This window comes from Sphaeramia orbicularis, chromosome 12 (genome assembly GCF_902148855.1).
Source record: "Sphaeramia orbicularis chromosome 12, fSphaOr1.1, whole genome shotgun sequence".
Taxonomy (NCBI): Eukaryota; Metazoa; Chordata; class Actinopteri; order Kurtiformes; family Apogonidae; genus Sphaeramia; species Sphaeramia orbicularis.
Genome location: NC_043968.1, coordinates 62,451,202 through 62,552,485, shown reverse-complemented (window position 1 = coordinate 62,552,485; position 101,284 = coordinate 62,451,202). Strand labels below are relative to the sequence as shown.

Genomic DNA, 101,284 nt, shown 5'->3' with positions numbered 1-101,284 from the left:
ATGGTGGATTTTTGGGTTAAGCTTTTCAGGAGTTTTTCAGGTGTTTGTGAATATAATTCTGTGCTTTTTTCCCATAAAGGACTTACTTCGGCTGTATCACATCTATTATCATTCCCACAAATCCATATATTCTAACATTGCTGGACAGTCTTCAGAGTCTCAACTGAATTGTTTTGATGAGCTTTCAGGTCCAGATCTTTTTTTTCTTTACACTGTACTCCCATCTGTTCTATCAAGCGAAAAGCAACAGAAATAGGCAGATCAAGACATAGAATTAATCAATGATTTTTAATCGTTTTAAGGCTGCTTCTGACATTGGAATTTTATTTTTTAAAAATATGTAATAAATCAGAGCTCAAGGGCGAAGTAAGAAATGAGCTTACAGGCAAAGACTAAATGGAGAAAAGGGAAAAATTAGAAATAGAATTAGATATTCTGAATTAGTGAGATTCAATCATTTAAACCGGGCTCATTAAAGACATCCCATTAAAGAGGATTAAACTTGTCTTTGCAGATATGATCTCATGTCTTTAATAGAGACATTATTAAGATTGGATTGTAAGTGAATATGGAAATTTTAATTTATTGCATGAAAAGTTTTAGTCTTTGAACTGGCGTACCTGGTAAAAGAAATGCACTCAGCAGGTTTCCAACGTTCCCTGAAATGCAGGAGCTAATCTTATCTGACAGTCTGGGTTGGATATTGAAATCATTCCACTCGTCTCACTCATAAATGCTCTTTAAAAAAAACAATATTGGCACAACATGAGTCTGGATTCATTCTGTAATTAAATACAAACTCGCCTGCTGATTTCTATTCAACTCAATTCTAGAGATCACCGATTATCATTAATTCATGTTGCAGAATAGTCGTAGTTATAGTATAATTATTTATTAACAGTTTTTAGCTTCAGTAGGCTCTTTTCCTTCTATTGGAATGTCTAATAGAAAAATAGGCATACTGTATCCCCACTAATATGATGAACATGAGTAAAGCCACATGATGCAGCCAAAAATACTACTGTGATGAAATCTGTCATATCAAAGGATAAACTAATAACTATCCTGATAAATGTGACATTATTGTTTCGTTCCAGTATAAAGGCCAATTTTTCTGGTCCTGAGAATGTATGATTATATGTGATTTTAATTTCTTTTTATGGTCAGTCCAGTTCATAAATTTGGAGGTAGCAGAAGAAGAAGAAGAAGAAGGAGGAGGAGGAAGAGGAAGAGGAGGAAGAGGAGGAAACAGAGAAGGCCAGTTTGTACAAAACATGAATGGCTTAAAAAGGTCTTCATTAACTCTTCCATAAATAGTGTGTCTGTGGGACTGTTTAAACATGAACAACCATGAAAAACCTGAAATACTGTAAAAAATAAATAAATAAATAAAAAAAAATTGTATTTATTGTTTTTGGTTGTTCATATTAGTTTAGATTATTCCCTTTTTGTGAAAGGATAGTTTGTAAATGTTAACAATTTTACATAATTGTACTTTTAAAAAAAAATTAAAATAAAGGAAAATGTAGACTTGTCATTATTTATAGATTATTATGATAGTATTTTAGCAGGTCATTCCTTCCCATAGACTGTACAGCAGTTCACTTATCCCCTCATGTAATGCCAATATCAACATCACGCGCACTCATATACAAATATATAAATATGTATATTTGTAAAGAATAAACAATATAAATAGAAGATGTTCTTTTATATTTCCTGTTCCCTATCACGTGCTTCTGTCTGTCTTTCTGCACTTTTGCTGCTGTAAACGCTGTAATTTGACCACTGTAGGGTCAGTAAAGTCAGATTTTATCTAATCTTTTTCTGGTCTAATCCACTTGAGATCATATTGGTCTGTACGTGGAACCTGCACTCAGATGAGTTTGACCATTAATGTCTTCAATGAAATTCTTGCATTTTACAAATTATTCCCACAGGCCGGATCGGACAGGCTGAAAACCTCACAAACAGAAGATCTAACACACATTATTATACTAAAGCATCACGAGGATTCATTTTCATTGCAGTTCATTGATTTAAGTTTTTATTTACAAAATATAGAGTTTTTATATACTGTAGGAGAAACACAGCTCCGCTTCATCTTCTGTTAGGACTGCTCCACTCAGTCCCTTCACAGGTGTTCATGAACATTTGAGATGAAGCAGTTGAAGGTGGTGGATTGTGTCTCCTTTTATAAATCCTCAGAGACAAGTTGTGTGGGAATGACGTAAACTTCCACAAAGTGTTTGAGTCTGTGGGTTCCTGACGTCTGTACCGGTACATGCACCAATGTGGCTGGTCCCCTCCTCAGAATCACTCTCAAAATCCATCCCCTCATTAACAGTAAACAGACTCAGATCAGTTTGTGTCTCCAACAGGTCCATCACACGGTGGGGACATTACTGATCACACATGTTGTAGTTCAATTGTACTTACTGTTATTATTTGTAGTTTGTTGATCGAATTCAGGTTAGTTTGTTACTTGTTTGTTATTCTCCTTCCTCTGTCCGCTCAATGCCATTCCCATATATGGTCTGTGCACACATATACTGTATTTACAGTTTTAAATGTGTGTGTGGACTTTATGACATCATGCACCCACTAATGCTCCCTGCTGGTGGAATAATAAAGTTTTATGAATTTGAATCTACCGCTACTACTAGATTTGACAATACAGGTCATAAGTGAGTCTTTTAAGCGGCAAACTTGATGTCAGATTTTTTAGCCATAGTCTGAAAGTGGGGGCATTTACATTCTTCCAAAAGACGGGCAACTGAACATCTGGCTTGGGGTAAACCAAGCTCTATCTATCTATCTATCTATCTATCTATCTATCTATCTATCTATCTATCTATCTATCTATCTATCTATCTATCTATCTATCTATCTATCTATCTATCTATCTATCTATCTATCTATCTATCTATCTATCTATCTATCTATCTATCTATCTATCTATCTATCGATTGATAGGTAGATAATTGTAGTCAGTAATAGGTTAAGGAATGTTATAATGTACTATAGAAAAGATATTGTGAAATTACATGATGATAATGATAACTATGGTGATGTAAAAGTACCTCTCCATCATTGCAGTTATCACTTTTATTGCAGGGATATAAACATCGGGGCTATAAAATATCTGTAAATATGTGGGGTGCAACTAAACAGCATTTCTACAGTTGAAGTTTCAGTTAAGTCATAAGGGAAACAACAAAACAAATAATTGATTAGTGTAGCTCTGCACCTTTGGTAATTATTTCAGTGCCCATCTTCTATAAATGTATTAACTGATGTGCTTTTTTGTTTGTTTGTTTGTTTGTTTGTTTGTTTGTTTGTTCCTGGAGGAGCATCACTGAAGTTTGTGTGCTAAACTTAATTACTGTAAAATGTAATTTAAGTGAATTTCTTTGCCAAGACTCATTTTAAAGGCAATCTGATTCATTCAGCCTGGTCAATCTCAGTCATTAGTGAGTACTGTCTAGAGAGAGTGATTCTGAAAAAACACAGTCAAAGTGAATACTTTTTAATTTTTTTTTATTATTTTTAGCATTGTAAATAAAGATTATTTTAAAATTATAATCATCTAAATAGATTCAGGAACTTGCATAGATAGAAAAAATGCAGCCTTAAGATGCATAGTGTAAATGCAATGTTGAGTGAGAGTTAATTTTGAATATTTGTGTTCAGTGTTTTAATACATTGTTTGACAAACAATTCACTCAAATATAGAAAACAAAATGACTGTTTCTTATTTTTTTGAATGTATGCATGAAAGATCTTACATGTGTGATGAGGAAATAAATTTAGGCTTATGATGGCAAGAACTGATGAGCAGAAAAACCTTTTTTATTTTTTCATACATTTATTTGCAGTGTTGGGGAAGCTACTTTGTGAGCGTAGCTTGTAAAACTACAAGTAGGTAAAAAATAATAATAATAATAACAATAAAGCACAAAAAACCCTGGAAGTACTTGAAATACTTGACATGGCACAAAATATGAATGTAGTTTAACTACCAGCAAGTTACAGCGAATGTAGTTGAACTACATAGTTCAACTACATGTAGCTGAAGTCCCCCAATAAGCTTTATGCACAGTGTGTCCAATATTGAAAAACAGGAAATAAAGGAGCTGCCACAAGTTCAGGAAGTAGTGGGGCTGTGCATAGAGCCCATACTGTTTATTTGAGAAGGTGGATTTCAGATTAAGATGCTGTGCACCCTGTTTCAGCTGGCCTACATGCTGTTTTCTATTATGACCTGTTGGTGGCAGCAGTGCACACAGAGTGTTCAGCCCCACAGTGCAGAACACCACAGAAGAAGAACTACATCCTGTCTGTATATCGCCGGTTGAATAACTAATGCAGGGCAATGGAGTAAGTACCGCTGTGTTTATCGATTATTTCATAGAAGAATTCACTGGAAACACTTAAATACGCTATTGTTTAGCATGGCCGCGTTCAGTCGAGCATTTTTTCCCGCTGCTTTTAACGTCGCTTATCGTGACAGCTGCCGCCGCCTACACGAAGCGGCATCTTCCACTGTCTCAGTTAGCATGCTAAGCTAAGTGCCCAAGCGTTAGTGACGCTCAATATATGTTTGATTGAAATTATTAAGATAAAATGAAAACAAATCAGATATCATGTCTTTGTTCTTGATGTAATCGATAGTTAGCAAGGTTCGCTGGTAACACAAGATAATTGCCAGGTGACCGGCGGCTGAAGTAAAAATAGTAACAAATTAAATTTTCATAAATGAGAGCTTAGTGTTTCAACATCTGACGTTAGCTTTATTTTTCTTCCATAGAGAGAATATTCATGTTTCCTAAAGCTGCTAACAGTGAAACACACTCACATAGACTGTTCCATTTCATTTGAGCACGTCCTACATTTCACTCAGTTGCATTAGAGTCCTATTTTTATTCCCCCTGCGGCTGAAAAGAGTCTCTCAAATGAACCCGATCTGAAAATGTGATGTGAGGAGGAAGGACGGAGCAGTGACAATGTTCAACAGAAGAATTGTTTTAACTATTTATGCTGACACTGAAGTGAACAATCCATCGAGCTAAAACTCTGGTTCCAGCCGCTACAACGAGGAGTTGTTGCTTTGCAGGGCTCTGAATATGGGGAAATAATGGATGAAAACAGGGAAACAGGCTTTTCATTCAAGTAACATTTCATAAATTGGTTGTTGTAGGTGTGATACAGCTATATAAACCTTTAGATCTTCCTTGTTATGGACCAAACTGCATTACCCGTCTTATATTTACAATCCTTTTCTTGTGATTGCTGAATAAGTTAGAGATGCTTGTGTGCTGGATAGCTGTAACACAGTCTCTTCCATCCATTATTAATGTGTTGTCACAGAAACACATTGAAAGAACCTGAGATGAATCCCATATGTGAGTCTTCATACATGGATAATGGGAATGAGGTGGAGTACTGTAATGTATTGTATTAATGTATTTTCAAATCCCTGTATTGAAGATGTTAACTGGGAAAATATTTGTTATTCTACAATGATACAGAATAAGATATAGTAGAGCCACACCATTACATTCTTTAAGGTCATTACTCTTATCTGTACTTAAGAGTGTGTTTTTGGCCAGAGTGTAGACAACCATAATCATAATATCGTTGATGTAACCGTAATTTCTTGATGCTGTCATGTCAGTACCAGTTTATGTGTGTTAGAGGCTCTGAAGGGTCATTTTGGACTGGACTGTCTTGTACTTGTAGATAAGTGCTCCTTGAGGTACTTAAAGTTATAAAGTCCAAGGCTTTTTCAGGGGTTTGCCAACAGGCTCTGGTAGAAGTAGAAAACCCTAAAATGTCTGTCTTTTTAAGGCTTTTATTATTAAGTGATCGCCATCAGCCTGTTGGGGTGAAGTAATAAGACTATATGTTCTGAAAATGACTTCTTAGACAGGTTTTCGATATATGTTGCAAAGTGTTTTAGATGCTGTAATGTATTTGCTGAGATATTAATAAATATTGAAAGATGTGTTTGAATGTGTTTCTCAGGGTTTTTCAGGGAGTTTCCAATGGCCACCCACAGGAGTAGTATCAGCTATAGTATGTAGTGTGATTTTTCTGGTTTCTGGTCTTTTGTTTGTGTGTTATCAGTTGTTTCTAAGGTTTATGGTCACCAATAAGTTAGATAAGTTCAGGCCAATGCATCACATGGGGAAAAAAACTGGGACACATCACACATGCAGCTTGTAGGATTTCCTCTTCCTGTTCACTGGAAGTATTATCATGATAAAAATGTTCATGGCACTTATCAATAATTATCATGATAAATGTCAAATCAATATTGTATAGAATTTTAAATTTAAAGGGTGATTATCTTTCCCCTTAGTGAGAACTGAAGGTGGTTGTAGATGGTTTTAAATTAGTATTTTTAGTGAAAACATGACAGATAAAAATCTAGAAGTAGGGCATTTAAAACAAATATAATGATTAAAAAATCATGAACACTTAGTAAAAACTAACCCGGAAATGTGTTTTTACATGATGGTGTGAACAAAAAAAGTCTTGAAGACAAAATAAACCTGTCAATTGCAGTGATATTTGCAGCATAAAACAATATTATCACTTTTGCCATTATTATTTTGTAGCCTCCTTTTACCAGTGAAACACCTGATTTTAATGTGTCCAAATACATTTGTCCATATATTGTATTGTGAGCATACAGGTTTATGCACAGAACAGCTGGTTGATATTTGATTCCATTAGAGTTAATGTGTTTTCTTTTGTTTTCTTTCTTTGTCTGCAGTCGATCTGAATCTTGCTGACGTTCAGTGGCTCTTGGCTCCGTCAGCCATCTTTAAAACATGCAAGGCTTCTATTCCAAGCTCGACTCCTCTCCCTCCTCGTCCCCGTTGCTGGGGGTGGGCGTCCGTGGAGAGGGTGGTCCCGTGCCCCTCAGCCTGGCGGTGGAGACTGAGAAGGCTCAGGCCCTCTTACAGACATTTAGCTCCGCCTCTCTGCTGGCATCAGCAGGACTGGGTGCGTTTTGCGTGGTAGCAGACCACGCCCTCCAACTGTCAGTCATCCAGCATCACCTGTGGCTGCGTGCCGCCTTGGACAATGCCACGCATGGTCTGGTGGGACTGTGGTCGTGGGCGGTGGTTATTGGATTGAGGAAAAAGAGTGACCTGTATGAGGTGCTGCTGGCGGGTCTGCTGGCATCAATCATAGACCTAGACCACTTCTATATGGCTGGATCCCTGTCACTTAAGGTAGGACCGACTCAAGAATTGCTCTAATTATAAGCTAATAAGCTCATTTATCAGGAGAGTTGATGGTATTTTTTAGAACCTCCAGTTTTTTCAAAGATTTTCATTAAACCCAGTATATGTACACTATATTGCCAAAAGTATTCGCTCACCTGCCTTGACTCACATATGAATTTAAGTGACATCCCATTCCTAGTCTATGGGGTTCAATATGATGTCGGTCCACCCTTTGCAGCTATAACAGCTTCAACTCTTCTGGGAAGGCTGCCCACAAGGTTTAGGAGTGTGTTCATGGGAATTTTGGACCATTCTTCCAGAAGCGCATTTGTGAGGTCACACACTGATGTTGGACAGAAGGCCTGGCTCTCAGTCTCCACTCTAATTCATCCCAAAGGTGTTCTATGGGGTTGAGGTCAGGACTCTGTGCAGGCCAGTCCAGTTCATCCACACCAGACTCTGTCATCCATGTGTTTATGGACCTTGCTTTGTGCACTGGTGCACAGTCATGTTGAAAGAGGAAGGGGCCAGCTCCAAACTGTTCCCACAAAGTTGGGAGCATGGAATTGTCCAAAATGTCTTGGTATGCTGAAGCATTCCCAGTTCCTTTCACTGGAACTAAGGGGCCAAGCCCAGCTCCTGAAAAACAACCCCACACCATAATCCCCCCTCCACCAAACTTTACACTTGGCACAATGCGGTCCGACAAGTATCGTTCTCCTGGCGACCGCCAAACCCAGACCTGTCCATCAGATTGCCAGATGGAGAAGCGCGATTGGTCACTCCAGAGAACACGCCTCCACTGCTCTAGAGTCCAGTGGCGGCGTGCTTTACACCACTGCATCCGGCACTTTGCATTGCACTTGGTGATGTATGGCTTGGATGCAGCTGCTCGGCCATGGAAACCCATTCCATGAAGCTCTCTGCGCACTGTTCTTGAGCTAATCTGAAGGCCACATGAAGTTTGGAGGTCTGTAGCGATTGACTCTGCAGAAAGTTGGCGACCTCTTCGCACTATGCGCCTCAGCATCCGCTGACCCCGCTCTGTCAGTTTACGTGGCCTACCACTTCGTGGCTGAGTTGCTGTTGTTCCCAAACACTTCCACTTTCTTATAATCCAGCTGACAGTTGACTGTGGAATATTTAGGAGCGAGGAAATTTCACGACTGGATTTGTTGCACAGGTGGCATCCTATCACAGTTCCACACTGGAATTCACTGAGCTCCTGAGAGCGACCCATTCTTTCACAAATGTTTGTAAAAGCAGTCTGCATGCCTAGGTGCTTGATTTTATACACCTGTGGCCATAGAAGTGATTGGAACACCTGATTCGGATTATTTGGATGGGTGAGCGAATACTTTTGGCAATATAGTGTAATTAAGATGCTAAACAGGGGAAATGTTTTTTAGTGTAATAACTGTACAGCAAACAGCAAACAACAGCCAGAAACATAAACATAGGTTCAAAAATGTGCAGTTCACTATTATATTGACAATAATTGTTGGTTTCCACAGTAAATTGGAGAGGTTATGAATAAGTGGTGCTTTAATAATAAATGTACTTGTCATTTCAGCTAAATTATAGGCTATAACATGTGACACGTAACCTATCAGAGGACTGTGAATGGGACATTGTTATCCATTATTTTTCGAGCAGTCAGATTAAAAAAAAAAAAAGTTGCTGCACATCGCATTGCTTTCTTCTCCTTAGTGTTAAAACATACGACATGCTTTGCTAAGAGTGTATGAATGTATGAAATGTGATGCAGTTTTTATCTGTTCATGGGTGTAACAGTCAAATTCTTACATTCAGACACTGCAAAATTTTGTTTACTTTACTAAGGAACTTGATGAAACCACTCTCTGTAAAGGGTACACTTGTTTTTAATGTAGAGCCGGTAGTGTTCCTGGTTCCAGAAACAGGTTCAGTCTTTAAACACAAACACTGACAAATTCACTGAAAAATGAAACACTGTCAAGAGGCACATGCTACAACTCGTGATCATTTGTGAGCATTTCAGAGCCAGTGTTTTCTCTTCCTTTTATTGAACAGTTATCATGCTAACATTCACATATTGAGTATTTATTTTTATGTTCGATTTTTCAATTAAATATGCTCAGTTTTAACCATGTTAATTGTTGTAATGTATACATTATAGCCTATATCATATCACTTCAAATTCTAAATTATACATTGACATATATGACACTAGCAACTTTTTGTAAATGTATATTAACATGAATTCTTTATTTTTATGTTTGATTTTTCAATAAAATATATTCAGTCACAGTCAACTAAATCACACATGGTCGCAACATAGAAGCTGAAAAAAACAACAAATATATTATAACTCTACGTTAACAGCTGAAAGGTATATTCGGCGTACAACATAAGGGAAACATTTGATGACAAGTTAACATGATAACTCTTCAATAAAGGAAAGAGAAACCACTGCCTCCGACATGTTCACAAATGATCATGACTTTCCGTATGTGCTATCAAAAGAAACACACTCAGACATCATTTCATTTTTTATTGTAAAATGTTGGAAGAAGTGGAGACTAACTCATAAATATCTCATATTCCACTTATTTTCATTCCATGTGTTTCCTCTTATTTCAACATTCAGGTTTTTTTTTTCCAATAATAGAAGTAATAATACAAGAGGACAAAACAGCTAATAGTGTTTTCAGAGCAGTTGTAAGAACATGGATGAAAACACCACTGAGTAATTACCAACATACAAGGAAGAATTATTAGAATTAAATTGAATTGTAAGCTCTGACGTTAAGTCAGATTATTTGTAATCAGCATGAAATTATTTTGTTGAATGATGCCCAGTACTGATAATTTATTTCAATAATAATGATAATATTAATGTTAATAGTAATAATAACGATAATTGAAGAAGTGATACTAGAGCACAGGTGTCAAACACATCAGCAAAACAAACCGGCCTGCCAAAGAGTCTAATTGGGCCCATGGGACGAATTTGTGAAATGCTAAATTTATTTCAAATTGGTTGGACCAGTAAAATACTATTACAATAACCTATAAATAAAGACGACTTCATATTTTTCTCTTTGTTTTAGTGTAGAAAAAAAATGAATATTATCTGTTTACATTTACAACCTATCCATTCACAAAAAATGGGAATAACTTGAACAAATATTAACAACCTGAAATGTCTAAAGAAGTTTAAGTGTAATTTGAACCACATTCTGCCTAAATGTGTATTTGTAGATCCATTGTGATCTGTAAGTTGGAATGCACGTGTGTAAATGAGAGGCTCAGGCATACTGTAGTTAAAATTGCACTTTTTTAAAATGATACTTTGTAGATGTAAACATGTTCGTAATGTCATTTTCCTTTTTTCACTCTAAAACATAGAGAAAAATTTGTAGTTGATGTAATTTCTATATTATGATATTATTATTTTACTCGTCCGGCCCAATTGAGATCATATTAGGGGGATTTGGCCCCTGAACTAAAATGAGTTTGACACCCCTGTCCTAGAGGGACATCATACTGGATCTGGCAGTAAGACGCCAAACTGCAAACCTGTTATGCACATATGTTTTCTGTTTGGTTTTCAGGCCGCCGTTTCACTGCCTCAGCGTCCTCCTCTTCACTGCTCCTCTCTCATCCCCATCTTCTGCCTCTCCCTTCGCTTCCTCATGTGGATCGGACGCCTCAAAGACGCTTGGTGCTCCCTGCCGTGGATGCTGTTCATTTCCATGGCGACGCATCACGTCCGTGATGCCGTGCGCCACGGATTGTGGGTGTGCCCGTTTGGCAACACGATGCCCATTCCGTATTGGCTGTACGTCAGCACCACGGCGACGCTGCCTCACCTGTGCTCGGTTCTCATGTATCTGACAGGAACCAGAGACGTGATCTCCACCAAACACGGGGTGGCTATCGACGTGTAGATGCCGAATGCAGCATCAACGTCAGCTCGGTTACGTGAACTCACTGGAGAATCTGCTTATGACAAAGGAAGGTCAGTTCTGGCTCAGATTCAGACTTCTATCAGTCACAAGGAAGCAGACAGTCTACACCAGAAAACACAAGCCTACAATCACAAACTCCAGACTGCAGTGCCAAATATTGATTTATTTTTCTGAGAGAAGCTGAAAGTCTCTGTAACTGTTGGAGTGACCCTTTAAAGCTTTCACGTGAAGTTTCCGTCTCGTTTGTCTGCTGCCTGTTCATAAAAGCATTGGGACAGACCACACACTTGACCTTAGAAACCACAGAGTTGTTCATCATTTCCTGCCCGGTGAACTGCGACTTGACATCACCATCGGTCTTCATCCTACGAACTTGTCAACCAAAGGTCAACAACATGGCGGGTTGTTTGTCCCTGTCGTCGCTCGTCTCACCATGTTCATCTCTTAATCTAATGAGCATTTGTGACTCACTGTTGATTTAAAACAAAGAGAGTTACGAGCGCCACTAAATGCACCACCTTTCGTATTCATCTGCCACTTCTTATTTTGCTGCTTGGAGGATTTTGGTCTCCAACGTTCCAGCTGCCGATACAGATCAGGATCAGAGCTTTGCCATCAGGCTTAAGGGCGGTCCACACCAACAGCCGCAAGGGTATTGTTGTGAGCGTCTGGGCTGCTGAACGATGGCTGCAGCTGCATTTGAGCCTCAACGTCAACACTGATCACCTGCTGTTGGACAGAAAATGAAAATCAGTGTGATTCTTATCACTAATCCATACAGCTCACACAGTAGAGAAGTGGATTAGTCAGCCTCTTCACCTCAAAATAAACATGTTACACGAAATATTTAAACATAAAAAAAATGTTTAGCAACATTTTTTATGTTTACTATCCAGAAAGACCGTTATAATTTTTGCATGGGGGGGAAACAGACACTCCAATCTGTTCTTACTGCCACTGACATTGAATTGCTTGCAACCTTATTTGCTCAGGATGTCAGTTCTACGGACCAATAATTTCTTATTAGATCGATCAGCCATAACATTCTGACCACTGACATGTGGTAATGTTATTACCTCCGCCAGGAGGTATTGTGATCGCTTTGCCTTGTGTGCGTGCGTGTTTGTTTGTTAGCAAGATAACTGAAAAAGTTATGGACAGATTTTCATGAAATTTTCAGGAAATGTTGATACTGGCACAAGGAAGAAATGATAAAATTTTAGTGGTGGTGGGGGACTGATTGGCCTTGGCAGAGGTCTGCACTCTCCAAGTGCTTTTCTTGTTGATTATTTTATTACAATGGCAGCTTTAAATGGGTTGGAAATATTTGGCAGAAAGTCAACATTTAGGCGTCGAAGCTGATGTATTGGCGGCAGCAAAAATAAGCAATGAAAAGAAGGGAGTGACTTACATTGTGATGTAGATGACTGGGTCAGCGCATCCCCACAACTGCACATCATTTCCAAGGACTAAATATTTACTTGCTGCCTAATGTATTCTACCCACTGACAGGTCCCATTGGAATGACATAATCAACATCACAATGCCCATTAGTGATGTCCCAATCTGGATTTTTTTTTTACTACCAATCGGATTTTTTTAATGATTAGTTTTGCAGATACTGAGCCGATACTTTTTACTATGAATTTTGGATTTCAATTTGGAATCATAAATTTTTATAGGTTATTATGCTATTATTTTACTTGAGATCACAATTGGGCTGAATGTGGAACCTGAACTTAAACAACTGTGACTCCTTTGACTCTTAATAACTTTAGTGTCATTTTGGCACTTTCCAAATTCATACTGTGGGACAAATTAGAACCTTTGGTGGGCCGATTTTGCCCCGTGGGCCATATGTTTACTATCCCTGCTATGGCGTGTCTATGGACAGGTCTGTCCAGGGATTATACAGGGGTCCCTCACAATGAGTATGTGCAGACCATACGACTATCCAAACTGAAAATGAAACACTAAGAAGCTTTACTAATTCTTCTAAGTCTCCCTCTGTTGTACAACCCATTTTCCTTTTCCCTACCTTTGGAAACTTTCATTTGAGGGGGCAAGATGTTTGTCTAAGAGGGCATTGCCCCCTCTTGCACCCCCTAGAACCAGGTCCGGATCGACCCTGATCTCGTGACTAAATCCAATCCGATCTTCTAAAAAATGTCAGGCAGGCAATACCAATCTTTAGATCAGATCAGGACATCCCTACTGTCCATCAGTGGTTACAATGTTACGGCTGAAAGGTGTATCATAAAGAGTAAGATTTAACAAAAAAAAAAAAAAGAAGCTAAATCAGTGATGTCCAGGCGCTAACATGATGCTGAAAGAGATTCCGATGACATTAATCCCACTTTCATTATCATATAGCTTTGGGTAAATTTACTAACTGTATGTAGAGTTATCGTTCTTCATGTGGACGGCCCTTTATAGTTTCCTGTCTACATTTAAATACTGAAGTGTTGTTCTGGTAAATCATCAATCAATCAATCAATCAATCAATGTATATCTGATTGAAAAACAACACCAGGTCTCTCACTAAATCTACCCACCAGCATCTCATTAAAAGTATCTTGTCTTGATCTGTATAAAAGAAAAAAGTTTGTACCCAACCGTTGCATCTTTCACAGGATGCTGGTTGCTTAGTAACCGCTCCAGCATACATTGTACCAGCATCTTACACCACATGCAGATGATTGTTCTTTTTGTGTGGATTAAACAAGTGGGCTTTAGAGACGCTGGCAGGCTGTATTCGAGCCGTTAAAAAGCCTGCTTTGCCGTTTTTGTGCCAACTGGAGAACAGCATCGATTAGAGAGAGCCCATCAGAACGTTTCATGTCGGTAGGGGCAGACGGTGGCTCCGATAGAGGCCAGTGGTTCATCTCACACTAGAACTATTACACCTAGATCTGTCAGAAGAAAGCCCACTGTCATTTGACCATCTTTAAATGTGCTTTTATTTCTGTAAACTGTGTATGCAGTGCTTTCAGATGAGGAAGAGACCAGTTCTAGAAATGAGAACTCGACGCCTACAATAGATGCTGCTTGGATTAGATTAGGTTTCAATGAACATTTAGCCTCATGTGTTTTGTGTTATAAATGCTGTTCCATTAGGGATGGGTACTGAAACTGGTACTAAACAGACCTCCAGACCAGCAGGGGGTATGAATGAGATCTGACCTCGGTTCCAGAGAATGAAAAATGGAAAAAATAGATCCATTCATTTTCTGAGTGAGGGTCCCGGAGCCCCTCCCAGCTCCTATGTGTGTAGAAAAGTTGAATTATTATAAATTACAGCAACACAAAAAAATGTATGACAAATTTTTCTCACGGACTCCCTTTGATAAGAAGTTCTCCGTCGTGCATTTTTGTGACTTTTCGATCCAGATTGACCTTGGGTTCAGCCTCTGAGGGGCGGGGCCTATGTGTGAGGAGAGGCGTTGTATATAATAACAATTTAAGGAATAATGGCGACTGGTAGAATCCAGTTGTTTCACAATGGGTCCAATCGGGAATTTAATGTGAAATGGTCAGAACGTCATGTGATCTGGTTTTTTAGACTCAGATCTGGAACCTGCAGGAAAACTATAACACTGTAAAATACTGAAGGAGAAGAAGTCCTGCATTCACTCAACAAGGATGAGTAAAAGACTCATTTATTTGACAGTAGTTTTCTTTTGCTGTTGTGCTTTCTCACTAAATAGTATTAATTATAGATGCTACAAATGGAAGAAAAGCAAAGCAAATCTTTCTGAATTTGACCTGTAATCAATAACCAATAATACTGTTCATTCTCTTCATTTGCCTCCAGATTCTACAATAAAACTTCTGTCACTGTAGACATATTATACCTTGTTAGGAAGCTTAGATTTTCTGTAATTGAGTCGCTAGGTTTATTTTACAGTATTCCTGAGTATCACCTGGATAACGACTGAAGACAATACTACTCACTTGTTTGGTCATGAGGTCACATTACTGATCCATTCCATTATTAATTCTGTTCCTGTTCAAAAAATGGAAAAAAAACCAGAAAAAAAACCCTGAATTTAATCTGATGTAGTTCAGGTTGTGTTTTAGCCACATACTAATTCTTTTTCTGAAACTAGAGGTTTTTACCTTTCAAGTGATGTGTCATTGGTTGATTTTGGCCTTGTGGGTCTTCAGTTATAAGCTTTGGAACTTGGTAAATATGCACAAATTAACAAATTAGATGGAAGGAAGAGGTTCAAGTACTGGATCCTTAACATCTATGAAATCTAATCAGTACTCATCCCTTTGTGTCACTGTGCAGAGGGTTAGTTCATACTGAGACACTGCATAGCGCTGAACGCTTTCCATCTTTCTACTGTTGTGCCAAACAACCAACCAACCAGTCATACAAACAAACAAACAACCAGTCATCCAACCAACCAGTCATACAAACAAACAAACAAACAACCAGTCATCCAAACAAACAACCAACCAACCAGTCATCCAAACAAACAAACAAACAAACAAACAACCAGTCATTCAACCAACTAAACAACCAACCAACCAGTCATCCAAACAACCAACCATCTAAACAACCAACCAACCAGTCATACAAACAACCAGTCATCCAACCAACCAACCAACCATCTAAACAACCAACCAACCAGTCATACAAACAAACAAACAAACAACCAGTCATCCAACCAACCAACCATCTAAACAACCAGTCATCCAAACAAACAACCAACCAGTCATCCAAACAAACAAACAAACAACCAGTCATCCAAACAACCAATTATCCAATCATCCAACCAATCAACCAACTATCCAATCATCCAAACAACCAATCATCCAGACAACCAACCATCCAATCAGCTCCACTTGGTGTTTCTTTTTTGTTGACGTTCTTACTCGCTCATGATGTAAATACGAGACGATGCTGAGTTTTCTGTGTATTTCTGTCCTAAGTGGCCTATTTCTATTTCACACCAAATAGGGAACAACAAAGGATACGATACAGCTGGATATTTATATTTATGGAGATATTTTCTTTTTTTTCTCAGTAGTGTGTGTGAATGAATAGTAATATTTCCATATTACACATTGACATTATAAGACATATTGGACTGTGCTGTAACTGTGGCATTAAACTTGTGTGATCCACTGCAGGTTTCACTGCTCTGTATTATATAGATGAAGTCTAGTGTTTAACTCTCAGATGGATTTTTAGTTGTGATTCATTTATTCAACAGTTTGATCAGCGGTTCTGCCTGTCGTCCATATTCTGTTGAATGTGGGCGTGTGGTTTGGTTTAAGTGATGCATAAACTACTGTTATGTTTTCATCAAATGGATTCAGTTTGGGGTTTTAGAGATGAAGGCTGTGTCTAGAAATCACTTCTTTTTTTAACTTTACTTTTCTGTCCACATTTAATCTACAATTTGGATCCTACAGAGTTTTGTCAGTATTTCTCAGTTTACGGCTAAAAATTCTAGATAGTTTTGTGTAAATGATAAGATAAATGTTCAAATAAATGTGAACAGAGAAGTGAATGAAGGACTGATTCCAGATTCAGCCTTTTATTATTTTGAATGTAATTGATAGATGTTGGTAGAAAAACAAATCTGATGCATCTAAATGTTTTTATGCTTATTTATTATTTAATTTGTTTAAATTTTTTCTTGCCAATATCAGGCCTGTAATAAGTTGTTAAAGTTAAGACTGTTGTCCACTAGGTGTCTGTATTGGGCTGCAGTTCTTCAATTCTACCTTTTTTAATACTGGGAAGATGATGTTGAATTTAATGAGGGATTTTTAGGAAAATTCAAGATCGAATAATCATTGTCATTCCTGCACATGTTGGATCATATTTTAAAAGTTCATTCTCCTTCCATCCTACTGTAAAAAACACGAGAGTGTGATATTTAACATCTGAAATGTGGAAAGAGACGTTTTAACATAAGGGAATAAATATGATCTGGCACTTGTAACTTTATTTTAGTGGATCCATTGAACTGCACATTTTTACTTTTATTGCACTGCTTTATTTATTTTTTATCGTTTACTAAGTGTTATTTAACATTAGGAAACTAATTTGTATCTTATCACCCTCACAGCTACATTTGTGTGTGAAAATCAAATTGAAACGGTTGTAAAATTACCATAAAAAAATTTGAGTGTCCGATTTAGGACTTATTTCTTCAACAAAGGGAAAAAGTGTTGTACTGCTGCTGATGTTTACAATGTGACTTCTATTATTGCAACATTATGTTGAATTTTTGCACTTTTCAGTTGTTTCAATGTTTAAGTTTTTGTATTTTTGTTGAATATTTTTTATGTTTTGTTAATATGAAGAAAGTATACATGGTATAACAATAGTCTTAAGGTAGTGAACTTTTTATCTCAATAAAATATCTTAATAAAATATTTCAATCTGAGTGTTTGTCAGTTATTGGTATAACAGTAACAGCGTTTAGTTAGTATTGTACAGAATTATTTGTCTTATTTGAATAATTTTGATTAGTTTCCAGTCACTGGTCATGGCTGTTGTTTACACTTATCTGATGAAAACAGATTTTTAAGAACAGAGACTCAGTGATAAACATATATGACTGAAAAGACTATTGGCTAAAATTTGCTCAGAGGTCTTATTTATGTCTTTGTGCAGAAGAAATCAATATAAGTGAATCCCCAAAGGAACTTTGTGTTGGTAAATGCCAGTTATGCAAATTTACAGGATTTCAGTTCTGTTGTAACATGTTGATGGTCATATGAACTATGTTTTCAGGTCAAAAATGTCCAGTTTCATCACAATTAATGCTATATTTTCATGTCACAAATGGCCAAGTTATATTTGAACTGAATTTACCTGAAAAACAAATATTCTATTCTTTTAGATTCCCCAGTTTTTCTTACAAGATTATATACTACATACCACATGTTTTATTTTTACAGGTTGCAATATGGAGTATGGTGCTGATCCATCCTGCTTATGTTACGCCAATACATACATTAGGAATGTCACACGTCACTTTTGAAATCAACAGTTTTCTAATAATAAGCATTTTTATAAAGAAATAACAATTCTATATTGTTATTTACTCTTTAGTATGATGATAAACTAGTTTTTGCACAGGGATCATTTGTGGAAACGGTGACATGGCTGCCGAGCATCAGTATGATGGGATCTGTAACAACCATGTCACATCCGTCCACTGCCACATTTTGTGTGTTTGTGTCAGCTGTTATTGTTTTAGATCCACAATACTAACATTTAAGAATAAGAGGAGAATTAGCAAAAGTAAGTATATAAGTTTATTCCTAATAAAGTACTGGTACTGACCAGATCATCATGGGTAATGTCACGTCCGTCCACCAGCAAAAGTTTTCACATACACGTGCTATTCAAAATCCAATATTTGTGAAAATATAGCTTCCACTGTCAAATAATATCAGTAGTCTGTGCACAAATGTATTAGCATTATTTCAACACAGTTCTAAGCATTTCTGACAACTTTTTTTTTTTTTTGACACAAATGGCCACTCATTTGACCCCCTAAGTAAATTTTAGCCGATATGATAAAATCACAAAAGGCTGCAATTTTAAAGCCTAAATTTAGAAGAATATCTGTTGTTTATTGCCGGAATAAGCATGATTTCTGTTGTCCACTACATAGACAAGAGTACTGGGACACATTGAATTCAGGTGTTTCTTTTCTATTGGGTTTGGGATAGAAAACAATGACAAATGCCATAATATAGTTTTATATTGTGATAAATACCATTTCATTGCATTGGTTAGTTTGGTTTAAGTTATTCTCTTTACTTCCAAAATGCCTCAGAGATGGTTTGTACTAAATTTCTCTCAACACTGATTATATATATTTTTTTACCCATGATCATGATTTTAAACGTTCTACATCTAAATTTCTAAAATATTTTCTTGAACTCTAAGTATAAATAATAATTTTCTACCACAACTAACCATCTACTTTCTTCATATCTCACATCTAAAGAAAATGAACCTAGAAATTAAAAACATTGGTCAAATTCATCCAGCTGTGGTTGTTGATTCATTCTTTCATTCAGCTGTGGTCAGACTTTACAACCACTTCTGCATCCGGTAGATCTCACTCATCCACACATCCACACCCACAACAATAACCACTGCATATTTGTACAATATTTTCTTAGAATTGTAGTTATTATAGAATCAGTCTCAGAAAGATACAAGACTTGTAATACTTAATACTTTGCTCTTTTACATATTTTCTATACTAATTATTAAGATATGATTATGATAAATTTAGTTTAAGGTAAAACATGATTAAGATCAGATAAAATAAAGTTAAGATTAGATAATATAAAGATTAAGATAAAATAAACATTAACCCTTTGATGCATGAATTATGAGAACCTTATTCAACATTTTGTTTTTTTTTCCCCTGAGTGTTTTTATTCCTCTTTAGGCATGAAAAAAACACAATGTGATTGAATTTTTTTAAATGAACCTATTTCTTATGGAGTTACAAAAATGTCCACTCAGCTGGACAGCATGTGTTTAATTTTTGAAGCAAAGAAACATGTATTTAAAATGCAATAACAGAAAGTGATAAACTGTGTGAAAACTATGAAATAACATTTTTAACACAGCTAATCGGATGTTTTCTCACATTTTATCATACTCTAATACTAGTTATTACTCACTTCATGGAGATAATTTACAAAAAAAACCTTTATATTTAAGAAAACAGTTAATTATAGTGTAATTACAATTACTCTCAAACATGTTAGTACAGATCATGTTTATCAAGAACAGCAAAGTTACAATAATGGTATGAATACCAGTGTATGTGATGATGCATGAGTGTCCACTGTGTTGGCTGATATAGAACTAAAACAACAAAACCCATGAATATACAAGAGCACAGCTGGAGAATAACTGTCCACTGGAGTGCATGAAAAGGTTAAATAAGAATACAATAAGACAAAAATAAGATAAAATAAGGTTAGGATAAAATATGATAAAGATAAAGTGAGATTAATATAAAATAAGATTAAAATTAAAAAAAGATTAAGACAACACAAGACAAAATAAGGTTATAAAATGTGATTAAAATAACATAAAAGATAAGATCAAATAAATAAACTAGAAGCACTCTGAGAGCGCAGACCTCTGCCAAGGCTGATCAGTGGCCCCCCCCCGTGGGCCCCCCCACCCCCGATCACCACCAAAATTTAATCATTTCTTCCTTATCCCATTTCCAACAAACCCTGAAAATTTCATCAAAATCTGTTCATAACTTTTTGAGTTATGTTGCACACTAACGGACAGACAAACAGACAAACAAACCCTGGCAAAAACATAACCTCCTTGGCAGAGGTAAAAAGAGAAATTAAAACTAAGATAAAACAAGATGAGATAATTCAAGATAAGACTTTATTCATCCCACAGTGCAGACATTCCAGTGTCAGCAAGAAAGTCATATTTAAAAGAAAACCCCCACAGATGTAGGTGTGATAAAATAGTATTTATTTCACAGAGACATACAAGGACAGAAAGAAAAAAAAAAAAAAACAGCTTATGGTGATATCTGTCATACACATAAAGCAAAACAAACAAACAAACAAACCTGTATATACATCTGAGAATGGATGCCTGAGTGTAATTTGAGTCATAAGAACTAAAACCAACAGGCTCCACCTGCCATCACATACTGCAGAGGATCATGGGAAAGAGACCAAAGGACCACACGGAAACAAAGAAAACACCACAAGAGTGAGACGGAGGATAGAAAGAAAACAGATCACCTCAGGAGGGACGTGTTTATAGTGTCTCATTAAAAAACGATTAAAAACTGTCCAAATGGTAAAATCTGTTGTAATTTAGCGCTCGGTTTGGAGCAAATGCAGTCTTTACAGTTTTAATTTTACTGTATTTATGCAAAATGTATAAACTGTCTATAGTTCATCCTCTATACATTTTATCACAACTATAATAAAATACATTTTCTTCAGTTAGATCAGAAAATAAAATGTGTAAAAGACAAAGGGCCAGATGTACTAAGCACAGCAAATTAGCATGAGGCTGCGATCCGGAAATAATGCAGTTCTGCAGGTGATCCACTGACTATTAAAGTGACGACCAAGAGTGAGAATATTCTACTTAATTTAATCGGATAAGTGCAGGTTTTTTTTTCGTAAGAAAAGTAAAAGTACTTCACCCTGACCAGTAAGTCGTCAGTCACCAAATCAGTAACAGAGGGAACATGTGTCATCTGTATCAGCGACAGAACCAAGGAAATCACTTGGAATTTAGACAAAATTAAAATGAATAGTCCAGGTATCATCATAAAAAAAATAAGTCTCCATCAGGATTGAACTCAACAAACAGATCCTTCCATTGGATAATTACTGCAGTGATCAATATGTTTCAGTATCTCGCATTTCTTAAACAACTACAGTATGTCAAGACTAAACTGGGTTAAAAAATATGAAATGCATTATTAAAACCTGGAAGGAGAGTATTGAACCATTATCTTCAAAGGAGAAACACTGTAAAAACATGTTTTTTAAATGTAACATCAACATTAGCCCCTTTTCCACTTTTCTCATTTTGGGATTTTGAAAAAAAAAAACAAAAAAAAAAAAAAAACACCCAAAACAAAACAAGAAAAAGTCCTCGACCCCAAATTTTCCCTGAAAAACATCTTTGTATAGGGGCGGGACTTTTCAGATTTCCTGGTATTCTTAGGGGCGGGGCTACGTGCTTGAAGGATGCTGATTGGTGGAACACACTTACACATTCACCTGCAATGTTTAACCCAATGTGCAGCTGCAAACTTGTTTATTTAATTTCTGCAAGCTTCATTTAGTTTGTGATTAATTATTTGGAAAATGAAGCAAAAGTAGAGAAGTTATAGGTGGACGGACGACGACGACATACAGGATCTGTTGGATGTATACTGACAGTCAATAGAAAGTTTGAGGTAGAAATGTATGCATATTTCTACTTGTAGAGGGGTTGTAATTATTCATTGTGGATTTATTGATGACTTAGTGCTCAGGTAGTTGAGATAATGATGAGTTGTCATGTTGTCACGGTTCATTGCACATGGGTTGGTCTCTTTGCAAAAGTGGACCAAATACACATTGAGCAATACTCAGTGGGTATCTGCACAATTTTAGGATTGGTTTTGAAGGCCTATATACAGGGTGGGGAAGCAAAATTTACAATATTTTGAGGCAGGGATTGAAAGACAGTATATGACCAATTAGTTTATTGAAAGTCATGAGAATTTATTTGCCACAAGAAAATGTACATAATAGAAAATGTTTTTATTCTATGTGTCCTCCTTCTTTCTCAATAACTGCCTTCACACGCTTCCTGAAACTTGTGCAAGTGTTCCTCAAATATTGGGGTGACAACTTCTCCCATTCTTCTTTAATAGTATCTTCCAGACTTTCTCGTAATAGTTTTGCTCATAGTCATTCTCTTCTTTCCATTATAAACAGTCTTTATGGACACTCCAACTATTTTTGAAATCTCCTTTGGTGTGACGAGTGCATTCAGCAAATCACACACTCTTTGACGTTTGCTTTCCTGATTACTCATATGGGCAAAAGTTTCTGAAAAGGTATGGATAATAGTGTTAGGTATGATTATGACATCAATATATGTTTGGTTTCAAAACAATACACGTAGTGCCTGCTGAGAAAAAACAACTAAATGTTCATTGTAAATTTTGCTTCCCCACCCTGTAAAGGCCCAAAAAGGCCACCATTGTTAGTCCAGTGAACAGCATCATGCCACGTCTATCACGTGAACGTCTCCGGGCACTGGGTATGGTGGAGGCCGGTTTGAGCTCCAGTGGTATAGCCAGGCCTATGTATGGGCTGTTCCCAACCCACAATCAGAAACCTGGTTGAACGCCACAACACCACAGGCTCTGTTGACGACAGACCGCGTCCAGGGAGAGAGAGAGTGACAACTCCCGACCAGGACCGCTACTGTTGTGACTTTGTGTTTGGCAGGAGCCATTTTCTTTTGTTAAGTTTTCTGTTTGAAATTATTCTTGAAACTTTAGATTTGTGTTTCTGTATGCCAATATCCTAAACAAATGATTCATATGAAAAAATTCTAGTTTAAGGTTTCAAAATAAAAATTATGTTGAAAAATATGGTCTCAAAGTTTTCACTGACTGTGAGTGTATTTGAGGAGGATGAAATTGAGCAGGATGTGATTTCAAACTGAGGCTGATGTGAATAAGGTGGAAACGCAAATCACACAGATGACCGGGAATTCTTTTACCCACGTACACATATTAGTGGAAATGCTGTAAGAAAAGGGGCTATTAGAACTCACAGTAATGATTGATAGTGAAAGTAAGAGCATTTCTACAAGCAATTACAACATTGAGTATATCCATAGAGTAACTGAGACTAAACATCTGTCATCTGAAGAAAAACACTGATCAGTGAGTCTAAACAAAGTATGAAGACCGGACTCAATGGACCAAGGGCAAACACTGCATGAGGCATGGACTGGACACCACAGAGTCCAGACCTGAACCCCACTGAGAATCTACAATTTCCACAGTGGTCTGACTCTACATCATTATTGGAAGATCTTGGTGAAACATTAATACAACTTAAGATGGAAATGCACGTTTCCAGTTTGATCCTGTTTGTCCAGATTTTCTATCAGTTCTTTTTTATACTTCTAATGCATTACGTACCTATAGTGTGTTTGCTCTTGCATTTTATTTTATTCTTATATTCTATTACTTACTGTTTGTCATGCTGCTACCACACTACAGTTTCCCAGTTTGGGAGGAATAAAGTACATTTATCTATCTAAATGAATGCTGTGACACTGCGTATGTTCATTGAAACACCGCCGCTGTAATATTAGAGTGTGGGACTTTTCTGTCCAGGCTGTGAATATCTCTTCATGATCTCAGGATCAGGAACAACACAGGTGAAAATATACTATTTGATTGACAATATTTCATCAGTGATAATGCCTTCTACTGCCTAAATAAATGAATAAATCTACCACTTGCTGAGTGGGTTCAAATGTGCTACTTCAGACTCTGATCTGCACCTCCTTAAGTGAATCTCAACAGTAGTTTTTGCAATAACTTGAGTAAATCTGGCCCAGAGTTTCCACTATTTAAGAAAATGAAACCGTTTTACTTTCTTTGTGAATGTTACCACTGTAAAGAAACAAAGCTTTGATTTGTGCTTCAGTGAAAGCACAGAAATGAAGAAAAACCAAACAGAGTATTTAAAGAGAGCAAGACGGGTGAGGGCTGATCCGTAAACACGATGTCCATACAGTAATCGTACAGTAACAGAGCTTCATAAAACTGGGGAAAAGAACACAAATATACAACGAAGGGATGGTTTCGGAAACATGGATCATCTCATCAACACACCAGGAAACTCAAACGGGGAAGATTTAGAGTAACTCTGACACAGATGCCATAATCTCATGCTTTGTCGAAGTTACATCCCTGATTTGATCTGGAGGACGATGGGTTAACAATGACATTTCATTAACATTTAAGTGTGAATATTTTAGTGATAAATTGATTAAATCTGTGGATACAAACTGAAAAAAGAATACGAAGTGTGAGAAAACCCATGTCTGTGAAACTATCCCAAGGAATATGATTTTTTTTCTCTACATATAAACATCACTTATAACATACATGAAATGTGTTTTGTAAAGTGTGATATACAATAATATACAAAAAGCTTCAACTGGATCCATGCATAATATGTGGAGCTAGCTTGAGAGAACATACAGTCGTCAAACTGGACAAAAAGGTTTGACTTGGATGCACCTTGTGTTTCTGATACAAACTACACAGTCAGTCAATCAATCAATTAATCAATCGGTTGATAACTACACAGCTTTGGATTGACAAAAAATAAGAACCAGAAAGAAAGAAAGAAAGAAAGACAGAAAGAAAAAGAGGGAAGGAGGTTTAGTCTCCCCCACGGAGCAGAGCTGTTCATTATCCAGGACACAAGGTTTGTTGTGTGAAGATCAGGACTGGATCAGATAAACCAGAGATATGAAGAGTCTTTTCATATGTTAAAGCCAATGAAACAACTAGAGCGAGCGGGAATCCAGTTTATCACCGTGTTTGTGCTCGTCTCAGTTACACAGACTACATTTACATGCACAAAATATTCTGGTTTTTGTTCGTATTCTGAAAAGGACAATATTCACATAAAGGCCCATTGATGCGCTACGTTAATGACGCATACGTACTGAAAACAGCGTGTTCTGTCCGTCCTCTGTGTTCATTACCTCTGTATTTCTGTCCGCTCCCTGGGAGTTTGTGGACGTGAACCCAAACAGAGAATACGGAGCAATACCACCGGTAACCACAGGGGGCAGTGTTAAGATTTGAAGACAATAATTTCCAGAAATGGTGGTACTTTTCAAAGTTGGACTGTGTGAGTTAGTTAAAAACTACAGACACATTTATGACAACTACCCTTCTCAATATCGACATTAGTATAAACATTAGTAAAACCTCCTCTGTTGTCACCTCATTTGTTATTATTGACTTTCTTCTTAAAAAAAAAAAAAAAAACCTTTTCTCTTCTTTGTGGTATTCAGCCAGGATGTTAATGAAGAGCGGTGCCCTCTGGTGGATGGAACGGGCATTCTAACACAATGGATGCGTCTAAGTATAAAGGCAGTGACACTTGACATTGTTAGAAACAGACAAAACCATTTATGTACGAAAACTGAGCATCAATGGGCCTTTAAGCTGTTTACAGCTGATGGAAATGAATATTCCACTAATGTTCCTGTTTACATGCAGCCGCGTGAAACTCCAATTAAAAGTAGGGATTTTAACAGAGAAACATTTATTCTAAGAATTTGGACTGAAAATGGATCTTCATTAAGATCCGACTGCATGTAAGTAACAGATTAAATTAATTTATGAGGGTTTTTATAGTGTTTTCTTCATTTAAAAAAACATGTAACAAATACACATTTAGATATCTACTTTATTGTTCACTATTTAGCTTTTTTTCCATTTATATCTTTGAGCCTTAAACCTGAATTTTCCTTTATATTTTCATCTGTTAATTTGGTTCTTATTCGTTTTATTTGTAATGATTATTGCTTTCATCAATTAATTTCCAATGATATTTTCCTTTTTTATCATAATGTGACCAAACGTATGTGATGAAAGTCTGTCTTGCCATGTCACATGTACACGGTGCTGATAAAAAAAAAAGAAAAATTAATGGGGTTTTTCAGTTTTCCACTTGTGGAAGTTGCTCTGTGTGAACTCAGCCCCCCTTTTTGTTTCTTCAAATAAATCAATACTTCCTTACGTCTAAAACATGTTGAATTCCTATTTTTTTAATAATCAGATGTCCCTGTTTCCCTTTTTGATGAAAACTGTGGACTTTTCTTTGGAGCGTTTATCGTTACTAGAGACTTTAAAGAAAAATCGTGGCAAGTAATTAAATCGCAAAATTGATTATTTCCCTAAGAAACCTTTCCTATCAGCTAAAACTCAAAAAGCAACCTGTATTTATTTATTTATTTATTCATTAACACCGATTTCTCTTTTTCTGGTGGAACTTGCTCCATTTGGAACAAAGCCATTTTTACACTTGTCATTCAGAATAATAGTGGAATATTAGTGTGCATGTAAATGTCCTCACTGATGACAACTTTACTAGTCGTTAAATTACTGCCATGTATCTGTAATTGTGTTGAAACACAGTGTAAACAAATCCTACTGATTCTGAGTGATTGTCAAAGCTTAGTGCTCATGATTGAATGCCAGTATAAAAAATGTCTTTTTTTTTTTATCCCACTGATGTGGACTGTACTGGACTGTAGTGTACATTAACACATGTGACTGTATATTTCCATCCATATTTTACTGTTTGCTTCCCTTCTGAGGGAGAAGTGAGTTCTGCATCCCACTCACCCACATGTCAAAGTTTAGAAGTGAGCTTCACTAGTAAATGTGTTCGCACAGCACTGAAAAATCGACACAAGAATATATATTTGCGCTTTTCTGCATCCACTTCATCCATATTGAAACTAAACCTACAGTAGTGCTGTTTAGGAGACGCTCGAAATGTGGTGACTCAGGTCAGAGTTCAGCTGACCTGATTTCTGCAAGACTTAAGTCATAAGAGCTGTTTTTTTAAAATTATATTAATATTTTTTGCCACGTTTTGTCCCCAAATACATTCCTAAATAAATCAATCTGCATTTTACTTCTAAGCCTATAAAAGCCTGTAACATTATCAGTAACATTTTACAGTGTTTTGTAACTGATCTCTAATCTCCATAAATGTTGTCAAAACTAAATATTTTTTTAACACATCAAACCCAGCATCTTTGATCACGTTGAAAAAGAAACTAAAGACTGAAGTTAAATGATTTACCGATTAATCCATCCATTTGACAAAAACCTTCTTTTCCACGATAATGTTGACGTTAAAAAAAAAAAAAAAAAAAAAAATCACCATTTAAGTAAATAATCATTTTCATTATATATATCATATGACGTGATATAAAAATTCAGTCCATTTTGGTTTGTCAGGTCATTACATGACCTATTAATCCTACAGTGATAACGAGTGTAAACTGTATGAGTAAATATAAGCCACAGACGGTAAATCTGTTGTCCTGATCTCAAAATGGTCCAAGTTTTATGGAACTACTCTAATTTGACACCCAACAACATAAAAAAAGGAGAAAAACTAGGCTGGATTTGATTTAATTAGGCTGGGTTTGATGATCCCTGAAGGGGAAACACTGTTTAATCTGCAATAAAAACAAACTTTTAATCACACCTGACAGCTGAGAGGAGATTAGAGGGTAATATTTAGACAGGACTGATGATAATTTATCTAAAAGTTATGTGTTTTTTTTTTTTTTTTTTAAATCACTGAGATCTACATAGTATGATGATGCTGGTGGTTTGTGAAAGGCCAGTATATCTTTTGTTATCTCTCTCTTTCTTCCCCCTGTGTGTCTCCCATTCAATGACAGTGGATGGATGGACTGAGGGAGGTATGGCCGAAAAGGCTCGCACTACAAGACAACAAAACAAGCGTAACATGCAACATAAAAGCACGTGTCATAAATGTAGTAGAAGTAAAGCCGCTATAACCCAACCCACCCACCCGAGTCCATTCGAGTCACTTCCTGCCCCCCAGCTAAACCGTAATGCCCGATAGTTGCTGCTTTGGCATCAGACACACACAGAGAGACTGGCATAAGGTATGATTCCTTCACAGCATTGAGTCGGTTGGTCAGTCGATGTCATATCAGACGCATAATAATCTCTTTCGTTCTCACAACAAATTAAAAAAAAAAAAGAGACCTTGAGGAGTTCTGGTTGAGTGAAGATCGATGTCCGAGTAAAAATCTTCCACTTACTCCTTTTTGGCAGCTGCACACCTGGTCCTTACATGTAGCCTAAAACTTCCAAAGTTAAAACCAAATCCAAGTCACCTCTCTCCAAAAAAAAAAAAAAAAAAGAAAAAAACATTAAAGGAGTCATTCCACCTGAAGCAGCATTGGTTGTGAGTAAACTCAGATGTCCTGGTGCAGGGTCATCTCCTACTAAAAGGAGCTCCCGAAAAGTAACAAATTAGAGTCTGTGTTTCTTCGTCTCCGAGGACACGAAGGCAGGGTGGTGCCAGCAGATGCATTATGGGTAGTGTAACTGGATATGTTCACTCAATATGTCCAGGAAAATCCTGTGCATGTGCATCTGCAAAATACAAACTTTACCCTGCTCTGCAAAGCTCTGTGTATGGGTTTGTTCCTGTCACCGTGGATTCTGGGTAGAGTCTGACTGATGCATTGTGGGTGATGTAGCTGAACTCGGACCTTCAGCTTGGTGCAGTGGCAAAGTCAGGGGTTGACCCTCAGGAAGAGCCCTAGAACGGGCCGATGTGGAGAAGATGCTTGGAATCAACCTGAAACAACACGACAAATAGAAAATGAGTCAGCGAGACAAGCTGCGAGGAAAGTGGAAAAAAGAATGTTAAACCAATGTATAAATCATATTGTAATTAAGCACTGCCTTGGAGACAGTTTTTAAATAACAGAGCTGGATCAGAGATATGCAGGAATAGTAAGAAGGTTATAATCTGTGTTTTTGTGTATGTCAGGCTTATAATCACAACTTGGCTGGATTTCTAAAGGCTTTTCTCGGCTTTGTTTATAGCAAAGTTTCACCCGTTTAGTTCTTGCGAAAGGAAACCCTTGCTAATCTACTTTCATTTTCTTTGCTTGTATTTGAGGCATTTTGTGGGAGTTGTATAAGAAGCAACACGTATTAGGGAGTTAACTTTCTTTGCCACAGAAGCTGTTAATCATCATGAAACTCATATCTATCTACCTAATGAGATTTAAAAAGAACTACATGTGGCTGTATGAAAGCTCTTTAAACACATGACAAAATGACCTCAAAGGGGCTACATGTAGTACTTCTATTTCAAATAAATAAATTATATATATATATATATATATATATATATATATATATATGTATACATAAAATTAGTGTGTTTAGAATAAGGAGCGATGAAGTTCTACCAAAGTTGCCAATGTATCAGTTTGTAGAGATATGAATTGAATTTATTCACACTGACAGTCAGGGATTATGTGACCACTAAAGGGAGTAGTGAGTCACTCTGATGGTCTCCCATGGTGATGAAAACTAACACCACAAGGATCAAAGCATCAGAAAGTGATCAGATAGAATGAGAACCACAAAGAAGAGTCAGTGAAAGTAAGTTATTTTCTCCAATGGACACAAAAATAAATGAAAAGAATGGAGTTTGATGCTGAAATGGCAGCATTTCTTCTACACAAATGAGTTTGATTATGAAGCTTAAAAAGGTGTTAAGTTATTACCCCACCCCCCAAAGGGGAGGCAAGGTGTATTGTTTTTGGTTCGGTTTGTTTCTTTGTTTGTGTCTTTGTTTGTTAACACTCTAGCAGCAAAACTATTGGTTGAATTCATACCATATTGGGTTTATAGATTGCCAGTGACCAAGAATAAATCTGATTACATTCTGGGAAAAGTAGGTCAAAAGTTATCAATTTTTTATTCTTTTTTTCCCCATTCACTTTTCATGGGCGACATTTCATTTCAAATGTCTATAAAAACATACATTTTGTTTCAATTTACTTCAGACTTGGCACATATATAGAAGCAGTTGATATGCTGACATCGGCACACGCATAGACATGATGACATCAGCTGGATCCATGCTATAATAAGCTAAAATATCTGCAAGGGGCGGGGTTTGTTGTGTCTGGCACCACTTGTTATGGGATGTTATTATCTTTGCTAAACTGCCAATTGTTGATCCAGACTAAACTGTGACAGTTCTGACCTTGTTTGATTCTAAACAGATCTTTACTGCAGCTACTGACAACACAAACCTACAGAAAACAGAGGTATTTTGTGGTTTTACTGTGGATGCTTTGTGTCTAAAACCAGAGCTAAGCTAACAGAGCTATAATGTAAACTATCAGCACATGCAGCACAGTGTAATTTTAAGCGACTGTCAAAATAAGCAGCTTTGAGTTTTAGTTTGAAGAAAACTTGATGATACCATAATACAGATGTGTGTAAAAAGTGAGTTTTATACTTTATTCAGTGAGTGATACAGTCTGTGGATACATAGTGTTGATTCATTGGTGGTTTTGATCCTGTGTGTGTTCTTGTATGTGACTTTTCCCTGCTGTTTAGGAGTTTGGAATATCAGTACTACATAGAACCCCTTTAAACTGTTTGTTCATGTCTCACATTAGATTGGCATGGACTTCATCTTGACCATGGAGGTGAGTTCCTGTTTGGTCACATGATTGCGTCGCCTCTGCCTCACCCTGGAAACAACAACAACCAGCAAGAAAATGTTAAAAAAAAAAAAGTGAGTTTCATTAAGTATTGGTGAAATAAGAACAGGACACAGTCTGAAAAAGGAAGGAGAAAAAAAAGAAACTGAAAAGCTGTGGCTTGTGGATGTGGGACACGTGTGTGTGCTTGTACTGAGTGTGATGCAAACAAGTGTGTGAGTCTTACCACACGACAAAGATGAGGGAAAGGACGGTGGTGAGGATGACCACAGAGAACAAAACCAGCAGAATCACCAAACCCAAATTACCTTCTTCCTCAAATGCAGGATCTGTATGGGACAAGAGTCAGAAAGGAAAAAAAAACAAACAGGGAAGATCAGTGAAACACACCGGGGTGGAAGACGTGGAGAAAGACAGTTAAGATAACAAAATTGAATGTATTATAAGTCGAAATAGATGGAGAGAGCACTGGAGATACTGAGAAAAGAAGAAGGAACAGATGCATGATAGAGTGGAGATTAAGACTGGAAAAATAAAGTGTAACAGATGTGTGTAGGGTCAAGAAACGAAAGTTAAGAACCAATGAATGAATGACAGGATACAGACAGTGAGACAAATGAAACACAAATCTGTTGTCGTTTATCGTCAAAAACAGAGTATTTTCATAGTACACATACTTGATCCATCATCATGTGTGTTGAAGAAAAATGAGGAAAAAAAAAAACATGGAATGTGTGTGTTCTCTGACTTAATTGCTCTTTGGTGAGAAGTTAATTTTAAATATGCCATTATGGTTTTCACAGAAACATGTATTTATCATTCTGTGAGGAGTAAACAAGCCTCTCTCAGACACACAAACTAGAGAAAACTCATGGGTTTGAAGTCTGAAACAAAGCAAAACAAAGCACAGATACTCATTAATAAAATGCACAAATGCAGATTTAATTTACAGATTCACCAAATGATTTGTGTACACATCTGGAAAGGCCAACACAAACGTGTGAACACTAACACACCAAGAAGACATCTGGTTCCCAGCAGCACTTTATTCTGCTGCCAAAACTGTGCGCATTAATCTCCCTTGTATATACTGTGAGTGGGTGTGTGCATGTTTACAAGTGCATACTTGTTGTGTACATCATGGATGTGTATATTTTACAGGCTCGGAAGGTTGTTTTTTCTTATTTTAGCCTCTGTATCGAGTGAGCTATATGCACTTAACTTTTCATCCAGTGTGCAAGGTGTTAAAAAAACAACCCAATACCCTGCAGGTGCAATTTACTACAATTACATATAATTTGGTGATGATGCCAGACACAAGGTACTGGCACTGTTTCTATCTCAGCTATAATAACAGTAAATAATGCCTTGTCAGATGTTTTTGCCACAATAATAACTGAAGATGCATCTTGTTCCTGCCAAAAAATGTGCCAAGTAAAAAATTTTTGCTGTTGTTTAAAAAAGGGTGATCCCAAGAGAAGATTCACATCGGCTCAAAAGAGGATGAAGAAATAATCTAACATGTTTGAAGACGCATCAAGTAGGTGGTGTTAATACCTTCACTACAAAACAGGTAATATGCTACATTTCCACTACATGGAACTGACTTGATGCGGGTACCAGGTACTATTCCTGGAGACTGTTTCCATTACAGGATACAACCGACTTTAGAATACCTGGATGTCATAGCGATGCGGCGCGCAACTTCCATGATGTCTTCTCAGAGAGTTGCTGATAAACTCACTCGCTGCATGTTGCCTTGTCAAGCTGAATTGTTTTGTCAGCCACCAAGGACAGAAATACCTGAACCTCCTCGACCAACCACGGTATAGTTTTGCAGGCTGCCATCATGTGGATTAACCTACCAATATATTTACTGTAAACTTCACACATTGATGACGCAATGATGCAGAGACAACTCTCTGACCAATCAGTGGTCTGCAGCGTTTACATGTCACGTTTTAGTATCTCTTCCCCCATTTTGGAACCTCGGCCGAGCAGACACCAAAAAACTAGTACCAAGTACCAGATTCCAGGTTCTTTTGAGTAACGGAAACGCCAAATGGCAGAGTCGAGTTGAGCCGGTACTACGTAGTGGAAACATGACAATCGATGTTTTGGTTCTGACTTTGTTGAGGCAAGTTTTACCAGTAACTCTGATGCACCTGAATTGAGCAATAGTAGTAATAGTAACGGGAGGATTTCTACCCTTAGTTACTTGAAAACAGACTTTACACCTTTACCTGTACTCCAAAAGGCCGTACTTACTGTGTGACTTTGCTGTTGAGGTTTCCGGGTTTGTCCTGGCAGGAAAAATAATAACTGGAATTACTTCTGACCCCTCATCTACTGCAGGTCCATGTGTGGTGTCGACTGTAAGAAATCATATAAATGGCAAAACAGTAAGAACAAAGCGGTTCTTTTGCAGTTTGGTCTTACATACTTGTTAGTCATTCAACGGTATGATTTTTGTTCTTAATCATGTTTGATTTGTTTTGTATGGTGTGTATTCAAATACAAACAAGCATAATGTAAGGGGATTTGTCCCTATTAATATCATATTTCAAGTATAAAACATGAGGACAAAAAGGAAAAAAATTTGAGTCCAGTTTCTCTGAAAAACCTGGTAGATGTGGTAAAATAATTTTCAAGCGCTTCCCACACATTTTCATTCATGACTGACTTTTCAAGGGTCAGTAAGAAAATTTTTATGACTGCTTAAGGAATGCACCTCAGTTAAATATTCTAATATAATTAAATGGAAGCCTTTTATGTTCACTACAGCCGGGTTCACAGCAGGCAATAACATCTGTCTTGGCAAATCTGACCTTAAAGGGTACCAGTACTAGTTATGCTTATGACATTAATTGTGCTTTATGTATTACTTATAAGCAAGAGAGACACAAATTCAGTAAAAAAAAAAAAAAAAAAAAAATCACCATAAATGCACCACACTGGACTTTTTTATGACGTGAATTACATGCAGGGGCAGAACCTATGGGGAGCAGCCATTGCCGGCTGGAAGCGACGTACTTGCAGTGCTTCCAGGTGATGGAGAGTGAGTATACAAACAGCAGTCAGTGAGTGAGGTTGAGTGAAAAGCACATATTTGTGTTTATTGTTTGTGCAGCTGTAAGTTTTTCTTTTTTTTTTGTTGGGGGGGGGGGGGGGGGGGGATTTGTTTGTCTGTGTTTTAGCAAGATAAGTCAAAACAATTATGGAAGGATTTTGCTGAAATTTTCAGGAAATGTTGATACTGGCCCAAGGAACAAATGGTGATCGTGGGGGGGGGGATCTGCCTGGCGGAGGGGGGTCTGTGGTCTCCGAGTGCTTTTCTAGTTGAGTCATAATTTTGTTTACAACTCAAAAAACATGTTTCATTACTTAGCATTCATTACTTAGCATCAGCTAAAGGAAAATGCTAATTTTTCTTATGTGCTGTTTGAGGGTTAGCTGAGCATTCTGGGATGGCTGCAGCTTTCGCCATTATTGTGTACAGTAAATAACATTATTCTGACTGAATATCATGATGAATAGATTCTGATTTTGGAAATTTCTCTGCTAACCTTCCCAAGGGTGGGCGAAAACCAGGTTACTCCATTCGCTCCACTGGCTCTCCGAGTTCACCTCGTCCCGGGCTCGGACCTGAATCTGGTGGACATGACCAGCCAGGGCGTCGAATATCATGACTGATGTGTCCTCGGAGAAGATCTGGATGAGAGACAGACAGCGAACGCAGCAGTGAACAGGAAGAACAGCTGGTGGAATCACATGAAGGAAAGGTTTAAATAAATAAGACAGCAGTTCAGTGGAACTGCCTGATCAACATTTTTTTTTAGTTTTTATTGTTTTTGGCCTGACTCACATTTACCCACCAAAATATGCCACTGAGAACATGTTGAAAGAAGACTCTGGTTTAATGAGCTGTTATCTAGCACATGTCAAATCCAACTAGAATTTTAATGTCTAAACTGTGCTATTGATTACTGCGTTGAACTTAACTACAAAAGTGTGTCTGTTTTAAATTACCAGCCACCAAACCCCACCAAACCACAAGCAATGGTTTATATTAGCACATGACACCCGCGATGTCCAATATATATGGTATTTTCCTACAAGCTGCCTTTACTTTATACAGTCATTGTGATTTAAAGATCACTCAGTCATTTTCATGATGAGCTCACGAAATACACCTTTATAGTAGATAAAATGACAAACGGGATCTAAATCGTTGCTATTGTGATGCTACTTGTTTCGCTCTGTTGTCTTTTTTTGCTTTTAAATAAATACTGTACATATAAATCTTGTTTTCAGTAAAAAAAGTGAGCATAGACTTTTCTTTAATGCAACTAGATCACAACATATGAGTTTTATTTGAGGCAAAGAGTTTAAAAATATCTAGGTGCTTGCATGTGATGGAGTCTGTTTTTTGTTGTTCTTGTTGGGGTCAAGATATTTGTTGTCATTAGTTAAATCCATTACCAACAATTCTAGCCACTTCTGTGTGGAAGACTTGAGTCGGATTTCCTGTGAGAATCCTTGCACTTGCACATCATTTGTTGAGTGCCTCTTTTCTGCTCATCTACAGCTGCAACATCACAACACTAGCTTTTCAATGACCTCTGATAATGACTTTGTCTGACTCAGACTCCAATGCACACTCCACACAAGTACATGACCACACACAAACCTTTTTAATCACTAGATTAAAAGTATGGATGGATGGCTGGATGTATAGACAGACAGATGGATCTCGGAAATTCCAGTGTAATGACAGCATGACACACAATAAAAATGGAATACAAGAGCAAACACTACACATAATAAATTAGAAGTATAAAAAGGATCTGGGTCACACTTGTGGCCTTATACAAACCTCTGACCAGTATATGGATCCCAAAGGCCTGTATCTGACATGAAACATGAGGGGAAATGCATCATGCTGAGGCCAAGACGATGGAAAATCCCAGGAGACTTGAAGCTTTTTGGGATATCCTTCTAATGGGCTCACTGACACTGCCTCTGGAGGGTTTGGTTTTACTGCAGGGAGAGACAAAGGAAACAAAGACATTTATCCACAGGTACTAACACTACTGGAACATAATAAAACACAGTTTTAATATATTAACTAAAGCAATAGTAAGTAATGTCATTCGCTTCGACTCTGACCATTTCACTATGTTGTCATGAATTTAACTGAAGTCAATGAAAACACTTGAAACTGAGCTTTCATTGAAGCTTTTATGAATATATCAATATTCTGGATCAAAAAGCCAATTTGTTCTTTCTTTTCATCTGAAACCCTGAACCTCACTACAGTCTTTTCACACATATGTGGGGAAAAAAAAGCACAAGTGGAGGTCGACCATAACAATAAGAAATATCCAATATGCACACCAGCTGCTTTGAAGATTGTCTCAAGGATGCTGTAAATGACATGACATTAACTTCAAACAAACAGACTAAGAGGCAGCAAAACAAGATAATTGAGGTCATTAAATGAGGACCAAAAGGACACAGTCACCAACAGCATCCTGATATTAGATGACAGGATGTTTTGTTTGTTGCTCGTTTGCAATAGGCATGAGCTGGTGCCATCTCCTGCTTCTTCATATGCGTCTTACAATATTTGTTGGCTGTGTAATATTGACTGTAAAGGGAAAAGCTACTCAGTTTGCCAAGTTTTATTATTTAAGATGATTTGACTGTGTAAAGACATAAATGCCTGAGTTTTTTTTTGTTTTGTAGCTCAAAATAAGGTGAGACTAATATAACCAAATTTTAAATGAGGTCTTGTGTAAAAAAAAAAAAAACAAGAGAGAAAAAATACTAAAAAGATAGAATTTAAAAGTGAAAGCAAGACAGTCATCTATGACACACCACAATGTTTGCGTAATAGAAGAATTATACCCTGAATGAGGCAAAAAGCAGGAATTATGGGTTCATTGATTATACTGTGGTCTCAACTTCCCTGAATATAACATTAAACACTGTATTAAAACTGCATAGCGCAGGGGTGTCAAACTCATTTTAGTACAGGGGCCACATTCAGTTCGATTTGATCGCAAGTGGGTCGAACCAGTAAAATAATAAGTGAAAAAAGTAAAATTCTATTATGATCAGGTTTACATCTACAAATTTTCCTTAAAAATCTGAATAACATGAACAACTTGAACTGTCTCAAGAAAAACAAGTGTAATTTTAACAATATTCTGCCTCAGTTTATCAGTTTATCATTTACACATGTGCATTACAATCGCACAAAACATTTAGTAACAGGAAGAATATTGGTAAAATTGCATTGACTTTTCTTAAGACATTTCCATTTGTTCATATTTGTTCAGGTTATTCATGTTTTTTGTAAAAGTACAGTTCGGTAATCTAAACATTTTAATGTAATTCTACTTATTTTACACCAAAAAAACAAAGAGAAAATTTGGGGTTGTCATTATTTATAGGTTATTGTGATAATATTTTACTGGTTCTGACCCACTTGAAATCTAATTGGACTGCATGTGTCTTTATGTGGCACCTGAAATAAAATGATTTTGACACTATTGATCGTTAATATCTTTAGTGTAATTTTTGCAGTTTTCACAAATTCATTCCAGGGGCTGGACTGGACCCTTTGGTGGGCCGGATTTGGCCCCCGGGCTGCATGTTTGACACCTGTGGCATAGAGTCTTAGCTTAGTGCCTATTTTAAACATATACACCGAGTCCCTTCTGCTATGTCCATGTATACCATCAATCTGAGAAGTGGTGACTCTATTCAGACTTTACATTAACCTGAACTCAACTGTTCAGCTGTAAGTGAGCAGATTGGACTTCCCTGCTCTATATGCAAATATACAAAGCTCAAGTACAGCCCAAAAAACAGAGAAAGTTTTCATTTCAACTTGAGCAGAGTGGAAATGTATTGTTTCTTTGCAAATTTTGACCACTGTGCTGCTTGAGCCAGTGTTTTTTTTGTCCCTACATTCACTGCATGAATGGACGCCGGGAATCAAACCATACACTTTAAACTATTGCATTTGCTATATCAGAGATAGCTGAATTTTCAAGTACTTAATCGATTTTTTGCATTTGTATAAGATTATGACAACTCTGGATCCTCCATCTTCTCACTGTGAAAAAGAAATGGTACAGGTGGAGCATTGTTAGGTAAGTCCAAGCACGTAGCATCACACATATGAAGCACCTGAAATGTTTTTTTGTTGGCTTTTTCAGATTTCTTTTTTGCAAGCTACACAGTCAGTGTAAACTGAGTGGACAGTCTGTTAATCTGACACATTCCTGTTCAGACTGTGGACAAATACACCACTACTGATCGGATCTGAATACATCCTCCATGTGTCAGACTTTGCATTAGAGCTTTTGGCATCGGATTCGTCAGGACAGATGCTAATGTCAGGTCTGAACAGGTCTTCTGTTGAGTCAAACTACCTGCATGTTTTAAAAAAAGCACAAAACAATACATTTCCATATTGATATTTTATCCCATCCTTAGTCATTTCCAACAGTATGAAACCACATTCTCACTCTGAGGGATTTGAAACGAAACAAAAACAAAAACCTGTCCCCAGCTTACATAGTTCATGCAACGTTAACAGCACCAGTGTTGTCTGGGAGCCAAGGACATTGGTCTCTGTGATTCTCAGGACATGGGTGGTCTGCCAGAAGGCTGGGTGATCTATGTCACAGTGCCTGTGGGTGGTGTCCACGATACATGGCCTCCACTCCCGACCGTCCCTTAAAACACAACAAAATGACAAATACAGTATGTCCATGGTTTACATTAACTATGTTGGGTTAAAATAATTAAAGTAAATAAGAACAGAGGCAGGGGTCACTGTAACTTTGGGCTGCAGTGACATGAGTTTACCTGAAGGAGGCGTTGTATGCAGCTGGCAGGAAGGTCTTAACAGATTCCACCCAGGAGCAGCGAACATGTGTGTGATTGGGCACTTGACAGGAAATGCTCAGCAGCCCAGGGGGATCTGGGAAACAGGAGTCAGAGCAGTGAGTTCACTTTCAGGACAGAGGGAGGGGAAGTGGGGAGTGATTTCTCTCATTTTATTAATTTATTTTTTAAATGACACTTTCAGTTTTAATATTTTTTATAGTTTGCTGCCTTATCCTGCTCAGTTCTGTGTACTCATGGCCGTATCGTGAACAAAAATATTTTTAGGGGAGGCTTGGCAACTACAACGGAAAACTCCCTTTAGTACTTGGTACCCTGTCCCATAAAAGGAAGTCTATTTCCTGTGTAAGACAGTCACAGGAAGTGGAAAGCTCTGTCTATGGGATAGCCGATAAGTTCAGCTTCCTCTCAGGAATAGAAGTGCTACTCTGGCTATGACAGTTCAAATAAAATATCTTGTTAAAATCAGCCGTGGTGCGGCTGTATTTTCATGTTTACAGACACATCTTATTCATCACAGCAGAAACCAGGACAGAAATGATGTTAAGAGTCATGAGGAAGTGAAACTTCTTTTATGCTGAACTATCCCAAACACTAACAAATTTATGATGGAGACTGACTAAAATGTCGAGGTGGAAACTTGGACTAATGTTTTAAAACTTAAGTCCCAGAAGAAGAGGAGAAGTGAGTGGTGGGTCTGTTAAAATGTAACGACATCTAAATTAGGCGCCGTGAGCCTGGACAAAGTACAACAACACTTACAGCCCAGCTTGAGTTTGATGGAATGGACGAGGAGCCCCTGGTTGTCATAGCAACTGTAGTCGCCCTGTACTGAGTGGTCGACTTGTAGCAGTACCAGGCTCCCATTTGAGGTCACTTGGTGCCATGGCAACGCTGAGCTGTGGTTGAGATGCCACACCACTGGTGTCCTAGTCAGGGAACATGGCGGAGGTCATTTATTATGGTTTAACTAAACATTTTAGATTGCCAACAACTAAAAGTCAATATATTATTCCATTGCACACACAGAACCATGCAGCAGAGCAACTTTTCCACAATTTTGGACTGAAAACAGTTCCCAAGAAGCACCATCACCCCATTGTTTTCCTCTAATCTCTGTCTCTACTGTTTGCTACTATAACACAACATTATAAGAAGTGAAACTAGTATTTGTTCTGTGGTTACATCAGTGTGTATCAGCAGAGGCACAACTTTACCATTTTGGACCTTTTTGCTCCTATTCTCTGCTTCAACTGACTACACAGACTCATACACCTGTTACCATAATACTTTTGGTCATAATTGAACATCTATAATTGTATCCTAAGACACACGGTCATTTAATATACCGGTAAATGGGTTTAGGCATTTGATAAACAGGTTTAAGAAATGTGTTTGTATGTCTTTTTTATTCAATACTTATTTTATCAACTGACAAAACAGCCAAAAAAAACAAATAATAAAGTGAGCGATAAAATTTTTAATTTCAAATATCATCTAAACTCCTACATACAAATAAACCTAATTTCATATGAACATACATTGCTTAAAATGGAGCTACTCATGTTATATCAGTAACATTTATTGATCTCAAACCACTTTCTTTTGCATAAAAAATTGTAAAATGTTAACACTTAAACACATTCTGTATCACCATGTCTTGACCACCACAGAGCAGGAATGTCCTATGAAAAGCTATTGTGAAGTTTGGTGAAGTTTTACTTTGTGCTACACCTTTTACCAACTGACATGTTCATACTATGAACAGGGTACATCAGTTAATGACTACACTTTTTCACTCTTATGAGAAAACCATAGGATTTTCCATTTATTTGCCTTGTTTTTGTCATTTCTTGTGTGAACTTGCTGGCCTGCAAGCATCACTGACCTACAGCATCACTGACTTACAAATAACACAATGGTGTTTTGTGTAAAAGAAGACCGGATTGAAATGTAAACAGGTTTTGCACATGATTTCCTTTTATTAAACTCACATATTCTTTCAGTGAGCTGCTGGTTGGAAACCACTGGATCATTGTTTCATTGGAACTTTACGTTGAGATTTAGGGAATTATTAAGTTACAATTATCACATAATCATCAAAAATGTTTATTTCTATTAACTGTATTTTACATTATCATGATAAATGTCTCCATTCAATAGTGTAAGAACTACAGCCCGTGTGTGTGCTGCCCGGAGAGTTAGAGGAATAGTAAAGCCTGTTCAGTTTCACTTTCACTTTGACAGTAACAGACTGCAATCCCCCGCCGTCTTACGAACTATTCACTATTCAACTATTCACTATTACATATAATAGTCATATATTAGACTAGTATGTGACCCATGGGGATAGCTGTATACAGCGTTTTAAAGTTGTGTAAATTATCTTTGTGAGATAAACACAGATGTAACTGTTAATTCACATGTCCACCATTATCAAATATAAGACTATTATATCCTCTGTATATCAATGTTCTTTTTGGACATATCAGATATTGGATATATTGGTTATCCGCCGATATATGGGATATCAGCTTTTTTTTTTATCCCCCAATATCCGTATCGGCATTGGCCCCAAAAATCCCCTATCAGTCAGGCTCTAGTAAGAAGACTTGGATGAAAGTAACAGAAATAGTGTATTTATCGTTATTTCCACATTGTTTGACCAGTTACTGTAGCGCTGCAGTAATTTAACCCTTCCACTACCTTTGTATTGTGTATACTATTCTGTCATCCATCCCTCTCTCCCGTGTCCTTTTTTGGGTTGGTGTGGCCAAACTGTCCCCCCCTACAATGGGTTTAGTCACTAAACACCTGTTCAACACAAGCAGGCCAGTATGAAAATGAATGGGCTTTGCAGTCGTTTTTCTGACATCAGTGTCATGTGGTACATGTTTTGCAGTCCTTTTTCGAGGGACAGATCTGACACCTCTTCTGCCTGTTCCGCCCAGCAGTTGCTGCTGCCACCGACAAGTACAGTGAAAGGTTGTTTATATGCAAAGTTGGGATCCTGAGGGTCGGTCCGCCCCGACGAGGGCAGTGGGAGGGTGGTTTATACGAAGAGGTAAGCTTGATAGGGCCTCGTCAACCCAACGAAGACAGAGGCAGAGTGCAGGAATATACGAAAACCATGGGTCATTTCTGCCCAACAAAGACTGCAGGAGGATAATCTTGATTTTTTTTTTTTTTTTTTTTACCTTAGATCAATATTTCAAGAATGATTATATTATCCATCCATCCATCCATCGTCTGCCGTTTATCCGGGGCTGGGTCGTGGAGGACACAGTCTAAGCAGGGATGCCCAGACTTCCCTCTCCCCAGACACCTCCTCTCCCCAGACACCTCCTCTAGCTCTTCCAGGTGGATTCTGAGGTACTCCCAGGCATGCTTAGAGACATAGTCTCTCCAGCGCATCCTAGGTCTTCCCTGAGGCCTCCTCCCGGCGGGACATGCCCAGAACACCTCCCCAGGCAGGCATACAGGAGGCATCCGCCACACCAGGCGACGTCACTGTCTTTGTTTGTTCCTTATCTATAAGGGCTTCTGAACTGCTCTTGGTCTGGCCCGTCACCCAAGATCTGTTTGCCATGGGAGACCCTACCAGGGGCATAAAGCCCCCGACAACATAGCTCCTAGGATCATTCGGGCACTCAAACTCCCCCACCACGGTAAGGTTGCAGTTCAAGGGGGAGTTATTATGTTACATTATATTAACACTGTTTACTTGTTAAACTAGAAGCACTCGGAGAGCGCAGACCTCCGCCAAGGCTGATCAGTGGCCCCCCCCGTGGGCCCCCCCACCCCTGATCACCACCAAAATTTAATCATTTCTTCCTTATCCCATTTCCAAGAAACCCTGAAAATTTCATCCAAATCTGTCCATAACTTTTTGAGTTATGTTGCACACTAACGGACAGACAAACAAACAAACAAACAAACAAACAAACAAACAGACAAACAAACCCTGGCAAAAACATAACCTCCTTGGCGGAGGTAATTATCGGCATTTTGGTCTGTAGTAGGGTGCATCCTTCTCCAAGCCAAAAAATTTATTTTCAAAAATCAGTTTGTCCCTATTCTAAATTTGTTTCAATGCAGCTCCTAAAGTTTATGACCAAATTTCAAGCTTTTCTGACATCATCTAATGGGTCCACCATGCGAATGAAAATTTTACTGATGAAGAATCAAATGAGAAAATGTGTTAATTCAAGATTTTATTGCAATTTTATAATAATCCACATGACATAGTGAAACACATATAAAGTGACCTAACTATAAACTCTTGCAAATAAATCCACAACTAGTGTTGGAATAATAAAATCACTTATGCATCACAAGTCTATTCGGTGACAGTTAATGTCACTATTTAGCAGCGTTGTCGTTTCATTCATCAGACGAGTCTTTTGCAGCTTTGTGGTGCAGAATGCTTTTCCTTTTTCGAAGATTGGGATGACTTTTTCGGTCTTGCTCAACGACTTGCAGTACATCTTGGTAATGTTCTTCACTTTTTGACGCTCCCAGGAAGTCTGAACTTAATTTGACACCTCGCTCGGCGCAGTCATTCACAACATTGAGTGCTCGGAGTTTGGCAACGCATCCTCGGTAAGCTTTGTTTGTCTGTTGGCCAGGTCTCTGGATTTGAGGTGAGGAAGGTACCATCCAGTTTCATTAGCAAGTGCAAGGTCAAATGAACCAAATGTAGCTTTTCGGTCAGTCTTCACAGACTGGAGAAATTGGCAGTCCTCAGGATTCTTTATCAAGTCCTCAGCATTCATGGGCCACAAACAAAGTCTGTTCTAATTGTGTGCCCATTTCTTCAATCTGTTTTGTCATGGATGGTGCTGATCTATGACTCTTGGGTATAGCTCGGAGCTTTGCATTGTCATCAAGAAGTTTAATAATTTTTTCACAGGCCTTTCACCCCGAAATAACTGGGATATTTGCCTTTTCATAGAACTCCAATATTTTCCTGAAAACCAACTTCGCAGAATCCCACTTTTTTCTTTTCTCTGTGGTACCATTTTGTACATGTCACATCGTGCATCTCAAGACTTGGCGACATGTTGGCAGCCTGGAACCAGTGATTATAGCGTCAATGTCTGTTATTCCTTCTCCTAGGCCGAACATTGATGAAGACTGTCTGGTCACACGTGCTCTTGTGCTTGGTGTAGCCTCAGATTCTGAATTGCTTGTTTCATTGGACTCAGCTACAGCTCCTAAATCTGGACATGGAGCACTACACTGTTTGTCATCTTCAGTATCCATTTTGTACAATCAAATGAAATGTCTGTGTGAGACCAAATTTTTAGTTATTGAGCTCAAATGTGTGCTTTTCTCTCACTTGCTGTAAGTCAGATATGGATGTGTTCAGAGACTGGTGGCAGTTCAAAAAAATGCCGAGTAACTATAAAATTGTGCACACATTGCAAGTAGTTTTAACGGCTTATGCTACAAAGTAAAGGAAATTTCAGATGATCGGATGACATCATCTTGTATACAGTATATGCTGACTATAGCCCAGGGTGTGGTTTCCTGGAACTGGATCAATGAACTAAACCTTTATCAAGGTTTGTCATACTGCTTTCAAGTATAAGAGTTTAATAGTCTTCAATTACATGAAAACTAAATGTGCTAAGAGGTAATTGTAAAAAAAAAACAAAAAAAAAAAACAACAACTTCAAATCAAATGAAATAGTTGGTGTCAATCGCTGATGATGGTCGATTCTGGTCAAATATTCAGAATATTCATCCCTGAGATGGACCCATTTAACATGATTTTTTTTGACAAGATATTGTTCAGAGCGCCATATTTTAGACAGTGGCCTGATTTTAGAATGGGGACAGATTGTTTTTCCAACTTTTGAGAAAATGATGCACCCTAGTCTGTAGAACACGCTTTATTTTAATTGAATATTTCAGTAATGGTCTCTGTATTGTTTTTTTTAATTTATTTTATGAAATTATTCTTATGTTGTTTTATTGAACCCATTTTATGTACAGCACTTTGTGATTTTTATCTGTGAAAAGCGCTTTACAAATAAACTTTACTTACTTACTGTGTGTTTTAGTCCTCTCATACTGTATCTTCCATGTTCACTATTAATCAAATCCAAACCAAAATATAGAGCTATGCCTTTCTGAATTCCATGCCAATAAATGGCTCGGCTTACTCATTATGTAAATGTGCATTATTAAACTTTTATTACAATTATGGCATGAGGTGGCAGAATTTCACAGGAAAAAGAATCTCAAAGTTATTTCTATGACAATCTGATCTCAAACTTCAATATTACACTAGCTCTAGTTACAATTAGATTCAATAAATACTTGCCTACTTAAAAGTAACAGCAGTGGTAAAACTGTATTTCCACAGATCAGACATCAGACTGTAGGGGGCGTTCTGTACAGATCACCACTTACACCACTCTGCACCAGATGATGATCATCTATTATAAACACGGATGTTCTCTGCAACCTTGTTAAATAATTGATGTCTCTTGGTGCCACTGTGTCTTAAAATAGCAGATTACTACAAAATAAAAGACATAAACATCTGCTGGAAGTGAATGAAACAGTATTTCTCTGTCCTTACCAGATTTGCGACTTCCCGCACGCCAACGTCACATTCGACTCCAAGTGCCCGAACTGGATGCCTGACACTGCAAACACAAACATTGAATAAAACAGTAAAGCAGGTTGTTGTCTGTGTGGCTTACTGTATCTTCATATTGCACAGTCAGACATACTGTGTGTCTGTAATAGTGTGATTTAAGCGTCACCGTTTACAACAGAGTCAACAGTTTCACAATAACATGACCATAGAAGGTCAGGGACCTGCAGCCTGGGCTGAGGAGGCTTTGGCACGCACAATAAAGCCGCTGCAGTGTTTTATTCTTCTCAGAGTTTATTATGATCACCATTAAAATAAAACTCATGATCAACAATTCACTCTGAAATCCCTACAGTAATAATAGAAGCAGCAAAGCAGTTGAGAAGAAATAAATAATTCACAGATAGCTCTCTAATGGCCCATTAAACAATATTCATAAAGTTAAACACACCAAGACACACAACTGATTGTAAACATACATTTTTATCTACTTTAAGCTCATCTGTATGTCTGCATGATTGATCCAAATGCTGCAAATTTCACTTAATTTTAAGGCCAAATTAAATAAGAAAGAACTGTCTCACTAAAGGAGAAAAGAGGCAGAGTGTGTGTCCTCCAAAAGCAGAAAACAGTCAGCAGTAATACTTCAAAGGTTTAAAGGAATCTTTTAAGTGGAACAGCCCTGATAAACAGTAAGAGTGCTTCTATCTGGCTGGTTTTAGGTATATTCTATATTTTAACAAAATCAAAACCCAAGTGGAAATAGAGGAAATCGGAAAAACCTTCAAAATATTGAAAAAAACAAAAAAAAAAGAACAGGAAGGTGGAAAATTTGATACATGTGATGGAGTATAACAGGAACAGATGAATACATGTAATAAATAGATGATGACCACAGGAATCATCAGAAATAAAAAAAAATGGGCAATGGATGAATACACCAGGCATGTGCAGACTGACCATACTGCCAATGTTTCCTGCATTAATTCATGAGACGAACAAAAACACTATATTAGATGGGAAAGGGCAACAAAACGGCAGTGTGTGGGAAGAGCAAGGCTTTGACAAACTATGTAGCATAAAACCAGGTTCTTAGGTAGAGTTATTGTCTAATGCACGTTACAAACATTTACATCAGCAGGGGTGGATGGAAACACACAGGAATTAGAATTTTCTTTCAATGAATTACAAATAAAAGGTTAAATAGTGCAATATGTGGATGGAAACTCAACTATTGACTATGAACATATGCAGCTTGGTATATTATACAGTATATACACAAAAATATTGGGACACATCATGGCTACAGCTGGTAAGATGTCCTGCATGCTGCATAAACTCAGTTCAGTTCAGTTCAGTTCAGCTAAGTTAAGTTCAGTTCGTTTATGGGAGATTTTTCTTTCTAAGTGAGATGTGAAGAAAGTAGATGGTTAGTTGTGGTAGAAAATTATTATATGCAGTCAGAGCACGAAAAAATATTTTAGAAATTTATGGGTAGAACATTTAAAATCATAGTCATGGAAATTAATGTTGAGAGACATTAAACAAAAAACATTTCTGAGGCATTCTGGAGGCAAAGATGACAATTTAAACAAAACTAACCAATGCAATTCAATAATATTTATCACAATATAAAACTATACTATGACATTTGTCAGTATTGTTTTGTAGCCCAGACACCTGTTAGAAAAGAAACATCTGAATTCAACATGTCCTTGTACATGATCATGATATATCTTTTTTCTGTGATGTGGTGAGCTAATAACACTGTCGAACACAGGAACTGACACAAATTGTTCAAATAACAGCTCTACGGTACTGAATGTAGGCTGTGGTATCAAGACATAAAGCAGATTTTTAGCGAACAGCTGCTTCAGATACAGCAAAAACAGAATCACCTGTAATTCAGTATCCGTGATGAATTTACAACTAGTAACGAAAGGCAACAGCTTGTTTTCTGTGAAAGGTGTGTAACCTTAGTTTTAATTAAGGTTGCATTAAAGTAAAGGCAGATATAGTAATAGTATTGTAGAGCAAGAAATAGTTGACAGCTGACTAATCGGCAGATATTATCTTTATCTTCATCCCAAAACATTTGGACGTGGAAAACACATTAAGAATGTTAGAGATTAACCACCTTGGCTAACATTAGAAACCAGATAACTGTTGAACTGAGCATCTAAGTCAAAGTAATACACACCTAGATAAATTAATCTGAATCAGTGAACATCAAACAAACCATGAGAATAGGATCAGTGGCCCTGTATCTCATCTGCATGGTCTATCGAGAATCTATAACAAGTTGAATTTGTGAGGTTGTCCGGTTCTGCTGCTATATTAGAGTCCTGTGGTCTTGATGAAGGAGATCAATCTCCCAATAGAAGTGGGTGGTACTTTCACTGGAGGAGAACTCAACAAATTCCATATATGACTTCCTTTCAGTGCTTAATAGTAACTAAACTGATATCTGTAACCATTTACATATTATAAACCAGGGATGTCAAACTCATATTAGTTCAGGGGCCACATACAGCCCAAAATGACCTGAAGTGGGCCGGATGATTAAAATAATAACATAAGAATATACAAATAATATCAATTCCAAAATTTGTATGTCTAATGTCTATGTTTTAGAGTGGAAAAAAGTAAAATTATAGTATCAAAACGTTTACATCTACAAACTATCCTTTAAAAAATGTGAAAAACATGAACAACCATGAACAAAATGAAATTTATTAAGAAAATAAAGTGCAATTTTAACAATTTATGCCATTATTTGGCCTCAGCTTCTCATTTTCACATGTTCATTACAACTTACAGATCACAGTGGATCTACAAATACACAAAACATTTAATAACAGACAGAATATTGGTACAACTACACTTAATTCTCTTAAGACATTTCAGATTGTTCATATTTGTTCAGGTTGTTCACATTTTTTGTAAAAGGCTAGTCTGTAAACATAAATTTTTTTGTGTAATTTAACTTTTTTTTACAATTAAAAAAAGAGGAAAACTTGTGGTTTTTATTATTAATAGTTTATGATGATAGTATTTTATTGGTCTGACCCACTTTAGAACAAATTAACCTATAATTATTTTAACATCCTTGATTGTGAATTTCTTCAGTGTAAGTTTTGTATTTCACTAATTCATCCCGCGGGCCGAACTGGACCCTTTGGTGGGCCAGATTTGGCCCCTGGGCCGCATGTTTGACACCCCTGTTATAAACCATCAAAACATGGACCATTATAAGTAAAGGCAGATTTTTAACATTTAAAAAAATTTGTCAGAAATTTAAAAAATATCATAATTTCTCAAACCTATGTGCCAACTTTGTAGACACTGTCCCAAGGAAGCTACATATAACATTTGGAAATGAATCTGACCAGTAGTTTTGGAGAGGAAGACTGTTGAAATCTAGACATCGGTGATCTTGAGTTTGACCCTTCAAAGTCCCTCAAGGTCAAAGGTCATGGACGCAAATTAAAGTCTATATATGACTTCCTATCAGTGCTCAATAGTAACTATATTGATATATGTAACCCTTCCCATGTTATAAGCCATCAAGATATGGACCATTATAAGTAAAGGCAAATAATATTTTTTAAAAATTGTCCAAAATACAAATATCAAACTACATCAAAACTGTCAACAGACTTTGTAGACATTGTCCAAAGGAAGATATATATAAAATTTGAAATGAATCCAACCATTAGTTTCATCAGAGAAGATGTTTGATGAAATTACTAATGAAAATCCATGGGGACGTGAATTTGAGTGATTATGTTCTTTCAAAGTATTTCCAGTTTAGAGGCTTAATATTATCTAATGTCCATTATTGCTGCCAACTTCTGTCAATACCAGCAGTTAATAAATTGTCTTATTAGTACAAATCAATCAATCATATCTCCAAATTGGAGTATTTTGAAATATAAATTTAAATGGCTGTATTTGCTTATAAAGTAGTACAAAATAAAAAGATAATCATAATAATCACCCAAATCAATCACAATTCGATAAACTGTGATAAAAAGTTTTGACCATATACAGTTCAGTCTTCTTTGTTGGTTTTATTTTCAATGCCTGAGATTTTATTTTGGCTTTTCAGAAGAACAATGGAAACGAATGGCTTTGAAAACTAAAATGAAGCCATATCCTCAAAAAATAATTATAAAACACAAGTGTTTGGTGTCAGTGAAGGTTATATATTCATTTTCAGAGGTGAAGTGCTCAGAGCAAACAGATGTAAAAGCAAACAGTCTAAATCTGATCATTTCATCATTTTTCAAGTGTTTCTATTAACCCAAACATCAATTTCGTTCATATCTTGAAGAACTCTTTAAGCCACAAAAGGACTTTTCTGCCAGCACTACAGATTTGAAGCAGTCCACTGTATACCAAAGTAAATATTTGTGGTGAGTGTAATTTGCAGAGCTGATACTCTATCTGCAGAGCCAGAGTGCACAGTATGTGTGTGCATGTTTAGCTTGGCTCAGTTATATGAAAGCTGGCATTTGCAGTCGGTGTAGAGTGGAAAAACATCACTTGGGCTGCCAGTCTGCCACGCACACGTCTTCATTAATTCTCAACCTCCGTCGCACAGGCATGCACACTCCCTGCTGGCCTCTCCTCTCTCAGCAACAAAATATTTATGCTGAGTTTGTGTTTCTTTTTCCCGCTCAACTTTTTCTTACAAATTCACTCTCTGTCCCAGATTTTCCTGCTATCACAAGGGACAAAAAAAAAAATGTCCTGCACTTGTTGGAAGTCCAAGGGGACAAGGAAGCTGAGGATATTATTTTGTAATTCTCTATATTGCTTTATTTATATTATCTTCTGCTGTAATTACCTCGTATGCCCTCAGGGGCCAACTACGGTAATCCTAAATTAAATTTTACACATACTCAAGCTGCGGGCTGCACCGAGGGCCTTCAATACTTGGCTTTCACCAACACCTAAAGCTTGCTTTTCTGGCCTTTCCACTGTTTTTTCAGCAGGCACTCTAAATGAAACAGCTGGGGAAAAAGAGCAGTAAAATGCTCCACAGTTATTTTGTGGTTGTATTTTTTTTTCTTTGCAGGAGACAAATACGCAAAGAAAAAAGGACAATGAAGCCTTTTTTTTTTTTTTACCCCCTCCCCCTATTGTGGTGTGCACAGGAAGTGATTTATCAAATGCAACTTTTCTGTACTGTTTATGATTTTGACTTTATAACTTAATTCGTTTTAGCCCAGCTTTTGGTTATGTAAGTGCGCTAACATTTTAAAAAGTCAAGTTCAAGAAAGTGGAAGCCTTGATTTTTCATAAACCTATTGTAAATTACCTTAAAGGCAGTTAAATGTACTTGCAAAATTTGTTCATTTTAATGTGTCTGTGTCAGCTCTCACTTGCCCAGGTCATCTTCTTGGTAGTTCTTCTCGGTTCAACTGGACTGGTCAGAACCGAAGAAGTCTCTTGGATGAGAGACGAAATATTTTCAAAAGAGCTATTCCAGTCCAGTTAAACTGAGAAGAACTACCAAGATTTATTTTAATGTGTTTTTAACCTTTTATAGGTCACTCATAGAAATACTCTGAAATTTAAAATATCAACCATATGTGTGCTATTGGAGGACCTAACAAAACTTTATTACTTTTGTGAAATTTTTCAAATTTTTTTATTGTCATGTAGAAAATCAAGGTCAATGAAGTTACCATACTTGATTCCTTACCCAGAGGTGGCAAAAAATAAATAAATCCAAGAAATAAACATAAAAAATACATGACAAATACATGTAAGGTGCTAGGAACACGTATTTGTGAACATTGCAACAACATAAGTGCTGATCCAGACACCTGTCAACATCCACATTATCCCTTTGAACATCATTCCTTACACAAGTACCATTACTTCATGGTACCTAACAAAGCAGGTACACTCACTGTTCATGCAGAGGTGGACCTTACAGACCCTGTAGACCACATTGGACCTGAGATTGTTGACTCACTGTCCTCACTGTAACTGTGACAGTTGCTGTCACTGTCTTGTAGTATATGTGGAAATTACCAAAAATAGTCACTTGCCCAATAAAGGGTTAAAAAAGCAAGACATAAAGTGTGCCATTGTTTACAAAATTAAGACCTGGACTTTTATTTTGAAAGGCTAGTGCTGTAAATCAGTGAACCGTAAGGTCGTAAACAAAGGGAAGAACATAAACCCTGCCATGTCTATCAATATTTAAGACGTGTTTGCTAATTGTTAATAACATTTACTTATAGTTGATAAGGACTCAAGGTTTGTCGGTATTTTTTTTATGTTATGTTTTACTATAAACTGTACTGCAGTGTTTTTGTGTACTTAATGAGTATAAAATCTTAGTTCTATAACATTAGTGTGGGCTAATATAACTGTGTTACCTTACAGTGAAGGGTATGTCTCTATACAGTTGCCTTTTTCATTGGTTTGGTCTGTTTGGGTTGAGGAAGTAGGCTATTTGTTGAAAGACGTTCTGTGTTGATTAAATGTTCAGCCCATAATTTAAGATGAAACATGATTAGTTTTAGGAGTCTTTTAGAGATTATCATTAAGTAAAAGGATTAAAAACAAACATTTTGTGATTTAAAATCCATATGTCCATCTAGACTACAGTTGTCAAACATATATGGTCCGAGGACTGAAACCAACCCACCAAAGGGTCCAATCCAGGCCAAAATTTCACTGAAGATATTAACAATCAATGATGTTAAAATCATTTTAGCCCAATATGAGCTCAAGTTGGTCAGACCAGTAAAACATTAACATAATAACCGATAATGTCAACACCAAACTTTTTGTTTAAACTGTTTTAGAGTGAAAAAAGTAAAACTACATCTGGAAGTGTTTACATCTGGAAAGTATCTTTTAAAAACGTGAATAACATGAACAACCTGAAACTGAGTTCACAGGGTATGTTCACAGTATTTCCAAGGTTTACAAGAGTTCATGGATGGACAAAGTCTCCAGAAAATAACCATAACCACTAGTAGACCATGGGTTTGAGGGTTGGAATATTATTCAGATGAGATGATACACATATACAAGTCAACACTGAAAAAGACTGTAAATCAGCAAGTAAAGGTTGTTACATAATTAGGGAAAGCTAATTCTCTTCAATTAAATGGATTCAAAGTGCACTGACTCAACTTTAGTACATTAAACTTTCTTTAACCCATAAAGACCCAAATATACACCACTGACCAAAAGCATCTACTGATCTAAAATGTTTAATAACTTTAGAGCCACTAATCCCATCAATCCATGTAAATAAATTTGTCTAGAATGCAGTTTGTCATCTTCTCATGGTCATCAGATATGACCCATTTGGACGTTCAGAGGCTCTGTAGTGAATGTAGAAACACAGTCATCCTCTAAAACCCTGATTCACTAGTAAAACCCATGGAGTTGGATAAATGACAATGGATGGTGACAATTGGATTATGTTCAGTTAATGATATATTTTATTGAAAAAGTCACTTTTTCTCAAATTTTCTCTGTTTTTGGTATGATAACCTTCAAATGTTATCTCAGCATGATGATTAAAGTACATGATCAGTGAGGAAAATATAGGAAAACACCTGATTTTCACTGGAAAAAAAATGCAAAATGGAGAGGATAATATTATGACAAATGGTGAAAATTCACTAAGGAAAGGTTAAATAGAGAGAAATATTAATTTGGGAACTAAGACAAAAGTAGCACTGGGTCTTTACGGGTTAAACTGTGATTAGTAAATGTACACATCAATTCATCCTGTTCTTTGTTTTTTGTTGGGGTTTTTTGCCCATGTGTCAATCTAAATCTTTTATTTTTTTGGTCCATCTCACCAGCTTTAAGCAGATTTTCTTTTTCGCTTTCACCACCCGACACATGCACGCACTCCCCTCCCTGGGTTTGTGTGTTACCTGGGGCCTCGGTGCAGTGTTAAGAGTTGGCTGGTCTGAATGTGTGTATTCATGTTTTATTGGCAGTGAAGAACATTATTCCCCAAACCCGCAGCGTTCCACGCATATCTGATTCAGCCTCTGGCAACGGAGCCCAGACACAAGCACACGCATGCACACACACACGCTGATGCATAAAACCTCACACATATGCACGCATAAACATACAACCCAGCACACAGACACACACATGTGCACACTAGCACATACAGGAAGGCTCCTGACATTGAAATCAGATGGCAGGGTGGACACAGAAATTGCAAGCTGGATGAAACTAAGTACTTTCCAAACAATAAAAAAAAAGGACTCTGGAGCTGCTGTGGGGTAAAATTAATGGGAACGGAAAACTCTTGACAGCTTTACCTGCAGGGCTAAGGGCGAGAATTCTTATTGTTGGAGTGATTAATTGGGCTAATTTTAGAAAGAGATGGGAGATGCAGAAAAAGACATAAAGACAGGAAGAATCAACATGGTTTTACTCCTAAAACCATAAACAATAGAATTAATGTCTGCAAAGAAAAAAAAAACCATTTAAGTATGTCGACAAAAAGTTGGAACATCCTCATTCGGAGACAAAGAGAACAATGACAAGAAAATGAGCTCTGATCAACTTGTGTGGAAGTTATTGTTTCATGGTATTTCCTCGGTGAATACAGGAGAAAAGGGTGCACTCTATCTAATTACTGCACACATTTTGGAAGTGTTTCCACCCTCCTCTTTTCTGCAGTAGCCTTAGATCCCATAAGCATGCTTTGAGCGCAGATAAGTCAAGGGCGCCTAAAATAGTCCACAAAGGAATCCAGGGCTGATCCTTAACAGGATGTGTGTTTGCATGTGTGCACTGAATGCCTGTTGCATGTTTGTTTGCATGTGAAACCACAGCCGCGAATAAACGCCTAACATACCACTACATTTAAAGTTGATTTCTATTAAATATACAAGTGTGATTCTGTGTCGCTTTGCGGTGTGTGCGTCTGTTACCTTCATCAGTCCGAATCTGAGCACAACTGGGACACAGCGACCAAGATAAAAACCAGATGACTGTCAGACACACAGGACTGGACAAAAGGCCTGGCATCTGGAGAGACAAATGGGAGAGATCTGAGGTTAGTTTAAACCAAAGCAGCATCATTATCGTCAACATTATTTTCAACCAATTTTGTCAAATTTAAAGGTGAAAGAATGCAATGGCCTGAATGTCTCATTTCTTTGGCTAATTTCCTCTGTAATAACCACAAACAGCTTTGGAAATAATTAGACCACTCTGAAACGTCCAGATTTGTTGTAAATGTTACTTTTAAGCCATCAGAGTTTGCATGTGTGCAAAAATCTGGCAAAAGACAGCATGTTTACTTCACATATTTAATAATAAATACAGCTGCATTTAAGTCAATGACAACAAAAGCCCAATTTTCCCAATAACAAGATAAATTAACATCTGATGTTAAAAAGCACAATGTAGAAAACAATTAATATAATAAGAACCATACCTAAAGGTCATGCTAAAGGACTGTTATATTAAATTTCAGAAAAGCAGAGGAGAGCTAATACTTCACATGAGGAAACATGTTCTACGTTATCTCTTCAAAAATAAAGCTCTGCCTGCTTTTTTTTTTTTTTTTTTTTCCTGAAAAGCACAATGCACAGGGTTGTCATTTCTGTCAAAACAAAGAGTAAATGAGATGATGGTCAGCTGTTGTTTGTCACTGTAGCTTCTGCAAAATTAAAAACACATTTCCTATAAAAAAGATGGAGAATACGTTAGAGATTCCACTGGCTTTGTTTCATCCCAGAAACTCTGAAATCCTTTGTTGGTTTTGGGCTAAAGATCATCCAGTCATCATCAATTTTAACCCATAAGCCACATGTAAGAGTAGAGTGTCAGTGTACAAACAAAAAAAAAGGAAACAGGTGTAAAATCATGGTAAGTTCCAACCTCCTTAACATGAGAACCACCAGGGGTTGCTATATTCCTAAAACAGCCAACAGGTAAAATTGACCCGTGTGCTACCACATCTGTGTGTGCTTTGTCATTGTACGAAAGCATTGTCGTCACAGAGGAATGTCTCAAGTCATAACATGAGTCCGTTTACTCATGCTCTGTGTTTTGGTCTGGCTTTGTCATTAAAATATCTTCAACCGTCAATGCAAATCACATGAAATGGCTTCGAAGAAAACATCAGCATTTTGCCACAATCTATAATCCTCCCATTTACGCACTTATATTTTTAACCTTTACAAATATTTGACTTCTTTAGAATCTAGATAACTGAAGTGAACATCCATTTGAAAGTGATTAATACTGGATCTAGACTGTCAAAAAGTAGGCGATTCTGGGTGCATTTTCTATTTTGGTCAGTATCACTGCCTTAAAAGTTTAGTCTGAACTTATCTTGACTGTATTTAACTATAGGTGTAATTTCAGAAAACAAACTAGGGGGAACTTCCATATTTCATTAAAAATACAGACTGATCTCATGAAATCATGCTGCATGTTACACCAGATCTTATGGCATTTGGTGTGTTTTATCTACCTATTTTTGAGCTTTCGCGTGTTATTCAACGTGATTTGATCGGATGCCAATCGATGCAAAGAACTCCAGTTCACATAACACTAAGCCTAACCCTGAGTGCGTGGTATATAATGCTAATAACAGTGTGAACACACATGCATAAAGCTTATAATCCGAACAGGTAACACACCAATTAAAAGTGGCGTGTATATTGATGCAAGTCATGATATCATGTTGAAAAATAATAAGTGACAAACAGCTCTGGGTAAATTTTACCTGCTGGCAGTTTGAGAGATAACTTTACTCAAGATGGGGGTTTATGGCTGTTTCCATCTAAAAATATGTAATGGCATCATTTTGGACCATTATTATAACCATATATTTGTACAAACTTTGGAAAAGCTAGAGCAGATAATAAATAACCAATGCATAAAAACCTTTCAAATAAAACCTGTACAACCATTTCATCTGGTTAACGTCACTTTAGATCGTTTTGATATTCATGTTTATGTGAGATGCAGTCTTTGTTTATGTGGTGCTTTAAATGGCTTATAGTGGTAGGAAAAAACAAGCTCATACACCAATGTTGAAAACATAAAGGGTGTCCATGAAGTCCCTTTACAATTCAACAAATTTATTAAATGAATAGACAAATCTGTGGAACTGATTACAAAATGAAAAGTAGATGTTGAATTTTTTTTTTTTGGTTCATTTAATCCACCTCTATATGGACACCATTAGTTATATGAAGCTCATCCAGACGGTACTGGATTTGTTTCCATGTTGGCTGTATCATAGCCTCATCAGTGGTGTCAATGACATTAGTGATCTTCTGCTTCAAGTCACTGATGTCCTCTATCTTTGTTTGATCCTTGATATCTTCAACATAACGCCATAGAAAGAAATCTAGGGGAGCGATATCTGGAGAACGAGGTGTCCACTGGTCTGCAAAATGTTTGATGTAGGAACCCACCAACATGCAGTCCCCAATGTGGTGGTGCACCATCTACCTGGAAAAGGATGGTTGCTTGAAGGTCATCCAGTTGTGGTGACACATTCAATCAAAAGGTCAAGGTAAACATTTGCACTAATTGACCTCTCATTGAAGAAAAATGGACCAATGATTTGACTGCACATGATCCCATAATGTGATTAAAAACTTTGATAACCACTGAGTATATAGAACGAATCTGATTAACATATCTCATCAACTGCTTTTGTACCCCTTTTTTAAATTGGAAAGCGACTTTGTGGCCACCCTGTCTATTCATATCCATCTTCATTTCATAGAATACGCATTGTGTTTTGTTGAATCAAAACTGTAACACTGTTACAGTCACACAAAGTGGTGAGCACTAGATGAAAAGGGCAAAAGGGAAAAAAAACCAAAAAAAACACCCTGACCTGTAATGAAAGCATGATGAAATACTATTGATGTTTTCATCCTTGTGAGACCTTTACAACAGACTGTACTCACTATATTCATAGGATAGAGACAGCAGGATTCAGAAGTCCTGAATGTGATAAAGAGTGAAGGTCTTTGCAGCTTCTGTGTCTGTAAGCTCTAAAGCCCTCAGATGACGTCCACCTTTTTCCACACATGCATTTGTGGGGTATCTCAGGAACCCTTCTGTCATTTCAGCAACTTTAATTACAGTTCTACAATGAGTGACAGAGATTACAGAACCTTCAAAACCTACAGCGACATGAGGAGTTGGAATCACAGACAGTGTTGGCAGTGATCGACGCTGGCATCAAAAAGGGTGAGAGCTGAAACTTTAACAGTCTGTCTAATGATTGTGGCTGGGTGTTAATCAATAAGCCATCAGTGTCTGGTAATGTGGAAACAAGCCTAACTAATGCTACACTTCACAAATGTGACTTTAAACAGATTCAACCAATTTATTTCTGGTCACACAAACTGTCAGCTACTTCGATTAAGCAAAGCATAAGTGAAATTGTTTTTACGGGGCTAAATGTTGCATTTCTACTTTCAAATATTAAAAAAAAAAAACTATATCACTTAAATTTATCTTTAGAGTGTTCAGAACAAAGACATCTGAAGTTAGGTCAAAGATGCCAATGTATTGGATTGTAGAGATAAGAACTGAGCTGATTTACACCAACAAGCCGGGAGATTTATAACACTAGAGGGAGTAGTGAGTCAATCTGCTGGTCTAACATGGTGAGGAAAACTAACACCACATGGCCTTTGACCAAAGTGTCAGGAAGTACCCAGATGGGATGAGAACCAGTAAGAGTCAAAGAAAGTAACAGAGTCATAAAAGCTAGAAGCACTCTTGTTTTCACCATGTAGTTTGACAATAAAATGGTAGTGCTTCTTCTACATAGGCAAGTTTGATTATGAGGCTTATGAAGATATAAAGTTATTACCTCCGCCAAGGAGGTTATGTTTTTGCCAGGGTTTGTTTGTCTGTCTGTTTGTCTGTCCATTAGTGTGCAACATAACTCAAAAAGTTATGGACAGATTTTAATGAAATTTTCAGGGTTTGTTGGAAATGGGATAAGGAAGAAATGATTAAATTTTGGTGGTGATCGGGGGTGGGGGGGCCCACGGGGGGGGGGGGGGGGGGGGGGGGGGGGCAGACCAGAAAATTTCATCAAAATCTGTCCATAACTTTTTGAGTTATGTTGCACACTAACGGACAGACAAACAAACAAACAGACAGACAAACAAACCCTGGCAAAAACATAACCTCCTTGGCGTGGGGGGGCCCACGGGGGGGGCCACTGATCAGCCTTGGCGGAGGTCTGCGCTCTCCGAGTGCTTCTAGTTATGTGATGTTATTATCTTTGCGAAGTTGCCGTTTGTTGACCCACGGTTCAGACCAAACTGTGACAGTTCTGATCTTGTTTGTTTGATTCCAAACAGATCTTTAGTTCAGCTATTGACAACACAAACCGTACAGAAATCTAAGGTATTTGTGGTTTTACTGTGGCTGTTTTCAGTCTAAAAACAGAGCTAAGCTAACAGAGCTATAATGTAAACTATCAGCTGATGCAGCATGTGAAGATTGTAAGACAGTGTTATTTTGAATGACTGTTAATTTTTGTTGAAGCAGAGAACTTAATGATATCAAGATACAGATGTGTGTAAACAATGACTTTTAAACTTTATTCAGTGAGTGATACAGTCTGTGGATATAACCACCACCGTTGGTGGTTTTGGTTCTAGATGTCTTCTGGTACACAATGTCCCTCTGCTGTTGACATTTTGGAATGTCAATACTACATAGAACTTCTTTGAGCCAAAACAAAACATACTGTATACAGAAAGTGTAAACAAAAAAAAGGTGCCACCAAAGCCAAGAATAAAATGACAGAGCTCACTGTGTGCCAGACTTGTACTAAAAGTGTGTGTCTGGTTGTGTATCCCTGTTATGTAACAACAAAACTCCTGATGAAAACAATGTGAAATCAAAGATGTTTTTCATTTTTATTCTGCCATTAGTGACCACAAAGTTCGCTGAGGAAAATGTTGACATTTTCAAGTCATTCAAGAACGGTGTGTTTTTCTGAGACTATTCATCATCCCACTTCACCTTTTGAATTTTTCAATGCCATGTTTCTACAGAAGCACGGTGAGACATTCTCCAGTGATAGACTAATAGTTGTATTGAGTCAGCAGAAGGTGTTAAGAGCTGCTGCTTTTATGTTTACGGACAAAGTGGAATGAGTGGAGTTCTGCTGCACAAAAGGACACAAATAGGAGAATGAATGGTGACGTAGGAAGCTAGAATTCATCATAAATGTACTGTAGGTTGAACATTTCTATATTATATCAGCCCCCAACTCTGACAGGGATTCCATTGTTTTGAATCATTTCACCGACTGCAGAATGCCCACACAAGGACACAAATGATGCACGATAAATTAGCATCTACTCAAACTCCAACCAACACTTTAGAAAAATGTCAACTTCAGAAATACTGCTCTAGTGGGTGCAAATGGAGCACAAAACCTTTTTTTTTTTAAAAATCACTGAGAAAGTATATTCTAATACAATGTAAACTAATGTTTTGTCGACAGAAATAAACTTTTAAATTCAGGTCCCTCTCATTACAACATTTTTAACTCAGGATTCTAATTGGTTTAAGATTAAACTACTCATCTGGTGTGAACAAACACCTTTCCAGAATCTCAACATGCAGTAACCCACTATGTCCACTGAAATAATTCATGTTCTGTGGTGGTTACAGATGGAAGAATAAACAGGTGATTCAGAGCAAAGAAAAACTTAATGGTATTATATATTATTCTTCTTTTGCAACACAACAGAGCTAAAGCTGAAAAAGGTTCCCAAAAAGCACCACAGGATCATCTTTTTGTGCTGTCTGTTCTCTGTATTATTGTAAAATAATGTAAAAATAAAATAATGTATGCTGAGTGAATCCAAATTTATGCTTAATGTTTACATAAGCAGAGCAAAACTTTTATTATTTATTGGTATTATGCTTGTGTTGTGTGTTCTTGTATGGTTTTTAAGATTGCACTGATCAGAATCCATTTTTTTCTGTTTCCATTTGTATCCCTCTGCCATTTTGGATTGAGAGCTGTCGTCAAAAAAGGACCATAATTTTGTCTCTTTTCTTAATAAAAATAAAAGTCTAGCCTTATATTGTACTGCATCAGTTGCCTCATTTAAGGCATGATATTAAACATTTAATCACAAACAGGTGCAAACCCCCATTTTCAGTTAAAGGAAAATATTTATGGTTGAAATGTTACACCAGCCGTTTCCACTTAAGATAACAGTCATTATTTCATGTGTTTTGTTTGCTCATTTAATAGAGAGCCAGCAGACCTCAGAAAACCAAAATGATAAAATAGATAAAATAAAAGAAGCCTGATGAATGTCACCCAATGTAACTAAAACTATGCTGGTGTGTGTCCCCAAAAGCCAAGTAAAATTAGGACAAATTCAAACTTTATCCAACAATAAGGTTTAAAACTTTAAACAAACCCTGTAATGTCTTGGTTTCAGTTTCCTGGACAGAGATAAATTAGCATAAATAGTCAACAAAGATAACAGACATTGGTAAATGATTAAACTTCATCACAACATCATAATACCTGCACTTATTATACAATGTGTACAATGGCAGCACCTTTTCCTGTATTAAAGTTAATCATTGTGTATCGCTATTTGCCACAATCAGGAAGAATCTACTAAACCCATCTCCTCTCATTCATATCTGACACAAAATTATTGGACTGCATCATTTCCTGCTAAAGGATAATACTGGACATAGCCAGTGCAGAGGCTTTGACCCATAAAGACCCAGTGCCACTTTTATGGCAGTTCCCAAATGACTTTTTCCATCTTAACCCGTCTTAAATGATTTATCACCATTTATTATGAGATCATCCTCTTTTTTTTTGCCTTTTTTTAGTGAAAATTAGGTATTTTCCTATATTTAATTTTCTGATCGTGTAGACTAGATTTTCATAGAACCTCAGATTGAATTTGAGGGTTATTAAATCAGAAACAGAGAAAACTGAAGAAAAAGAACACAAGTGTCTCCGTACACTGTCACTGATCAAACTCCATGGGTTTTACTGGTGAATCAATGTTATAGAAGATGACAGTGTTTCCACAATCACTATGGAGCCTTCGAACGTCCAAATGGGTCAGATCTGATGACCATGAAAACACAACAAACAGCATTTTACACCAATTATTTACATGTATCGGTAGGATTAGTGGATCAACAGGTGGATGATTTTGGTCACCGGTGACTGTATAGGCCTTTGTGGGTTAATCTGTTACTGGCACGTTGACCCATGGGAATCCACAGGTTCTAGACACAGTAGAGTTGATAAAATGGGGAGCTGTCCTGGGTCCGGATCCGCTGAACTCATGTCCGTCTGATCGGAGTCTGTGCAGAACAGTCTGTCACCATGTTACGGCAGGGGCGGGGTTTGGAAGGGGACGTTAACAGGCCGGGTCTGACCAGGGACCAGCGGAGTGGAAGAGTAATAACCAGACTGACTTTGTTAGTGTGTGATCACAACCGGACCCGGTTCCCCCATCATGCGGTTCCGCTGATCTGGATCCAACCCCCCCCCCCCCCCCCCCCCCCCCCTCCCTTTTTGCAGCTGTGAATGGACACCTCTGTGGGTTGCTTGTAAGCCCATAGTAATTTTGAAAACAACTAATAACTTAAAAACTATTGGTCGTATCAATATGCCGTTTTCGCTTGTCTGATCCTTGAGCCAAAATACCGAACTCCAAAAGGCAAAGGCTAGATCTGTCCAGTTTTTCAGTTATAACACAGATACACATACACGCACACAGAGGTCACTTGGCTTTTATAATATAGATGAAGGTAAAGAAGCAAAACCAAGTTCAGTTCTAAACTTATGTTTTCTTAAGCGCACTAGTCTAGCACTAGCGTACTAGTCTACTGCATGTTAGACACTAATTCATAGACCTGGATTTGATACTTCAGGTGCAGCTTCATTAAAGCAAAAATACACATGAGCAAAATGGATATGATTGTTTTCCAATCTCTTAGTTTTCCCCCTTCACATGGATACACACAAACTGTAGTCTTAATAATCTGTTTTTGTGACCTGGAACACTGTTATGTGTGGATGAAAGGCCCAAATGTACAGAAAAATGTCTATATTAGTGTTGACAGACACAGACACTCTGTTTCAAGGACAGAATTCTGTTTTCTAGGTTTTAGCCTCAAGGGAGATACACAACATTGTAAAAACTAAAATACCTTGAAAATCATATCTTTTATGAGAATCAAAGAACGGTAGAAGTTTCACTTTACCTCACTACCTTCATAGTTTCCTCTGTTTCCTGTTTTCATACATTATAAATCTTTGAAAATCCTTGACCAGTTTCTTCAATTTCAGACAGAAAGCTGAAATATCAGATAAATATTCCCTATAATTTTGAACACTGACTCTGAATTTTCTTCTGAATATGATTTTCTGTTCACCACCGGGAGCCAACTTTGGTTTTTTGAAGGTTAAATAGTTTGATCCCATTAAACAATCTTGATATTAACAATTTAACCTGTGTGAAAAAGGCATTCTGGTCCATTAACCATCCCACATGGGTCACTCTTAATCCCCCTGACCTTTTGAAATATTCACTGAAGTACACCTGCAGCCCATTATTGCATACACATTGTACTTACTACAGACCTGAGGGCAGATGTTGGATTTCTTCATTTATTTTTCAGAGAAGTACTCTATTTGCATGAACAGCTAAGACAAACACACCCACAGTGGCTCGCAGAATAATGTACACAGACTTTATAGGGAGGCAGAGATAAAGTCTATTGCCATTGGCGTCCGATCATCTAGCACGCAGACGTTACATTCACCACTACGCCACTGCAATTTCTCCCAGCACACACAGCAAATTCAGATCGCGCTGACTACTGTATTCCCTGTTTGCTTACATTCCTTTTCCTCTGTCTATCGGTCCCTTCATGCCTTCTTAAGGTTATGAAAAACAAGGAAAAATCTCCAAAAAAGCAAGCGTGCAGCGTGGGGGATTTCTCTGGTTGGGACTGTTTGTTAAATAAAACATTTCTGTAATAGCTCTTTCAATAAGAACACTTGGAATCCAGGCAAAAGCTGCAAGATTGTGAATATTTTACAATCAAATTATACAATATTTTCATAGAAGTAACATTCCCATTAATATAAATTAAAGACGATGCAATAATAACCTGAAAATCACAGTGTAACAGCTGTGATATTGTTATTCATAACAGCTGTGATATTGTTATTCAATGGCCTGTTAAAGGGGAATTCTCCCTGAATATTTAAAGACATATACAGTTATCTACTACTTCTCAAGTAAAGAAGCAGGAAATATTTGCTGACTTAAATGGGTTAAGTGAGGATAAGTGGAGATTGATGAAGACGTCTGTGAAGTCCAGACAGACCTAATATACATTTTCCGTTCATTATCGACCACTTTCAGTCTGTCATATACCTCTTTTTCAGCCTTCAAACACCTTTCCCCCCCACTGTTGAGTCATTCGTTCGGCCCTCTAATGTCATTAACTCCTTCAAGGTTCAGTAAACACATTTATGTCATTTATGTCATCTTCCCTTTCCTGCTTCCTCTGAAGTAACTAGAGATTAGAAAATCCATGTGCCCTCCTGCACCTTACCTTAACTCCCCTAAAAGATTTCTGCCCTTCCTTCAATTCCCGTTTTTTGTTTCTTATCGCTACCTCCCCACCACCAACTTTATGGGTCCTTATCCCCCCTCCCTGTCTGTGTTTTCCTGTCAGGCCACTGATTGTTTTTCCTCTGTAATGCCAGAGAGGACAAGGTCCAGTAAACATATTTACACAGAGGTTTCCAATTCTCCATCCTTGACATTTTGTTCTCCGAAAGTAAAGTGCTAATCTGTCCACTTACCCTGGAGCTAGAGGTTTCTGCTCACACTTCAGTGTCAGTTAACCTGTAGCATGACTGTTAGCTCTGCTGTGGTTGGATGGTGGGTCTGTTTTAACTTTATATGTGTGTGTAGAGGAATGTGGTGATTGGCTATCTAAGGTCCCACCCCAAAAATCTTAAGCTATTTTTGGCAGGCAGCCACTTTTGAGGATCAACCATCAAGCCAGCATATTTTATCTCAGAACTGGGTCGTCATGGCTAAGGGCAAGAACAAGTGAGGTCTTTCCTGATGGGATTTAGGCAATTAGGGGTCAGTTTTTAAAATGTTAAGCCTGTGGAAAACAGTGTAAACAGTACAGTAGCCTATGAGCAACAAATGTTTCCATAATGTATCACCCAAACCATTCAGAAAAATGTAACAACTACACATAACTTTTGTTTCATTAAACAACATAATAACTAATGGCCAATGGGTAACTAACAAATAATATTTGAAGTATTTAGGGTAGGGTTATCCTAAGACCAAATAAGACAACTGAGGAGGTCATCTTTGGCTTTGCAAACACTGTTCTTCCATTTCCAGACTCTTTTTAGACCAAACACTTACTCAGTTAATCATGACAAATTAATAAACAACAACAAAAAAAACTTAATCAAAACATGAATAACCATCCCAGCAGCATGGGATTGTGGGAATTGTTGTTTTTATTACTAATGTCAATAAAAATGTTACATGTCTGTTAGAAGCCATGTTTACAGAGAGTGAAATCCAAAGTTTTATTCACATTATGTACAGTGATTCATGGATTTGTTATTGAAATGGCTACAAATAATATTAACTAACAACTTGACCCCAGTGAAACACGCCTTGACACTGCATTTAAGAACAAAAACTATGGATTTCTCTAAATTTGATCATTGTTTGACACATATAAGATGTGAGTGATGTGGAAGTCGAAGACTTACATATTATACAAGTTAGGATAGGGTTAAAGATAGAGAACAGGTTTAGGGAAATAAAAAAATGTCACCAGGTAATGCAAGTCAAAATACATAACAAAGGCCAGAGATATTTTAATGTAGAAATATTACACATCACAGCTTTAAATATGTAATTGTGAAAGATGATGTGCTACAGTTCTTTGGTCTCATTTATCAGCCAGAAGCAGGTGACAGTTCTGAGACTTGGCTACAGAAAAAAAAAACACAAGTACAAAAGAAGGGGGTTTCTTTGGTCTCCACATTGTTGGTTCTTATCTGATTCCTAGGAAGAACATTTTCGGATCAGCTACAAAATTCCCATAAAAATACTGACATAAAAGTACCAAAATGCTTTGAAGTTCTTCATATCTAAGTGTCAGACTAGTTTACTTCTGCTTGAGAATACTGAGAACCTACTAGTTTAGACAAAGGCACAGATCACTAACAGATTTGTTTTCCCCTTTTGATGTATAAGAAATAAACCAGCCAGTCTACAGCACTTCAGTAAGCCCTGTGAAGGCTCAGGAGATCTCAGTCCTTTGCCTGACCAGAGGCTTCCTCTGGTCGACACACAGCTACTGGAAACTCTCCAAGCACGATATTAAAACAAACCACTTTCCACAGCAGCTGGAGAAGGGTTTCTGGAGCTAAATTGTGAAAAACCACACTTTCATCCAGTGTAAATACATTCATAGTGGTTCATGACGCCATTAAAGTAGCAAGATACCTGAATGGTGGTTAGGAAGAAAAATATAATCTAACCCCTGCCTGTCTGTCTGTCCATCTGCCTGTCTTTCCATGTCTCTTTCGGTCTCTGTGAGCTATAGACCAACAACGTCAAGGACCTCTATGAGCGTCTCATATTTCAGACTTTCTTTCCATAGATTGCATGTGTGTGTGTCTAATTAGAAGCCTATTCTGTGACTCACCACTACCAGTCACCTTTCTACTGTAACTCTTCCAACAAGAACTAGAATAGACAGGAGAATGCAGCCATGGATACTGTCACTGCGACGCACAACCGGTGCATACACAGTACAAATGCACAGAGCTAACGGAGAAACACCAGTTACTCCAAAAATGAAAACAACTCCTTCATATTTTTCAGGTTGATGCAAGTACTAAATGATTAAAAGTAATTGCAGAAAAGGAACATGGGAAAATTCCTGGATGAAAAACATTTCTTCCAAGGCTCTGTTAATAATGAGGTCAAAGGTAAAAGTCATGTTGTGCTAGTGGGAGGCTTTGGCTAAATAATGACTTTGCCTAGAAGCACAGAGAACAGAAGAAACTCTAAAACAAGAATGCCAAGAAGAAGCTGCTTGCAAATGCAAATTCAAAGTCAATGATAAAAAAGACTTAATAGTGAAATGAGGATTGTGCACCCTGGTGATGAGTAATCCGATCCAAACGGGCTTTCTTTTCACTCGTCCTCTCTGTGGCAGCACAATCCCACACGGTGAGTCACCCACACTTTGGCATGCCACTGCACATTCAGTCTGCTTCACAAGAGAAAACCAAGAGGACAGACAGTAGAAAGAATGAGAAAAAAAGAATGAGCAGAAGGACAGGGGTGGCAGATGTCTGGAGCTTAAATACAGGGTAAAATATATTGAAATTCCACTTTTTAAAAAAAATCCAAATATGTTCTGTAAGACTGTTCCAAGGCATTCTCTAAGCACACACACTAACACGCTTATAAATTGTTTCAGGATGTCCTGTTCATAAGGACAGGTCATTAGAGTTGATGTCATAGATTAAAAATTAACAAAGACTGATGTTTAATTTAGAGAAGTGCCTGCGCTGCTTGGTCGTCAGTGTGTTGTGTTTGCGGAAGTGTCTGAGTAGGAACCTGTGCTCAACACCAAGGAAACGCTGACAACTGAAGAGAAAAAAAATAACCCAGGGAACGCATGGGTATGTGCAGCGTCGTGCGCGTACAAAACCAACACAATAAAGAGGTCAATCTGAGCTGTGTGCCATGTCAGCGGGGGTGGACGACAATGCCCCTGGTGTTTACCCTCGTCACTATGGCAACCAATGCACACCCCGCCTGTGTGACCTTTTCGGGCGATAACAACGCTGCTGACAGTGTGTGATGGCGTGTTTTTAATACATTATGGGGATGTCAACTCCTTGACACATCCATTTCCAAAGACTTGTGTGATGACTCAGATCTATACGGGAGACCAAATCCACGTCTCCCTGAATGTAAATCATTCACTTAGAGCACCGCTGGAGGTCCAACACTGAAACTAATAACAAAATACATAGTTGGAGGATATTATAAAGTAACATGGGATGATGGGAATTGTTTTTGCAATCACTGCAAGTGAAAATCTGACATTAAATTGTGTTTACAGATGAAGCATAACAACATTTTATTCAAATTAAGTTACATTTACTAATTCACATTCTGTATCTTGGGTGATAAAATTATCTATCAAATTGACATATTTTTTCTTAATTTGGGTCCCATAGGGAACACCGAAAGGGCCGGGACTTCAACTCTCTATTTTATTTTTATCACAAAGCCACAAGTAACAATAACATAATGGCACAATTTACTGATCGTATGAAAACTGAATAAAATTATACCTGTAGATCTATCTGAAACTGACCATCAGTTTAACAGATCCATCAGTGGCACAGTTGTCTTAATTTTGTATTTGTTTTAATTAAATATTTTAGGCTGGAAACGTTACATATACTTTGGTATTTAATCACTATTGGAGCTGCTATGAATAATTGATTGAGTTGTCAGTCATATCGATTCACAAGTAATTCAAGAATTTGATAGTAGTTTCAGTCATTTTTACGAAAACGGAAATCTAAATTTTCTGCTTCCAGCCTATTAAATGTGAACGTCTTCTACTTTCCTTCCTCCCTGGTGGCAGTAAAGTGAATATCTTTGCATTGTGAATCAAATGAGACATTTGAAGACAACATTTTGGGCTTTGGGAAACACTGTATCCCAATTTTCTGACATCAATCAGTTCTTCAAGATGCTGACCAACAGATTAATTGCTAATAGAAAATACTGTTCAGCTGCTGTTATCACCAGAGTGCAATTATTGGACATAACTTCAATAGATGCGCCACATTATTATTCTCATGTATAAAACACAGTTGATTAAACTAAATTAAATAAAATGTTTCTATCATTATTTATTCATAATGTTCAGTATTAGTGACTTCTTTGAATATTTAAGTAATTTATGTCAAATCTGTCTTTAGCATTTTTGGTTTACAAAGTCCAGTATGCAAACAAACTCCTTTCTTTTTATAATTTTATATTAATGCAGAAATTTGTTCAGACCCAATGCTACTGTATATGTCTAAATAAAACGAGTAGGCTTAGACTAGACATAAAAAGACAATTATATCATTAATTGTAATTATTTCTGACAATTATTCATCAGCTAAAATTTCATTACAATGATAGAAGTTTAATTTAGGAGAGAGGTTAGTTGAAACATCCAGGAAATGAATACACCTCAATGTAGCATCCCCTAAATACATGGAGACCCAACATGTGTTCTGTTTCCATAGCCCATCAATACTAGCTGAACTCCAACAGAGTTAAGATAGTGCTGAAGGACTAGCTTAATGCCCTTGGAATGAAGGACTGTTAAGTTAGTGCTTATTTAGGAGAGAGGTTAGGTTAATGTACGTCAATGTAACATCCCCTAAATACATGGAAACACAACTTGTGTTCTGTTTCAGCACTAGCTTAACTCCCTTGGACTGATGAACTGTTAAGCTACTGCTTGTGCACGTAACATCTCTATATATGTATTCCCATGTGTATGTAAACCAAACTGTGTCCATGAAGCTGTAAAAATCTTAAACCACAATAGACATAGATGAAAGCTTGCAGATGAAAGATGCAGCTTGCCTCTCTCACTTTCTGGATGTTTCACTGATATAATGAACGGCAGTAATGGCCAGGTTGATCGCATTAAGCCATTTCAGCTTCTATTTCTATTCCGTTTTTTATTACCTACATCTTTCCCACCGTCTCATTGAGGTATTTAATTTGACAGCATTGAAGCGGCTCTTCAAATTTATCATAAAAGAACAGAACTTAAACAGCACACACAAAAGATCATGTTCACTGATTTTGTCTTTAGTCGTATATTTTTCTAATTTGTTGACAGTGGTTTTTGTTAGACCCAGTTACTAATAAGTGAGAAAATTATTCATGTGGGTGGATCATAACACATCTAATTTGTAACATTTGCTTTGTATTTCAATTTTTTTTGCATATTTAACATTTTTTTGGCAAGAATAGTATGCAAGTTGCCAAGAGACCTGATAAATCCACTCTCATGAAGCTAAAGTGAGGGGAAATACTAGTGTTTCAGCAGTGATCAAACCGCATTATGTGGCAGGTGGTTCATGTTTGGCCAGAACATTCAGTTTAACTCAATGAAAATACACTAAGACCAGAAGGAGAGATCTTAGGTACAGCTAATGAGAGTTCAGGTCAAAGACAAAATAAAACATGGATGACAGACATAACAGACGCTCAGAAGGATAGATGTTGTTAGTATTCAGTGTTCTTGGGAAGATGGAGGCAATGAATGGTTCAGTCAAACATCAGAATCATCTAATGAAGACAGGACTTGAGATCAGGAAACAACAGGAGTAAAAAAACAAAAAAACAAAAAAACAAAAAAACCACAGGCAGTGTTCTTTGAGGAGATAAGAAAAGAAGCAAATATATAAAATCTGTTACCAAGGAAGCTGAAGAAGCACTGCAAACGGGGAGGGAAGGCAGTCATGGGAAAGAAGACAGCCAGCACAGGTTGTACACACCTCAAATGATAGACTGTTGGTTTACATACACCATCAGTGAAAAAGTCTGATAGCCAACAGTCATTAATCAGAGAAGATTTCCAAGAACTGTTAGGTGAGAACGCTATGATAGGCATGTCGTTAACAGGACCCAATTCAACGTTTCATCTCATGACTGTTGTGTAAAAACATTCTGCTCTGCTCAGAACTGACGTGTGGAGGCTATGAATTATAGTTCTGCTAAACTTTATTTGGGGCAGAAGAACAGAGCTAGAAATCAAAGGAATCCACATGCCTGTTTTATTACAAGTGCAATATGGAACATATGCGAAGAAGAAAATAGATGTATTAATCACTTTTTTTCCAAATGTGTGAAAGAATTGTAATGTAAACCATGTGTTTTTTAAGAGACGGCTTACATTACATTGAAAATATATTAACAGATAAACATACATCAGAACAAAAAGAACACTGACAATTTCATCAACTAATGATTTCATCAACTTTTACTAATGAAAAAATTAACAATATATACAGCTGCATATTACAACGTTAACTTATAGCTACCTAGGGCTGTGCATTCAATGATGTTAATTTAGTATATGATCTACTTTTCAGAGGAATTGTACAGATTGTGTCCTTAAACAGAGCTACTTGACTATTCATTTCAAATGGGCAGAGTACCATCTTAATTATGGAATTTAACAGCATTATGGGTTTGTAGCAATAATGTTGCTATGTTGATGAGTGTATTTGCAGTACCTGTGAAAAGTTTGGAAACACTGGTCTAATTGTTTTTAAGAGAAATATGTCTATTAACATATTTACATGGGAGAAACTAGTAATTTAATGGTATGAAGATTTATTTTGACCAAAAAGATGTGGGGAAAAAAGCCAAATGTATATATATTGGTACATAAACACCAAACAAAAACAAACAAAAAAAAAACCTTTCCTAAACAATTTATAAACTCATCCAGGCCGTTTGTCATTGCCAAACATTTAGCTGAAATGCTTTGTCATGCCTCTTACAAAATGTGCCAAAAATGTAATTGGATATTTCTTTATTTCTTTTTGATCTTATGATCCAGTTCATTCCAGAGCTGCTGAATAGGATGTGGGTCAGTTAACTGGGTAGGTCACTCCATGACAGGTAACACTCCCAGCTAGGGCATAATCATATGTCGGTCACAAAAGGGAATTAGTCAGTATTTGCTAATATCGCCCAATGTCAGTATCGGCATACAGAGTCATTTTCACCATGGCAGTAGCAGATATTTATCTATTGTATTATAATAAAAGGTTTTTTTTTTCCCCTAAATTTGTATGTGAATCTGAGCTCATTCAAAGATAATGTCATGAAGGACTAAAAGCCTTTAAAATAGTGACTAGTATGTATGTATGTACACAATGAGTAATAATGACCAAGAATTTTGCAATCATGCATCCTGAACATTAATCAACCACTTCCTCTGTAAAATAACCCTCACCAAGCTGAAACATATGTTTCATCTCACTGTCTTTTTGCAGGTGAAGCTGGACTGGTAGCCATGTCTTATATACAGACCTGTATCAATGCTGAACCCTTCAACTGTTTTCCATTGTTCAGTCATTGTTTATAAGGAATCTAAATCAATAAACAATATAATGAGTTAGTATGTTCTCCAAATCTGTTGTAAACAAAGACTGGTGAAGTGGAACACAACACAGCCTCAAGTATTTCATCCAAACTCTTCTGCCTGTACTGCCTGAGGTGACTGTTTGATGAATATTAAGCTGTTTGTACGAATATCTGTGTATTTACATATTTGTTTGGCCAAAAAAAAAACTTTATACTATTAAATTACCTAGTTTGCAACAAAATAACATGCATCAAAATTGATAAGACTAGGTCGTCCCAAACTTTTGAATGGGTCTGTGAGTGATTCAAATCTTCAAACTCTAGTAGTTTCTGTCACTGCCACTGAGGTTGAGATCTTTCAAGAAGTGTAAAAATATTTTCAGTTCATTATGAAACTGTGGCAGGACTAATTAGCCTAAGGCACAATGCCACGGTCTTGGTAATTATTGGGAACCAACAGAGCTGATATGGGGACACTGAGTCACGGGTACCTCTGAAAGCAAAAAAGCAGACCCACAGAAAGCAAACCTTGCCAGTGCTATCAAGTGGTCGAGTCTTTAGGCTCATATCCAAGTTTGGCCCAAACCTAAACTCATAAGTAATGGCTGCCATGTGTGTACAGAGATAGCACCCAGCCAGTCCACAAAACCAAGGCCCATGTCTGTGTGTGTTTGATTGAGAGAAAGATTGAGAATACTCCTTTGAGTAATTATACAGGCAACTGGACAATACAGAACAGCATTTGGCGCAAGACTAAACTTTCCATCAACTTGTTTCTTCTTTCAAAAGGTAAAAATATAGCTGTGTGTGTGTGTGTGTGTGTGTGTGTGTGTGTGTGTGTGTGCGTGTGTGTTTGGCACATATATCATAAACCTGTACTGTGTGTATGTGTGTGTAGCAGTATTTTGGATTCAGTTCTACAACTCAGGAATTTCCTCCAGCTCAGCCGCCAGAGCAAGATGGCTACCATATGCCAGCTATTCACACACACGCAAACACACACACACAGCTGAAGGACAACCACAATCCAGCTAGCATACAAGTTTGTATACCAAAGCCAACCTTGCGTATAAACAAACATGGTAAAATGCATAATGGGGTGAAGGCTGAACTAAAAACACACGGTGCTTGGTCTGAGGCATACACTCCCTAAGATGTGCACAGGGACATTTGTGTGTAGTAAAGACATGGAGACAAAAGAGTGTAAAGTAACGGACACACTACACAGAGCATAACGCATACGCACGACTGTCCAGATACACTTAGCTTTCACTGGAAGCACCTCAGCCAACTTGTCTCTACTGTGAAAGATTTGTTAAAGTATTTGCTGGCTTCACAAAAAGCTTATTCAGACTCAACTAATTCATGAGAAATTGAAAAGGTAAGTGGTGACTCAAAAGAACATCATGTTCATAACAAACACTTTTTTTCTTCTTTCCAATTCTCGACTGTATTCAATTGGAAAAATACAGAATCACTTTGTGGGTTTCTCAATTTGTTTTAGACCAAATAATAAAAATTGTGGAAAAAAAAAAAAAAAAAAAACAGTCACAAAAGACAAAGTAAGGGAAGAAACTAAAGGAAGTTAAGTTACGTTGGTGGCTCAAGCTAAGCCACCGCGTTGGCAGAAAACTGCATCCAATTCATCTATTTTCACTCCTGATTATGCATTAGCCTAAAATCAAGGGTCATTACAGAGAAAATGACCAAAGAAATGTAGAAATGTACAAAAATCCTCAAACATCTGATAACTTATTGAAAGTTTTAAGATGAGGAAGGCTGTATATAGAGCTGTAACTAATAACTGTATGAGCTGATTATCTTTCGGAATAATATTCCAGGTAAATTAATCACTGAGTTGTTCAGTCTGTAAAATCTCAGAAAATGAAGAAAAATATCAATCCTTCAAGTGCTTCCAAAGGCTTAAAGGGGATCTGTAGAGTACTGGTGTTCCAAACTCACCACAGCAGGGAAGTCACGTATGACAAGACAGTAGGGCTGGGTAAAAAAATCGATTTAATCGATCTTAGATCGATCTCATTTTAATTTTGCGTAATCGATTAATAGTGGATGAGATCGATTTTTCAGAGCAGGAGCGGGAGTACGCGGAACCACGGGTGGCTCCGTCTTGCGAACTTCTGAGGAAGACTTGGTCTCGCTCATGAAAAAGACGTGGAAAAGACACGGTGGGGAAAACTCCGCCGCCGGAGGTCCTCTGGCCTCAAACTCGAACCCACAGTGTGAAGGAACTGGTCGTCCGGCAAGTCGCGGAAGCCGGTTGTTCTTGGAATAATAAGATGGATCCATACTATCACCTATGGCTGAGTATGGAGTTAAAGGAAGAGTAAAGCAACAATGTCCAACCATTATGCTACCCCCCCCGACCAACATTCACGGAGCGCATGCACCCCCCAGCCCAACTCCGCTCCGACCAACAATCACAGAGCAACCACCCCCCATGTGTAGAAGCCTCCAGCCATAAAACAGAATAACGATGACGAAGTCCGTTCTGATCCACTGTAAAAACGTGGCAATGTTTGTGTCCTGTTCATTATTTCAGAGCAGATTCAGCTACTTCCTGCTGAAATGTCAGATTTATTTCCTTTCTAATATCAATATTGATCCCAGTATTGATGTGTTGCATGACTGCAGTACTCAAATAATCAGGTTACAACTTCAAATTGTACTTTGGTATCACTAAATTACTCTGAGTCAATCAATTAATACTGAATCAAATCGATATTGAATCAAATCGAATTGTGATTAATTGATTCAGAACCTTATGAATCGAAATCGAATCGATTATGGAAATTGGCCATGATACCCAGCCCTACCAGACAGTGTTACGAAAACCACCAATGAATCAAAGCTATGTATCCATAGACCTCATCGCTCACTAAATAAAGTATAAAGTTCATTGTTTACACACATTTGTATTATAAGGTATGATCAAGTTTTCTTCTTCCAACTAAAACTTAAAGCCAGTTATTCTGACAATCAAAATAACAGTCTTATAATCTTTACATGCTGCATCAGCTGATAGTTTACATTCTAAGCTCTATTAGCTAAGCTCTGTTTTTAGAAAGAAAAAAGCCACAGTAAAACCATAAATCACCTCTGTTTTCTGTACATTTTGTGCCGTCAATAGCTGAACTCAAGATCTATTTGGAATCGTCCAAACAAGGTCAGAACTGTCACAGTTTAGTCTGAACTATTAATCAACAAACAGCAACTTAGCAAACATATAATATTCCATAATAACTATATACCCTCATAAGCTTCATAATCAAACTCACCCATGTAGAAGAATCACTGCCATTTCAGCATCAAACTCCATTCTTTTAGTTTAGAGCCGTGTCCAGTGGAGAAAACAACAATGATTCAAGCTTTTATCTCTCTGTCACTTTCTGTGACTCCAAAAGTTGTTTCTCAGTAGTTCTCATCCCATCTGGTCACTTTCTGACACTTTGGTCAAAGACCCAAGTTTAAATTTTCCTCACCATGGGAGACTGGCAGTGACTCACTACTCCCTCTAGTGGTCACAGATGTCCCGGACCGTCAGTGTAAATATATGAAGTCCAACATATTGGCATCTTTGGCAACATTTCAGAGCTCTTTATTCTTCACACTTTGATTATTGATGTTAATTTTAGTTTTTTTGTTTGTTTTTTAATATTTGAAAGTAGAAATAGTAAAACCCCTTTAAGCTGACATCCTCTTGCTTGGTTTGCACCTCAAAGATATTCAATTCACAATCAAAGAAGAGTAAGTAAACTGGAAAACATGCATATTTTTCCTCAAATTATCCATTTATGGATTACTGAAATAGCTGTTGACTAAGACTTGACAACGTACTGATTAATCAGTTCATCATTGCAGCTCTAGAAGTATGTAAGCTGTACTTGATGATAGCTGCTTAAACCAACATATACAGTCCTATAATGTCCAATCTGCTGCATGCTGAGAGGTGTTAAGGCACCATGGAAGGGATCTTTTGAAAAAAAAAAAAAAAAAAAAAAAACACTGCATGTTGGCAGGTGTGCCATAGTAAACACCACCATGTGTTAATGCTAACCACAGCCAGGATTTGAATCCCTAGTCTCCTGCCATAGTGGCACTGAAAAAGAAGGATTTGAAGAAGCTCTGGGAGCTTAAAAACAGTCCACGGCTGGCAAGTCACACCGCTAACCACAGTGGGTCTGGAGCAAAATCTCCTGAGCAAATAACACACTGTTTGCTGGCAGAGGGAACACACTGTCAAAGAATTTATAGTTGTTTTGAAGTAACATCTGTCACATTAGTTCTGTAGAATGGCACCAGAAAAGCTTACTATTGAATGAAGTTCACACAGAGCATAAAAACTTTTATAGCTGATTTGATGACATTTCACATAAGCTATATCCAAATAATCAGGAAGATCATAACTCTTTAAATAACCTCACATGGAAGTCACAGCACTTAAGTATCTACTGTCCAACATTTATTATTAAGACTGTGTTAAAGGGCCAGGTGGATAGAGCTGGAGCAAAGTGTGAAAACTGTTCTCATGTTAAAGGTCAAATGATTGAGTTTAAAGGATGATTTTTATTCCAGAGTGAAAAACAACGGATACATATTTAACAAGATGGAAACCGAGTAAAACACATACCCAAAAAATAAAGAAAGTAGATTAAAAATTATGCAAAAGATAAATGGGTAAAATTGAGTAAAACAACTACTCAGAACACTATAAAAAGTGTTCTGAAGGCAAAGCCTAAGAAAAAAGACAAATGTACATATCAATAAATGTAATAATCACAGTATCAATTGTATCATGACAGCGAGAGATATCATTTAATCACTCAGTCCTATGCTACCAATTAAAAATAAAATTCATAAAATGGGAAATCTGCTTTTCCTGGTTGTTTAACATCAGATATCAGTAATCTGCCCTCTCATAGACTACGAACAACCATACAAAGAAGCCTGATGTCATTTGTGTTTATTCTTTCCAGTGAGATATCCAACTTCTCTCAGGCTTGGTAACCAGTCTGCACTTCCAATCACAAAAGCCAAGGCATTTTGTTCAGGCTTAGTGGCTTTGAGGCCCTCAGGCAAGAGAGCCAAAGCACCAGGAACAGAGTGACCCAACAGATGTTCTCCTGGGAAACTTCTCTAACTGACAACATGAGCCACGACAAAGCTTCTTCTCAGGGTGGAACCGTACACTGGATGCACCACAGTTTTGGGGTCAGGGTTTGGTATATTTCTTGTGGCAAAGAATATTTTGTTTCTACCAGATATCGTTTAACATAGAGTCTTGGCTCATGTGTCAGGGTTGGCAAAAGTATATGGATGTCCAGCCATCCCAAATATGGAGCTCAAACATCACTAGTACAGTATATTGGCAAGAAATATCAGCTTTCTGGTAAGATTTAAGTTAAGGGGCATCCTTAAAACACTTTTTTGGTGTACTGTACATGTTGTCTAAACATAAGAAGGCCTAAATTCCTAAACACATATCTGCAAAGTTATAAACAAATCAAACAAACAGACTCCAAGTCTGGCAGACACATCTTGGCAGCAGAAGGAGATTAGAGTTTACAATAGATTACATACTTACCTGTGAATAATCTGCGGTATTTGGACTTCATGCTTTCAGTATACCATTAGTAAAATATAGTGTAACACTATAAACTGTGTGAAAACCACTGTTCTCCCAAACAAATCCAGATGATACAGCAAGCTGGTGTTGCCAACAGAAGATGCTAACACTACTAGCTGACAGTAAATAACTTCTCGGGTGCTTTCATAATGACTACTAATAAATTTAACTAAAATAAACTACTAAAACAACACTAAAAATATTATAGCAGCATCTGTTTATTAGCTCTGGCTCTCCAATACATGTACAGATGGAACCTAAACAAACAATAAAAGGTGATACAGGAAATTTTTCTGCCATGGTTTGGACCAAACATAATGAAATGGAGATGTGATCTCACCTTTCAACATGTTTGGCTCTGTTTAACGTGTTTAACTATGCTTAACTGTTTGGACTAAGTTCAACTGAAGTCAGCTGGCAGTACCAGAATATTACCGTAAACCGCAGTACTTTATAACTGTGGTTTGGAAAATTCCACAGCTGTAGTGTCCTAGTTAAGATCCCAGTCATGTGTACAGACCTAAACATCTGTCTATGCATTTACTTCTCTGCTCTGACGATTCACATACAGCCTGGAGTGTGACTGCATCTATGTGTCACCAACATGGTTTTGTGTGTTTCAGTGTATCTGTGGTGAGTTTAATTTATACCGTTTGGTTGAACTTGGTATCTGAAATGTGGCAGAACAGTTTGAGTCAGTACTGCTAGTAGCCAGTGGAGGATGCAACAAACATCTGCTCTGTATGAGCCAATGACAAGCTCTTTAAACATACACCCACTTACCCACCCACCCACCCACCCACTCACACACATCTGCTCTCTGTTATCCGACAAGGCCTTACAACAGACACTGCCAAAGGCGCATACACACATCTTTTCTGAGTGATCAATTACCAACTGCTAAGTCAACCCATCATCAAAACATGAAAATGGAAAAAAACTGGCCAGACACAAAAAAACAGGCATTTTTTTGGTGATTCCAAAATTAAACTCCTCATATTTGAGATGTAATGTGCCTTAGCAGCTACATACACTCTGTGGTAACCAAACAAAGACCTTAATTCTAACCACTACGCATAGATTAGCCATGTGTCATTTGATGGCTTGCTGTCAAAGTCGAAAAAAGAAATCTATATCAAATGCATGAACACACACACATTGCTCACACACTGATTCTGCTGATGATAGCTGTACCAAACTCAGTCCAAGTCAATAATCCAGCAGGTTTGCTTTCCAACAAGCTCTGCCTAGTTCTGCCTTGCCACACTCCCCTGATGATCTGCTGTGTGTTATGAGTTTGTGTGTGTATGTGTGTGCAAATACACGTCCATGTGCATTTGACTGGCGCCACACTACTGCTGGGAGTAATTATAAAGACATGGAGCAGATACTTGAAGATTGCTGTTTTGTGCAACACGAAGACACAAGAATATACAGAGGAATAGCTTATACAGGGCTGTATAGTCATCATGTTTCCATGTAACCATCAAGTGTGCTGGGTGATAAGGCTAAAAAACTCAAATCCAAACATGTTCAAGAGAAATTACAATCTAAACCATGATGAAATTCTCAGGTTTTTTTGGCGTCAGTGGACAAAAATCAGTATTGCCTTTCAGTATATTGTAACTGAAATGTTCAGAGAGGAATCAAGAATTCTACCCTGTCTGTAGAAAACACACCCAATGGGTAGATTTTAGCTGGTTTAGTGACAGGTAAAATATGTGACTGACAGGTGTAATAACCAATCACTGACTTCTTCAGACACATCAGATTTTCTCCAAAAAAGAAGCTTGGAAAAGTGCTTTTTTTCCCACAGCAATGTGTAGGCTAACAGTGTCATGTTCATCTATTTTTTTCATCTTTTAGTCTTTGTACTGAGAGGAGAGAGCTGCAGGTAGGATGGTGTGTATCTTCTGATGTTTTTTTTCCCTCCCAATTTTGGCTCTTGCAGCTTTCATTTATAATGTTTAAGTATCAAATATTTTATTTCTAACAGCAAAAATACAACATACTTCATATGGAAATTTGGAATTTCTACCCATATATAATAATTGGAAGATCTATATTTCAAACATAAGACAATTATGTTAAAATAAGTAAGAAAAAAATAAAAGCTTCAAATAAAAGCTTACCTTCATGGCCGTTCAAGTAAAGATGTGTTCAAGACATGCACTTCCACACCACATGGGTTTATAATGTGAACCTAGACACACCATGAAGTCCTAACTGTATCTGTATGTCAAACTATAACACAGAAAAGGTTATGTTCAGAAGATATGCAGTTGAATACAACATGAGTTTATAAGGTGCACCTAAATGCGGCACGCAGTATCAAGCCGTTAGACACAGAAAAAGCTCAGGAAATAGTCCTATTTCTTTTGTTTTAAACATTTAGCCTTCAGCACACCATATTTAGAGATTTATTCACCAAAACAACATGATATAATGACTTGCATAAATATACAAGCCATTTTCAATTGCCGTTCATTAGCGTGTTATCTGTACACATTATAAGCTTTCTGCTTGTATGTTCACACTGCGTCAAATACCACACTCTGAGGGTTAGGGTTATGTGAACCGGAGATCTTGCCATACATTGACATGCGATCAAATGGCATTGAATAACACATGAAAGGACGAAAATACATATGTATAGCACGCCAAATGCCATTAGAGCTGGTGTTACAAATAACGAGATTTCATGAGATCAGTCTCCACCAAAATGGACACTGAATGGGTGGGTTTGCACAACATTTAAAAATTGAGATAGATGTTTAAAAAATGAATTCAAGTCAATGGTCTAAAACTTATCAAATATTACAATGCATTATTGTTGCATATAATAGCAATACATATATTGAAAATGTCTATATTCCACTGAGCCTGACTTAGTAAATATGAAGTCAGTCTATCTGTAATTGAATTAAATCAATCAATAAATAGGTTATCTAATACATAATAAACAGAGTAAAATAAGGGGAGGCTCTGGTAGTTTGTAAAAATCTACCGATGTTTTCCATCAAAAACATCAGCAATTCTTTTTCAAAAAAGGCAAAAACCACTTTTAGTGTAAAATACTTTTTTTTTCTTCAGGTTTTGCAGTTTCCATCAAATTTTTCTAATGCTATACTTCAGTTCAGAAGCTGTTATGAAAACACAGGTCTTGACACTATACCATATATGACAAATAAATGACAAATTCATAAGCATAGATAAAAAAAAAAAAAGAATCACAAAAGTTGATTTTAAGTGAGGAATATAGAATCATAAGATACCAAGTTTGTTCTACCAAGACTATTCTTCTTTTTTCCATTATGTGTGTATGTGTGTTTGACATTCACCCTCAGCTGACCTTTAACACAGTCGGCAGAGCTATGACCATATGTTCAGCATGAGGGAACAACATGGGAAACGCAGGCATTACACATGTTTAGGTATATACACAAAAACACACACATACCCTACAGCATGGAAGCCCGTCCCCCAACCCCCACCACCTCCCACACACCCACACAGACTGACTCGGACCGTTCGACACACACACAAACACACACGACCCCTGTTTCGCTGGAGCAGTGAGTCACTCTGCTGGGAACTCCATGCTTTCCCCATTACTACCAACTGACTGAATGACTGCCCTAACATGCTGAAAGAGAGACGGAGAGGTAGACACATGGCTGGGTAAAAGAATAGAAGCGGGAGACTTAAATGGAAAAGACAAAAAAAAAAAAAGAAAAAAAAAAAAAGAAGGGACAGAACAGCAACAGGCATGGGCATAAAAATCATATGAGATACCGGAGATAAATATAAAGTCCGGGAAATATCGGGAACCAGAACAAACAAGACAGGGTGAAAGAACTGTGGGTTATGCTTTTCAGTGGTTGTTCAACTACACACCAGGGCAAAGTGAAACAGTACGTTAAACAAGGCCCAGTCTAAGCAGAGAGGGGGAAAACAATCATAGCAGAGTATAAAAAAATGAATAAAAGACATGCTTTCTTGATTACTACTGTCTGACTTTCTGCTCAACAATGCCACTAGAGAAAAAGAGACAAAAGAGAAAAAAATAAAATAAAATAGACTTGCTAAATGCACGGTATGATCTCAATAAAATGTATAGTGTCACATAAGTAAATGTGTTTCTAATCTTCATCATGAAACAGTACAGTATGAACACCACAGTGATTTAGTGCCTACTTGCTCCACAGAAGTTTACATTAAAAACGTTTTCAGTATAGGACGTGTTTCTACGGTGGAAGCTGAAAATGTTACACCTGTTGTTTAAAATAACTACCAAACTAGGGCATGAGCAAAATAAGGACATCTATAGAAAAAAAAACAGCTTCTGCTCTCAACCATAACTTTAACAATCATGGTCACTTTAGTCAAGTAACTTTGTTGTGTTTACTTTTACTCTCAAAAAGTTACTCTCAAATCTCAGCTCCAGAATTAACAGCTTGGGATTTGTTTAAAATGATCAACTATTTGACAACATTAATGAATAATTTCATCAATATATTTCTGAAATATAAACCAGATAATGAAGGGCTTAAACCCAAACATGATGGCGTTTACTGTTGGTTCTACTGCAGGAAACTACTACACCCCACAAGAACCTGAAACATTAATAGATAATTCTGAACCAAGCTGATGGACTCTGCTGCCAAGGTTTATTCTTCATTGATGTTGATGCTGATCTATAAGTAATTTTGACCAATTTAGCACATATCAGAATGTGATTACACAATAAAACAAGAGCAAGACTGGAAAACTAGTGTTGGAATCAGCATTCTCAATTCAGTCAAATATCAGATGTAATTCCTCCAGTTGCAGAGGGACATTTTTTTTTTAATTTAATATTTATCAAGTTGTTGTGCTATTGCCTACTAATGCAAAATAAGCTTCATTTAGCGCTGTGATACCAGTTGCTGATAGGGATGGGAATTGATAAGAATTTAGCGATTCAGATTCCATTCTCGATTTTGCTTATCGATCCGATTCCATTATCGATTCTCATCAATTCTCTTTGGGTAAGGGAATAAAAGAGTACAAATGGGTGTTTTGCAATAACTGTCTTTTATATTTCCATCTCTGCACAGAAAATATAACATTCAGTATGTACAAATAATAATAACAGATGATGCAGGGCCCATTTCAGAGGGGGCGTACAGTGAAAGTGAAACTAAAGATGCTTTACTAATTCCTCTATTTCCGCATTTCCACTTCGTGGAACCGGTTCGACTCAGCCCGTCTCCCGTTGTTGTGCACCTCATTTCCTTTCCCCTACCTTCATAAACTTATATTTGAGGGGGTACAACGTTTGTTGCCCGCACCGGAACCAGAACCGGGCCCTGCGTTCACTCTGCCACTAGATTCATAAGCGCCGCTAAGTAGCACATCAAATACGTGACATTCCTGAAAATGAATCACATGCTGTGGATGAATGTTTGAACATATTGGAGGGATTCCACCCTTTTGAAGAGATGGAAGCTTTGACGGTGTTACAAGTGGACCTGGTGTCGTCTTTTTAGACCATTTCTGCCTAAATGCCATGTTGGCTACATTCTGACCAAACAATGCAGTGTACGCATGATGTCATCGCGCATGTGCAACAAAGGCGGAATTGTTAAGCAGAATCGTTAAGCAGGCAGGCAAACGATTCCAAGGAATCAAGCTACTGGGATCTGGTTCTCAAAAAGAACCAGTTCTCGATGCCCATCCCTGGTTGCTGGCGTAGGTTATTTTCTTTTAATTTGTCAGAACCTGCCATAATGAAAAATGTCATGGTATAAGTTCCACAACCTAACCTTAACAGACCAGCAAAACTAGGTACTGACTAAAAACAGTGTCCACAATCACTGTCTGTTTACCATAGAGGCATCTGTGTTCACCACCATATCATTTCAATATCCTCATTTCTGAATGTGAAAATGAAGCACATACATACATACATACATACATACATACATACATACATACATACATACATAACATTGTCAAAACATCCTGAATGTTTAGCAATGGACACTTCTGTCCACTTTCCAAAGTACAAATAAGTTACAAATCCCCTCAAAAAAAGATTCCCCACTGGTAGGAATATTGAAAAAAAATATACCACAAGAACAGATGGCTTGTTCTCAGATTGAAAGAGTAAGCAAAATACAAAAAAACATGCTAATGACCACTGGCACCATGAAACAAATAAAAACCAAATGGCAAAATGCAAACAAAGAAAAAACATCATCCTCTGGATTACCCTCTCATTACATGTTGCGCTGTTGTGTTTCTAGTTAGCTTATTTCATGTGTTTTCATTCTGCAACAGTGTGAAGGCAAAATTAAATCTCAGGCATTTTCAATTTGACTTATTTGGAAACAGGGAGTGATTTTTAGACAAGTGTTTTTGCTCTTTCTACACCCAACAATTAGCATTTGGGATCACTTATATTTAATTCATTTCAGACTGTGCAAGTGAATTTAAATGGAGAGAAAAGGGGAAAAGCAGAGGGAAAGGAAAAAGAGATGAAACCCGAAGAAAATGAAACAAAACAGGAAGAAAATGAAAAAGAGTTTATGTATTAATTTTATTTTCAAATATTACAAAATGAAATAAAGTTACGCAAAAGATGACAATGTATTTGTGTGTAGAGATAATAACAAATTTTAACTACACAAACAGGCCAGGGGATTTATGTGACCACCAGAGGGAGTAGTGAGTCACTCTACCAGTCTCACGGTGATGAACACTAACACCACAGGGCCTATGACCAGTGTCAGAAGGTGACCAGATGGAATGACAACCATTAAGAAACAATTTCTAGAGTTAATGAAAGCGATAAAGTGATTAAAACTATTAGCACTGTTGTTTTCTCCACTGGACACAGCTCTAAATAAAAGAAAATGGAGTTTGATGCTGAAATGGCAATGTTTTTTCTTCACAGGTGAGGTTAATTCTGAGGTTTATGAAGGTATAAAGTTATTATGTAATGTTATTATCTTTGCTAAGTTGCTGATCCCCTGTTCAGACTGTACTGTGACATTTCTGACCTTGTATGAACGATTCCAAACAGATTTTTAGAGCAGCTATTGAGAACACAGACCGTGCAGAAAACAAAGGTGATTTATGGTTTTACCGATTTTGTTTTCTGTCTAAAAACAGAGCTAAGGTAAAAGAGCTATAATGTAAACTATCAGTTGCTGGAGTATGTGATGATAAGACAGTGTTATTTTGACCAACTGTCAAAATAAGCGGCTGTGAGTTTTAGCTTAAAGAAGAAAACTTGATGATACCATAATACAGATGTGTGTAAACAATGAGTTTTATACTTTATTCATTGAGTGATGCTGTCTGTGGATACAGCATTGATTCATTGGTGGTTTTGGTGCTAAATGTGTTCTGGTACACAACTTCGTCTGCTGATGAGAGTTTGGAAGATTGGTAGGCTATTACATAGAACCTTTCAGTCTCAAAATTTAAGTCTCGGACATACATGCAGATTTTTGGTTTAGCAAAAGCTTAACTGAAGTTCTTGACTGCTTAGGTAGTCAAACCTCCATATCTTAAACGTGACAAAGAGCCTTGTATACTGGTGGTCTAACTTGTATCACTGAAAATCAGCTGTAAACAAACATTACACACAACAGGAGATGAAACGGCAGTGAAATGGTGCCTCAGTTCTTATGTCAGGCTGAATACACTTCACTCAGACTGGATCAGGCAGTAAAGCAAACAGCCCTCATACACCATTCACCGGGCTAAAGCAAAACACACACAGAGGTGAGCTGTAGTATGCACTGTACAGCCTACAGTAGTACTATTCAGTCTAGACAGACAGTGTGGCAAACAGACCCTATATGTGACAGAATGAAGCGAAAACTCAGAAAGCTCATCTGCAGAATCCACATTCAGCAGAGGAAACTGACCAACTGAATGCTATGTGGGTTATGCTTCAGCTTCATTAGTGTCTAAATTATTTGTTGGAAGCAGGATGCAGTACAAACTATGACAAAGTTTCTTTCAGAATAAATGAGCTCTAAACAACATGAGCGCGTTCATCAGACTGTTTGGCTCTACCGCACAGACCTGGCTCATAAACGCCAGCCTACCCGGCCAGTCTGCTCCAGATAATAAGGCAGATAAGAGGCTGATTTACAGTGCACCACCATGATTTGGTTTCAGAGTTTGTTGACTCTGAGACACTTGTGTTTGTATGTACATGTCCTCAGTGTGTATGTGCCTACCATGTGATCCAGGAGTCAGATTAAAAAGCATGTTAAAGATCAAAAGCAGTGTGGGAGAGGAGGGTCAAAGCTTCACCAGAAAAAGCCCTGTGAACGCACCAGTTGAAGAAAACACTTTTATTACTTTTGCAGCAAAAACCAAATACAAATAAGCTACGGTTGACATGCATGCAGCTAAAATTTACTTTGTATAAATGACTTGTGTGAGTGACAAGCGATCATGTTTACAGACGAGGTAAGTTATTCAAGTTAAATAGCTGACGGCTATGAATTGTGCCTGTATTTATGAGAGTCAGAAATAACACAGAGGCTCCAGGATGGTATGTTTGCTGCTTTACACTGTCAACTATGACTAGTGGCCTTTTAAAGACCATTATAATAGCATGACAGTGTGGAGCTGGAAAAAGTTGACAGCTGATTAATTGGCTGATATCAGTTTGGGAGAAAAACAAAACTGAAACCATTGGAAATTAACAATCTTTTACTTTATTATAAATTGAGAAGCTGTTGAAGTGAATATTAAGTCTTCTAGTTATTGTCAAAGCCTCACATGGCAATAAAATCAGTCCAAATTAGGGCTAGGAAGTATATTGAACCAATTTAATTAATCTAGGTTTAGCTTTCTGAAAGTTATGAAAAAATCACAAAAATTGCAAAATCCCCTGGACTTTATTCCCCTGGAGATGTTCATTGTTCAACATGGACATGATAAAACTGCAGAGATCGTCAGCAGCTCTGAACAAACCATGAAGCAAGCCGTTATCTTCATGTAATTTCACAGTCTGATACATGCACTTGACTTGTAAAGGCATCTATAAATTAACAAAGACAACAAGTATAAATGATGGCATATTCAAACAGGATAAAAATTGCTCACCATTGACAGTGACACATTTTTTTCCCCCAAAATAAGTTATTAATTAACCACAACCGAAAGGGAGAATGTGTCTCTCCAGTCACAGATACCATATAATTTTAGTAAAGAAAGCCTATTTTTTGAATCATGATTTATCTTCATGTAGCCAGAAAATAATTGACCAAATCAAAAATCATCCAAAAATGAATAAATAAATATATATATGTCGAGGCCCAAAACGGAATCTGGTCCGATTCAGAATCGGGCCGGCCCAGAATGGAATTCTATTCTAGGCCGGCCTAGAATGGAATCCTGCTGCTATGATGTTATTTTTATACCATGTTTAATGCAAATGATCTAAATTATTACAAAAATCAATACATGGAATTGACAAATATGTGAAAAAAAATGAAACAAACAACATTTTAATTGTAAACTATAATACACTTTATTTACAAATAGAACCTAGTGGTACTTCCCACCAATATATGGTACAGGGAAATTGACTGAAATTGACAATAGTTACTCAAGGTATGTAAGACTGAAAATGTAAAATTATGACAAATTATGGATCATTTGCATTAAACATGGTATAAAAATAACATTATAGCAGCAGGATTCCATTCTAGGCCGGCCTAGAATAGAATTCCATTCTGGGCCGGCCCGATTCTGAATCGGGCCAGATTCCGTTTTGGGCCTCGACATTATATTACATTATATTACATTATATTATATATATATATATATATATATAATTTTATTACTATTATTTTTTTAAGTTTGTTTGTTTGTCTTGTTTTGGTCCACATCACTCAGCTAGCTCTAGTCAGACAGTCTAGACAGCAACAAGAAGCCATCAGGCCACAGTCTGAGACATCCAAAACCTGGACAAAACATAGAGAAAACTTCTCTGTCTTTGGTTTTAACTAGCATAAAAAAGTGATACAGAAGTGAGGGAGATTCTACCCAAAAAGATTGTAATTTTTGGCCAGATCACCCAGTCCTCCTCCTGTCTAACAACTAACTACCCTGAGATGTGTTTAACGCCATGCATCTAGCAAAATAAAATAAACTTTGATGATCATCTGACGTATCTACGATCTGCTCTAGATTTCGGAGATAAATTTCCATGCCTTACAACTCTTTTGGCATTGCTTTGTTTCCTGTAATGCACTCATGTCAACATTGCCTGCTTGACTCATTGCAGCCAACCTTAACACCAGCAGTAAAACTATCTTCAAAAGACCATTCTGTTTAGCTTTGATGCATTTCACTCTACAATCAATTATATACAGACCAGTTAAACATAAAGGGGAATTCTCCAAAATCACAAAAAAGAGCAGCATGTCTCTTGTGGAAACAATTTTCCAGTAACTCTTACTCACAACTGTTTCCTTTGGAAATAAGTGCTTCTGCTAATGAAGGATTTTTTTCCCCTTTGGACACTGATAACATGAAAAAACTAAGCAATCACTAGTGAAAATACACTTGTCAAAGACGCACAGCGTTGGCTTTGTCCTCGTATCATTTTTTCCTGTCACCTGCCAGCCAGATCAGATATGATGACCATGCTCGATAACATCCATTTATCCTCCTTAAAGCGTGCAAACACTCCATGAAGACAACAAACACGGCAGAGGCAGGAGAGGAAGCCAAAGAGAGGCGGAGACAGTCTGAGAAAAAGAGGCAAACAACGTAATAAAACGTGAGTGGTAAAAAGAAAGAGGAGCATCAAAAGAAAGATAAAAAAGAAACAAAACTGAAAGGACAGAGAAAGCGAGGGAAAATGAAGATCTGTGTTAAAGGTTGGAGCAGGTTCATACTCATCTTCCACAGACATTCCAACAGAGTTATGTCACCGCAAGTGAAATACTACAATGCCAAACAGACACAAACACACAAAGACAGACACACACTCACTTCCCAGGAGGCCTTTTGGCTTGATCACAACTGACGGTCACATAATTTACTCCGACAAGCTTCTCAATTATGAATGATCCGTCCAGCAAAAAATAGCCAATCCACCAACACCACATGAACACAGCGAGTTACATAAGAAGCTTCTTTGTCTCTTGATAAATGTATCTGAAGGTGTTTAAGATGAAGCCATTCTGAATTGGACTTTGAATGTTAAACTTTAACCATTCACCTTTAATTTCTGTCCAAAGCAAAATACTCAAGTAGTATTGGACTTTGAATGTTAAACTTTAACCATTCACCTTTAGTTTCTGTCCAGAGCAAAACACGCAAGTAGTAGAGGGACTTTTGTCTGTATTTTGCACCAACAACTGAAGATACCCTGGTTCTCAACAGCAAACCTGACTTTTTTTTTTTTTTATAATCCTTGATGAAATTTCACAGACTGTGAAATTACCCCAACAACTTAATCCATCACAGAGTTCCTTTGGGCAGCATAGCCAAAAAATATTATCATAGTAAGAAATTTTCCACTCAGTCATTATTGATATTTATCAAAGTGCGTGCCATTTTTCTATAACAGCTGGCTTTAGATCCTGAGTAAAATAATATAAGCTTACATCTAAAAGATGTAACAAGACACAAGTGATGTATAATAAATAGGGCTGGGTATCATGGCCAATTTCCATAATCAATTTGATTTCGATTCCTAAGGTTCTGAATCGATTAATCACAATTCAATTCGATTCGATTCAATATCAATTCAATTCAGTAATAATTGATTGATTCAGATTAATTTAGCGATACCAAAGTACAATTTTGAGTTGTAACCTTATTATCTGAGTACCGCAGTCTTGCAACACATCAATACTCAGATCAATATTGATATTAGAAAGGAAATAAATATGACATTTCAACAGGAAGTAGCTGAATCTGCTCTGAAATAATGAACAGGACACAAACATTGCAGTGGATCAGAATGGACTTCGTCATCTTTATTTTGTTTTATGGCTGGAGGCTTCTACACATTGGTGGGGGGGTTGCTCCATGATTGTTGGTCGGAGCGGAGTGGGGCTGGGGGGTGCACACACCGTGTGAATGTTGGTCGCGGAGCGGGGGGGTTAGCGTAGTGGTCGGACATTGTCGCTTTACTATTCCTCTAACTCCATACTCAGCCATAGGTGACAGTATATGGATCCAAGTTATTATTCCAACAATGACCGGCTTCCGCGACTCGCCGGGTGTCCAGTTCCTTCACACTGCGGGTTCAAGTTTGAGGCCGGAGGACCTCCAGCGGAGGGGGTTTCCCCTCCACGTCTTTTCCGCGTCTTTTTCAAGAGTGAGACCAAGTCTGCCCCAGGGGTTCGCAAGACGGAGCCGCCCCCGGTTCTGCGTACTCCCAGTCCTGCTCTGAAAAATCGATCTCATCCACTATTAATCGATTACGCAAAATTAAAATGAGATCGATCTAAGATCGATTAAATCGATTTTTTTACCCAGCCCTAATAATAAATACTGCAGAAGATGTAACAAGATGAAAACATAAAACTCAACATGACAAAATACACCTGTAGTCTTTTTTTTTTTTGCTATTTAACTTCATTATAAATTATCAATATTGAATCAAAATAAAGAAAATTAGTGCAAAAAGATGAAACCAACACAGTAAGAAATGATGAGAACAAATCCATGGCACTTGGTAAGTAGTTGTTCAACATCAGAATATGTACAATTATATAGCATAAACTGAAAGATTTGGGAAGTTTTTAGCTTTTTAGATAAAATAAGTCCTAAAGACAAACAGAAAATGTATTCATAATAATTGTTTATGGCTCTGTGTCAATACAAAAACAAAGGAGCCAAGAACCAAAGTTTCAAGCATTAATGCATGCAAATATTAATACAAATAAATAAATAATATAGTCTGCATGTGGCTGCATATTCAAAATTGAAGCTCTGCCCTTTGTTTAAGCATTATATACTCATGCAAAATGCAACACAGACTTCCTACCACACCAGGTGATGTCCCTTTGTGTTTGATGTTGGTAACAGTAGCATACACTAAAGCAAAAGGTGTCTGTCACCTCACTGAACAGCGAATCAGAACCTGCCAACTCTCGCCAAGGGTGCTCTCTTAAGACGACCCTTTGTCTCAGGTTTAATCAAAGCCATTGTTGCACAAAATATCTTTACAGCCTAAACACACCTAATAAACTATGCCCAAACCAAGCAAAAACTGCCTGTAGGTAGGAAAATAACTTTTTCTGCAAGCTGGTTCTTAAACAATGCATCTTTTGTACCGTTAAAGTACTTGTAGTACAATACTATTTAAAGTCACAAACAAAAACAATGACTATTTAAGGCAAATGTGAATGATTTCAGAGTTTGATTTTAACACACTTATTTAGCTGGAGGTAAATGACAAATAGAAGCAGCGATGAAACCATGCAGAAACTACGCATCTCCTCATGTTCTTTCACCATTCCTCTCAAAGTCTTTGGTGCCTCTGAAAATAAATCCACCAAGATGAGTCTGCATTAATGAAGCACTTCAAATAAGGAGACAGTGTATCAATGGTCCACCTATACGCATGGCTAAAGACCTGCTTTAATTTCGTGTCAGACATGAGGGTTCACAAACATAACATTGTCAGTGAGGCAGTGACGGTAAATATGAACACCTGCAGGGTGGGAATCAACATCAACCAGCCGACATGATGGTAAATCTTCGCCACAGCAGCTGGTAAATCAATCCACAGTATTCTGTATGCTGGTTTGGCAAGTAACCACTCAAGATTTGGAAGGAACATTTTATACCAGAGCAATCACTACGGTCCTCTGCCAAGCTCTAATAATCTCCCCAGTTAGCTGCTATTTTCACAGTCAACACTGTACTGGACAGAGAAGTTACAGTAAACTGCATATTGCTAACCTAATAGATGCTCCATTCACAGGCAACACTTCACCACAAAAGTGTCAAAAATGCAGAGCCAATTTCATACAAATATGTCCCTTTCTGTCACAAATGTACACAGAAAGATGCATGCAATGACACAACCACTAGCCCACAAACTACATGATGAATTTTTATTTTTTGCCAGTCCATTAATACGCCACAGATTACTGCAATGGAAGAATTTTGCAGTCTGGCTGATCAGCACATTTTAATGAGAAAAAAGTATATTCTTTGCCGTTGGTCTTCCATGAGACTGTCTGAGCAGCCATGCAATTTTTCATACTGATTTGCACCAAAAAAAAAGTATCCAGCAGCTGTCAACATCAACTAGAGGCCTGCTGTTTGCAACTACAGAAGCTGATGAGTAAGACTTTTTTTTTCTTTTTTCAGCTGGTAGCCAAAACATATTCCACCTGCCACTAGATCAGCATTTCACAAAGGAAACTGAACCTAAATCTGATCAAAATATCCCTGCGCAAAAGAATAGCAAGCAAGAATCTCTGCTTCACCATCATTGTTGTGCAGTATATCACGCGGTCTATATTGTAAAATAATACCAGGGTGAAGTTGTGGTCTTGACGAATCTTGAAATAAAATCCAGAGGCCCCTTTCCTTGAGACTGAGATGAGGCCAAGTAAAGATATGGTTAATTACATGACGAAACCAAGACCTTTAAAAAATGACCACCAAATCGGTCTCAAGACCAAGAGTGACCTTGAGTATTACAGCACCAACCTGTAGCACGAAAGTAGGATTATGGATAGAAATGATCACCCAATAACCGACCATGGCAGATCTGACCAAAAGAATTATTTGATCTTCAAAATTCATCATTTATTAGGTTTTGGCTCAAGGTATCTGAATCTAAATCTCAATACAAGAAGAAAGAACGAGTTTTTCACTAGAAAGTATGTTCTCCTTGCTTTCTCGAGGTTATTTTCTCGAGGTTATTTTTATCAGCTTGTAACCTAAATACCCCCCCCCCCCCCCCCCCCAAGATACAAGACTGCCATTTCATGACAGAAACTAACCCTAAAGCGGATCAAAACTGTACAAACTCTAAGTGAACAGGTATGAATTCACCTTCATTGTTCCACAGTATATCATTCCTCTCGTGTAAAAGAATACATGGGTATATGGAAAACTCACATCTGTAATTCTAGAGTCCAAACACATTTTTATAAAGATCTGTGTCACAGGAATTAAAGTGGGTGATGGCGCATAACGATGAACTTAACAAATGCCTGATGGGTATTCGTGGACACAATAAAAGTGGAACAATGTTGAGCCCATCTTGTTAAGAAAACGAGTTGTAATGTAAGTGCAGATGGAAACTTCATACTCCAACAGGTTCTATCTTTACACTGCTTGAATGGCATGTTAAGTTAAATACACAAAGACATCAAAGATACAGTATCATCCACTGACTTTTGTTGATCTGCTAGACCAAGACAGGACAGTTTTACATAGGACAGGGTAATATGGACAAAATCTATCACAGTATATTCAACTTAATACTACAGTAAGTGGTATGTATTGCAATTTGGATAACTTGGATCCTGTTGATTCAACTATAAAATTCTTTAATCTTTCGTATATGATGGTAATTTTCTTCTTCTACATGTAACTTGTTGCTGTTGTCTCATGAACAAAAAACTTTAAGTTACAAAGAAAAAACTAAAAACAGTAAAACACTTGAGTAATAGAAAATGTAAAACTGCAAATGACAACAATAACACTATCCTGACAGATAATGCTCAAATGTGTGGTAATAATGTAGCTCCAGTGTGAAACTGAAGAAAAAAAAAAAAAAACATCAAACTTAATGTCTTACAGGTTTTTACATGTGAAACAGTCCCTCTTCAACTCACTAGGCAACTGAATTATTTTCTCAAATAGTGTCAGTGGCCTTCATTTCCCTCAGCTGCAGGATGGACCAGGCCTTTATCTGAAGGAGGCTTGAAATAGATGCAGGAATTTATTGCTAGTTTCCTCATTTTAATAAGTAGAAATGATCCTTTTCATTACAAACTCATGTTTTGCTCTGCTGATGTTTGGAATGTTAAAAGCACTGCAATGCCCTTTTACACCAATGCACTGTTGTGTACTTCCGTTACCATTTCAAAATAAAAACCCTCCAGCATTTCTGTGGATAAAAATCATTAATAGATTAACAGGGCTTTGAATTTGTGTTTGTTGTCTTCCCATGGTATTTGTAGGTTTCAACAAAGTACAGTTTGGCTGAAATAGTAACACAAACCTGCTGTGACTGAATTTGGACAATAACACTTCAGATAAGTCTACAGCATCTAGAACAACACAGTACTGAAAATAGCTATATGATGGTGTGGACGTAATAAACTTGTAGAAGTGAATATTGTGTTTAACTGATGGTACAATATAACTTGGATGTCAAGACTTGATTTTATTTTTTCATGTGAACAATTAGATATTGTATTAGAGATCTGGCTTTGAAGTGAGTACCAGTTCTTGTTTATGCCAGTACAGTAAACAGTTAGGTTAGTTGTTTGTTTTACAAAAGGGGAAAATGTTGATACGTTTACATAAAAGTGCAAAGAAAACACAAAACATTCAAATTTAAGAGGATGAAGTTAGAAAAAAATATTCTTTAAAAAAAAAACAGTAAATCGATAATTAAAATGTCTGCAGATTAATCGAATTGTTGATAAATATTCACTTCATTGAATAATCATTGTATGTCTAGTCTAAGATCTCACAAGATCCCACAGTAGAAGCCGTATTTTCAAGTCTTTACCAGTAGACATCCTTCTACAATCATGTTGCCCATGTTTTACTATGGTATTCTATACAATTAGGATCCCACAATAGCTGCATAGATGATGCTGAGATTTTTCCAGTGTCTAAAATGGAGTCGGTTGGCAAATATAGTTCTTTTATCTAAAACAGATGTAGCACACTTCACATTTTTGGCATCTGGTCTCATTTGTCAAGAAGCATGGATTCTTTTACAGAGCCACAACATTTTCAGCAGAAGCTCTGCCCTGATAAGGAGCACAGTTCAAGCTTTACATGCACTAAAAAAAACACTCCAAAGTTGCAAATATTTCATTTCACTATCACTATTGCAGGATCACTACCCTTATTAGTCAAAGGAAGCCATAGCTTCATACCACAAGGTCAAGTCCCACTTAAGAGGCTGGACCTGTGGCTTAGACCTGTGGGAACAGCAGCAAAGGCAGATAATCATAGCTATAGCAGAAATGAATAAACCAGGCTCATAAAAAAGTCTTGATCACAAAGTAACTCATAAATTGCACTGAATCTGAGTGCGGCTCTTGGTTAAGTCTGAGTGGGGATAAAATGTACAAACAGCAGCAGAAGGGAGGACGAATACCCCAATCTAGGCCCCTCAAAGTTGGTTTAATATCAAGAGCTGGCCCTTTCTGTTTCTCTGTCTCACACACACACCAAAAAAGTATGGGCTCAGACCTGGCAAGCAGCGCCGCTTCTTGGAGCAGCCTCCTCTCTAATTTAAAGTTGATTGCCGTGGGCCCTCTGTGTGTGACTAGTGAAATATGAGTGTGGAGAAGAGAGTATGGAGGCTTGGACTGAGTTTAGCTGAGTGCTTATGATTATGTGTGTATGCGCAAAAAAGTACTGGATCGTCAAGAGTCGGAGTCTATGCGAGTCTATGTGCATGCATGAGTCTGGGTGAAGGCCCCTGTGGAGCCTGTGTGTCCTTGTGTGTGTAGTATGTGGTTTTTGGCTAAAGCTAGTGCTGAGATTGGACTGCCAGTGAGAGCTGTCTACAGGGAATCAGACGACGCAAAAAGCAAACTAAATAGCAGTACCTTTCTCCAGCTTGAATGAGGTGTTAGAAGGTGAGTTTTACCGAGCTGAACTTTCAGAATATTAAATAAGAGTTTCACTGAGGCATTTTCAATTGCTTGGTGTTAAAATGTCTATGAAACATTCGTGAAAATCTGGTATTTCAAGAACCAATGAGGTAAATGTGGTTGAATCCTTGTCTCTAATTGGTGACTTTTCTGTGTGAAACTGTGAAATTAATCATGTCATCACTTGTGAGTTACACTTTAAGGTTACTCCTACACTTAACTGGAAGTATTCCCTCGATAAATTCTTATTTCTCTCCACTTGTACCAAATAAGTCCTTCCTAAAAAGTTGGCTCTTTAGCACCTTCTGGGGTGTAATTTCTCAGAACTTGGGTAGGTTCAAGCCAAGACCTTTTCAGTTGAAAAAAGCTACAGAAAAGTAGTAAAAGTACTGCATTTGAATTGTAAAATGTAATCTAACGTCTGGGAATTTCCACATGTTTTTAATAAAACCCACCATGCTGCTTTAAAAAAAAAAAAAAAATCAAAGAATGCCGAGTGCCATATACGTTTCTGCATGTCGTATATTATCTTACATCCTGACAAAGCCTCCCACCACATACAGTATAAAATATCAGCCACGCTTGAATGAAGGCATTTTCCTATTCTCAGAAATCTAAGCTCTTAGGATTTCCCTTTCTTTTTTGGACATGACTGTAACCCCAGAGTCCGAAGAGCACATTTGTTCAGGGAGTATTTTTAAAGTCAATTTTTAGTTAATTTAGTCACAATGTTTGTGAAGCAAAAATGTATTTAGGTCTTCCTTTAATAGAGACAGAAGACCTGAATCCCTGGGAAAACTATGTTCCCACAGGTAAACAACAAGGTGCCGGGGCTTTCATTTTTTCTGTGTACATTTAGTTTACCAGTGGTAATATCGGTCTGGACAGTGGAAGAACCTACTGTTTGACAATCACAGTTACTTCTGTGTAATGTGCTGTGATTTAGACAAACAGATTAAAGCTAAACATCTTCCTGGTGGAGTTTCCCGGGTAGTTCAACAGCTCACTGTGGATCCTACAGGGAGTAGGCAGGTGTTTTGTTCATCTCCCCCCAGACAAAACCCATGGCGACTGAGATTAAACAGCAATTAGCCAGACTTAGTCACTAAACTGATTTACAAACAAAGTGATCAAAGTGATAATGATGAAACCTACATAGCTGCATTTCCCAAAACAGAACAGATTGAAGAGGTGTTGTCATTGGCTCAGCAACAAACAGACTAAAACTAAATGATATGTGAATTAACTTTCCTACTTAAAATAGTAGAAGAGTGTTTTCTGGAACAGACAAAACTCAAAACAAGATAGAAGAAAGATTACACAATGAAAAATATGACATAAAAGATGTAAAAAACATGAAAATGACAAAAAGTTAAAAGACAAAAAAAACTGAATGATGGAAAAGATGCATAAACTGACAAAACAAGAAGGAAACCACATGAGATCAAAAGTATGACACAAGTTACGGAAGATCTAACAAGATGAAAATTATGTAAAAGATGCTTCAAGATGTAATAAATGTCAAATAGAAATGACATGAAAAGCAAAAGTTCTGACAAGATGAAGAAGACATAAAAGATGCATCAAGACAAAAATACAACACATCAAGATGAAAATTACATAAAGAGAGCGCAAGAAAATGTTGTGCAACACGTATTAAAGTGTAGTAGATTATAAAAAGACACATTGTTTGGCAGTGGAACAGTCTGCAAAACATGGCACTGTGGTTATTAAAGGTGTATTATTGTAACTTTGGGTCCAAAAAGAGGTATGTAGAATAGATATTTTGTGCGTTGAAATTAAAATGTTTGGGAATCACTGCTACAGAGGGACACCATTAGTGCCAAATAGACAGACTTAATAAACCCACTTATTCACCTAAAACCCTTATAAATCATTAACCAATTTCTTCCCCTGAATCAGGTCAGTCAAGTTTTACACACAGAATTACTCAAATGTGCCGTATATAACAATGTATAAAGAAACAACCATCTCATCATGAATCATAAAGCAAGGCTGCAATAAACCAGAGCGCCAATTCCCTGAGAACCGAGGAGCCTGTGGATTCGACATTTCTACCACGTTTTAAAGTGCCCAATAAAATTCAGCAAACACATTAAAACAAAGACTGGAGAAAAATCGTGTCCGTGTTCATCATGGGCTCTGTACACAATGTTTATCCTGTATCATCATCTTAAAGCATCACAGGCCTGCTGGGTCCATAAACATGAGCGTGAACTGACGTCACATCACAGAATTTATGACTAAGGTTCAAATTCTACCACTGATATGCAATGTACGACGATGACACTGACCTACATTTATTTATTTTGTTACTCCAGATCAGCATTCACTTTACTTTTATAGTGACTTACGGCTATATAATCACATAGTATGTTACAGATTGTTCTATTTCAAACATTAACACGACCCACATTCCTGTTCAACATTAAGACACAACAAACACACGTTCCTCTTAAGTGGAAGATCCCTCTGTTTCCTCTTCCCACCTACCTTGCCGGTCCTACTCCTGAGATACCCCCAGGCCTCGACTTTCCACTTAGTCTATCTGCATTCCTGTTGAGCTCTATTTAAAGGCCTGATCACTCCACAGACTTCAGGAATGAGGACTCTGTAGTGGGACCTGTCTCACCATCTCAGTTTTCCTCCATCTGTCTGTATTTGTTTCTAGCTGTGAACTCAGTACATTAACCTTTGTCGGTGTCTCGGAACTGTAACTGCTCATATAAATATACAGAGAGGAAGTCCAGGATGAGGATTAAAGTTGTTTATCACATCAACAAGTGCTTTAGGATGACTCATGATTTCAGGGATTCATTGTGCCAAGTGTGTTTCTGTGCTTGTATCTGAAAAGCAGTGGAATGTAACAATGTACTGAGAGTTAGGAGTATTTCCATTATGTAATTAGATTTATACAGCTTCAGTTCATTTCTAGATTACAGTTTTTACCCCTTTTCTACCCAGTGATAACTAGAAATGCACTGATTGCAAAATTACTGGCCAACACTGATTTTATGTTCTGTTTCTTTATTTTGTTTTTGTTCTTTATCCAACCCTTGGAGAAATCTTCTGTATGAATATAAAAAATAGTCACTATTTTAAAGTGTTTCAGCACTTCATCCTGTTCTTTGAATGAACATAAGGCCAAAAAAATTTACTTTTTTTAAATCCTATTGACAATTTTTGATTTCTGGCAACGTGAACTGAAGATAAAATATGATTCAAATTTATAGACTGTATAAACACATACAATCACAATTAATATATTACAAGAAGTAAACAGGGTGCATTTTTGTTGAGCAAGGAACCTCTCCAGAGGACTAGGAGGGTGTTTTTTATGATTTTCATAAAGCAAGACATTGTTTAATTAAATCGTTAAATTAAAACATACAAATGTAAGAGAAAAAAAACAACTTGAATATAACACAACAGATAAATATCCACCATTGCCATTGGTGAAAAGACAATTTCACAATAAGGATATTGACCTTTATCATCAAATATCGATCGAAATATTGGTACAATCGTAGCGAAAACAACATGTGACCAAACACATTGATTTTTATGTCTGTGACAAACTAAACAACAGCGTGTCCCTTTACAGATTGAGAAACTTATCCTCTGTCCTCTTAAGATAAACAAATCCTCTTGGGTTAGCGGGAAAATGCTCTGACACAAAGCTGTAAACTGACCTGTTTTTCTGAGCGTATTAATAGTTGACTATAGACACAACAGTGCCACTACTGATGACCTTATATTGGCTAGACCTAAACGTTTAATTATTCAAAGAACCATCACGTGCCCTCTGAAAATATATACACTATCATCAACTGGCAAAGCACCGAACCCCAGAAAAATACAAAAGGACCAGCCTTAGATCTTACAGAATATGGTATGTATGGAGCTGTGGATTAAACTACCAATTACAGAGGCACTGAAATATCTTCCAGACATTGGTATCTGCCAACATTAGCTCATATTGGCTGAAATGATATGTCTTTTATTCAATGGCAGTGGCAGATATTGTATTATATTTATGTTTTTTTGTATGATTGAACCTGTGATTATTCAACTATAATTTGATGAAGGGCTACAAGACTTTAAAATAGTGACTGTTCTCATATTTATAATGAAAATTTCTAACAACAAAAAGTAAAAAACAGACAGAGAATAACATCAGTATTGGCATCAACCAAAGATTTTGCTATCGGTGCATCTTTACCACCAAAAATCTCTCTCTGTCTCTATTGCTCTCTCTTTAACTCCAACTGGTCAAGGCAGATGGCCATCCTCCAGGAGTCTGGGTCTGCTCTAGGTTTCTGCCTGTTAAAGGGAAGTTTTTCCTCACCACTGTCACCAGTCACAAGTGTTTGCTCCGGGAGGATTCCGTTGGGTTTCTGTAAATTGGCTTAGAGTCTGATTTTGACCAACTCTATATGTAAAGTGTCATGAGATAACTTTTGTTTTGATTTGGCGCTATATAAATAAAATTTGATTGATTGAATACTATAAAAAAGTAGCTAAAATGAGCTTAATCTAGAACACCTACAGGAGTAAAAGTCAACATACACATCCAAATATTTCACAGATAACACTAACACAATGACAAGAACACTTTTACATCCCTGACAAGGCTTACATACTTTCACTTGAGCAAAGATTTGACTGAATCTTTTACTTTTCATCCAAATAAATGTCCAAATACTTCTTCCACCACTGCTTTGAGGCAGAAAATTCAACCATCAACAAAGTGGCTGTGATGTTTTGCCCAATGAAAACACAAACATACACTGGATACACAAAAATCACACACAACTCTCTTACCATAGTACCCACAAATCAAACACACAACCAGAGCTAGGTTTTCTTAATGTTTCAACACACACACACAAAAGACACATGTTGCTTGTATTTTGTTGGAACAAACACAGACACAGGTGTAAGTCAAATGTGATTAGCAAAAAAAAAAACAAACAAAAAAAACAAAAACACCTGAATAACAGCTGAATGGTGTTACTGTAAAAGGAAAACTCATCAATTAAAAACAAGTTTACACAGCAGGTATTTATGATGCTAAAGATGCTATCGAGGAACTAACATGTAGCTAGCAGCATGACACATCCCACTCTGGTTAACAGTGGAGAACATAACCTCCGTTCCCTCCTGTCCCGTGGAAGTGGAGCGGATAAACTTTACCCCCCCTCACACACGACGCTCTATGGCCGCTGCTCCCCCCTCCTCCCCCCGGTTCAGACGACCCGAACACGGAAAACTCACCTTGGAGACTATCCCAGAGTCAAACGGGCATTATTATGTTGTCGCCTTCCATGGTTCGGACTTTTTCGAGCTGTTCTTCGGCTCCCCGGAGAGACTGGAGTCGGACTAGCGGGGCAGGAGAGAAACTGAAGTCGGACAAGGAGGAGGAGGAGGAGGAGGAGGAGGAGGAAGGAGGCCAGACGGGTCGGCGACCGCTTGATTGGACAATATGGCTGTCAATCATAAGGGGTTAAAGGGGCGGGTCCTAGCTGTAAAGGGATTATGGAGAATCACATGGATGAAAATCACCAAAGAATGAAAACATACAGATGAATGACTGAAGGCCACACAAATTATATCTACCACGACTTTTAATAGTACATATATAAATAAATAACTTACATACAGTGCTGTCTAAAAGTCCAAGCCAACATTAGGTTTGTTGCTTTAGTGAAGATTAAATGACTATATATAAGCATTTCACAGTCTGTATTAAGCCTTTCATGCATAGTGGTCACTACAGTGGACAGTTATTTTACGTCTGTTCTCTTGTTTATTCATGGGTTTTGTTGTTTTAGTTCTATATCAGCCAACACAGTGGACACTTATGTATCATCTCATACACTGACATTCATACAATTATAGTAACTTTGCTGTTC

The 101,284-nt window shown here is 37.3% G+C and overlaps 2 protein-coding genes across 3 annotated transcripts; one reads left to right on the top strand and one right to left on the bottom strand.

Annotated features, from left to right (window-relative positions):
- The first annotated feature begins 4,306 nt into the window (after positions 1-4,306).
- Positions 4,307-12,057, top strand: tmem267 (transmembrane protein 267). Its single transcript, XM_030150922.1, has 3 exons — positions 4,307-4,380; positions 6,782-7,247; positions 10,838-12,057. Exons 2-3 carry the CDS (start codon positions 6,840-6,842, stop codon positions 11,171-11,173), a joined length of 744 nt encoding a protein of 247 aa, XP_030006782.1. The 5' UTR covers positions 4,307-4,380; positions 6,782-6,839; the 3' UTR covers positions 11,174-12,057.
- A 15,307-nt stretch (positions 12,058-27,364) lies between these two features.
- On the bottom strand, positions 27,365-100,781 carry il11ra (interleukin 11 receptor subunit alpha). 2 transcript variants are annotated; one of them, XM_030148885.1, is made up of 12 exons: positions 100,647-100,781; positions 54,525-54,621; positions 45,565-45,631; positions 39,735-39,901; positions 38,934-39,048; positions 38,640-38,800; positions 35,926-36,089; positions 34,616-34,760; positions 33,318-33,422; positions 31,276-31,378; positions 31,000-31,079; positions 27,365-29,155 (listed from the first exon to the last, which is right to left on the bottom strand). In XM_030148885.1, exons 2-11 carry the CDS (start codon positions 54,619-54,621, stop codon positions 31,001-31,003), a joined length of 1,203 nt encoding a protein of 400 aa, XP_030004745.1. In that variant the 5' UTR covers positions 100,647-100,781; the 3' UTR covers positions 27,365-29,155; position 31,000. The 2 variants fall into 2 exon arrangements, with proteins under 2 accessions (XP_030004745.1, XP_030004746.1); XM_030148886.1 differs by lacking the exon at positions 100,647-100,781 and adding an exon at positions 97,863-98,057.
- Positions 100,782-101,284: the final 503 nt, after the last annotated feature.

Bases quoted from the DNA above. Each gene is read 5' to 3' on its own strand.
- tmem267 (XM_030150922.1), top strand. From the start codon at position 6,840: ATGCAAGGCTTCTATTCCAAGCTCGACTCCTCTCCCTCCTCGTCCCCG. The intron at 7,248-10,837 runs GTAGGACCGACT...TTTGGTTTTCAG, and splicing joins CTGGATCCCTGTCACTTAAG to GCCGCCGTTTCACTGCCTCA.
- il11ra (XM_030148885.1), bottom strand. From the start codon at position 54,621: ATGCCAGGCCTTTTGTCCAGTCCTGTGTGTCTGACAGTCATCTGGTTT. The intron at 36,090-38,639 runs GTAAGCTGGGGA...CTCTCCCTGCAG, and splicing joins GTTAACGTTGCATGAACTAT to TAAAACCAAACCCTCCAGAG. The intron at 31,080-31,275 runs GTAAGACTCACA...TGTTGTTTCCAG, and splicing joins TCCCTCATCTTTGTCGTGTG to GGTGAGGCAGAGGCGACGCA.